General features: G+C 42.6%; 14 protein-coding genes and 3 long non-coding RNA genes across 34 annotated transcripts in view; 5 read left to right on the forward strand and 12 right to left on the reverse strand.

Moving 5' to 3' along the window:
- dcc (DCC netrin 1 receptor) overlaps positions 1–2,106 on the reverse strand; it is a 143,836-nt gene extending 141,730 nt beyond the window's left edge. The window contains exon 1 of the mRNA XM_044096305.1: positions 1,445–2,106. Within this exon, the coding sequence (XP_043952240.1) occupies positions 1,445–1,568 (124 nt within the window). The 5' untranslated portion in view covers positions 1,569–2,106. The remainder of the gene's footprint in view (positions 1–1,444) is intronic.
- A 2,393-nt stretch (positions 2,107–4,499) lies between these two features.
- On the reverse strand, positions 4,500–23,544 carry LOC122819383. 6 transcript variants are annotated; one of them, XR_006368598.1, is made up of 6 exons: positions 23,074–23,534; positions 21,928–22,109; positions 21,443–21,503; positions 14,614–14,723; positions 4,740–4,799; positions 4,500–4,556 (listed from the first exon to the last, which is right to left on the reverse strand). It is a non-coding gene; the product is annotated as an uncharacterized LOC122819383 (long non-coding RNA). The 6 variants fall into 6 exon arrangements; XR_006368601.1 differs by lacking the exon at positions 4,500–4,556 and having other exon boundaries at positions 4,677–4,799; positions 23,074–23,244; positions 23,469–23,534; XR_006368599.1 differs by lacking the exon at positions 4,500–4,556 and having other exon boundaries at positions 4,677–4,799; positions 14,614–14,726.
- A 10,174-nt stretch (positions 23,545–33,718) lies between these two features.
- Positions 33,719–35,145, reverse strand: LOC122819387 (lysozyme C-like). The gene is made up of 4 exons (XM_044096073.1): positions 34,864–35,145; positions 34,116–34,274; positions 33,960–34,038; positions 33,719–33,882 (listed from the first exon to the last, which is right to left on the reverse strand). The coding sequence occupies exons 1-4, from the start codon at positions 34,970–34,972 to the stop codon at positions 33,816–33,818; spliced, it is 414 nt and encodes a 137-aa protein (XP_043952008.1). The 5' UTR covers positions 34,973–35,145; the 3' UTR covers positions 33,719–33,815.
- A 2,642-nt stretch (positions 35,146–37,787) lies between these two features.
- Positions 37,788–39,885, forward strand: LOC122819386 (lysozyme C-like). Its single transcript, XM_044096072.1, has 4 exons — positions 37,788–38,132; positions 38,823–38,981; positions 39,503–39,581; positions 39,654–39,885. Exons 1-4 carry the CDS (start codon positions 38,003–38,005, stop codon positions 39,733–39,735), a joined length of 450 nt encoding a protein of 149 aa, XP_043952007.1. The 5' UTR covers positions 37,788–38,002; the 3' UTR covers positions 39,736–39,885.
- A 3,914-nt stretch (positions 39,886–43,799) lies between these two features.
- On the reverse strand, positions 43,800–52,361 carry mbd2 (methyl-CpG binding domain protein 2). Its single transcript, XM_044096123.1, has 7 exons — positions 51,853–52,361; positions 49,369–49,528; positions 48,378–48,518; positions 48,141–48,231; positions 47,893–48,070; positions 46,679–46,806; positions 43,800–43,935 (listed from the first exon to the last, which is right to left on the reverse strand). Exons 1-6 carry the CDS (start codon positions 51,960–51,962, stop codon positions 46,689–46,691), a joined length of 798 nt encoding a protein of 265 aa, XP_043952058.1. The 5' UTR covers positions 51,963–52,361; the 3' UTR covers positions 43,800–43,935; positions 46,679–46,688.
- A 1,325-nt stretch (positions 52,362–53,686) lies between these two features.
- LOC122819406 lies at positions 53,687–54,503 on the reverse strand. Its single transcript, XR_006368607.1, has 3 exons — positions 54,389–54,503; positions 54,199–54,313; positions 53,687–54,131 (listed from the first exon to the last, which is right to left on the reverse strand). It is a non-coding gene; the product is annotated as an uncharacterized LOC122819406 (long non-coding RNA).
- Positions 54,504–55,630: 1,127 nt separating this feature from the next.
- Positions 55,631–59,079, reverse strand: LOC122819404 (tubulin alpha-1B chain-like). The gene is made up of 4 exons (XM_044096122.1): positions 58,936–59,079; positions 57,574–57,796; positions 57,136–57,284; positions 55,631–56,843 (listed from the first exon to the last, which is right to left on the reverse strand). The coding sequence occupies exons 1-4, from the start codon at positions 58,936–58,938 to the stop codon at positions 55,866–55,868; spliced, it is 1,353 nt and encodes a 450-aa protein (XP_043952057.1). The 5' UTR covers positions 58,939–59,079; the 3' UTR covers positions 55,631–55,865.
- On the forward strand, positions 58,424–65,895 carry lg17h18orf54 (linkage group 17 C18orf54 homolog). 5 transcript variants are annotated; one of them, XM_044096117.1, is made up of 15 exons: positions 58,424–58,640; positions 60,954–61,095; positions 61,174–61,330; positions 61,550–61,717; positions 61,844–62,003; positions 62,326–62,380; positions 62,454–62,604; positions 62,682–62,791; positions 63,169–63,277; positions 63,346–63,486; positions 64,026–64,089; positions 64,164–64,215; positions 64,431–64,583; positions 65,028–65,162; positions 65,733–65,895. In XM_044096117.1, exons 2-15 carry the CDS (start codon positions 60,955–60,957, stop codon positions 65,880–65,882), a joined length of 1,746 nt encoding a protein of 581 aa, XP_043952052.1. In that variant the 5' UTR covers positions 58,424–58,640; position 60,954; the 3' UTR covers positions 65,883–65,895. The 5 variants fall into 5 exon arrangements, with proteins under 5 accessions (XP_043952052.1, XP_043952051.1, XP_043952053.1 ...); XM_044096116.1 differs by lacking the exon at positions 58,424–58,640 and adding an exon at positions 59,599–59,793; XM_044096118.1 differs by lacking the exon at positions 58,424–58,640 and adding an exon at positions 59,600–59,793 and having other exon boundaries at positions 61,174–61,315.
- LOC122819403 (sperm-associated antigen 16 protein) lies at positions 65,894–69,205 on the reverse strand. The gene is made up of 4 exons (XM_044096121.1): positions 69,129–69,205; positions 67,683–68,625; positions 67,139–67,243; positions 65,894–66,674 (listed from the first exon to the last, which is right to left on the reverse strand). Exons 2-4 carry the CDS (start codon positions 68,523–68,525, stop codon positions 66,027–66,029), a joined length of 1,596 nt encoding a protein of 531 aa, XP_043952056.1. The 5' UTR covers positions 68,526–68,625; positions 69,129–69,205; the 3' UTR covers positions 65,894–66,026.
- Positions 69,140–81,491, forward strand: wdr91 (WD repeat domain 91). 4 transcript variants are annotated; one of them, XM_044096112.1, is made up of 19 exons: positions 69,722–69,832; positions 71,547–71,680; positions 71,757–71,936; positions 72,333–72,540; positions 73,412–73,494; positions 73,753–73,862; positions 76,512–76,680; positions 77,173–77,340; positions 77,406–77,572; positions 77,647–77,701; positions 77,782–77,877; positions 78,666–78,760; positions 79,549–79,702; positions 79,857–79,965; positions 80,045–80,157; positions 80,228–80,335; positions 80,879–80,968; positions 81,200–81,372; positions 81,461–81,491. In XM_044096112.1, the coding sequence occupies exons 2-18, from the start codon at positions 71,558–71,560 to the stop codon at positions 81,362–81,364; spliced, it is 2,193 nt and encodes a 730-aa protein (XP_043952047.1). In that variant the 5' UTR covers positions 69,722–69,832; positions 71,547–71,557; the 3' UTR covers positions 81,365–81,372; positions 81,461–81,491. The 4 variants fall into 4 exon arrangements, with proteins under 4 accessions (XP_043952049.1, XP_043952047.1, XP_043952048.1 ...); XM_044096113.1 differs by having other exon boundaries at positions 81,464–81,491; XM_044096114.1 differs by lacking the exon at positions 69,722–69,832 and adding an exon at positions 69,140–69,226 and having other exon boundaries at positions 81,200–81,485.
- Positions 81,492–82,298: 807 nt separating this feature from the next.
- Positions 82,299–83,876, reverse strand: LOC122819410 (perforin-1-like). Of its 3 annotated transcripts, none has more exons than XM_044096129.1 (2): positions 83,305–83,876; positions 82,299–83,135 (listed from the first exon to the last, which is right to left on the reverse strand). In XM_044096129.1, the coding sequence occupies exon 2, from the start codon at positions 82,826–82,828 to the stop codon at positions 82,442–82,444; it is 387 nt and encodes a 128-aa protein (XP_043952064.1). In that variant the 5' UTR covers positions 82,829–83,135; positions 83,305–83,876; the 3' UTR covers positions 82,299–82,441. The 3 variants fall into 3 exon arrangements, with proteins under 3 accessions (XP_043952064.1, XP_043952065.1, XP_043952063.1); XM_044096130.1 differs by having other exon boundaries at positions 82,299–82,839; positions 83,090–83,876; XM_044096128.1 differs by having other exon boundaries at positions 82,299–82,839; positions 82,966–83,876.
- Positions 83,877–83,908: 32 nt separating this feature from the next.
- On the forward strand, positions 83,909–87,890 carry ccdc82 (coiled-coil domain containing 82). Of its 3 annotated transcripts, none has more exons than XR_006368608.1 (3): positions 83,909–85,174; positions 86,068–87,213; positions 87,261–87,890. XR_006368608.1 is itself a non-coding variant. In XM_044096125.1 (3 exons), exons 2-3 carry the CDS (start codon positions 84,638–84,640, stop codon positions 86,281–86,283), a joined length of 753 nt encoding a protein of 250 aa, XP_043952060.1. In that variant the 5' UTR covers positions 83,970–84,494; positions 84,604–84,637; the 3' UTR covers positions 86,284–87,890. The 3 variants fall into 3 exon arrangements, 2 of the variants coding, with proteins under 2 accessions (XP_043952060.1, XP_043952061.1); XM_044096125.1 differs by having other exon boundaries at positions 83,970–84,494; positions 84,604–85,174; positions 86,068–87,890; XM_044096126.1 differs by having other exon boundaries at positions 83,970–84,372; positions 84,604–85,174; positions 86,068–87,890.
- A 437-nt stretch (positions 87,891–88,327) lies between these two features.
- thap1 (THAP domain containing, apoptosis associated protein 1) lies at positions 88,328–90,341 on the forward strand. Its single transcript, XM_044096127.1, has 3 exons — positions 88,328–88,533; positions 89,550–89,742; positions 89,827–90,341. Exons 1-3 carry the CDS (start codon positions 88,463–88,465, stop codon positions 90,181–90,183), a joined length of 621 nt encoding a protein of 206 aa, XP_043952062.1. The 5' UTR covers positions 88,328–88,462; the 3' UTR covers positions 90,184–90,341.
- A 155-nt stretch (positions 90,342–90,496) lies between these two features.
- On the reverse strand, positions 90,497–92,332 carry LOC122819411. Its single transcript, XR_006368609.1, has 3 exons — positions 92,259–92,332; positions 91,883–91,988; positions 90,497–90,737 (listed from the first exon to the last, which is right to left on the reverse strand). It is a non-coding gene; the product is annotated as an uncharacterized LOC122819411 (long non-coding RNA).
- Positions 92,333–104,518: 12,186 nt separating this feature from the next.
- june (JunE proto-oncogene, AP-1 transcription factor subunit) lies at positions 104,519–110,804 on the reverse strand. The gene is made up of 2 exons (XM_044095929.1): positions 110,680–110,804; positions 104,519–108,709 (listed from the first exon to the last, which is right to left on the reverse strand). Exon 2 carries the CDS (start codon positions 108,602–108,604, stop codon positions 107,630–107,632), a length of 975 nt encoding a protein of 324 aa, XP_043951864.1. The 5' UTR covers positions 108,605–108,709; positions 110,680–110,804; the 3' UTR covers positions 104,519–107,629.
- Positions 110,805–114,157: 3,353 nt separating this feature from the next.
- Positions 114,158–124,401, reverse strand: LOC122819336 (leukemia inhibitory factor receptor-like). Of its 2 annotated transcripts, none has more exons than XM_044095999.1 (17): positions 123,958–124,401; positions 123,124–123,275; positions 122,897–123,050; positions 121,381–121,644; positions 121,175–121,301; positions 120,255–120,391; positions 120,036–120,175; positions 119,806–119,965; positions 119,672–119,733; positions 118,960–119,167; positions 118,148–118,327; positions 117,969–118,070; positions 117,520–117,681; positions 117,295–117,423; positions 116,466–116,553; positions 116,327–116,390; positions 114,158–116,089 (listed from the first exon to the last, which is right to left on the reverse strand). In XM_044095999.1, exons 1-17 carry the CDS (start codon positions 124,016–124,018, stop codon positions 115,637–115,639), a joined length of 2,643 nt encoding a protein of 880 aa, XP_043951934.1. In that variant the 5' UTR covers positions 124,019–124,401; the 3' UTR covers positions 114,158–115,636. The 2 variants fall into 2 exon arrangements, with proteins under 2 accessions (XP_043951934.1, XP_043951933.1); XM_044095998.1 differs by having other exon boundaries at positions 118,960–119,170; positions 123,958–124,400.
- Positions 124,402–126,772: 2,371 nt separating this feature from the next.
- crata (carnitine O-acetyltransferase a) overlaps positions 126,773–136,488 on the reverse strand; it is a 9,800-nt gene continuing 84 nt past the window's right edge. The window contains exons 1-14 of the mRNA XM_044096026.1: positions 136,336–136,488; positions 134,490–134,768; positions 133,555–133,673; positions 133,163–133,216; positions 132,843–133,008; positions 132,230–132,404; positions 131,748–131,926; positions 131,214–131,314; positions 130,746–130,865; positions 130,549–130,671; positions 129,687–129,822; positions 129,512–129,574; positions 128,909–129,046; positions 126,773–128,208 (exon numbers count right to left, since the gene is read on the reverse strand). The exon at positions 136,336–136,488 is cut by the window's right edge and continues 84 nt beyond it. Of these exons, the coding sequence (XP_043951961.1) occupies positions 127,993–128,208; positions 128,909–129,046; positions 129,512–129,574; positions 129,687–129,822; positions 130,549–130,671; positions 130,746–130,865; positions 131,214–131,314; positions 131,748–131,926; positions 132,230–132,404; positions 132,843–133,008; positions 133,163–133,216; positions 133,555–133,673; positions 134,490–134,768; positions 136,336–136,362 (1,896 nt within the window). The 5' untranslated portion in view covers positions 136,363–136,488 and the 3' untranslated portion in view covers positions 126,773–127,992. The remainder of the gene's footprint in view (positions 128,209–128,908; positions 129,047–129,511; positions 129,575–129,686; positions 129,823–130,548; positions 130,672–130,745; positions 130,866–131,213; positions 131,315–131,747; positions 131,927–132,229; positions 132,405–132,842; positions 133,009–133,162; positions 133,217–133,554; positions 133,674–134,489; positions 134,769–136,335) is intronic.

Here is a 136,488-nt window from a genome sequence, read left to right on the forward strand (position 1 = left end):
CCATGTACAAGATAATTATTTTATTTACTTATTTTATAATTCATGAAATAAGTAAATATCTTATTCATATTAATAAAATATTTAATATTGATTAAATGTTTTAATTAAGTTATTAATATTCAATATCACACATGTAAATATATTTTTACACATTTTATATTGCTTATGGTTAAATTGGTATTTATTGATATTTAACACATTGCATGGAAAAGCTAAGCTAAAGCGCTAATGCTAAAGTGCTATGCCAATATAGTAGATGCTAATGTGCTAACTTAAATCCGAATTATATCTGCTCTTGAAATACTTCAGTTCTGGACAATTTACACTTCAAAAACAGAAAATCTTACCAACCATTTCTGTTCTAGTTTCTGTCACAAATATTTATTACAGTTAAAATAAGACAAAAACAAAACTAGCATGTAAGTAACTTTTCAGCAGCTTTCATGTGATTTTTTTTCCATGTTATGACTAAAATAATCTGCCAGTGGAACTAATACTTTTTATCAACATTAAGGATTTATTTACTTAAAACAAGCTCCTTAGAATTTGTGTTTTTGCAGTGTAAATTTGACATTGTAATTTACATATATATTATAATTATCTTATATTTATATCTTGTTCTCTACTGTCTGTGATTTTTTTTTTGTGCATATTTTTTATTCTAAATGAAGTTATTTGGATTAAAAAAATGTGCTGTTTAAACTTCAGCCACTTCAAAATAAGAGCATAAATATAAAAGTCTTGCTGCGTGTTTCGCTAACAGCCGTTAACTAAAACTTCAACACGGATGTCAAACTTTATTAAACTGAACGTTTGCTGCACAGCAAATAAATTAGATTTTAGAATTTATTTAGTGAAATTAGTTCAGAAGCTAAGTGCGCTAAATGCTTTCAGAGTTAGCTAAAGTGTTAAGCTAAATGTTAGCGGCTATTAGCGGCAGCGTGTTCTCCACTGGTAACATGTAAACCCTAATAGGACACAATGTTTTAAATAAAAACGCCGACACTGTCATCCACAGGCGGAGCAGCAACCAGAACCCAACGGTCGGAGAAACGACCACATTCCTGGAAATTATGAGTTTTAATCCAGATTGGATGAGATTATGCAGAAAAAACAGCCAAACGACCAGAGCGTCGCTCTCCAGAGCCGTTTGGTAAAATGGACGGCACCACGCTGGGCGCCACTTCACCGGATCCCCACCTGGACTCCAGAACCAGGCCCAGGACTCAGATCAATGAGAGCTGCTGAACAGCAGACGGATCAGGCCGACCCGGTCAGAACCAGCACCGGCTGTTTGACACCAACCTGTCAGGCTGAAAAACACCAACAGCAACCAGCAAGGAGGCAAACATCCAGGAATAAAACCACAGAGACACACACATCCCAGCAGAACCAGTCGGACCTCGGATCCTCACACACACACACACGGTGGGGGGTTCCTCACCCTGGGCTGAGCTGTGTGCTCCCAGCAGCCAGCAGAGCAGCAGCAGGTAGACCCTCCTCATCCTCATCCCGGGAACCAGCAGCCTCCAAACATCCCCAGTACATCCCAGCGCGCCCAGCTCCATGCTGCCCAGCTCCAGTCCCTCTGAGTTCAGGAGAAACGCTCCCAAATCCTGCAGAATCCACACGATTCGCCCCACAATCCCACTCACTTTCCCCAAAAAATCCTGCAGAATCCAGCTGTCAGGTGGAAACCATGAAGAAAAAGAGGCTTGAGGAGGAACAGGAGGCAAAAAACCCCAAAAACCCTCTGATCTCCTCCCAAAAAAAAAGAGAAAAGAAATAAAGGATAAAATTCCAGCAGAGGAATCAGGTTTCCTGCGTAATTTCAGAGGGAGAGGAAGTTCCAGAAACTAAGAGGGCAGAGTCTCCATCATTCCAGATCAGCGCCGCGATCCGGTCCGCGCTGCCTTCCCGGAGGTCTGCTCCGTCTGCCGGCCAGGACCGACGGAACGGGTCGCCAGGAGAGGAAGAGGAGGAGGGAGGAAGACCCTCTCTCTTTCCTTCAGACACATCCAGCTGGAGAGAGAGAGGGGCGAGCGAGCCTGGAGCCATTGATCTAAAGCGGAGGGAAAGAAAACCCGGAGCCGGACCGACAGGAACGGAGCCGCATCGACAAACTCCAGGCTACTGCTGGGACATTAGCTGAGCTGCACTGCCCCCTCTGGTCACTGAGGGAACTGCAGCGGGTTACACTGGAGGGCTGAGATCCATAGACAGAATAACAGTAAAAAAAATGGAAATACTCAGATTAAAATGTCCTTATATGAGGACAAATAACATATAATGTTCATCTCATAATATCTGGGTTTAAATGAAGTTTTTAAATGTTTTTTCTTATCAAATTTACTTTGACGTTTGTAACTGATTCTCATCAAATTTTGTTTTATGAAAAATAAAATGAGTCATGTTGTCTTTTCTAATGTTGCTGATTAATCCCATTAATCTATATTCCCTTAATAATTACCTTAATTTGGACTTTAAATATTTTCTAGAAATCTGATTTGTCGTGATCATGTTGACCAAAAAGAAAGAAGTCAAGAAATGAAAAATAAAAAAAATCAGCAACATATTTAACTTGCTTAGTAACGATTTAGCTTCAAGGTAAATATTATTTTAGCTAGCTAAATATTTAACTTGTAAAATAAACAATTAGCTAGCTCCAAGCCAACCATTTAGTTTAGAGCTAATAACATTTTAACTTTAAAACTGACATTTAGAAATAAATAAAATGGTGAGAATATGACTGAAAGAATGTTTTTCTTTACAGGGTAAATAGCCCAAATTATTGCTGTTAATTTCAGATTGCGTAACTTTAGAAACGGCACCCAGTGAAAAACAAACTGAACATCTGAAGACGCGACTGCCTGGTCCCTCTGAAGGTGAACCATCAGCGCCTCCATCCAGACCTTCAGCTCCTGATCAGCTGATCAGCACCTCCACACAGGTACCTAATTACTGGTTATCAGCCTGAACTGCTGCAGACTAAACACCACGTCTCTGTTGTTGTGTGGCCATGGATCTGTGTGCTCATCTGGGTCTTTGTTCCAGCAACAGAGCTTCCTTTATCCCATGCTGAGCGCTCTCCAAAAGGAACCAATTAAAGCACAATGCAGCTGATAGCATGTTAATTATCAGACAGCAGCCCAGACTAGCACAACTTCTGTCAGTCAAGCTGCAGGTCAGGCTGACGATTTACCCTTAAAAGGAACAAAAGTCCATTTCTCAAGGAATATAAATCTCTTCCTTTTTATATCCAAACGTTTGTACAAAGAAAAAGAAAAGAAAATATTACTCCCAGACATTTAAAACTTGAATCATACAACACCATCTGTTGCTAATTTATCAAGAAGAATTACAATTTAAGAGAAACAAACATGCTTGTCTACATTCAACAGACAATTTGTCTCTTTGCATCAGAAGTTCCTCCAACTGCAGGATTTCTGGTTTGTTTTTAGACACTTTAAAATTAAAGGGCGTTGCCAGTGTGTTTTCTTTTTATTTAATCCTGTGACTTTTGTTGTCGGACATCTTTAAATCTGACCCATAAACGGCGGCGGCGGCCATCTTGACAGAGCGCTGCTGGGTGACCTCTACGTTCTGCTTCTGTTCACACAGAAACAGGTTTCAGGAACCAGTGACCATCGAGTCCTGCTGAGCGAACGCAGCCTCAGCTGAAGGAAGCTTTGATGTTTTACCTCTTAAAAAACTCTCGTGTTTTCAGTCGTTGGGTTTCTCCATCTGTTGGTGAGCGACCAGAACCAGAACCTGCATGGTTCTGGTTAAAAGCACCTGGGGCAGAAATAAATCCTTCCTGCAACCTGACAGGAATTTGAGAAGCAGCTCACATAACTTACAGACAGACCGATATGTGGATCGATAACTTCCTCCACTGACAGCAGCCGTCTTCCTGCTGCAGTTTTAAATCCTCACTGAATTCAGTTTTACTTTAAAAAACTGTTTTAAAAGAGAGAATGTTTCCGTTTGAACATGGATGAAAAGCTGACTTGATCTTTTTGTAATTCTATTAAGATTAAAGATCTGTTCAGTCTGTTTAACACTTAAATGAATTCACTGTTTAAATTTAAGTCACATGATGGAGACTTGAAGTAAAATGTGTTTTTTAATCTCTTTATGAAAGTAATTTGGTGGTTTCAGTGGAGACCCACCTGCTGCAGCTCTAACTGGACGTCTCTATTCAAAGGAGTCAAATCTTCTGCATCTATTTCTGTTTTTCCTGCTCTCAGGTCGGATTATTTTCTCTGCTTGTGTTTTCATCAGCAGCGTGGATCTGCAGAGCGGCCGCAGGGCAGATAATGAAACCGACAATGAAGCCGTACGCGCGCTCGTCTGAGAGCGGATATTAATATCGGACGGGAAATTAAAAGCCTGCGTTGTGAAGGCCGACACGCGCCGACATGCCGGCTCTTATTGGAAGAAGCTCCCTGGTGCTGAGGCTGATATTAAACATGTTCCTCCATAAAAACGTGTTTTATTTAACTTTACTGTTGCATTCGTTGATCTAAAACAGAGACAGGATGGAGCTGGATGGTCTGACAGGAGATAAAGTCACAAAGTTAGACAGCAAAAATAAAGATGTGCATTACTTTACACTGCAAAAACACAAAATCTTACCAAGTATCTTGGTCTAGTTTTTAGTGCAGATATCTTAATGCACCTGAAATAAGACTAAACTAATTTACAGGAGTTTGTTTAAAGTAAATAATTTTTACAACCTAAGTTCATCCAGAGCAGCACCAGGATCTGCTCAGAGCTCAGAACGGATTTCATCCAACCTACAAACAAATATTACCAGTAAAGATTCATCCTACAGGGGCAGAAAACAGTAAATGAAAGTATTTTCAGTGAGATCTGTGGAGCATCGACTGACTGACAGGATAACAACTCAAAGTCTCTGCGGTTCAGATTCTTCTCATTAAGTGGAGAAGTGTCAGTCGGCGCCTCTTGTTAGTCTGTTTAACGAGGCCAGGAGAAACCAACAAAGGTCAGGCTTTGGGTTCGTTCCAGCGCCGCCAGATTCTGACTCAACAACTTCTCTTCATTTAACTCCCTCAGCCAATCACAGCGCAGCAGATCCTCCACTCACAGACGAGTCGCTAACGACCCGTAAAGAGCTGAAGCTGCGTCTTTAACGAGAACCGAGATTCACTGAGAAACAGGAAACATTTACATTTCTGCTGAGTCAGCTAACGGGGCAAAACAGCAGCCATATTGGATTTTAAAGGTGCAGTACGCAAGTTTTATAAACTGTCTGTGTTGAGACAGTTTGTTTTGAGACAGATAATCTGAGGAGAGATCGATCTCCACCTCCTCCCAGAGCAAATTTTACTGTTAGAAGAAAATCACTGCTAACGACCAATCAGAGCCAGGAGGAGGGGCTTAGCGCTGACAATCATCCTCATGTACTTGCTCCTAAATGAGCTAAAAACAGAGAAACAACTCACTGTTAAACCCCTGTTTTCTGTGGCTAAGATAACTAGCCTTAGCATTCATGATTGGCTATGCTAGCTGCAGGGTAGCAGAGAGAAAATTGAGCAGATTTAATGTCAAAATATCAAACTGAGCAACTCTATGGTGAAAGGAAAAGCAGCTGCAGACAACGATATTTACAGAAGTTGGATTTAGATAAAAAGTCGACCCAAACATTTCTCTCTCTCTCTCTCTCTCTCTCTCTCTCTCTCTCTCTCTCTCTCTCTCTCTCTTTCTCTGTCTCTCTCTGTCTGTCTCTCTCTCTCTCTCTCTCTCTCTCTCTCTCTCTGTTAACTTGATCAAATCTGCTGAACATAATTTAAATTCTGACTTAAAACAAAGTCCAGATGCTAACCAGTTTGTTTTTGTACATGCTAGGCTACATGATGGAGGGACGTTTTCCTCATTGTTACTCATGATTAGAAACAAAACTTCTTCTTCATAACCCATCATTACTAATTACTAACTTACTAGTCTTTCTCAATATGAAGGTTAATCTTTGCTCAGCACAGACGGCTGATGTCCATCACTGTCTCCTTTTCTCATCAAAAGGATTAGAATAAGATTTAAAGTTTGTGTAGCCGCCCACAGAGCATCCTGCCACCATTTTACACTGAAATCAACTAAATAAAAGCAACATTAGACACATTGTGACTAATTTTACAGAAGTTAATGCATGCAAAGGTTGCTTTAACATCCAAAATGGCGGAGTGGCCTGAAGAGCTGGACGTCATTAACATCTCAGAGTTTCATGGAGGTTTGGTTCGTTCAGGCAGAGAAACAGGAAATGATCTAACATAACCGGCTGAGATGAAGCAGGAATGAACAGAGACATTATTTCTACTAGGAGCCATTTTTCCAATGAAGGAAGGAAATGTTGAGTCCATTTCAGGTGAGATGGAATAAAAACTCCTGATGACGTTGAACAGCTTGGAGACGCTGGCAGCCGGCGCTTCCTCAGCAGAGGCATCAAAAGAAGCCAAAACAGCTTTTAGACAAATGAAGCTGATTTCTCCTCATTCAGCTTCTCAGCAACGACGCTTCAAGCAGCAGATAATAATCAATCCACAGAAACCCATCGCTTCAAAACGACAGCAAGTGTTAAAAAAGGTACGATTTTTATACGATTAAAGGCAATAATTAATAAAAACAGAAATAATCCGTAGAGCGTAGACTCACAGTGAGAGAGAAACATAATAATACATTAATAGTCAGAAATAGAAACTTTAAAATGGTTCAGATTTTAAACAAATCGTCACCAGAAGGAAAAAAAGGATCCAAAGTGATTCAGATTCACAAGAAGAGAACAAAATATGACTTTATGAATGAGGCACTGCCGTTAAAAAGTCGTATTTGTTTTGCGTAGCTTTGGAGTTCACTGCTGATAAAAGTCACACTTTGTATCAACAGGATGAATTCCTGGATGACGTACAGCGTTTGTTCCCAGTTTAATGCTCCCAGTCTGACCAGAACACCTTCTACACGCCTACTGCTTCCAGTTCATCACCAAATCATTTCCTCCTGACTTCCTGTCATCAACAGGAACCTCTTCTTCTCTGGTTTATTCCCACCAGATTACATCAGAGCTGCTTCAACCCAAATCCAGTCCGTTAGTCTAGGAAGTCCGGTCCGGTTGGTGAGATGTGAACGATAACCTAACTCTAGTTCGGTTTGAATGTGAACGCCAAGCGGACCGGAAACCGCTCCAAAAGCAGGAAGTAGACTACAGCGCAGGGCATTCTGGGTAAATCCAACCAAAGCTAACGTGCTAGCCTAGCGCTAGCAGCAGAAATGTCTCCTGGTCTTCAGCCAAAGACTAAAGAGAAATCCTCCAACACTAAAATCTGACGCCTCCATCTTGTTTCCATCTGGTGAAGAAGGAAGTTGCTCTCAGTGTCTTCAGAGGTTTCTGTGTGGTTTCCTTCAGTGGTTGTTGGTGCAGCGCCCCCACAGGCCAGGAGGGGAACAGGTTGGTTTGACTCAGAACCAGCTGGTGGAGGTGAAACCAGAGAAGGTAAGATGTTGATGTTCATGCTGGACTGCGTCCAGTCGCAGTGAGGGGAGCGGACGCCGCTGTCCTCAGGTAACTGCTCACCTGTTCTGTTCGGCCGCCACTTCGAATTCCTCTGCACCAACTCGTCACCGCACTCCAACAAACACAAAGAAGTGTGAATGTAATGAGTTCTTTAATAAAGGCTAATTAATTGGATCCTCAGAATGACAGTGTTAGCACACGAGGAGTCACTTTAATTAGCTTCCTCTATCATCCAGACACAGACAGGAAGACCAAACAAAGCTGCAGAGAAAGATCAGCTTCTGGCTCTTTATTCAAATCAGGAACGAATTCAGCAGTTCTTAATTAAGGGGCTTGATTTGAATTAATGTCTAGGAATTATTGCACATCTCAATATGTATGAATACAGCAGACTGTTTATGCTGCAACTTTTCTGCAAATACGGGCAAAATGTTCTGTAAGCAACACAATGCAGAAAATCCATTTAAACGAGGCTCATTAAAGTGAAACATTAAATGTCTGAATGGTGACGTGACTCTGGAGTTCAGAGTCATTTTATCAGACTTTAAACCAAACCAAGAGTTCATTCAGCAGAACCTGAACAACAGAAACTAGCAGGAAAAACGTTCATTTGCAGCAGAAGTTGTTTTCCTTCCACTGAATGATTTTTACCGGAGAGTTAAACACAGAAGAAAATATCTCAACATTAAGTTAAACTAAAGGCCTTTTTCCTGAGTCACAGCCAAATGGGACAAACTCTAAACATCTCTCTGGCTCCTTTAAAGCTTTTATTTTAAATCCATGAATTTAAGACTTTTTAAGACCTTTTTAGTTCCATCATGAATGAATTTTAAGACTCCATAGAAATGTACAAACGTCGTCCAGACAACTGCTGATACATTTGCACTTAACCAAGCTAGCCCTAGCTAGCTAGCTAGCAGGGTATGTTAGCAGGGCATGTTAGCAGTGAGTTAGCGGTAGAGTCACAGAACGCAATGATGTTAAGAGCCACTCAAAATTTTGCCTGTAATAAAAAAATGCACAGAACATAGAAGATTAAACAATCTAGCCGCGAAAACAATATAAGACCAGTGATCTGCGTATTTAAGGCCAACTTAGTTTTAAAAATGAATTTAAGACATTCTAAGACCTTTTTAGGATTCTTGTTAGGGGAATTTAAAACCTGTAGTTCCACAGAAATCTACAAATTCTGTCCATTTAGCTGATGATATATTTGAACTTATCTAAAACAGTCAAAAAGCTAGCTAGCAGTGACTTAGCAGTGAGTTAGCCGTAGCTTCTCGAGTAACAGCACAATAAGGTCTGAGTGTGACTCAAACTTCTGCCTGACAGAAAAGTCCAGTGAGGAAAAATACACAAAATGTGTCAAAACTGAAGAGGTTTGAATAACTTCATTTTTAAACAAATTTAAGAGTTTTTAAGGCCTTTGTGTAGATGCTTAAATTTAAGACTTTTTAAGGTCCAGGAGAAGTTTGCTCAGAGATATTTACATCCAGCTGTAATAATTATTGAAGTTACATGTAAAATAAGTGAAATAAATGAGTGAAAATGTTTGTTTTCTGGAGATTCCTCCAACATTTGATCCTTTCTAAGCTGAACCTTGGATCTATTTAAACCAGGGGTCTCAAACTCAATTTCCCTGGGGGCCGATGGAGGTAGAGTCTGGGTGAGGCTGGGCCGCATCGGGTTTTCCACAAGAAAAGCTCTTACAAAAACATTCCAATGTTATCAAATGTCTTTATTTTTATTTTTTAAACACAAAATAAGATGAAAAAATAAATAAATTAACAATTCATAAGAAAAAAAATTAATCAGTAATAAATAAATAAAATATAATAATAACACAGCAGCTATAGAAGACTAGATAAATGTAATTATTATAATTCAGATTCAAATGGCTGTATTAACAGTTCTTTAACCTTTAACTTTCTGAACATGAATGGAACATTGAACATAAACTGTTATGAATATAACAGTTTATAAACTGTTTCTTCTGCCTACTTCTTACTGCTAGAGGTCTGGCAGCGCTTCCTCTCGCATAGCTGAGCCACATTTGGCTTAAGGGAGGACGCTGTTGAGACCCTAAGTAGAGCTTGAAGATGCTCTCAGTAAGTCTGGACCTGTACTTGGACTTATTGAAGTTCAAGGTAGAGAAGAGCTTTTGCACAAGTATGTGCTCCCAAAAAGACACATGGTCGCTTGAACATTGGGAAAGCTCAGGGAAGCTGGGTGGCAATTCTCTCAAAAATTGCCCAAGCTTGTCTGTTTTTCCACTCACCTCCCTGAACTTGGCTTTGAGTTCAGAGGCACTCTTGGTCAATGAGCTCCATTTGAAGCACTGTGATTGGTAAGTTAGTTCAGCTCCGCACACAACACTGAAAAGTGCCAATCATATCAAACTCGCGGGCAGTGTTGGTATAGTTACTTTGAAAAAGTAACTTTAATCAGACTACTGATTACTCCTTGAAAAAGTAACTTAGTTAGATTACTGACTACTTGATTTGGAAAGTAACTAAGTTACACTAAAAGTAACTTTTTAGTTACTTTCAGCAGCTGCTAACAACAACGCTCCGCCTCCTGTGAAAATCACATTGAGCTTTGCCAATACTTTTTTGTAAGCTATTTTATAATGGTAACATCAACAATGTGTCTCCACTGATAAGGTTGAACTGAAGAGGAGATTGTAGAAAAATAAAAAACGTGAGTAATTTGTGTGGTCCACTGTTGTCTGGAAAACTCTAAGAAGGATTTTAAAGTCCCCCTCCGCCCCCCAGCCTCCAGGTTCTGCGTTACGGCCCTGCATTTGGTGTCACAGCGCACAGAGCTCCTCCTGCAGCTCCACAGCTCAGATGGCTGCACAGATTTACGACACTTATCTTAATAATTAGAATTAAGTTGCCATTATAATTATTGGAAACTACGGACACGTTCATTCGTGGCTGTTTTCACGTTTATTGCGCTGTTTAAATTAGTCTCGATGTTTGTAGTTTTCTGGAGCGCAACGCGAAGCTCGACGTCATTCAGAGGTAATACATTAACTTGACATTAACAAAGACACAGCGGGACGATCATCTGAGAAATGATGGACAGGAGAGACTGACTAAAACTACCTTAATGACGGACAAATTCTGGGATTTATTATGAGTCTCTGCTTATTCCCAACCCCAAATGAGTAACTTCACGTTCAAAAACGAGCTCAAAAAGCGCAACCCGCCATTCATTAAATCGGCAAGCGACTTTAAAAAATGAAGCCCAAAGCCGCTTATAATAATCGGACTTGGCGGCAGAATCTCAAAATAGTTCCAGTTTTTCCACCAACAAAATGCGCATCTCCCTCCATTGTTTACATTTCTGTCGCATAGAGACGTCGGTCACTCGACAAGACGCGTCGAGGAAATACGATTAAATAACAAAAGAAGATAGTAACGCAAAAATGATTTTGATAAGTAGCCTAACTGTAGTCTGACTACTGGATTTGAAATAGCAACGCGTTAGATTACTCATTACGGAAAAAAGTGGTCCGACGTCAGTAACGCGTTACAAATTAACGCGTTACTGACATCACTGCTCGCGGGCCACACTAACATTAAACTTTCATATTAAGGTGGGGGCCACAAACTATCGTCCCGAGGGCCGCAGTTGGCCCGCGGGCCGCGAGTCTGAGACCCCTGATTTAAACCCAGAGGCGTGATTAGGTGCAGGATTATCCTCCATGTCTGTACGCATGTAAAGCTCACTTCCTGTCAGCAGTAAGGTTGGATAAAGTTGGCTCGTTTGAGCCTGAAATCGATGCTGCGAGGCGTTATCAGTTTATTAGCAGTGTTGCTGCGCCTGATAAGGCCTTAATGCAGCCGCTACCAAACAGCAGCTAAATGGACTCAACAAGCTTCTGTTTGTGTCGGCAGAAAGTCGGATGGTATCTGCAAAACAAAGAGCAGCAGAGAGGCGAGGAGGAGGAGGAGGAGGAAGAGGAAGATTTGGCTCCTAGAGGAGAGGAAGGATGAGAAAACCTCTGGTCAGGTTTCAAAACCAAGAATAACAAGTTTATAAGTGACGTGCTGAAGAAAAGCATCCAGTGATCCAGTGACACCCAACAGAAAGGAGTAATTAGAGCGCCGCCTACGCAGGTTCAATGCCGAGCGACTCCGGCGCTGCAGAGAGCTTAAACAAAGTCCAAACCTGAACCCTGTTACTGCTGGAACAACTGAGAACCTCAGGTTTATGAAGGTTCATCTGCAGGAGGAAACAGGATTTTAACCCACAACCGGAGCTGAAACGATTAATCAGATTAATCATTTATATAATCCTCAACTAATTTAGTGATTCTTCAGTTGTTTACTGGAGAATATCGACTCAACAAAGATGATTTGTTAAGAAAACATTCAGAGCAGAAAATAAATGGACTTAGAATTTAACATAAAATCTTTTCTTCAAATTATCTACTGTTTACTAAACGAGTGCTGTTCTTGCATTTTAAAATGTTTATTTTTGTATTTAAAAATGAATTATTTGTATTTTTAATGTGTCTCTAAAGGAGAAAACAAACTCAAATGGTTTAAATAAAAACTGTAGCTTGAGAATCTGATTAATCAATAAATGCTCATAATAATAATTGATTAACTCTTCTCACTCCTCAAGAGGAAGAGTTGTAGCTTCATCAGGTTCAAATGATGTAACAAACAAAACAAATGATCCAATTAAGCATCTCTAGTATCCAGTTATTATACAGTTATTATCCAGTTATTATCCAGTTATTATCCAGTTATTGTCCAGTTATTATCCAGTTATTACCCAGTTATTACCCAGTTATTATCCAGTTATTATCCAGTTATTATCCAGTTATTGTCCAGTTATTATACAGTTATTATCCAGTTATTATACAGTTATTATCCAGTTATTATACAGTTATTATCCAGTTATTATCCAGTTATTATCCAGTTAAACAGATCAGCTGATCGGTCCTGAACATTTTCCTTCTGGGTAAATTACTACCAGTGTTTCGAGGACTGAACATGTTAGCTTCTCTGTTAGCGCTAACACAGTTGATGCATATTAATGTATATTTAGTGTCTGAACTATTAAAATATGCAGTTCTCAGAGAGGAAGATCAGTTGTGATGAAAACATTTCCAGATTCTAAACTCTTCAATCTTCATCTGCAGGTCGATGAGTTCCAGTTAAATCTGCTTTTAACGTTTATGTTTAATAACCAGAACAAACACTAAATACTAAAAGATAATCCTCTGTTACAGGAGTTGAGTCTTGCTCAGCTGGATGTCTGTCAGCAGACGGAGCGAACTGAGCATGTGCGGAGGCTCGTCAGTATTCTGGCTGCGGCGGCGGCGGAGCTGCCAGCGCCTATCGATCAGACATTTAGCTGAATGTTCTCATCGAACGGCGGCTGCTGCAGACCGCAGGCGCGTGGACGGACTGGGAAGCAGAGACTCTCTCCCAGTGGGAGTGGGAGGGCGATCAACAGAGGGGAGAGAGGGAGAGAGACGGCGGGAATATCAGCTGACAGATGAAGCTCTAATCCAGAATCAGCTGCACCGTATTATTTATCATTATTCTTCTATGAATCTAAACCACAGCTTGTTGACATGGCAACCATCTGATGCTGTCAGGCGCTCCAGTTACTGCCTGATGACACCACAGTGGCGCTCATGCTGGTCGCTGCTTACACCATCGCTGCTCCACACTGATTAAAAATAATCATTTATTCTGATAAATCTGGATTTTTACCCAGATTTTCTCATTTATTGTTAAAAAAGTTTGATTTATCAATAAATATCAGCAAAATGAAAAAAAAAACCAATAAAATTCAGTTCTTGTGTTCAGATTAGTGTTACAGATCCACAACTTTAAAATAATTTTTAATGTTTGCTGTATTAAAATAAAACAATCTAGTTTTCTGCTTGTCCAGGGTTTGATTATTCTTCGTTATAAGAACTGAACTAGGATCACTTTCTGATTTTAACAAATAATAAAAGATGATTTTTGTGCAGCAAAGTTGGATTTTCTGTAGGAGTTTCTGAATAAACGAGGCTCCACTTATTATAAAAGTTATTAAAAGTTTAATTCTTTGTTGTACATTTTATAAAGTTACATCATGCAGTCGGGGGCTGCAAAAAAAAAAATAGTCCAAGGGCCACAAATGGCCCCCGAGCCACACGTTGGACCCCCCTGATCTAAAACTATGAAAGTTTCAGAAATGTCACCAGAAAGGTTCTGAGTAAGGCAGCCTGGAAGGGCCAGAAAGGTGCAGCTGCTGTTTGAGTTTAATATCTGCTGTAATCTGAGATTAAAAGGAAAACAAATTAATCCTGTGTGACGAGTTAAATGGTTCCAGTCATAAATAAACTAAAACATGAAACTCCTCCAGCAGCAGGAGGTTCAAGGCTTTCAGAAACCGAGACGATTGATTCAGACACAGACGTCTGAACTCCCAACAGCTCGACGTTTTCCCAGCGCCTGGGCGGCTTTTCTTCACTAAATGTCAAGTATTATTAACTGGAGGCGACCGAAGCGCTTAAATGAAGATAACCTGGAGTCGACCACTGTTACCGAGGAGAGGATTATCAGGCCATCATCCCAGAAAAACCAAACACCGGCCTGGACCAGAGCAGCAGCGGCTCGGCTGAAGGTCAACTGTCAGTCCAGATAATCAGGAGAGTCCGAACGGCTTTACACACACACACACACACACACACGCACACACACACACACGCACACACACACACACACACACACACAACCACTCAATCAGCAGAGGCAGATAAATCAAAGAGAGACAACTACAGTCAGCAGGTGGTGTGATGGAGAGGAAACTAATGGTCAGCTTCCTTCAGCTGGCGCAGTGTGTGTGTGTGTGTGTGTGTGTGTGTGTGTGTGTGTGTGTGCGACCCGCGGGTCAGATCTATAATGGAAGATCCTCTTCCCCGTCACACACACATCATCTGCAGCAAATGGCTCAGAAGCAGAAACCGGACCGGACTGAACAGGACCGGACCAGACTAAACCGGACCGGACCGGAGCCAAAGAATCTCTGCTTTACGTCCAGAAACAGGAAACAGTTTCAGACGTTACCTGGCAGCGGATCGTCCCAACGCCGCCGCGGCGCTCCTTCAGGGCCGCTGAGCTTTCTGGATGCATTTCTGCCTGGACGGGTCCGGTTCAGTCGGTTCCGCCGCTGGGAGCTGCTGACGACACGTTACAGAGAAATCAGCAGGAAGGCTTTAAAACTCACTTCCTGTCAGACCAACTGCAGCCGCGATCCCATCGGCCATAAAACCCAACAGGATTATCCAAGTAAATAAAAACACCAACTGCAAAAAAAACAAGTTAATATTTAGATGTTCTGATTTACTTTTACAGTTAAAATCACTGACAAAGACGTCTGTGATATTTGGGCTTTATAAGTATGATTATTGTTACAGCTGAGGGAGCGGAGAAGAAATGCTGCCCCCTGCAGGTGGGCGTTGGCATCTGTTAATGTTTTTGACCATTCTTTGCAGAAAATTAGCAATAAACTCATAATTGTGCATTAGCATGAAAAAGTGTTTAGCAATTCGGCAACAAACAGAAACTGGTTTGATTTGATTGATTAAACAATATTTAATCACATTTATTTCTGCAATTCTCTGGAGTCTAGAGGGCCACACAAGAAGCTACGGCGGCCCAGGTTTGGCCCTCAGGCCTCCAGTTTGACACCAGAAGCTTAAATTAAAATCCAAACTGAAATATAAGCAGGTTGTATTTCTGTATGTGTGACTGCAGACGGTCTGAGACTCAGGAACCCGGATGGACGATGGCGGCAGGACGACTGAAACGCCCTGGGGTGTGTGTGTGTGTGTGTGTGTGTGTGTGTGTGTGTGTGTGTGTGTGTGTGTCACACTCTGCCTGGAAATGAAAATATGATCATTTAGCTTTAGCAGTGAAGATCTGTGTGAATAATGGATTCAACACTGGATGAAATAATAAACCCGTTGCAGCGTTTGCATCATACGTCAGTGAATCAGAGGATGAGTTTTTATTCAGTGGCGTTGAGGAAAAGGAAGCAGAAAGTGAAACAGGAAGTTGAGCAGAAACAAGTTGAGGGAATTTGCTCCCAGATGAAGGAGGCAGAGACGTTTGTTTTATTATTAACGTGGCGCCCAGCAGGACGCCTGTTGTTTTCTCTCCAGGAAATGATTCATTCATTGTTTCTTTGAATGCGGCTTGTAAAGCAGAACCGCTGGAGTTTGGATCTTTTCATGTTTGTAAACAAACCCAGAACATCGATGTTTACACTCTGGTCACATGTTTCCATTCATCAGTAAACCAACAGATCCCCGTAAAATTTTACTGCTTTCATTTTCAGACCAGAAAATTTGATGGTTCTAAGTAAATCAACTTTTCTCTCGTTTTTACTTTTGCTTTCCAGCACTGAAAAAAAAATATTACCAAGTATTTTGGATTTAGTTTCTAGCGCAAATATCTTAATTCACTTGAAATAAAACAAAACTAACTTTTAAATCAGTTTATCAAGATACAGCAGCTTGTTTTAAGTCAATAATTTCTTAATATTGATGAAAAAGTTCTAGTTTCATAGATTATTTCACTAAAGACATGGAGAAAATATCTTGTTAAAAGTTAATTTTTCTGCCAATTTAAAACCAGCTGCTACATCTTTCTCAAATGTTACTTGTAAGTTTGTTTTCTTATTTTAAGTGAACTAAGATATTTGCATAAGAAACAAAACTAAAATACTTGGTAATATTTTGCGTTTTGCAGTGGCTGTTCCCCACAGCCTGGCAGTCTGCCAGGCTTTACTTGCCCCCTCCAGGCTTACAGGGGTTTATTTTAAATGGGTTTTATACATCAGTAAGATTAAGCTGGTTTTATAGTTGATAAATTGAACTGGGAGTGAGTTGGTGCGTCCTGTTAGTCATAAGATCAAGTGGAAAAACTTATAATTTATGTGACAAACTGAAGGACTGTTTTTCCAGAGAGGAGACGATATTTCTCTGTGTTTAGAGTGTAGAGAGTTCATCACTTCCTGCTACAGAGTTCATCACTTCCTGCTACAGCGTTCATCACTTCCTGCAGCAGAGTTCATCACTTCCTGCTGCAGAGTTTATCACTTCCTGCTGCAGAGTTCATCACTTCCTGCTACAGCTTTCATCACTTCCTGCTACAACGTTCATCACTTCCTGCTACAGCGTTCATCACTTCCTGCTGCAGAGTTCATCACTTCCTGCTGCAGAGTTTATCACTTCCTGCTACAGCGTTCATCACTTCCTGCTACAGAGTTTATCACTTCCTGCTACAGCGTTCATCACTTCCTGCTACAGAGTTCATCACTTCCTGCTACAGAGTTCATCACTTCCTGCTACAGCGTTCATCACTTCCTGCTACAGAGTTCATCACTTCCTGCTACAGAGTTCATCACTTCCTGCTACAGAGTTCATCACTTCCTGCTACAGAGTTCATCACTTCCTGCTGCAGAGTTCATCACTTCCTGCAGCAGAGTTCATCACTTCCTGTCGCAGTTCATCACTTCCTGCTGCAGTTCATCACTTCCTGCTACAGAGTTCATCACTTCCTGCTACAGAGTTCATCACTTCCTGTCGCAGTTCATCACTTCCTGCTGCAGTTCATCACTTCCTGCTACAGAGTTTATCACTTCCTGCTGCAGAGTTCATCACTTCCTGCTACAGAGTTTATCACTTCCTGCTACAGCGTTCATCACTTCCTGTAGCAGAGTTCATCACTTCCTGTAGCAGAGTTCATCACTTCCTGTAGCAGAGTTCATCACTTCCTGCTACAGAGTTCATCACTTCCTGCTACAGAGTTCATCACTTCCTGCTACAGCGTTCATCACTTCCTGCTACAGAGTTCATCACTTCCTGCTACAGAGTTCATCACTTCCTGTAGCAGAGTTCATCACTTCCTGCAACAAGTGCTTCCTAATCTGCGGTGATCTGGGCTCGGCGGCAGATCAGAGCGGATTAGGCAGATTAGCCGTTTCCAGCTGACGAGCCGCCGGAGCTCCAGGCTGAACGCACCGAAGGCCGGGCAGCGTGGAGAATCGCGCTCAAAGCAAATGATGGGATTCAGCGTGTTTCTGCAGTCATTACCACGGCGACGGGATGATGTGTGGCTAATAGGAGCATGTAATGGACGGCCTGAGGCGGGCGAGCGACACAGAGAGAGAGAGAAAAGCCAAGGATGAAAGAGACGGAAATAACTTCACGCTGATGAAATCCATCTGTTTTTTACTCCATCGCCAAAATACTGTGATTTTTTACCTACTGAACAACAAAACAAGCATAAACTATTTAAACTGAGCAAATCACCGGAGTATTTTTCAGAGAAATGGATCGTAGATTCTAAACTTTACATATTTTTGTACATATTTGCTTGTTAAACAGTTGTAGGTTTTTACATGAACATGAAAACAAACTTTGTTGCTCAAACCTGGATGTATATTTTACTAATGCATCGTATTTTATTACATATGATGCATTATTAATGTGTTAAATACATTCTGAGTTAATGCCTCTGGTAAGGCACAGGGAAGGTTCACCAAGTCAAAACTTATTCAGAAAATGTGTTTCCATCTCTTCTTTAGTGCATTAACTGTTCAGGAAAAGCAAACATGAAAACATATTTATAAAATTCAGGAAGTTATTCTGAATTTTCCACTTCTATCAACCTTTTCTGATCAGATGTTTCTGAAACACGGCGAGCGTTGTGACCCGTTTACCTGAGTTCTGTTCAGTTTTTACCTCGACGGTTTCTGCTTCGTTTTTGTTTCCAAATGTTGGTTTTGTTTCTGGATCGCTCTCAGGGTCGGGTTCAGGCCGGCGTTGGCTCCTCCGCTCCTCTTATCTTTCCTGAGTTGTTCATGGTGAAGCTGTGAATCGTTTTGCTTCCACTTCATGACCATGAACAAGCCGTTAAACCAAACCGCTGGTTGAAGAGCAATCAGAGGCAGTAAATTTGTTAAGAGTCTGTTCTAAGAAATGAACCCAGGCTGGTTTTCATCAGAAATGTTTTGAATTTTCAGGAATAATTCACCAGCCTGATGAAAACTGGAGTTAAAGTCAGGAGGAGCTGCGCTTGTTTTAATAATGGCCCGACTGTGGAGGAATTAAAGGGCCGGCTGCAGAATTAAACACCCACATTGTGACAAACAGCATTATGTATTAAAGCAGGCAGAGTGGGAGTTTGCTCTTCATGGAGCCGTTTTTAGGACACATGAATGTTAATGTCAGAATGAGGCGTTCAGAGTGTCGGAGCGGATCAGAACCGCTGCCGCGGCTCGCATACAGAAACCAGTTTATGAGAACAAAACTTGTTTCCAGTCAGATAAAAGTTACTGTATTTACCGCATTATAAGGTGCATAGAAGAGACGCTCCAGTAGAGGCTGGGATTCATTATCACCCATTAAATGGAGCTGCACTAAACGGAAACTAAACAGTCTGATAGTTCAGTTAAACTTGCAGCATCCGCTGCCCTATAGATTCCTGTCCAACGTTTGTTACGGTCAGCCTGTTAATTAACGTCCTGCTGTTGTTCCCAGCATGCAGAGCGACCCGATCCAGTGGGAGCGGGTCATTAAGGCCTTCAGAACCGGACTGTTGGGCCGCCATCCTGTGAGGAAGCTCATCAGCTTATTACCTCGCCGGCTCGATGCGGAGGAGATGTCTGACATTTACTGCAGCAACGCTCATCAGACAGAGTCTAACGAGAGACTCGTCCTCCAACAGGAACAAACCAGCTTCCACCTCATTAAACCAATCAGTCACGTTTAAAAGTCCAACAGGCTTCAGGCTCTGATTTTCATCAGACCTCCTTCTCTCCACTCACAATCAGAACAGGAAACACGGTCCGTCCACTCAGCTCTGGGTCGGCAGCGTCTCTTCATCCAGAACATCTAAACTTGGATCGACTCTTTCTAACCGCCTGTGATCTGGAGGTGAAGCCAGCAACAGTGTTTCCTCACTAACTCCTCACCAACGCAACTAAAACACTGAACACTTCAGGAGGAGGTCGTCACACTTTTACATCACAACAACAAAGTTTAGATTAATTTGAAACCAAGAGATTATCAGATCTTGGAGATAAAACAGTAAAATGTTCAGGATTTTCAGTAAAAACAGGAAACATAACAGCCTCTGCACCGATTCTGATTTTACCACCTTGTTTCCAAAGCAGCAGCAACGTCTAACAAGCTGCTGCCACAAGGTGGCGGTAATGCAAGAGAGCAGCTTAAAAGCAGCAGAAGAAGAAGAGCGTCGTTCTGCCAGGAGAAAAAAACTAAAGCAGTCACTTTGACTGACGCAGACAAATAAATAAAAATCCCACCGTAATCTATGTTTCCATGTCAGTTTTTAAAATAATAATAATAACATATTTGATAGTGAACAGAAAATCCACCTGCTGCTCCAGTAGAGATCAGAAATAAATCAACTTCATTTTGTTTTGATTTTGTATTGAAGGCGGCCATCTTGTCTGATAATCACGTTTTACAGCTTTTCATTATTTGGACTTTAATTCAGGTCAATTCACAGAAGGTTGAAATAAAACAGATTTTGAAACTATCATCTTTTATTTGTAACTATTTTTTAAATAAAAATCAGTTCAAATCGGAAATCAAACTGTTTGGAAACCTGTAGTAACTGGAAACCTACAAATTAAAGAAATGAAACGATTTTATTTAAAGTATGTAATTCTATGAGTCACAGACAGAAAACATCCGTGAATCTGAGGAGACACTCTACAAACGGCCAACAGGTGGGAATTTAACTGGGACATCAAATAAACCAGTTACCAAACCATAACACACCTGAGGAGGAAGGAGCTCATTTAATCCTAATCTGTACGTATGTTTTATACAGTTTATAACTATTTACATGTAAAATGAAATGAATTTGTGGGGTAGCATCTGAAGGCAGGAGGATCTGGTTCTGGTTCTTCCTCCTGAATCAGAGCCATAAACAGGTTTTTACATCTGATCCAGTTTCTGACCTCCTGCTGAGCAGCTTCATAAAAAGCAGACAAGTCTCGACCTCTGACCTCTACATCTGCTGCAGAAGAAGAGGAGAAGCTGGATTTAGCAGCAGCTTGTCTGTTTTGTTGGGAGAGCAGCCAGAGAGGAGAGCTGGCAGATGGATCCAGATAAAGCGAGAGCTGCAGATTCTCCATCCACATCATAATGAAGCTTCACAGCTGGAGCAGCTCTGCTGTCACATCCAGTCTGCAGCTCAATAACACTTTATTACTGATGGAAACCATCCAGAACTAGAATTAAGCTTCACAGAGGAAGAACCCAGCTGACAGTGTTGAGTTTTCCTCGTCTAAGTGAACATTTTGTCATGTAAAGGCATCCTACGGTGGCCGACAGGCGCAAATGGACAGCAAGAGAAAACATGCAAACAAAAAAAAGACACGCGCACAAATTAAATGCAGCAAACAAAAAGTGTTGAAAACGGAAGTGCTCCAGACCACTAGGGGGAGTCAAAGAAAATAGTATTCATTTCTATGGGACCAGATGCAAGATTCAGAGAAAGAAAATTGAAAGAAAGTAAAGGTGCGTATTACTATATTTCTTTTCAGATATCATGCTACCCATAAATTATTCTGTTATTCTATAATATTATAAAAGACGGCATATATAAGTAAATATTTAATCTTCTAACTCATCAGCATTAAATCATCATCAGTAGAACTTTGAAACGACAGTTTGAGAGAACCAGAGACGATCCGGGTCTCATAACCTGTCATTTATGTAATATTCTGTTTTTATTCTGCTAATGTTAAACTTTATTCTCATAATCAATCAGGAATATTTACAGGTGAGAGCAGATCTGGATCTGGATGTAAATATTCACACAGACTTTAATCCTCCATGTTTCTGCTGATCTTTACCTGGTTGATGTGGAGAAACATGGAGGCTGAAGTCAACAGGTGGAGGGAACCGGGCTGAACCCTGCACTGGGCTTCACACACACACACACACACACACACACACACACACACACACACACACACACACACACACACACACACACACACACACACACACACACACACACACACACACAGCATCAATACATGTTTACTGTCATGCAAAACCATTACAGATGAGAAAAACAAACCGACTGTGTGAGATATCATAAATCTTTAATCACCTCACAGTAAAATCATCAAAGCAGCAGCAGATCTGAAGGATTTTTCTTTAAAGAATCAATGAATCACTGAATACATTTCATCTTTTAATTCACATTCCAGTCATATTCCTGAAGCAAACAGTTTTACAAAAGAGCTTTTTTTCTTCTGAGTCCAAACAGATCAGAACAAGCGTAGAAGTTTAAATAATCGTTTCTAAAATGTCACGTTCTGACAGTTCTTACCTGCAGAACTCATCTCAAGGCTCCTGTCAGCAGAAACAGAGGGAAACAGGTGGAGACGTTTCACTGAAGTGAAATGCATCGATGATTGTGTTGACAGACGCTGTAAACATAGCCGCACGTCTCAGAGCCGCTCGTTTCCCTCTGCAGGAAGCGCCGTCTGCTCTGCCAGGACCGACGGCTGACTGAAGAGTCAAAAACACAAGAAACAAAGAGGGAAAGTCAGAGCTGATGTTTCACAATGTTTCAGTTGGAGCTTCTATTCTCCACAAATCTGGAATAAACTTCCAGAAAACTGTAAAAGAGCAGAAACACTGAGTTCCTCCAGTCCAGACTGAAGGGTTAACCGTTAACTCTATCCGAACCAGAATGAATGAAAGATTGAATTTTGATGATGTGCTTTGATTACTGTTATTTTTGTGTTTTTAAGATGTGAAGCACTTTGATGAAATGTTCTATACAAATAAACTTTATTGATATTGACTGGTTAAACACGGAGCAACCAGGTAAAACTCTACTTTAATATTTATGTTTTCATCCACCTTTAGTGATTGCTGCTTCATTTAGAAACCAGATGCATAAAACACATTTTCTCCTTTCTGTCTGACATTTGATGAATGAAAGAACAATGAGAACATTTTTACATTCTTATACTTTCTCCTCCTAACGTAACGACAGTCATTATGACCAAACGCTTCCATTTGGTTGAAACAAAGTGATATTCTGGTTGTAATATTAAACTGATGACCCGCCTACTGTCACTAAATCATAAACATTTCAGAAACATCAGATTCTTTTTTAACTATATGATTATGATGGATTAACATGAGAAACAGATGCTGAGTTGCCAGTTGCTATGGAGATTGAATCCTTTTCCTGAACAAACAGTTGCTGAGTAGAAACCGGAAGTCACGTGGAAACAATGTTCTGGATTCTGTTCATGTAAACTTGAACATCCGTCAATGATACCAACTGTGAGGCAGCGGCCATGTTAAGCATTTCCATTTAAAAATCTTTACAGTTTGCTGCTTTTTCAACACAAAACAATAAACATTGTTGAAACAAAAACAAAGAATAATGAGTCACATAAACAGCACTGGAGATAAAGTCTAAAATACATCAACACTGAGACCAGCGGACTTTGCTCACCGTTTGTTGACGACATCCGTCGCGCTGTCCCCTACGCCACCACAGCACACCCATCCGCCGCCATCTTGGCCCGTGAAAAATATTTCTTTTAGACTGAAAACCGGCCGCGCTCCGCATTTATCGGATCCATTTGATTCCCTGAAGTCTTCGGATCCATCAGACTTCAGCCTCCTGTGATTTATAACGTTTCTGTAACTATTTCAGACTAACAGCAGAACTGAAGCAAACATGGAGCCGTTACTGTAGCTGGTCTGTTGGCCACGATGACTCAGCGAAATAAATGATAAATGTCCCGGTTGTTTAAACTCGTTTCCCTCCGATAAACCAGGACGTTTATTTCTCTGCTAATGTAACGTCACTGCCTTGAACATTTGCTCATTGTTTAATTTATTTACCGTCGCCAGGAAGCCTGACGGAGGGGGGCGTCTTCCGGTGGGCGAGGTCACTCCTTCCGGGTTGACTATTCCCGCCCTAACCTCGGCGCATGTGCTGTAGCCTAGCAACCGTCACTAAACTCAAACTGTTAATTTATTAATTAGATTTTTTTTTTTATAAATCCTTTGTGCTTTTGCTGAAAGACTGAAATTGATTCTAAATATATGTTTTTAAACAACTATTACTTTGTTATTATTACTGTTTATTTATAATTAGTGATTTTAAGAACCTGTGTGGGAAAATCTGCAGAAATCATCAGATTTAAATTGTGATTATGTGAAAACCATGGAAGGAATGAAAGTAAGATGAGATCCAGGTTTCTGTCGGATGTTTAAAGTATCACTCAGCTGATGGAGCAACGGGTTTGTTCAGTCCATCTAAAATGTAACAGAAATGTTTTCAATGATTTCTTTTAGATTTTTCAAACATTGCACGATGCATATCCATTAAATGTTTGTCCACATTATTTCTAATCAAGAGATAATTAGGAAAAAGGGGAAACCACATTAGTAGCACATGATGTGACTTTTAGAAGCAAAGTGATTATCAGTGGCCTCCTCAGTGTGTTAATGACAAAATGTGAGACATTCCCAAAGGATTTCCTCTCCAACTGGAAGAAATGCACAGAATGTTACTGAGTTACGTCAAAGCGTTTGCATTTTCACCATTAATTATGTGGAAGACAAACTCAGGCCTGGATTTCTGTGTTTTCCGACCTTCTGGTCTCGGGTTCAACACCTGACCCAGAAAATGTTTCTTTTCAGGCTGTGAACCGATCAGTTCTGGTCCGATGCCGGCTGTGTTCACACCCAGCGGATTTTTATGTAAATGTAGGCAGCCCTTTATAGCCCCTTCATGTTTATGCAGGAAAGTATAAATTATGTATAAATTAAAAACATGATGTGTTAAGTTTAATAAAAATGTATCGGTGAGTGGAGCGGCTTTAAGTGGTATAATACCCTCCAAGTTTGCTCTTATCCTGATTAAAATGGATTCCATGGAGGCGAGAAGCACTCAGTGTGAAGCCATCCATTACGCCGGTGGGTTATTATCCTGCGTGTACACACAGGTTCTCAGTGTGTTTTCCATTAACCTCACAATTTATGAGAGCGCCTGTAACCCCGCTAACAGCAGACACAACATCCGCAGCCTGAAGACGTTGAGAGCGATGAGCGAAGATCAGATGGAGTCTTCATGGCCTGCTGGGGAATCAGACGGGTCACATTAACGCTTCAGCCGCAAAAAACAACCTCGACGGCCATCGACTGACCCTGGTGTTCAGCCTGAGCCCCCAGCTCTAATTAAAGATAATTAAAAGTGTCTCCATGGCAACAGTGGAAAAACAAATATAGCATCAGTGGAGGAATGATGCCGAAGAAAGAAGCTCCCAGTTCTGGTAGAAGAAATGATAATCCCATTTAATCCTGAGTTTCAGCATTCAGCCCTCATTTCTAAATGTTTTCAACCTGCATGATGAAAAGCGACATTTTAAGGATTTTAAAGGATTTATTTCCTTTTTCTGCAGCCATTTACAGGGAAAGATGTTTAATTTAAATATTAAAATATCCCAGTTTGGTGTTCCTCAGGGCTCAGGTTTAGTTTTGTGTCTGTGGGAAGACACAAAACTAAATCTTCTTAAATCATTTAGTTATTTAGTCCGTCATAAGAAAAAAAAGGTTCATTTCATTTGTTAATGTCACAGTTTAAAACAGAAATATTTAGTATTTAATTACCAAACTAAATATTTAGTTAAACTAACATTTGGCTTCAACCTGGATGTTTATCTAGCAAAACAATATTCAGTTTATAAATGAATGTTTTTAACTCCAAACTAAATACTGAGTTAAATATAAAGTTAAATATTTAGTTGGTAAACAAAATATTTAACTAGCTCAGAGCTAAATATTTACCAACTATGGTGAGAAAACTAAATATTTATCTCTGAGCTAGCTAAAGATTTAGTTAATAAACTAAATATTTAGATTGATAACTTAATATTTGGTTTAAAATGAACATTTAAAAATAAGTATGACATGATAAAAATCAGATTTTTTTTTCACAGGTTAAAGAAGTTGATTATTTTTTACAGTGTAACTTTCAAGCCGTTGCCGGTTGGCTCTGCGTTTCTGCCCTCGTTTCCTCGGTTAACCTTTCATTTCACTGCTTTGCAGATGACTTGCAGATTTATCTTCCTGTAAAAGCAGGACAGACTAATTCCTTCCTGCCTTGAGATGATGAACAGCGAACGTCCTGAAACCTTTTAAAACTAATGGAAAACAAACTGTTAGCATGATATTTACAGCTCTGCAACGTTTGTCCCTCATTGAAAAACAAGCGGTGAAGTCCTGGGAAACGCTATATCACTGAATTCAACCTTGAATTTCCCTTTGAGTTCACTCGCCGATACGATTATTTATACAAAACTGGCCGTCCTTCAGTTTGAAACGCCGGAAACAGCAGAGCAGATCCTGCAAAGGCTTTGTTTCAATATTTAAAAATTAGAAATGAGGAGTTTGCAGCACATGATTTATCCATGATTTATATGATGTAACATAAACTAAAATCAATCTCTTTTTTTGATCCATTAGGATTTTACAGATTTTTTATATTAAAAGAAATTCATCTGATTTCTAAAATGTTTTAGTTTCATCTGAACACATTGTTCTCAGAGTTTGAGTCACTTTCCTTCAAAACATTTTCTATTTTTAGCCAAGTTTAATAAATGAAGTAAAGTTTGATCTTAATGCAGCAAAGTCGACTTTTCATTCAATTATCCTGGATAAACTTATTGATTATTATAAAAACACAAAAACTTTGTGCTGCACTCTGTGCTAATCAATAAGGTTAATGTGGTTAAAAATAAAAAGATTAATAACAGCAGCCACCTCACCACAATTCACCAACAAAACCACAGAAGAAGAAATAAAGAGGAGCCAGGCGTTGTAAGAACGATGTGGTTTTCTATCGTGTTAATAATCTGAATAACAAAATACATTTTGTGTAATTATATAAAAACAAAAACAGCAGCCGGTTCTGCTGGCGTCAGCAGAGCAGAAGTAAAAGTAAAGGGTTATTTTTGGAGGGAAACAGAGTTTTCCCCGGCGGTGCCTGAGGCCTGCTGGGATAAGCTCCGCCCCCTGCTGGGATAAGCTCCGCCCCCCGCCGCCTTAATTGAACCAGTTGATTTCTCCCCCCAGCAGGTTCGTCCAGGCGCAGAGAAACACCTGGGAAGTTGAAACGCGGCTCCGCTTTGCTTCCTGAACAATCTGTTTGTGTTTACAGAAATGGGAAGCAGCCCCTGGTTTCAGGAGATTTTCCTGCTGATTTGTTTCTCCAGTCGTGTGAAATTTGACCCTTTAAAATGAGTTTTATGTTCTTGGATCTGTGGCGTTAATTTTTATGCAGAAGCTGCTCTGACCTCTGAGAGCTTAAGCCTCCGTCTCTCGGTCTGTAATTACATTTGGACCTTCTTCAGATTAACACACACAGTGTTTCCCCCGGGGGGCGGAGGGGGGGGGGGGGCGACCAAAACACCCGCTGCATTTGTCAAAGACGGCAATTATGATGGAGGGAAGATTAATGTTTAAAGTGGTTAGCACTGCTTCACATCCCACTGCAGGGATGGAGACGGAGGCTTCTGATTGGCTGACCGGCCTCCAGCACTTAACCTGGCAGGTAAACAGATTCCGTCACCATGGCAACAAAACACCGCGGCTAACGCCTGGTAAAAATGAAACTGAGGCTTCAATGTGTTCCTTTTGTTACACGACAACTAGTTAACTTTACTAGAGTAACTTAGTGAGAAACTTTTAGGAGTATTTTTACTACGCTGTACTTTTTACTTTTGAGTAATTGGATTATAAAGTATTTCAACTTCGACTTCAGTAAAACTTCTGGATCAAAAACAAGTTTCAACCAAAAACTCAGACCTGAAGTTTCTGTTAAAGTTTCAAGAGTTTTTTATTCAAACAAATATTTTAATAAATGTTCTGTTACTACAAACGTAATAATTTAATGAAGCAAATAAAGTATATAAAGATTTGATGTTGGAAAATGTATCGATTTTTTTTATTAAAGTTACATACTGCAGCTTTTTGATGCGTTAAAATTAACTACATCAGTTTTAGCGCCTTAAAGAGTTTAAGGTTCTGGCCGGAACCCTTGCCTGTGTGCGTTTCTGGTACGCCGGTTAAACCGACGCACAGCTGGATCCGCTAACAGCAGCGGTGAAGCTTCTTCTCTGGTCCGCAGCGTTTTAACTTCTGCTTCTAAAGGATCTGACTGAAAAACGCTGCTGCGTTCAAGTTGTACTAAAAGGAGTTAGCCTACAAGCAAAGCTATGCTAGCCTAATATCTCAATGCTAACATGCAGCAGCTAACGCTAATGTCAGCGTCCACATTTCTAAAGACGCTGCATGAATAATCAGGACTTCCTGAAATGTGAGGGATGAAGAACAGATTAAAACTGTAAATATTTCAGCTTTTTTTATTCATTAAGAAGCAGAAAAAGGTTTTTGAATTGAAAATGTTTCTTAGTTTGTTGTTTAAATGCAATTAGACCAAAATTTTACTCTTTTTTGTTTCCTGCTGATAAGAAAATTCAAATAAATTGAAATGATGGAAATAAAAAGCCGATTCTGAGGTTATGAAACACACAAGTTGTTTGGGTTCAACTGTTGAAGGTTAGCAGTGTTGTGTTGCTCATTCAGTAATTTATGTTTTAGCTCTCAGAGTTTAAAATAAAAAGAAAATAGATTTTAAAACAGTTTCAGTTTTTATTGAAACGTTTCCTGAAGCTGCAGAGCCGCCGAGTGTTTGGGGATCCAGCAGAGCTCAGCCTGCCAGCCAATCAGGACCCAGGATTTCACCTGTTGTTTCACACCTGAGGCTCGGTGTGTGTGAGCCGGAGGCTGGCAGCGGGCGGCCCGCCGGCGGAGCCACGACACACTGAGACAGAGAACCGGCGCCGGCTGTCTGTCAGTGTCAGTCTCACTAATAGGCTGCTGTCAGACCCAACCAACGTTAAACACACCGACACACTGCTGGGCTTCACACACACACACACACACACACACACACACACACACACACACACACACACACACCTGGGCAGTGTAGCTGAACTCATGATCTCAGTGTCTTCTCACGCCCAGTGAGCAGCAGCGGAGTGTTTCTGGACTCTCCCTGTTGGTTCTGGTGGCTCCGTTTCATGGCTGAATGAACTTCAGCTCATTTCTCTCAACCAAACCTGATCTGTGTCACTTCATCTGTGGAGCTGAAGCTTCGTTCACACAGAAATGCTGTTCAGTGGAATCCATTTTCTCTTGAAGAGATCAATACGAATCGGATTTAAGACGGTTGGTGAAAAGCTGATCTGTTAGCGTTTAAAGGTTTTATATTTGGTTCTGTTGAACCGGTAGAACCGGGTCGACCGGACCGTCAGGAGGGAAACCTCCTCAGTGTCTGCTGAAATGTTTATGTGTTGGTTTAGATTAGCGGTCGGCTCCAGAACCAGACGAGGTTCTGAATGGAAATGATGAGGAACATTTTTAAAAGCAGATATAAAAAGTATTTCTGTTTTTTCTTGTCGAGTTTCCAGAGCAGAAGAACATCAAAGGTTTGGACTGAAGGTACAAATGAAAAATCTGATCAAAACATGTTTGGGATTTAAAGCTTTACTGTCATTTATTTCCAGTAATCGATTCACTGGTTCATTTATTTTATTGCATTTCCTGGATTTTGGGTTTTTCTTCCCTATAAATTAAAGGTTTTCTCCATTTTCAGCAGCTGGCAGGAAATCGTGTTTTTGAATTAAAATGAGCTTCACTCTGTTATTTAACTGGACCACAAACAAACCTGCTGCTGTTTATTTCACTTCTCTTCCCCCAGGAGAGACACAGACCCACATTCTGACTGAAGTACCTCGGCTTTCAGCCGCAGACCGTTTCCTCTCTGCTGCCGTCTGGAGGAACTCAAAGCTTTGATTTCTGCTGTTCACAGAAACGCAGCGGCTCTTTGAGTTTCTCTGAAAGAGACTCATCAGGTCCTGCTGCCTTCAGCGCCGCCACCAACAGCACAGAATGAAGGTCAGAGCGCTAATTGATGTTTTAATGAACGTATTAACCAAACGGCTCGTTGTCATTCTGAAGCGACGGCGGAGCGAAGCTGCAGCACAAAGAGAGGCGACGGCATCGGGAGGCTCAGGAGAGACGGAGGTTCATGTTGCTTATTAAGACGTCTGAAGCAGAAATATGTCAAACAAATGTAAAAAAAAAAAAAAAAAAAAGTCCTCATTTAGGGCCACGAGAGAAGAAAGAAACACATTTCTGCCAAGAAACTGAGAATTTCGGGTTCATCTCAGAAATGTTGTGTGAAACTTTCTGGGTTTTATTTGCTGATCAGAATAAAATCCAGATTTCCTGAAGAGACTCCGGCTCTTCCTGCGACTGACATCCGGAAACTCTTCACATCCAAAACCTTTCCAGCAAATCTCTCAGGTGAAAGCTTCACCTGCTGAACCCGGCGGGCATCCAGCCCCGTCACCATGGCAACCGCCATTACTGCCATTTCCTCATGCAAAACCCGGGAGATGAGAGGCTGCAGACGCAATCATCTCCGTCAACTTTCTCAGAAGGTTGTTGCTCCAGCTGCAGAATCCACCAGGAAATGATTCACATTTTTATCAAAGAAATAAAATCTGAAGAGCCAGTTTGTGAGCTGCAGAGTTTGAGACCGTTTCCTGCTCTGACCCGGCTGCTGCAGCACGGTGACCCGGCTGGCGACCCGGCTGGCGACCCGGCTGGCGACCCGGCTCACTGATGCTGTGAAATGACCAGAGGCTGCGAGACGAGAAAGCAGATTTACAGAAACAGCTGCAGGTCGGATCGGCTCCTCTAAGAAACTGGGATTGTTCTCTGCTGGAGCTTCATCAGGATGAAGAACTTTAATGCATCATCTGTTGGTTAAACATCATTTTCTACCAGCCAACAGTCCAACTGGCATGATGCTGCCACCACCGCGACTCTCCCAGACGTCCATCCAGCTCTAGTTCAGATTCATCTGGAGGATCAGAGCTTTACTTCCTCCAGGTGAAGAAGATTTCAGTCGTTTGGTCTCGACTCTGGAGCAGCTTACACTGTCAAAAATTAACAGTTATATTTAGTTTACTTGACCTGTCAGAAAAAATGTTGGTTCATTTTTATAATTCATCTAAATGTTACAGGCAGGAAGCTAAAGCTGCCTGTAAAGGGATGATGATGTTATTTAACTTCCTGAAATGAAAGATCAATGAAATGAAAATGTTTTTTAAAAACCAGACGTCCATCTAGACGTAAATATTCTGCAGTTCAATTCAACACTGAAACAATCAGAAGCAGGAAAAAAATATTCTGAGCACTAAAGAAAAACAAACAACGTGCTAACTAAATGTTTAATACTTAGCATTATGATGCGTAACCATGACAACACTGTGCTGTGCCAATTAGCGTCTCCAAAGCACCAACAGGTGGAGGAATCTCAGCCGGTCTTCAGGGTTTCGTCTGTATGAATAGTTTGGATTTGGGTTTAAAATCTTTTCACGTTTTTCCTCCATAATGGTTCCATCCTGGAGGAAGAATCGTTTAAATTAATCATCAAAAGGATCAAAGTTAATGAGATTCAAGCCGACGATGAGCGGATGGGAACTTTTCTCTCGCCTGGATCCGTTTCTGATCCAACATGGAGGAACTAAAGTTCAGTCTGACGGCTGCAGCAGCTTCCACACGTCCTGATGCTGCTGCAGCAGCTTCCACACGTCCTGATGCTGCTGCAGCAGCTTCCACACGTCCTGATGCTGCTGCAGCGTTTCACCGTTTCCTTCTGTTGGGCTCTGAACCTTCAGACAGAAACATTTCCAGCACAAGCAGGGAGTTAATTGGACCAGGACGACCGGAGCAGCTAACCCTCCTCTTCCTCCTCTTCCTCCTCCTCCCTCTGTTTGATATGGACGTCCAGCACCAGGCCTGCTGACCCTGGAGGTTCTGCTGCCTCAGAGATACCAGCCCTGAAATTAACAACCTGCCCTCCTCCTCTGCTCCTGTTTTATCTCCCTGCCTTTCATTCCTTCCCTCCACCCGTCATTCACTCTTTGTCTTCTTCTCATTCTCTCTCCACCTCTTACTGGGTTTTTTCCCTCTTATTGTGTCATGAAGTCGTCCTGAAAATAACATTCCTGATCCAGTCAGGAAATAAATGTTTTGTTGCTCATATTTCTCCTCTATAAGAGCAGAAGAGTCTCTGCTTATGACACTGTAAAAACAAGGCAGCATTTAAACCGAAAACCAAATATTCTGCTCTTTGAAACACCAAAAATCTTCATTTATGTTTACCAAAGTTTAAATATTAACTATTTAAAGGTATTATTATCCGGTTTGTGACGCCAGTTAAAGAGCCGCTGGATGAAACGTAGAAATGTTACCAGAACAATAATTACAGAAGAATCTGCACTAGAATTAAACGTTTAAATAATAAAAGGGGTTAATACACCGATTTGTTTTTTTACAGTGTTCCAACTCCAGATTTCATTTTTCATGTGATCTGCATTTATTTCTTTATTTACATTATTGAGTTTATTAATATGCTGGAATTAAATTGTTACCAAAAGCTACAAAAACCTTTATGAGCATTTTGAGTAAAACTTTGGGGGTTTTGTTGTTTTGTTGGATTATTTCTCCTGTTATTTCAAGATAAAAACACTTTAGTCATGTTTTTTTTTTTGTTTTTTTTGCCACATTATGTTGGCATATCAAAGGTTTCATTCTTAATAAAACAGGTTTGTGTTTTTATTTGGCTCCAAATAATATGAGGAGTTCAGGAATATTCTGGATGATACGACAAACTTTTTCTATCAAAAATAAATAAATAAACAAAAACTGGCAAACAAACATGGCTGTCTTTGGTTAAGAGTTTGTTTAAAATTTATTTAGAGGCAGCAAAGTGTGCTAAATGTTTAGCAATGCTAAAGCAGCAAGCTAACGCTTTGCTATCAGCACATTAGCAGTAGTGTGTTCACTAGTTTATAAATAGATTCCTTGTTCTTTGCATTAGCTTAAACATCAAACATTTTAATGTAGGCTAAAAGTTACAAAAGTAACGTATTTAAAATACTCCTAAAAGACATTTTTTAACAAAGTTCCTCGAGTAAATGTAACTAGTTACTACCTAGCTTAAGTAGCTTTAGTAGCTTCAGTAGCTTAAGTAGCTTCGGTAGCTTTAGTAGCTTTAGTAGCTTTAGTGGCTTCGGTAGCTTCAGTAGTTTCGGTAGCTCTTCCTGTTTGTTGATCATTCATCCACGCTGCGTCTTTGTCCAAACAGTAAAATGAGTTGTTGTTGTTGGATCAGTTGAAGTATTGCTCTGCATCGAACCGCCCCTCAGCTCCTCCATCACTGTTTCCAGAACCTCCTCCGGCTCCGGCCCGCACATGGCCCGCATGGATCCGTCCCTCTGTCTGTAGATGAATTGATCCGGCTGCCTCCACTCGGCCGGTTGATTAATGGCGTCGTGCGGCGCAGCTTCAGGTTGCTGCAGGTTGGAGATCAGACGAATGGAGAAAGTTTCAGCGGGAAATGGAGTTCAGGAAGTCCATTATGAGCGCGTTGCCATGGCGACGGGCAGCTGCTGCTGGAACCAGGAACAAAACCAGACAGAGACCCGACCAGGTTCTAATTGATTCGGTAAATTGACTCCTAAAGCCTCGATTGGACAAATCAGCAGCTTTTACTCTGCAGATGAAGCACAGCGCCGCAATGCAGCCGAACCGGATCAATCACCCGAACTGGATCAATATCAAGTATCAGCAGGGGTTTATAACGATCAATGATCAGTTCAGATAACAGGATGGATGGATGATAGAATGAGGAATTCATTTACCCATTCTGGTTTTTTAAAAATTAATTCATTCATTTTCTTTTCATTTCCTTTATAAATCCCTGACGGGTTCGACCAACATTACTTTGACATTACTCCAATTTATTAAATCAATTTAAACTTATTTAAATTCATGTTTAATAAACATCAGAGTTTCAACCTTAAAGAACAGCTGAGAAATAAGTTCTGGTCACAATTTGTGTCTGAGGAGTCAGGATGTGTTGAACTGAACAGAATTTAACACCGAGCGGTCAGTGAATGCAGCATCAGACCAGCAGAGGACAGGAAGAGGCTGGTGTCTCTGGATCAGGGGTGTACTTAGTTTTATTTAACCGGGACCGGATCTCTAAACGCTACAGACATTAATGTTTCTGGATGAAGGTTCATCCGTCTTCAGGTCCAGTTAGAGTCTGCAGCCGCTCAGGTAGCTGCTCAGGTCTCGGTTCTGACAGTAAGTGTTCCAGGCCACCCTGAAACCAAAAACACTGTTACCAACAACGGTCCAATCAAAGTAAAGCAGTCTCACCATCACTGCATCACGACCCACCATGCTCTGATACCGTTGGGATCCCTGACGACGCGTTTGGCGCAGGTGATCGCCGCGGTCACATCGTCTGTCTGGAGTTCTGGGGGAAGATTCAAAAACTGGAACTTCTGCTTTCCAGGAAAACTCCCAAAGTCAACATGAGGATTCAACGCTTACGGCTGCAGTCGATGCCGCATCCGTTGGATCTTGAGACTCCGCCGTCTCTGCACCAGTACTTGCTGTTGATCTGGAAGATGCCGTAGTCGGTGGAGCCGTCGGTGTTGCGGTTGGTGGCTCTGGTGTTGAAATGTGACTCGTGTTGGGTCAGGCAAACCCCTGCGGACAATCAGGAAACACCAGATTGAGCATCTGTTGGGTAAAGACTAAACACTGGATAAAAACATCATCCATCTCCCTTCAGAGGTACAAAGGAACTGGAGTCTATCGCCAAAGATTATCACCAAAGGGACGATGTCTGGAGTGGAAACGCTCAAGAAAAACAACCATCTACCACTGACAGTGAGCTGAACGCGACCTGGAGGCGTCTAGACGTCTTCAGGAAACCAGAGAACCAAGAACTGCAAAGGAAGAACATGGAAACTCCATCCAGAAACGTCCTGGACCTTCTTACTCTAAGGTCTAGAGGTCCAGTTCCTGGTGACTCATTGAACTGACCAGACTGCAGCAGCAGCTGATCCAGCAAAAGAAATGTCAACCAACCCAACATCTACGTTGTTCTTAAACCTTAATGAACCATTTTCCAAGTGGAAGCAATCAGAGACGGTTGCTGATGTCTCTGAAAACCAGGAAATGATTCATAAAAGGAGTGAAGATGGAGGAAAACAAAGGTTTCAACCCAACAACCAGCTTTATTAAAACCCGTCTGACTCCCACTGAAGCTAACGGTTGACGGTTCAGTACTTACAGTTGGCCAGGCTGATGCCACGGTAACCATCCAGGCACGTTTGGATAAAGACTTTAGCATCGGCCACCGCCGCCAGCAGCAGCAGCAGCAGGATCTTCGTCATCTTCATCTTCTGCTCCGAATGTTTTCTGTCCTGGTTTTCAGTCGATGTGCTCACCTTGGAGATCTGTGGCGGCTTTAGCTGCTTCCTAATCTGATTGAACGTCGTCCAAATTCAACAATGAAAGCAGCAGAGAAACACGACGCTCTGAGTTCATCCCAGTTTCACTCTGTACTCCTGAATTTGAACTTTGTATGTTTTTCATTGTGGAAATAAATCAATATGCATCAAAGTCCAACAAACTGCAACATTGTGCAAGAAAGTGAGCACAGAACCCAGAACAAATGTTAAGATTCGGTGACGTTTGGATAAAATATTGGTTCAGTAATCAGTGTTTAATGATGTCAGGATCAAAGCCGATTCTTCCCGTTTTCTCTGGTTTCTTCTTAGCAGGTGATTTTATTGGATCTCTAAACCAAATATTTCAACACATCAAGTTAAGTTTTAAAATGTTGCAAAGATGAAACTGAAGGCCGATTCAGATTGTTACATGTTGCAGCCTGTTCATGTTCAGGTTGAGCTCATTTTAGCACTTTAGCTAACTTTGAAAACGTTTAGCGCCCTTAGCTTCCTCTGACCCAGTTTGACCAGATAAATGCTAAAGCGCTAATTTACCTGGCTGTTTCATAAACAGTCGGTTAAATAAAGTTTGACATCTGGTTATGAACGACTAAACCTCTTCAGGTTATTAGATGTTTAATTTCATGCTCTTATTTTGAAGTTTAGGCAGCAGTTCTGTTTCCTCTCCTCATGGTTTCCTTTTCTCCTAATAACTCTCTCTCTGTGCCACTGTTGTTAACTTTGGTGCCTCCAGGTTTTTACTGATTAAAATCGAATGTAATCCTGATTTATCCGTTAATTTGTCCCTAATGGAGCAGAAATCTTCTCAGACACGTCAGAGGGAGACGAACGGCCTCCTGGGAGACGAACTTGTTGGGAAAAACTCCATGAATGTGAAGTTTGCTGCTCTGATCGGTGGCTGCTTGTTGCTTTCTGACCTTTGACCTCTCACCCAGTGTGTCTCCAGTGTAGAAGGTTAAAATGTTTTCCAGCTTTATTTACTGGCGCCTGGACAGGAAGTGGGGAAGGGAATCAAACCTCAGACCTCCAGGACAGTTTCAGTGTTTGGGTCTTAGTTTAGTCGGATGTGTTGATCGTCTGCTGTTGTTTCACCAGTTAGAGTTAAACTGGTTCCCAGTGTTGACTGCTGGGAGAATAAACTGAGTCTCTGGTTGCTATGGAAACTCCCTATTAGCTCATTGGGTTAAATTTGTGGGACGGTGACCCAACAGAACCGTCTAGATTCTGGTGCCACACATTACCTGAATGAGTTTTAAACATTTTTAAGTTTCCACGTTTATTTTAACTGATGGATTCAGATTTTACTGTCGTGAACAGATTATATTTTTACAAACATCATTTATTTCAGAGCGACAGCAAAGAGAAAAACTAAGAAAATCAACGGAAGGGAAAAAGTTTTTCACACCTCACAGCACAAAATCACGTTTCATATCAAACTCTTGATCCTGAAACCCGAAGAGACCGAAATGTTTCAACGTGACGTCTCTGGTGAAGAGCCTCACCTGTTTGTTGTCCAGGTGGGTTTTGGAGTCTCTTCCTGTCGCCAAGGCGACCGGCAGACGGCGGTTTGAGTCCAGATGCACCGTGGTGCTGGACGGAGGGAACCCACCGTTCCTGTTCCTCAGCGGGAAACGAGGACAGTTGGTGACCTGAGAGTCTGCCTCTCCAGCCAACAGCTGCTCCTGACCTCACTGGGGTCAAAGGTGATAGAAAATGGGTGGTTGGTAACCTAAGAGTCCAGAGATGGTCACCAGCAGAGGAGAGACGACGAGCCGACCCGGAGTGACCCCAGAGAGGCATCACGCTCCAGGTTCATCCGTTCATTTGTGATGAAACCCTGAATGTTTGTTTCTAAACAACCATAAAGCAGCTGGAGCTGATAGAAGTGATTCTCATCTGTCCTGATGACGGAGAAACCAGCTGAAAACCAGCAGCAGATGATCTAAATATCCAGAACCGTTTCCGTTTCCCTCCGGTGGGCGTGGCTTCACCTGCGTGATGTCATCTCCTTCCTCCACGACGATTTGAGGTTTTAATTACAGGTCCAGTTGTGCTGAATGACGGCTGGGATCTCCGTCCTTCTTTAGATTTCCTCCACAGGTAACGTACAGATCCATCTCTCTTTAAAATACAAAGTTTAATTACATTGAAATGAACTTTGTGAAGGTGGAAACAAAACTTTTAACCCTTTAACTGCCACCCCACATACTGTCACAAGCAGGTCAGTGGTGACACCGTCATGGCAGTGAAAGGGTTAAATACATCAACGTTCAAAAGTTGTTTTGGTCTCAAAGTGTTTTGAACAAAATCCCAGTTTGCTGCCAGACTGGTTCGACTGGAACACCAAGCTGAAGTTCTGAGCTACGGCGGCCTGGTAGGGCCACTGTACATAGAAAAAAACAACTAGAACATTTGAACAAACTTTCTAGATTAATCTCTGAAATCTTCTACAAAATCGTGGAAATTTCTGAGTTTAAAAAGTAAAAAATGTTCTAGGAAGAAAATAAACATTTTTATGTGAAAAATCTAGATAAAAAATAAAAAACATCTCTTAGTTTTAAAAAACAGATCTATAGAACTTGGAAATGTCCAGGCCTGAAAGTGAGACTTTTCAAGTTTCACTTTAGAGATTTTTCTAGAAAGTCAAGAAGGAGAATGAGGGAGGGAGAGGTGTGTCTATTCTATTCTATTCTATTCTATTCTATTCTATTCTATTCTATTCTATTCTATTCTATTCTATTCTATTCTATTCTGTTCTATGTTTCCTCTTACAGGAAGTAATCCTCTGTAAAGACAAAGCAGAAGTTCTTCATAACTAAACTGTATTTTAGGGAAGTTCTCTGGTTTTCTGTTGCTTCTTGTTGGTCATATTGAAAGTTGCCCGCAGTTCAGTTGCAGCAACTGCAGAGTTTCCTTCTGTTTCTGCAGCAACCAGTGGAGTTGAGCTCAGACGAGGCGATGAAGGTTCTGGTGGTTCTGCTGCTGGCGGCGGTTCTGGTGGACGGCAGAGTGTTTGAACGGTGCCAGTGGGCCCGGATCATGAAGAGCTACGGGTTGGACGGATACCAGAGCATCAGCCTGGCCAACTGTAAGTCCGTCCACAGACTGATTATTACCACTTCCTGTTGTCGATATTATCAATAAAAATCACATTTTGACAAACAAAACGGTTTTCTGGTTTCAAACCAGATCAGAAAACTTCCAGATTATTTCAGGTTTATAATTAAATACTTTAAAAAACATTTTAAAAAATCTAATATTTACCTAAAAATATATCAAAGTCTATGATCTATTTAGAGGAGAAAATAAGAAATAATCACAGTAAATTAAATTACTGCTGCCAGTTATTGGCACAATATGAGTATTATAAATATTTATCTAAATATTTACATTGAGGTTAAATACTAAATACTTCGCTCACCAACTGTATATTTAGTTTATTTAAATCTGATCAAAAATATTTAGTTTGCAAGCTAAGTATTTATATTAAATATTTAGCCCAGTGGATAGAGATAAATATTTAACCCTAAACTAAATAATTAGTTTAGAGATAAATATTTCACTTAGTATAATTATAAACCAATGAATATCAGAGGAAATGTGACATTTAGGACTAAATTATTGCTGTTAACTTTACAAATGGCCGCTTCCCATAAAGAGGTTTGTGGAAAACATTAGCATCTCTAACTGTTGGGTGCTTCGGTAACCGCCTGCTGACTACGACCCTCTGCTGGCCGTTCCAGCAGGACTTTAAACATGAAACTGGTTTTGTCTTCAGGGATGTGTCTGACTTACTCGGAGTCGAGATACAACACTTTAGCAGTGAACCACAACCGGGACAAATCCACCGACTACGGCATCTTCCAGATCAACAGCCGCTGGTGGTGCAACGACACCCAGATCAGAACCGCCAACGAATGTCACATCATGTGCCAACGTAGGTCAAGAACTTTAAATCAACTCAACAATCCTCAACATGAAGCAAAATATGTGGAAAATACTGAAACATGGCCACACAATGAGCTAGACCGGGCTAATGTGTAGCTTAGCTTATATGTAGCCGCTAACTGAATAGTTAGGAGTTAGCTAACCCTCGAATGCTAATCATGAAACACTAGCTCTGCTAACATGCTATACCAACATGGTATTTAGCAGATGCTAACACTAAAGTGCTATATTAACACAGTATGTATGGGGGGCTAATGCCAAAGTGCTAACTTCAATTGATATTCTGTCTGCTCTTGAAAAACGAAAACCTTCAAACAATTTAATGTCAACATAATTTCTGCGTTCCATAAAGGCCTTAGATATTCTATTTATGTTTGAAATTGCAGATGAAATTTATTTACTAAAGTAAGTTTGGTTATTACCCACTGACTCTCTGGAAGGTGTTTTAATGTTTTCTTTCTGTATTGGAGCTAACGAAGCGTTTTTAAATTGCGTGTTTTTCTGTACCAGAGCTGCTGAGTGACGATGTGGGCGTGGCCATCAGCTGTGCGAAGCGCGTGGTCAGGGATCCGCAGGGCATCGCCGCCTGGTGAGATCATGTGACCTGATCTGCTGCGTTTAAATCCCTCTGTATGCTGATGATGTTTTCCTCTGGCTGCAGGGTGGGCTGGCGGCTGAACTGCAAAAACAAAGACGTGAGTAAATATTTGGACGGATGCGGCCTGGATTCCTCGTTTCTCTAAACCAGGAAGAAGAAACTAATCAAAATCTAAACTTCATGGAAGCTGATTAAATCTGTTCAGAATTAAATGATTCAGTCAGAAGATGTGGCAACTTTCTGTTCTCTATATTCACTGTTTCAGTTCAAATTAAAATGTTGATTTTTAACCTGATGACTTGCTTGTGTTTTTATTATCTGTATTTATTATCAGATGTCTGTATTTCAGCTTTGCATTAACAATTCATTTTGTTCCTGTTTAACTTCAACTCACCAGCATTTATTGTCAGTTTTCTTTTAGTTCAGCTTTTGAATTTCCTTCCTCAGAAACAGTTTTATGTCTAATTAAAACAGGAAATCTGCCTGGTTTGTTCCCACTTTTGGTGCTATTTTTGCTATATATGTACTTTCATCATCAGTGTTGAACTGAACAGTGGCTGGATTTAATGTTTTAACATAATTATCCTGTAAAAACCTCAAAGCTGTTAAGGGACGCTAAATGTTTGCAAACCAGAGTTTGTGCATTTTTCTATTTCCAAAACAACATGCAATAAAGAAGAGACCTTAAACTAGATCAACGGAGAAAATATTATGCAATAATATGAATGATCATGTGTGTAAAAGCCACAGCCAAAATGCTTTGGTTGCTTAAAGACGAATGCTATTAGTGTGATGCAGAATGTATAAAAAATACCGTCTGCTGAAAGCACATGTTGATTTATGCATTTATACAGAAATCTGCTAAAATGGAGATTGCTTCATAAATTATTCTCTATTTTTTTAATAATCTTTACATAGAAATAAATGTGTTTGATGGTGAACCCAAATCTAGAAAGGCAGAGGTGGCAAGTAGATTTTGTATTTAATTAAAAAAATATTTAAAAAACTTACAAAAAACCACAGGGAGCCAGAGCAGAACAAAAACCAAAAATCCAAGAAAAATCCAGCAGGGAAGAAACCAGAAAACTAACAGGAGGAACCAGCAGATGTGTTCAAGTACAGGGAGAGAGAACCAGAACCTGCTGGTTGGCTAACGGGTCGCAGGTGTGAGGGAGAGAAAGTGGCACAGTGGGCGAGAGAGAACACACAGGAGACCAGAAAATAAATCTAACACTAAAGAAGAACTAGATCTAAGAAACTAGAGACACTAAATAAACTAGAATCACTAAGAAACTATCATCAGAGCACCCCAGGATTCCTATGCTAACACTAGCATGTTAGCATGGAGCTAACAGGCTAATCTGGTCCAAAGCAGCAGGAGTTTGGAGGAAATGCTGTTTTTTTTAAATAGAGGAAGTGAAAGATGTAAAATCTCCAGATCTGTGAAACTGGGGAGTTTGGCAGCAGATGGCCAGAAGAGGAACCAAACTGGATGGAGGAAACAGGAAGTGAAACCAGATCAGGAACCAGATCTCACTGCTCAACAGCTTTTAGATCACATGAGTCCAACTCATGGTTCAGGGGCCAAATGTGGCCCACTATAGATCCTTATGTGGCCCTTTAGGCTCCAGATGCTAAATTACATCAACCAGGTTCTCCAGTTCTCTGTGATTATGGAACCTCACATGAAGTTACTGGTTCTGTTTGTACTGGTTCTGTTTAAGATGCTGGTTCTGTTTGAGAAGCTGGTTCTGTTTGTACTGGTTCTGTTTAAGATGCGTGTCACGGCCAGCGCTGGAAGCTGGAAGCTGGGAGTCGGAGCTCTGGCTCTGGACCCGGTTAGAAACTGGCAGCAGAAAGTCATTAGCTGACGCTAATGAGCGCCGGCAGCCTGATGTTATCAGAACCACAGTCCAACATCTGGATGGGAAACAGTTCATCAGCCCGGTTCTGGAGGACCGGGTCAGGAGGTCAGGGACCTCGCTGTTGGAAGTTCTTGTGAGCTTAACTAGATTTTAATTTTGTAGCCCAGTGAGCCTCGGTTGTTTTAGTAAAACTACAAAATTAAAATGTATCATGTTCTTTTGTGTTTTTCTTAAATCCTACAGTTTTGTTTTATAATTTTTGCTGATTTGGTTGGATTTGGAGCAGAACTCCATCATCTGCTCCACCTGCAGCTGCTGTGGTTCTGAGTCAAACCAGAATGTTCCCCTCCTGGCCTGTGGGGGCGCTGCACCAACAACCACTGAAGGAAACCACACAAAAACCTCTGAAGACACTGAGAGTAACTTCCTTCTTCACCAGATGGAAACAAGATGGAGGCGTCAGATTTTAGTGTTGGAGGATTTCTCTTTAGTCTTTGGCTGAAGACCAGGAGACATTTCTGCTGCTAGCGCTAGGCTAGCATGTTAGCTTTGGTTGGATTTACCCAGAATGCTCTGCGCTGTAGTCCACTTCCTGCTTTTGGAGCGGTATTTGTTCTATTCCATCCATCCATCCTTTTTCTATACACCCTTCGTCCCTAATGGGGTCGGGAGGGTTGCTGGTTCCTTTCCAGGTTGCCAGTCTGTCGCAGGGCAACACAGAGACACACAACCATTCACACACACACCTAGGGAGAATTTAGAGAGACCAATTAACCTGACAGTCATGTTTTTGGACTGTGGGAGGAACCCGGAGAACCCGGAGAGAACCCACCATGCACAGGGAGAACATGCAAACTCCATGCAGAAAGACCCCGGGCCGGGAATCGAACCCAGGACCTTCTTGCTGCAAGGCAACAGCTCTACCAAATGCACCACTGTGCAGCCCCTCTCTTCTATTCACTTCAACCACATAGAGACTGAAGTTTGTAGACAGACCAGAGTTAGCTTAGCTAACAGACCAGAGTTAGCTTAGCTAACAGACCAGAGTTAGCTTAGCTAACAGACCAGAGTTAGCTTAGCTAACAGACCAGAGTTAGCTTAGCTAACAGACCAGAGTTAGCTTAGCTAACAGACCAGAGTTAGCTTAGCTAACAGACCAGAGTTAGCTTAGCTAACAGACCAGAGTTAGCTTAGCTAACAGACCAGAGTTAGCTTAGCTAACAGACCAGAGTTAGCTTAGCTAACAGACCAGAGTTAGCTTAGCTAACAGACCAGAGTTAGCTTAGCTAACAGACCAGAGTTAGCCAGAGTTAGCTTAGCTAACAGACCAGAGTTAGCTTAGCTAACAGACCAGAGTTAGCTTAGCTAACAGACCAGAGTTAGCTTAGCTAACAGACCAGAGTTAGCTTAGCTAACAGACCAGAGTTAGCTTAGCTAACAGACCTCCCCAACCAAACCGGACTTTCTAGACAACAGACTGGAATTGGATAAATGTAGATTATTCATAACTGTTGTGAAAGACACATGACATTTTGCACCTTTTTGGCCCTGTTGGGGCTCCATATATAAGGCTTCAGATGGTAAGATCCGTCCTTGGTGACCGTGAGATAGAAACGCTGGTCTCCATGTTACCGTTTACATAGATGTATGCGCTCTCAGCAGAGTCACTGCTTACTCTGGTGGCACAAAGACAGAGATTCAGTTTCTGAGTGAAACAGTGAAAAGAGACTCGCAGGTAACATGGTTCCTGTAAATGTGGGTCAGAACCCAGAAATGTGGTCCAACATCAACCAGAAGCAACAAAAACCACCAGATTCAGGCAAAACGTCAGACTTTTCACAGGTTTGTTTGTTTGACCTTTCTGCATAATTTTGGAAAAACGTAAATCTAAAACTCTTCCATTCAAACTGTCAGGGAAAAGATATCTAAATGTCCTGTTTGCTCCAGGAAGTCCTCCGACTTCCAACCGGATCAGAAGAACCACAAACAAACTCTGAATATAATCTCTTTATTTACTCCAGTTCAGGAAATATACACTCAAGTTCTCTGAACGTATAAAAATTTGTTTTAAATAAGTAATTATTCTGTTTGATATGTCTGTAAATTCTCATAATTATTAAATGAAACCCTGAAGACGTGAAGCTCCAATCAGGAGCTCAGAGAGTTAGCAGAGTCAAGCTGTCCTGCAGGGTGGACAGACGGCCAACATGGCGGCGGTCTGAGGAGGCGGAGTCACAAGGAGGTGGGGTCCCTGGGAGGCGGAGTCACCGGGAGGAGCAGCCACTGGGAGGCGGGGTCAGAAGGAGGCGGGGTCACCGGGAGGCGGTTGAAGGCTTTGGTTGCTGGTTTGGATCCGTCTGAGCTGCTCCGGGTCTAGGCATATAAACGGTTTCCTGAGCTGAGGAAGGTTGGAGGAAGCGGAGCGGGTTCTGGTTGGAGGAGGCCGGGTTTGAATCTGGATTTGGTTGAAGGAGGAAACCCTGAGGATGGTGGACAGGAGGACCCTGAGGACAGACAGACAGAAGGAAGACGTCAGTCCTGGTTGATAATCTTCAGACATTTGATCCTGTTTCTTGTTTCAATGATGTTTAAACATCTCCACCACTGAGCCTCTCAGTCAAGTTTACTTACAATGGGAATCAATTAGGTTACAAAGATTTTCAAAATATACAACAATAAAATCAAGTCAGAGTAAATAAATAGCAGTGGGCCCAGAAGTGCGCTTTGTGGAACCCCACTTTAAATAACCTGGGAAGACCCAGATGATGATGTCATGGCTTCTAAAGCTTCTGATTGGTTACTTCTCAACACAGGTTGGTAACAAACCGGACCAAAGGACAAGCAGGAAGTTAGTGACCCGGTTACACGGGTTCTGATAGGAGAAACGGGCCGAAAATCCATCAAACTACGACAAATAAAGACACTTCAAACACTGAGGGAAACGTTCTTCTACTACTCTCCTATTTCCATTCTTTGCCTTTATGCAGGCAGAGTTACAGTTACATGATGCTGCCATCACCGAATCGTTTTCACTCTCCTGGTGTTAACTCTTCCTTTTCTCTAGCAGAGAACTGATGCCGGGTCAGTTCTTCTGCTCTGTCTGCAGACACCTGCTGGGACTGAGCCCGGTTCTGGTCCTTGTAACAGTCGTATTTGTGGTGTCTCTTTAAGATGCTCTAGTCTAGCTGATGACGTCACACGTATGCGCTGTAGCTTCTCTGTGGAGAGCGAGGGAGAAACGTGCTAGACGGACATGTTGTTTGGACTCTGTTCATTTTATTTATGTTTTGATACTACAGCAGCCGTTCAACCGGGCATTACAAGGTTGTTGAAGAGTGCGTTTATTAAAGATAACACTGTGGAATTCTAGTACCAGTGTGGTTGCGAGTATTTTTTTTGATCGACCTGATGACTCTGCCGCCTCCTCTCCTCCCTCAAACGTAACCCAAACGTTACATCCTGCTGTTAAAGGGGCGTTTTTCCTCTCCACTGTCGCCTCATGCTTTTTAAACCAAGATGAATATGAACTGAACTACTTGGTTTTATCTGATACAGACTGGCTGACTGTTAGCTGCAGTTTCCAGAGGAGCTGATTCAGGCGATTTTCAGCTGCTGCTAATTAGAGAATGTTGAAGCAGAGAGAATTATCTATCTGCTTCAAAGTCCTTCAGAGACAGTGAGTGTGTGTGTGTGTGTGTGTGTGTGTTCGGCCTCGATCAGGCTGCAGATTATCAGGATTTTCTAATTATTAGGAGTAATTAAGACAGAGTCGTGGATTATGAGGCTGAATCCTAAAAACGCTGCAGCAGAGAGACGCTGGAACAATGTAGAGTCCATCACTGAGTGTGTTCAGCAGCGGTGGGGGAGGGGCAGCAAACAGAACCATACACTGGACCTACAGCAGAAACAGACTCGTTCTTCATTAAATATTAGAAATACTTTAATTAATGATGCTATTGAAGGTATCCTGCTGATTTCAGGCACAATATTTCTCAGTGAAACTTTTTTATAGTTTTCAGACAAACTCCAGTAGCTTTAGTGACGGACAGTCGAGCAGAACCGTCTGCTGCAGCAGAGACACGAGATGGAACCAGTAGAAACCAGTTCATGTCTCCCAGTTAAACCAACAACTTGTTGATTTACCAACATGAGAAATGGAGTTTATCTGCTGTTCATCCCTCAGTTTGTTCATGCTGCATTAACAGCAGGTACCATCAGGACAAACATCCTGACTATCTGATGTAGAGTTTAAACTGTTTTATGCTCTTAACGCACCGATCCATGTGTAAGGAACAGGCCTGATTTTACCCCAATCATCTGCAGCAAAAAAAACTGAGAACCAAATAAACTCCCACCATTTAGTCAACAAACTGCATGTAGTTTGATTGGTTGGTAATTTAGTAAAAAAATAAATAAGTAAAACAATAAATGCTCTGATGAATGAATGAAAATATTCTGAACTCTAACTTTAATCTAATTTAAAAATAAATCGGCTGTAATGTTCAACGTCACCACTAGATGTCAGTGATGATTCTAGTCAGCTGGGAGGTGTTGAAGTGAATAAAGTCCCAGTTTAAGTGAAGCCGTTGGGGCTGAACCGCCGTCAGCCTCAAGATGGCGTCTCAACGCTCAAATCCCAGAGCTCCACTCAGACGCTGGGCGTCACGTCACCCAACCGACGCAAACGCTCCAAAATAAAATCTGGTTTTCATACCAGATCCAATTTCAATGAGCATTTTTTAGTTCATTTTTTCTGAAGAGTAAGTTATGATGAAATATAGTTTCATTCATCTCTTCTCTGAGCTGAAGAACGGAGGAATTATCAGAATACTGTGAAAATATTTGCACAATAAATATGAAACTTTTACCAAAAAACATCTTAGAATTAAAGGAAAAAGTTTTTTTCACAAGAAAAAAGCTTCAGGAATTGATTCAGATACTTTTTGTGCTGAGTAATATTACAACTTTATTCTTGTGTTATTTAGATTTTATTGTCATACGACCTTATTTTTGTAAACAAGAAGAAAAGCCAGAATGATTCTGAGTCGACCTGAAGCTGTAAAACAAGATGGCCGCCCAGAAAATCAGGACTCTTGCTCTCAAACTGAACATTAAGACGCTGGTTGGACGGCTGCTGGATTCCTCCCGTTTCTCTCCTTCACCTGAACCCACGGACCTTGTCTGCATCTCGGTTACCACGGTAACCAGGTCACCCTGCCTCACCTGTCCGTCTTTAGGCCGTCTTTCCCTGCAGCAGTTCCCGGGAGTTTTCGGCGGCTCTGGCTAAGCCGTCGGCCGTCAGCGCCTCCTCCAGGCTGCGGCGGGCCTGGAACACCTTCAGCTCCTGATCCCTGCCCAGGACACACAGAACCGGGTCAGAACTTCTGCTTCGTTATTAAGAACCGATTCGGTCTGGGCGGATCTGGTTCCCCTCAGCAGAACAGAAACATAAACCAGATCATCAGGATTCATTAAACAAACATGTTGAGAATCTGTTCAGATTCTGATCAGGAATCAGTTCAGTGTTTGAATTTCTTCAAAGTAATGAATCTGTTCAGGAGTTCATTTAGAATCAAGACTCTCTCAGAGTCACTTTGTTCATTTTGGGAATCTGTTCAGTAGCTGCTGGAATCAGGATGTAGAGGTGTTACTGGACCAGAACCAGCAGAACCACAGACCAGAATGTTCCCGCTTTAATTCACATGAAGAAGAAAAACACAAAGAGGAAGAGGAGGGGGAAGAGGAATGGGAGCAATTTGGGATGACAGGCACATTCAGCCGGAGAGACGGAGAAAGAATGGGAAATTAATGGAGGGAAGAGATAAAAAATGAGGAGGAAGGAATACTGCTGGAGGGAGAGAGGAGGAAGATAAGGATGTTTCTGGAAAGGAGGAGAAAATGAAGTGGAGGAGGAAATGAATGGAGGAAAACAGGAGGAGGAGAGGAAGCATCTGGAAAGAGGAAGATGGATGGAGAGACAGAGAGAGAGAGAGAGAGAGAGCTGGGAGGAACAGGTGATGAAGGATCTACTGATGGGTTTCAGTGATTCTGCTCCCACAGCGCCCCCTGCTGTCTGACTGCAGGAACAGCAAACATTCAGCCTGAAACCAGAAACAACCAGCTGATCCCAGCAGATCCCAGTATTCCCAGAGGAACCAGTTGAGTCATCCCAGTTGGTTCCACAAACCACTAAACTGTAGGATTAAACTTTAATTCATGTTTGGTTCTGATCCAAACGCCTTTACTGTTAAATCTCCACGGACTCAACTTCCCAGAATTCCCAGTGAGTTTATTGTGTTGATTATTTCCCATCCTTATCCTTAAATTGATCCTGGGATCAGAACCTCAGCGGATCGTCCGGTCTGACAGACGAATCCTGATTCCGAACAGATTCTTGATTTGAACAGTTCTGAATGAACTGGTTCCCCGGGCCTCACCGGATCTGCTCGTCCGTCACGGTGAAGGTCTTGCAGAGCGGCTGGGTCGTGTTCAGCCAGATGGCCGGGTTCTTCTCGGCCGCCGCCGACGTCTGACCCGTGATCGGCGCCGAGCTCATGTGCAGGGCGCTGGCGATGGCCGACAGCAGGACGTCGTCTTCGGAGTCCGGCCCGATGCCTGCGGACAGGAGAGGTCAGGGGTCGGGGTCGGGGGTCCGGCCGGGTTCTGCTGGAGGTTTGGGTTTTACCCTGCAGCCCTTTGGGCAGGTCCATGCTGCGCAGAACCTGCTCTGTGATGTCCGACGACCGGAGGCCCATCAGACGCTTCTCCCAGAACAGCTGCAGAACAAACACGACCAGAACCAGAACCTCTGCTTTGGTCATAATGTTCTGCCTGATTAATTTATGATAGTCTACACTCATTGGTCGTCTCTGTGCTGTTCGATGACGGCTTGTTGCCATGACAACCCGGGCCCCGCCCTCACCTGTCGCGGCTGCTCCACGGCTCTCTGCAGGTCCGTCTTCACCTTGTTTCCGGGGTGACTGGTAACCTTGGTAACGGGCTGTTTAAAGATGGACGCCGTCTGTCTGATGGGCAGAGCCGTGTTCAGGTCCGGTTTGCCTCCCTGCAGGGAAACAGAAACAGGTTGGGGTCGGTCTGATTCATTCATTCATTCATTCATTCCCTCAGCATGAACCTGCCAAGAGCTGCAGGATTAACTCATCGCCGAGGCAACAACAGGAAGTTCCAGAGTGATGATGTGTGAACAACTCAGAGCCTGACACACACACACGCACACACACACACACACACACACACACTAGCAGTGTGGATCCCCGTCCAGCTCTGAACTGGTCCCGTCGAGGTTCTGATGGATCCAGAACCGGTCCTATTAAACATCACTGGGCTGTTTGGTACCAAGAACCCGATGGGTTCTACGGGTCCAGGCTGGTTCTGAATGTTTTACCACCAGAACCTGTCCTGCAGAAGCTAGTTCTGAGACTCTGGGTCGGTTCCTATAGTCACTTTCAGTTCCTGTTCCAGACGAGCCGGGTCAGAACGTACCAGAACCACAGTTCTACAGAACCTGGAGTCAGACCTGCTTTAGCCTAACAGGTTCTGATGACGGGTTCTGCTGACGTTTCATTTGGACTTTTTCTGTTTTTTCACTGTTTCACAACAGAACCCGACCAGAACCGACCGTGTCCTGATTCTGAACTGATTCTTTTTTTCTGAATTTCAGCATCCGAAACAAAGAGTGGAAACATTTCTCCTCTGACCTCTGACCTCTGACCCTGATAAGATTCATGACTTGAACAGAATGAACAGAATCCAGTTGATTTAAACCCCTGACTGAACAGATTCCTGATTCTGAACAGATTCTCCAAACAGTGAACTGTCGCCTCCCAGCAGGATAATCTCTGTTAATCTGATAATCTGCATAAGCCCCGCCCCCTTTATGACTCCGCCCCCACCTTGGCCAGGTTCTGTGCGTCGTGTCGGAACCGCTGCTTGTTCTTCTGCAGTTTTCCGGGCATCATCTTCCCGGTCCGGAAGTCAAAGCAGGCCAGGTCTACGGCGTTGCCGAGGTAACGGGCCAGCTGCGGCTTGCTCCGGAACTTTTTCCCTGTCGGACTGGAGGAGACAGGACAACCGTGTCAGTCCGGACAAACTGGACCTGCAGGTTCTGAAGGGTCCGGCTCAGTCTCAGGACGTTCTGCTGCAGATTGGGTCTCATTCTGGAAAAATAACTGAGCTGCTTGGAGAGGTTCCGATTAATCACGATTGGTTAATGGTGATTAATCGATTTTTGAAATAATCATCAATATATAAAGAGATTGCTGGTTTATTAGCATCTTTAATGTGTTTCTAATATTGTATAAAATGTTTAAATGGTTAAATTAAAAATCTAGAACAATTTTTTTTCTGATTAATCAATTAGTTTTTGATTAATCGCCAGAATAATTGATTACTAAAATGATTGTTATTAGCAGCCAGAGTCAACAGAACCATGAGCCACAACAGCTGAAAAAGAAAATAATCCAGCTGCTGCAGTGGCCTAGTGAAAGTCCTGATGTCAGCTGGATGCTGAGGTGGGCGGTTCTCCGGTGTGAGTCACTGGGAGCTACTGGAGCTCTGGGTTCAGACTGGAGCTGCTGCTCTTCCAGTAAGCTGCTGACTGATTTTCTGACTAGCTGATGAGTCACCTCCCGACCCGAAACTGAGCCTTTCAGGAAGTGGCGGAGCCGCTGGCGGCACCAAGCGACAGGAAGCGCCGGCGGGCGGCCGCTGCCTCGCCGCAGCGCAGGCAGGCCTGCAGCGGGAGCCGCTTCCTGTGACCCCAGGCTGCAGCAGCGAACAAGCTGCAGGCCGCTCTGACCCTGTCTGCTGATGCATGATGGGAAAAGTCCAGACTGGATGATGGCAGAGCAGCAGGCCCGACTGAAAACAAGTTCAGCTGTACCAAACCTCACCACTAGATGGCAGCATGCGTGACGGCCGTCCCTTTAAGAGGGTCTGGAGGAGGTCTGGGTTTAGTTGCTAAACTTGTGACCCTCAGGGCTCCTACATGCTAACTATAGCATGCTAACTACAAGATATGCTAACTGAACATTTAAGGTAACAAAGAAGCAAAGGATGAGCCGTTTTTAAGGGAATACAGACATTTACCAACAAACAGAACCAATTCAGGCTAACCAGCAGGAGTTTATATTCAAGTTCTCAAGACCCCGCTTTTATTTTGATAGTTCACTTCCACTTATCAGCAAGAGAATTTGCACATTGGCTAAATATTTAATTTTGAGCCAGCTAAACATTTAGTTTGTATACTAAAGGTTTAGCCAACTTGAAGCTAATTAAATATTTAGCTAGCTCAAAATTTAGCTAGCTCTGAGCTAGATTAGAGCTAAATACTTATGTTGAGTTAAATATTTAGCTACTAACTATTTAGTTTGCTAAGTAGTTAGTTAAATGAATAGTTAGCTTGCACAAAGCTAACCAAATATTTAACAAACTCAAAGTTAAATTTAAACTAAATATTTAGTTCATATAATTGCTCTTAATATTTAGCTTCAAACTAAATATTTAGCTTGTAGCTAAATATTTAGTTATGAAACTAAATAGTTTGCTTACTCACAACTAACCAAATATTTAGCTATCTCAAAGCTAAATTGGATTTAAATACTTAGCTAAATATTTAGTTCACATATTAGTTTGTAGCTTGCCAAGTAAATATTTAGTTTGAAACTGTGACATTTATAAATGACCTGCCGTTTCTTCTCTCCTGCCAGGCTAAATACCCCAAATTATGACTGTTCATTTCTGACAGTTACTAACAGCACCCTTTAATAAACCACATTCCGTTCATCCTCTTCAATCAGAACATCAAAGCCCAATAAATAAATAATGGGTAAATAATAAACCAGAACACACACTGGGTTCTGCTCCAGCCTACTTCGGCCTGTCAGTCGGGTTCTGGTCAAGTGATGTCTTCATTCTAGGGTCAGGCAGTGAGCAGGCCTGAAGGGTTAAATAAATGTGAATCAATTATTTAACCAGCGTGTGAATACTTTCTGCAAGGTGGAAACGGGTTGTTGGGTCATAAAGCAGAACCCTGCAGCCGGTGTGAATACTTTCACTGAGTTCTGTTTGTTGGCTCGGTTCTAGAAACGAATCATTCTGGACTCTATGAACAGAACCGTCCTGAACTGTGTCAAATAACCCGGGATTAATCTGGATCAGAGCAGAAGTTGCGGGAATGAAGTAAAAGCAAACAGAACCTCGGAACCGGCTGGCCCAGACCCAGTAGTTCCCGTCAGTTCCAGTAAACAACTGGTTCTGTGGAAAAACACTCCCAGCGGGACATTTCTGGAACCGCAGAGCTGGTTCCCATAAACACTTCTCAGAGTAGGACGGCTCGGTTCGGACTAGCCGCTGCTGGTTCCGAACTGATGGATCACCTGTAGTAGTAGACGTCGCTCTTTCCGGCGCTCAGCCCGGACTTCCTGATCACTTCCTCCTTCTTCCAGCCGGGCGGCAGCGCCGGACAGTCCGTCTTCTTCCTCTCCATCACCGCGGGGCTCCCGGTCCGGATCGGTTCCGCTCAGTCCCGGACAAACAGGCGGCGCGCCGAGCTCAGGCGGACCGACGTCACCAACGTTAACGGCAGCGGTCCCGCCCCGGTTCGGCTTCTCTCGTCTTTAACTCGGCCAGAAAGTGAAACCCGGTTCGGACAGTTCTGTGACCCAGGAGGTCCGGACTGGATACGAGGTTCGGTTCCGATTGTTCGCGGGGAGAACCGGTGGGTCACAGCAGCTGAACTGGAGCTGAACCGGACCAACGGCAGACTGTGACGTCTCGGTCGGATCGCACTTCTACGACAGGATCACGCCCGAAGATCGTCTGTTGCACAGGCTGACTCACTCCTGACTCAAAAACGTCTAAAACTACAGAACGTTTACAGTTCCGGGATTTATCTTAATAGTATTTCCGCCTGAATAACCAATCAGAAAACAGAATACAAAGAACCCTCTGAGCTGAGAATAAAGTTAAAAACAAACTTTAAGTGACATATATATATGTGTATTTGACAAATAAGCTGTAATAAAAATAGTTTATGTTTTATTTTAATTCTGCCGTTTTCTGTTTCCATGTGGATAATATTGTGTACAAAATTTAACTTCCTAAACACGTGTATTAATTTCAATCTTATATTGAAATTAGGTTTGTTCATCAATTTGCTGCATCAGTGACAGAAATAGTTTAGTGGTGAGATGCTAAAAGTTATTTTCAACCACATCTGATTTAATACATAATATTGCTTTGGTGAAGATGTGGCACAATTTGGTTAATTTTTCTAAATAATCATAGAAAGGACGACACTACTCCTTAACTATGTTTACATTAATTCTGTTCAAACTCAAATAAATTTGCACATACTCTTGCTTACAACAACTTCCTGGTGTTCTCTTCATACTTACTTAATGTAGCACAAAAAAGCTCCTTATTTGTGAAAACGTTCCATGATGTATCAGTGCAGGATGTGTTTTTTATTTTACATTTAAAACAGTTGAGAAAACAAGTCATCATCTACCCAGAATGCATTGCGGCATTAACACGATTTCGGTTTAACAATGTTTTATTTAATTCTATAAAAACTAAACAGTCAATATTTTTTTTACTGTGGTATTTTACATCTGAAATAAATGTTTTACAAATAAACCACTTGTGTATCCCTTTAATCTGAAGAGGAGGACTGGCGCAGTCCGAGTCGTTACGGCGCTAATAAAAACTAGCTAGGAGACTCCAGCTTCACCCACCGATTCATGTCCGCCTTACTGCCAGCAATAACTTAAGAATTAATAAGTAAATTCTTTCAGAAGTATTTAATGTGATAAATTAAAACACTGACCTCCATTGTTGGTGTCGGTTCGTAGGTTTTAGTCCGTAAATGAAAAAGCAGCTCTCACCTGGTGGTAGCAGGAACTTCGCAGCGGGATTGGTCCTTCATCTCAGGATGGCCAAATTACTGCCGGTTCAAAATACACGTTACTGCGGCGTTTCCACTATAACGGGCCGTTATAGTCGCCGTTACTAACGGCGACTCTTTATTTGGGTATTAACTCCCCTGTTATGTTGCGGGTCAAATGGACCCATTTTAAAGTTTAAAAAAATGTTTTTTAAATAGTTGGAAGTATTGTTTTTTTGCATGAAACCTTTTCTATTTGTCTTAATTGATGCACTCTATATATGTGACCAGCCGAGGGGTTGATCTTTTTAGACAAGACGCACCAGAGCACGGAGTAGTCTACAATGATTTATTAACCAATTTCATTAAAACATTTTTCTTTTAAAACATGGCCTCAGACCCACTACTCAGCCCCTAGAAGGAAAAGGCATCAAAATAAGGACAATTTAAATTATTCCCAAAAAATGAATTAAACAAAACATGCAATGCAAAAGAAAACAAATTAGTAAATCAAAACAAAGGAAAGCAAACAAATTAGTAATTTAAATAATAAGCAAACCAACGGCAAAGAAAAGAACACAACCACTGCAAACGATGGGACAAATTGTCGTTGTCCGACTTCTAATGTCCTTTGACGGGGCCAGAGGAGTCGTGCCCCGCTCGTTCGGCCAGCCCAAGCGTCAGCAGGCTCCGTCGAGAGCGGCCCAAACAAAACCGACAAGACAAGACAAGACAGCAGGAGCGTCCAAGCGCTGCAACTCCGAAAGAATCCTAAATTAGAAAACTCGTTAACCCTGGATTCAGGTAAAATAAATAAAATTCTAAACCGGTAGCTTACCCAGATGTGGTGACACAGCCGAACAGGGAGGGAGCGGATCAGCAGGCGAGGGCTGGATGGAAGCCGCTCGCCGCACCAACCTCCACCTGCAGCCGCCAACGCCAGCTGCGCAACGCTGCAGAAACGCACGGCAGGTATTGCACCAGAACCCGACAACAATCCCAGCCCAGATGGCAAAAATGGCACTTACTATTTTGGATGAGTGGATCGAGCACACCAGCCACTTGGGCAGCCAACATACAGTAAAGGAAACAAGGCACACGCACCTCGCAGCGGACTGCTCAGCTTTAAAACTATCTGCCCCGCCCACCAATCAGTCGCTACACCTGGTGTGTGTAGTTGGGAGGGTGGAACACCATCCCACACCACACATATAAATTGAAAATGTATTCATTTTACACTTTTTCTGTTCCCGTGAACAAACTCTACCCACACTGAGTGACACTGAGCAGAAGTGGAGGAAAACATAGATACTTTCTGCATGACTCATTTATCTTGATTATAATCACCGGGTCAATTTGATCTTGAACAGTATACCTGACTAGAGTTCAATTATAAAGATCACCCATTAAAAACAAAATCAATATGTAATGTTAAAAAAATTTACTAAATATCAATTTCAAGGAAATATTTTTTTTGTGTCTAGTTTTTTTTTTCAGTGGACATAAAAAATGTAAATTCCATTTTTATGTCCAAATGAGTAAATGAGTAGGCTGTAATCACTGGTCCTTTGTCAGAAATGAAAAAAATAATTACAAAAATATTGATTGAAATGGTTAGTATTGGAGTTAATAATCAGATACAAAAACGTTAGTTTTGGTTTCTGACACTACTGCATGATTAAACTTTTCACGTCAAACTGACCCTGGAACATTATTACTGCACCTCAGAAACGAACATAACAGGAGAGTTAACAGAATATGCATGAAAAACTATAATTCATTTGGAAAATAAACATGTTTCAGAGGCACACATGCTGGACAGTCGCTCTACCATATCTAACAATCAACACAATTTCTAAATCATGACTGATTTAAGCTTAATCTAATAAATTTGTTGAAATTCTGATATTAATACTAAAATTAAATACATTCTTGTCTTTTGTAAAAGTATCTTCTACATGAACCCTAAACTAATACTTACTGTGGATAATATAAACAAAGTTAAAGTGGAAACATTTAGTGTTTACTAAGTGTTTTTGAGCTCAAAGCTGGTGTAAAAACAGGAGGTCTCACTTCAAAACAAATTGTCCGTGTTTGGTGCTTTTCTGGTTAAAACATGTTTGATCTTCAGTAAATTTACTCAGGAATTTTATTCTAAAAAGTGAAAGTTCATTATATTTCTCTAGACCAGTGAAGTAAAACTCCTGAAATTAAATTAGTTTTAAAGTTACTGCAGTATTTGGTGGATCCTGGAGGCAGAAACTGGACCGTTTTAAACAGAAATGTTTTATTCATGATTTTAAAACAAATGTTTTATTCATGATTGTAACAGGTAAAGGAAGCAATGTGTAACAGCAGACAGTAAACAGAGGAATGATCAGAACAGGAAGTAGAGCTGAAACTGCAGCAGGAAACAGGAAGAGTCATGATCTGGATCAGAACATGATGTGGAATGTCGTTCAGTCAGAGCTAACCATGCTAAGGTAACCACGGTAACAGACACGTCTAGTACTCCTCCCCCTCCTCGTCTTCTCCCTCCACCGAGTCGACGCCCACTTCCTCATAGTCCTTCTCCAGGGCGGCCATGTCCTCCCGCGCCTCAGAGAACTCGCCCTCCTCCATGCCCTCGCCCACGTACCAGTGGACGAAGGCCCGCTTGGCGTACATCAGGTCGAACTTGTGGTCGAGGCGTGCCCAGGCCTCGGCGATGGCCGTGGTGTTGCTGAGCATGCAGACGGCGCGCTGCACCTTGGCCAGGTCTCCGCCCGGCACCACGGTGGGCGGCTGGTAGTTGATGCCCACCTTGAAGCCGGTGGGGCACCAGTCCACGAACTGGATGGAGCGCTTGGTCTTGATGGTGGCGATGGCGGCGTTGACGTCCTTGGGCACCACGTCGCCGCGGTACAGCAGGCAGCAGGCCATGTACTTGCCGTGGCGCGGGTCGCACTTCACCATCTGGTTGGCGGGCTCGAAGCAGGCGTTGGTGATCTCAGCCACCGTCAGCTGCTCGTGGTAGGCCTTCTCGGCCGAGATGACGGGGGCGTAGGTGGCCAGGGGGAAGTGGATGCGCGGGTAGGGCACCAGGTTGGTCTGGAACTCCGTCAGGTCCACGTTGAGCGCACCGTCGAAGCGCAGAGACGCCGTGATGGACGACACGATCTGGCTGATGAGGCGGTTCAGGTTGGTGTAGGTGGGGCGTTCGATGTCCAGGTTGCGGCGGCAGATGTCATAGATGGCCTCGTTGTCCACCATGAAGGCGCAGTCCGAGTGCTCCAGGGTGGTGTGGGTGGTGAGGATGGAGTTGTACGGCTCCACCACCGCCGTGGAGACCTGCGGCGCCGGGTAGATGGAGAACTCCAGCTTGGACTTCTTCCCATAATCCACCGAGAGGCGCTCCATCAGCAGGGAGGTGAAGCCGGAGCCGGTTCCTCCGCCGAACGAGTGGAAGACCAGAAAGCCCTGCAGGCCGGTGCACTGGTCAGCCTGCGGAGAACCAACCGGGTCAGAACCGGGCCAGAACCCGCAGCTGCTTTAGGCCGTCAAAGTGACTAATGATGTTAGACGACAAATCATAGCAGAAGTTTGACATCATTTTCAAGTAACACATGATAATGGCACGATGATTTAAAATCTAAAACATTCAAATTAACTCAATTTGAAATAATGAAAAACAATAAAATTTATTATTAAATCTCCAGATGGAAACAGACTGAAGACTTATCATCCAGGTTTTGTTTAAACCGGCCTAGTTCAAGCACCCTGGAGCTGAACTCACCAGTTTACGGATGCGGTCCAGAACCGGGTCGATGATCTCCTTGCCGATGGTGTAGTGGCCGCGGGCGTAGTTGTTGGCAGCGTCTTCCTTCCCGGTGATGAGCTGCTCAGGGTGGAACAGCTGGCGGTACGTCCCGGTCCGAACCTCATCTACAGAAATAAAGCATTAAAAATGGGTCAATTTATTTACATGAATAAAACCTTAAGTAACTTTTATTTAAGATATATTTTATTCTAAAATATAAACAGTCACAATGTCATAAAGGTATGAGACAAAATCTGTGACAATTAAAATTGAGCTCCTCTGCTTCTCCCAGTGCTAACTAGGAACAACCAATCAGAGCCAGGGGGCGGGTCTTAGCGCTGTCAATCACTATGTAAAAAAATATTTTTCATTTAAGAGTTACTGCAGCTTTAAGCCATGGACTCAGATGTTTACCGATGACGGTGGGCTCCAGGTCCACGAACACGGCCCTGGGGACGTGCTTCCCAGCGCCAGTCTCACTGAAGAAGGTGTTGAAAGAGTCGTCTCCCCCGCCGATGGTCTTATCGCTGGGCATCTGTCCGTCCGGCTGGATGCCGTGCTCCAGGCAGTACAGCTCCCAGCAGGCATTCCCGATCTGGACGCCAGCCTGGCCGACGTGGATGGAGATGCACTCACGCTGCAAACACACAGCAGCAAAACAGCTTCAGGTTAAACTACAGGATTCAACAGAACACCAGCTGATAAAGTCGGCAAAGACATAAAAGTACTGATTTTTACTTTATTTTCAAAACATCTGCTGCAGAATTTATACTTCAAAAGTATTCATATCTTCTGCATAAAAATGCTTTATTTAATACCAAAGCTCAGCAACATTTTAACAGCCATAGCTTTTTTTTTTTTTTTTTTACATTTTCATCTACTTTATCCACTCCTAGTTCTGTTTCATTGACATTAAGCTCTTTTCACTAATGTTGATTTTGAATCTTCTTTGAAGCCGTTTACTTAATATGACAGATTTATAATCCTGATCAAAGCTCCAACAAATATTTTATTCATCATGTCTGAAAAGATTTAAATACAAACTAAACATTTCTGAAAGTGTTTGAAAACAAGTGACGGCCGGGCAAGTCAAAGTATAAAAACAACTGAAATATTTTTAAAAGTTTGCTAAGGTTCAATTAAATAGGCAATCGAGTGGAATAATTTAAGAAAATGTAACGGTAAAAGAAAAAGCGGGAAAATACAGCAACTGAAATTTAAACACAGCGCTCTTTCCATTTTGATTGGCTGTCGGTCTCCATGGCCCCGCCCCCAGCTCCCGGAGGGAAGCGGTTCCGTCCTCCGGCCCAGCTCCAAGTTGGCGCTGGTAGAACCTGGTTAGCGGTGAGAACAGAACCGACCGAGGCTAAGCAGCAGCAGCACCACCAGGACCGGTTATAATTAAATAGGGCCGCGGTTTTCAGACGGCTTCGCTGATCCCGAGCACGTGACCCTAAGGATTTACGGCGCGAGCTGAAACCGTTAGTAGTTCTCTTCATCTATTATAAAGTGCACAGTGACTGACTGACGGAAAAAACGATCAAATAATACCTAGAAAATCTACCATCCTACTTAAAAATTATGTTTGAAGTAAAAACCCGGGTAACTAACAACTGAGATCGGTTTGTAAACCAAAAGCCGCGTCACAGCGGTTCTGAACAATTAAAAGGATACTTTTATTCCCATAGAAAAAATCCGGTTGACCTTTCCTGAACTTCCTTCATAAGCACACATCTCAATAAAAATACCTTCTTAAGCTTTTCGAACAATTCTTACCATTCTGTATAGTTGTTTTTGAGATAAACTAACAAAAAAGCCTGGAAGGGCGTTGGAAGTCTTACGGATTGACTGTTGTTAGGCGGTCGAGGAAAGACAAAATGGAGACATGCAGGCGATTCGAGCCGCTTTATGCATGTACCATCAGGCCGGAGGGGGGTTGGACTGAACCACTGCGTGTGGTGGAGAGGGGTGTCATAAAACTAACTAAAACGACTTATTTATGAGGCTCGCAGGTTTATAAAACCAAAACAAACTAAATATAAAACATAACACAACTTTCTTTTTGTAGATTAAGGGGATTCTGTGCTTACGGAGGAGACAGGCCTATAGAAAACAAATACAGCAACTATATCGTAATTATGTACTGCCCGTTGCTTTAATTTTAAATTAGCAAACATAAAATCAAAGAAAATTAATTAAACTAAATGTTTATAAGGCAATTTGTTAAACCAAATATCAATTCTTCCAACACAGCGCAAAACTGTGTGAAATAATACCGGAAAATAATAATAGTAATCGGGGTAAAAAAAACGGTTTATGTATGAACTGTGGAAATATATCTGGTTCGCTGCAAGCACTATTTGGTGTTAACGCTTTTAGACCGATGTCAACACAGTTCAACGCAGCTCTACTTCCGTTTCACTTTTGACTACTTCCTGTTAGCAACCTGTCAGTTCAAAGTGACTTCTGAGCAGTTTAGTTGTAGACCGTAACCAGGGAGTCCTCCTGGATTAACCGTTATCCCACGGTTGGACATGGATAAAACACATTTCCGACTATAAAATGTTTTTCGCTTATTTTCGTCCATGTTTGCAGCTTCCGGTTCTCTTCGCAGCGCAGCTCGGCGGAGTTTAGGTGAGAAAACTTCTGAGATTCAGTTCGCCATATTTATTCTGAATTTCCAGTAAAAACTCCCCGTTAACTCAACTTCTGTTAGAGCTAAGGTTTAAACTTTAAACGGGGATTTATTTATTTATTTTGCAATCTAGCCACAAAAAGTTATTTTAGCACCGTTGGCGCTAGATATAAAATAAAAGATGGCAAACATTCCCTGTTACTTGGATTCTACAGGGATAAATTGAGATAGTTAGTAACTAGCTACATTTACTTTAGTAACTTTTAAAAAACAGATACTTTTAGGAGTAGTTATACTACAAGCTACGTTTTACTTTTACTTTAGTAATATTTCTGGATTCTCTGCCCACTGTGAGTAACTTCACTGAATGAAAAACAAACGTGTTTTAAGCAAAACATGCAGACCTGTAGTTTATATTGAAGTGAGACCTCTTGTTCATACACCAGCTTTGTAGTTCTGTTATTTTTCTGCTTAACATTTGGAGACGAACAAGAATCAAGAAATAGCAAACAATGTACATTATAACTGCAAATACTTTACTAACTTATAAATACACAACCTACCGTAAGCATTAGGTTAATCAATTTTATATAGAAAAAAATAGATTTGGAAAAGTTTTTCTTCTAACTAATATTTATTATTATTTATTTTGATTTATATTATTGGTATGATAAATCATATTAAATAGTATAATATTATTTTATTCACATTAACATTTATTTTTGTATCATTTATCTTGTTTCTTCTACAGCTGATAATATAATGTAAACAACATTTATGTGTAAATGTTATTTATTAATAAATACTTATGTATACACTCATAAGTACAATTTACATGCCATGAACAAACTCACTAAAAAACGCAAAACAGATACACATATCTATAATCATCAAAAAATTACATGAAATGTGTCTGATTAAATCATTTTAAAATATTAAATCTTATATTCTGATCAGTTACTTCAGCAGCCTCTTTGTTTTATACCAAATACTTGTTTATTCCTTAATTATTTTTATGAATGTTTACTTTTTACCTGAGTAATAGAATGTTAAACGACTCTTACTGGAGTACAGTGTTTGAGTGCTCTACCCGGGCATTTGGTAGTGGATTTAAAAATCTGTCAGAACTTAATTTGGGTTTATTTCTGTGTGAATAAAGGATGGAGTCCGGCAGCCTGGGGAGGGACTGTCTGTCCCCGGAGTCGACTGTGACGTCTCTGCTGTCGCGCTCCGGCCACCTGCCCAGCGGCCTGCAGCCTCCGGGCCGCAGCGCCAGCGCCACCTTCAGGTTCAGAGACCAGGTGAGGATGATGAAGAGCGGTGAGGCGGTGAGGCGCGTGTTGCCGGTGATTCTGAAGTGGGTTTTTCTCCGCCTGCAGGACTTTGATTCGGCGTCGGCGGCGCTGGACGCCTACATCGCAGACTTCAACCGCAGCTGCCAGCAGTGCAGTTCGCTGACGGCGTCGCTGGTTCTGCCACGCAGCCAGCCGGCCAATCACAGGACGGCCAGAAACAGAGACGGTACGTCAGAGAAACGTAATAAAACTAAGTTTTCATCCACCATTGAGGGACCTTTTATGAGTGAAGGGTAAAAAGTTGTGGCTTTTCTAAAAGCAAATTAACTTAAAATCTAAACCATGAAATAAAGGATTGCATAAATATTCACTGTAAGTTGAGTTTGCAGTGATCTGATTGGCTGATCTGTGTGTAACCTGAGCTTCCTGTGTTCTGATTGGCTGATGTTGTGGCCTGCAGTCCTCCGTGAGCGTCTGACCGACTGGGAGCTGGACTTCCTCAGCCTCCCCGTCAGCTCCCTCCATCACCGTCTGAACCGCGACCGCGTCTCCATGACGACAGAGGAGCTGCTGTCCATCCCCTGCGACGGCTCGATGCCCGTCACTCACACGTCTGCCTTCATTCGAGGTCCTTGAACGCACCGCCTGGACTCTCACCGGTCCATGTTTCTGAAGTCGTGCTGGACGTTTGTCGTCAGTTTGCGATAAACTTTACGTTAAACGTTAAAGGAGCCGTCTGTCTCTCTGACGTCAGGCGTCCTGTCCCAGACCCGGGGTTCTGAACCGGTCTCGTCCTGCGCCGGATCCAGACTCAGCAGCAGCCATGTTGCTCACCAACACCTTCACTTGGACCCAGGGCCTCCAGACCGGTACCAGAACCAGGAACAGAACCGTTTTCCTGCTAGGACCTCCAGGTTGGTGGAGTCTGTTTGGATTCTGCAGAACTGGTGACAGAAAAACTACAAATCTTCACAACATGAATCAAATAAAGCTGAGGTTTAAATTATGATGCACGATAAACCGGCACCGACGTCGGTATCGCTCGATATCGGTCCGTTCTTTATCGGCCCGATGAATCCAACTGGGCCTCCCTTCTGAAGCTGCTGACCCCGCGACCCGACCAATGAATGCTAACCGTTTACTGAATGCTGAGTAAACGGTTTGATCTGCTGCTGAGCCAGTTGGAGATCTCCAGGGTTCATTTTGATCGAATCATTTTAATGTTTCCTCCTCCAGGTCGAGAGGGAAGCTGCAGACGGACAGACTGAGCCAGTCTGCTGACATTCCTGCTGTAGGTGGTTTGGTTTACTGACCTGTTGTAGTACCTGAACCTCCCTCTGGTCCTTTAACCCCGGCCTCCTCAGTCTGCACACAGAGCTGCAGATCTGCATCTTCCTCACTGGCTGACCAGCAACAAGTCTGTCCTGGGCTGCTCTGAGGTCAGCAGCCTGCCGGACCTGACCTACCCCAGCTGGGTCCTCCGCGCCGCCGAGCCGCCGCCCTGGAAGGAGCGCGGTACGCCGCAGGTCACTTCCTGTCTCTGCGCTCGTTTGGTCTGGTCTGACGGCAGCTGGATATCTGTTGTTTCCCAGGCGACGCTCTGCCTGGAGCGGCCAGAGGGAAAGCTCCGTCCTGGGTGTTGGACCTGGAGATGGACGGAGAGCTGAAGGCAGCGCCAGCACAGCAGAGAGGGAGGTCAAAGGTCAGAGTTCAGCTTCTTTACCTTTAATCTCATTTAGGGATGCACCGATCCGCTTTTTTCACCACTGACACGAAATCTGAGGTTTATTATCGGCCGATACCGATCCAGAGAAACAGCCTGTCTGCCTTAAAGGGGCAGTGTGGTGTTTTCTAGACTCGGTTTAATTTTACAGAATGATCAATGTTTCCTTCAGTTGTTATTAAAATGACTCAAATACCAACAATAAGATATAAAGAACATTGTCACGATACCAGATCTAGATGGTCTTTCAACACCGGGACCGATGCAGGTATTGATATCGGATCAGTGCGTCCTCAGGATCACGGAGGATGAAAACGTGTTTCTGGTTCTGTTCTCGTCTTCAATGTGTGGTTCAGGCTGAAGGAGAGCAGACGCTCAGAGAGCTGCGGCTGCAGCTGGCCGAACACATCTCTGTCCTCACCGCCGAGGGGAACGGATCCGACAGCCTGGCGGCGCCGTTCAGAGGTACGGACACAGCAAGGTCCAGTCAGCAGCTAACCCACTGAGGCTAACATGATGCTGAACCCGTCCAGACAACAGGATCGAGTCTCTGATCCAGAAGGCCGATCAGGTTCTGGACGCCCTGAATTCTGGAGGAGCAGGAGGTTCTGGAGGAGCAGGAGGTTCTGGAGGAGCAGGAGGTTCTGGAGGAGCAGGAGGTTCTGGAGGGAAAGGTTAGACCTGGACCTTACGATGTAAAACTCAGTAAGACATGAAGTCCAACTAACGTCCAGTTTATGTCGGACCTTGACCTCTGACCTGAAGCTTCAGAAACCCTGGTGTGGACACGCTTCTGCTAATGTGCTAATGGATGAGCTAACTTTTTATTTAGCGCATTTGCTAACTTTGAAAACATTTAGCGCATTTAGCTTCCTCTACATAATTTTTTCTGAATAAATTCAAAAGCTCTGACTGGTTTGTTGGAGTGAAATGACAGATTTGAACCAGTAGAGGGCGATGGAGTATACTGTAGCACATGTTGTACCAACACAAGTTATGGGAACCAAAGTTTAGCTCTTTAGCGTTACGTTCCACTAAATGCCACATTGATATATCAGTTTAGCTTCTTCAGCCTCTGATAAACATCATGTTTATATTGTGAATTAGAATTAGCGTTTGGCTAAATGCCATATTGACGTAGCCTTTTAGTGACACTGTTTGGGGTTAGCGCAGCTAGCTTTTTATTAGCCGCTGAGCTGGTTTGTGTTTTCAGTGAGTCCTGTCAGCACCGAGGACCTGCTGCTCTCCTCGCCTCGTCGCTGTCCCTCCGCCACTCCGTAAGATCCATTTCCTGTCATGATTGGTCCGTTCAGATTTCCCTCAGTGACTCAAACTTGTGACGAACCTGCAGAATCTCCGGAACCACAGAGCTGGACTCGGATCAGACTCTGCTGGATGAGGAGGTAACTCTCATCCTGGCGGGCATTACTGATCGCCCTTAAGGCTCCACAGTTATGATAATTATCACACTGATGGGTTTACAAGAAGCTAAGATGCTAAATCAGTTGAATAAACACAAAATATTTCATCTTTAGAGTCTTTATCTTCATTTAATTTGTTTATATTTCTCACAATTGCTCTTAAAAATATAATCGAATCACTGAATTCGCTCTCTCAGGTTTTGAACAGTGGTTACCATGGAAACGACACCTGTACGCAGCCCGGCCCGGTGGAGGCCATGAAGCAGATGCTGTTCCGGCTCCAGGCCGTGGAGGCGGAGCTGCGGAGGCAGCGGATCGACGCCGACGGACAGAAGACGCCGGAGAAACAGGTGGAGCTTCAGCAGAACCCGTTTTACCCGAACTTAGCAAAACAAGTTCTACAGAATCCTGCTAATGACCCGATTATTGAACTCTGGTGTGTGGATGCAGAGTCTCTGACCTTTTGACCCAGCACTCCGAAGGATTCCCAGGCGTCACAGTTTAATTTTTACGTCTTGTATTAATCCTATTTACGCAGAATCTTTTACTTTTACTCACATTTTATCTCATTATTTTTATTTAGTTACTATTTTTGTTTTCAATGATGCATCACTCTGTATAATCAAATAAATTGTGAAAATTCTTATTGTTTATTCTTTGGATGCGAGATTTGACAGTTGAATCACTTCATCCCGCCATTTATTTGTTTTGTCAGTTTTTCCAGGATTGGTCCTCCATACACTTGCTCCAGAGTTCTGGTTAACTCGGCCTCTCTTTCTTTAACGTGTGTCCAGTTCTGTTCCAGGAGTTTCTGTGATTTGTCGCCCCCTGCTGGTCCAGATGTGGTAAAACAGGAGCTGGTCTGTGTTGCAGGAAGCCGATGTGGATCCAGAGCTGCAGAGTTTCCCAGGAAGTCCATCGCTAAAGAGGTCAGAGTTTAAACCGTTTAACACAAATCCAAACAGAAACGTTTTCTGCTACTTTGTTGTGTTTACAATGTTGGAATTATTAATAATAAAAAAAGTACAAAAAGTTGTCAAATCTGCATGTGTCATTCTTTATAAAGTTAGCAAAATTTGTTGCTTCTTCACGTTTTTAGTCAAATTAGGAACCAAGGAGCCACAAGACAACAGGAATGTTGGTTAATATGAGGGGAAATGGAGCCTGTTTGTACAGTGAGGCACAGTGGTGGCAGCATCATGCTGTGGGATTTAAAATCCAAGACAAAGCACCTGGTTTCTGCAGACAGACTTACTTCAGATTGTCACTAAATCTTTGCATTCATCAGTTTAAACGCAGCTCTGATTACCAACAGTGATGCAAGGTAGTGGCAGCATCATGATGTGGGATTATTTTAATTAGTTTTAGTATAAAATAAAACAACTAAATTGTTGTTTCTGTAATTGCACTTAATCCAGTTTCATTTCTAATAAATTGCTGGGATCCATCAAGGTGAACTTCCTGGTTGTCACTTCCTGGTTGTCACTTCCTGTTTTCAGAGTTGGGCTGTACCTGAACCGCCTGAAGATGCTGGTGGAGGATCCGGGTCAGAGAGGAAGACGGACGGACTCCTCCTCCCAGCAGGACTCGTCCTGAAGCAGACGGGCCGGCCCGGTTCTGCTGACGTTCTGATCCTCGGACTCAAATAAAAAAGTTTCAGTAGATCTGAATCTTTATTAGAGGAACTCGGCGTTAACTTCCTGTTTCCTCCCGCAGCAGGAAGTGCTCCAGTGCTGCATAAAGTTTATTCTCTGGTAGTTGGTCCTGCAGGTCGGTTCTGACGGGTCCAAACATCAAAGCCAGACGTTGACCAGTCCATCGCTGCCAGCCGACATCAGAGTCCCACCCTGGAGGTCAAAGGTCACGCTCTGGACGCTCCTCCTGTGTCCCGTCAGGGTGCTCACGCCGCACGACTCCGCCTCCACCAGCCGCACCAAACAGTCGCTGCTAGCAACCGCCAGCAGCTTCCCCGATTGGTTGAAGGCCACCTGGTTGGCGGCGAGCGGCCCGGTGTTCACGATGCCCGTCGGCGCCGCCGGCTTCCGGGTGTCCCACAGGTGGACGGCGCCCCTGGAGTCGCAGGACGCCACGGCGTTCGTGGTGGGGCTGAAGGCCGCGTGGTTGCAGGGGTGGTGATGTCCGCGGAACGTGGCGGTGCTCACGCCCAGCCGGCCGTCCCAAACCACCACCGTCTTATCGGCGGAGGAGGTGAGCAGCAGGTTGGAGCACGGCAGGAAGGACACGCTGTTCACCGAGGCGCCATGGCGCCGCAGGATCAGCCTGCAGCAGCCGCGGCTGGCGTCCCACAGCCGAACCGTCCCATCGGAGGAGCAGGACGCCAGAACATGGCCGCCAGAGTGGAAGGAGCTGCCCCAGGTGGGCTGGCTGTGACCGGCCAGCAGCAGCACGCAGCGACCCGCAGAGAAGTCCCAGAGTCGGACCTGCAGCACAAACCAGAACCTGCGGTCAGGAGACAGGAAACTGATAAACCGGAAAACCAGAAACAGGAAGGAAATATTTCCTGCCAACATGTTTTCATGTCACAGATCTGGAAAATCTATTAAACTCAACTAAAAACAAATAAATCTGTTGAAGGATGTGGGAGAGTTTCAAACTAAATATTTAGTTAGCAAACGAAGTAAGTAAAGTATTTAAATTTAAGCTACACATTTAGTTAGCAAGATAGACATTTAGCACCGAACTGAATGTTTAGCTAACATGCTAATTCCCTTGCCAGTAACCGGAAGTGACCTATCAAAATAAGAGCTGGGTCTTCTTACGGAGTTACTCATGTTACCAATGTAAATAAATAATCTAGCCTGATCCAAAGTGTTTGTAGTTTGATTTAAAAGTGGATCCGGTGGAACCTGTGGAGCCAGAATGACGTTTTAAAACGGAAACTCACCGTCTTGTCTCCGCTGGTTGTGGCCAGTCTGGATCCTTCAGGGTGGAAGCTGCAGCCTGACAGCCAATCAGAGTGGCCCTCCCCTATCAGCAGCATCCGGGCAACCTGACAACATTCACAGCATCACCGCCACAGCTTAGGTGTCAAACTCAAGGCCCAGGGGCCAAATCCGGCCCGCCAAAGCTTTTTATATAAATATAACCTTCAGGGTAATAGATATGTGATGCTCTGGTGTAAAAAACAAAACAAACATCATCCTTCTACTTCCTGTTTTCTCTTCTTTGTTGTTTTCGCTGGTATTAACTTGATCACGTGATTCGAAAAAAGTGTTTTCATAGACCGAAAATCCACACATCATGGCACTTTTTTAAAAAAAATTCAATGTTAATTCTTATATTTTGTAACAGTAATTACAATATCAACAAGAAATTACATTTTCTGACATTAAAACACCGCAATTGCGGATTTTCCCCCGCATTAGCGGAATATAAAGAAAGTTTTACCCCCGTTGGTATTGGCCGTGCGGCCCCAGAGCCGGGCCTACCTTCTCCCCGCTGCGCGGCAGGTCCCACAGCCTCCAGGTGCGGTCGTCGCTGGCCGATGCCAGCAGCGGCCTGGCGGGATGCGGCGCGACGCCGCTGATGGGCAACTGGTGCGCCCGGAAGGAGCAGAACAGCTGGAAGCTGCTCTTCTCCGGAACCTCCGGACCGGCCGGCAGCCCGCGGGGGTCGGGGGCTCCGCTCGGGATGCTGGGTGGAGGCTTCCTGCTGGGTTTCTCCGCTTCCGGCTCAGGCTCCTTAAGCCTCTGGGCTCGCTCTTTCTGCAGTCCGAGGAGGGTCTTGGTCCGCAGAGCCGCTTCGTGTTTCTCCCGCAGCCGCTTCAGCGCCGCCTCGGAGTCCTGCAGCAGCTCCTGCAGCTGCTTGCAGTTCCCGATCAGGACGTGCTTCTGCTCGGAGAGCCGCCGGTGCTGCTGCCGGTGGTAGTCGCTCTCCCGCTGCATGCGCTGCAGGTTCTGCGCCGCCTCCAGCACCTGCTTCCGGAGCCGCTCGGCGTCGCCGCGGACGGCCTCCAGCTGCTTCAGCAGCGCCTGGCGGTGGGTTAGCGCGTCCGGGACGAAGATGCCGCCGCCGCCGCCGCCCCGGGCCAAGCCGTGCCACTCCAGCTCGAAGCGACTCAGGGTCCGGGTCAGGCCCAGTCTGCGGAGGAAGTTCCGCAGGAAGTCGTCCACCGACTCCGGAATATTCTGGACCACCAGGTCTTCTGGGTTCGGCCGGGGTGAAGCGTCTGAGGATGAAGAGGAGCAGTTCTCCTCCTTCTCTTCATCCTCAGTCTCCTCCTTGGAGGAGTCACTGTCCTCCTCCACGTTGTCCTTTTTCTTCGCCGACATCTTCTGTCCGTCTCCTTCTTGTTTACACGTCGCTATGGCAACAGCTCAGCTTCGGAAGTCATTATTGTTTACTCCGTTACCGTAGCAACGCTTCGGGTCGCTGCGATTTAAAGAAACAGCACATTTTTTAACTCAGTTCAAATTAAATTTTGAATCAAAACTACTTTATTGATCCCAAAGGGAAATAAAATTTTCAGACTTAATGGTGACAGTGAATTTTGTAGTGAGTTTAACTGAAAACTTTTATCAGACTTTAAATTCTTCCATTAAAATCTGATAAACTATTTATATTGTTTCTATTCAGAAACGGGTTTCTGAATAGAAACAATATCTTTGGATTTGCTTGTTTACATTTCATGCTAAATATTTTATTTGTTGTTTTTTTTCTGTTAGCCTTTGTCTTTATATTCATTATTTACATCTTAATATATTACAATTTTACATTTAAACAAGTATTAATCGCACATTATTTTTAAAAATCCAATTAAGAAGGGATTTATGATTATTAAATATTAATAAATTGTAATAATTTGACTTTAGTAAAAATTTGTGAAGTCAATATATAATTTATTTATTAAGGCAGTTAATTGTTTATTTTGTTACCTTGACGACGACTTGTTCAGCATTATTTAAAGTTTCTGGGCTGCCCGGTAAGAAACCGGGTCGGAACCAGGCTGGTGCAGAAGCGGCGACAGCTTCCGGTGAGTTCTCCGTCGAAAACCTGTTGTTTTTAATCCTAGATTTATTCTTAATGTCTTCCAACATCCAAAACATAAAACAGAATGAGGGACAACAGATTATGGCCACAGTAAGACAATTAAAATAAGAAAAAACGCAGTTAAAAATATTTTTAAGTAAAACAATACATACTTTCTTTAGTTTATTCATGTTTTTTGATTAGTATGTGTTTAGGTTACACACTATTTTGTCCTCCTCTAAAGTTTGGTAAATTAATTTCAAAAATAAAAACTTATTTCCGATTTTATAGAACTATTCCTCAACTGTAACTACCTTGTTAGTTACAGTTGAGGTTGAAGTTATTTTAATTTTATTTTTACTTTATTTATGAGTTAATTGTGCTGTTACAATAAAGTATGTTCAGATTTATTTATTTTGCTTATAGAATTTCTTAAATTGATACAATTATCCTAAAATGAGACCAAATAAATTAAAGCCTGTTATAATAATTTGGATCGTTTTACTGACTGGCCGGCAGACGGCGCTGTTTCCGCCTGACTCTGGTCACGTGACTTCCTCACATGACTGTCAGCCGGAAGAAATCAGCAGGAAGATCGTCCCTCTCTGTTGTAAATATAATTTTTTAGTTTGTTATTAATTGTTAAATATGAGTTTAACATTTTTACTGCTCTGCGGACGTTTAGCTGCTAAAAACAAAACATTTACCGGTTCTGGTTCCGGTTCGGTGTGTGCTTTAACGGCTGTTTCCGGTCCAAAACAAACAGAAATTTCTGCCTTTAACTGTTAACAGAGGAAATATTAATACTCATCTGTTCAGTTCGGTCTGTTTACGGTCACACGTGTTAACTGCAGCGGAACAAGCGCTTAATGTAAAGTTTTTAAATTCCGTTTGGGCTAAAGATGATTCTGGAACCGTTACAGAACCTCCAGAACCGGCTAACTCAGGTTCATTAAGCTAGCTGGTTCTTTAAACTGCCTGTCACTTGTCAACACAACGCTGGCTCAGGGTTGAAGTGTAGGAACCGTTTTTCTGGCTGAAGGACTGAAACGTTTTCACTAGCGGCTTTATTTAGATGGAAAAGTTTCATTCTCTTGAAAGTGAGATAAAAAGTTCAAAGAAAAACTGAAATAGTTTTGAAGAACATTGAGAAATATAATTGTTCTAAGATTATAAAACATGGTGGAGGTAGTATTATGATGAGGGAAATGTTTTCTTTAGGATGCAGAGGAGCACTGATTGGCATAGATAAAGAAGTGTAGTTTAACTCAGATTATATTTTGTTATTGAAATTCTGGGTTATTGTTTGAAAAAATACAGTTTGAATAATTTTGAATTTTGTTTTCTTTTGCATTTGGTTTATAAACTAGAGATGTGAATCTTTCAATCTAGCTTTCAATTCGATTCAGAAACATTTTTTAATTCAGAAACCAGTTTTTCTATTGAAACTGTTTAAATGTGACTGAAACGAGGAAAAGAGTGTAAACAATTAAAACATCTACAGAATCTAATTTAATCAGTTTATATTCAAAGAAAAATAGATTTGATCATAAAATTCTGTACCAGTGTTAGGTTAGCTATAGTATTTAGCTTTTTCTTAAATAATTATTGAACATGCATACGTTGGTCTGTGAACTCGTAATGCAATATAGAAATAGAAGCAGCAAAGACGTTTAACTTGCATTTTAAAATCAATTTCTGAATTGATTCAGAATTCCCAGGACTAGGAATTGCAATGCTTCATAGATCCCACTAAGTCTTGTTGCAGTTATCAATAAGCCAATAAATTGCTTGATAAATCAAAATGAGCTCAATAATTTCATTTTGCATGATTTGTCGTTTCTCTGTTTCTACCAAAAACTGGATAATAAAAGTCTTCAGTGTCGACTAGCTTCTTTTAGTGAAGGATCATTTTGTTTGCAGAGACTCATAATTCATTTTATTTGTTGTTTCTGTTGTTTTGTTTATTTTCATCCATCCATCAATTTAATCCGTTTTCATCTGTTTTGTTTATGTTATATATTTAAAATATATTCCAGTTGTCAGAATTTAAAGTTTATTGATCTTTATGTTCTTGCATTATTTTAGTTTAAAATGGTGTCAAAACAACAATATTATCGTTTATCGCGATAACTTTCTGGACGATATATCGTCCAGAAACATGACAGGCCTCCATCTTAAACGATTCCCAGGATGTTTCTGCTTAAAAGAAACAACTCAACCTAACAGATGTGTTTAGTTGATGATTTGACATTTGTTGTTGTTGATGTTTCCACTCAAGCGGAGTGTTACTTCCTGTTTGGTCACTTCCTGTTTGGTCTCAGTTCTGGTCAGGATGAGTTCTGCGGTGGAACGGACGGACAAACACGTCCGGGAGTATCTGCTGTACCGAGGCTTCACCAGCACACTGAAGCAGCTGGACAGCGACATCAAGGCGGACAAGGAGAAAGGCTTCCGGGTGCGTTGGACCGGACTGGACTGGACCTGAGCTCTGACCCGGTCTGACCCAGTCTGACGGTTCCTCTGTCCCCCAGGTGGACCGGATCATTGAGCAGCTGCAGCAGCTGGTGCAGAGCTTCGACCTGGCCGGGCTGAAGGAGTACTGGCTGTATTTGGACCGGCGCCTGTTCTGCAGACTGGAGGACGTGTACCGGTCCACCGTCAACAAGCTGAGAACCAGCCTGTACCGCTACTACGTCATCAACACCATCCAGGTCTGGTACCTGATCCAGAACCAGCTGCCTGTCAGCCAGAGGGAGCCGGTTAGCCGCTATCGCTAGGTGCCGTTACCGTTCACCGAGTCAGAACCAGACTGTTCTAATGCGGGACCAGCAGGAACCGCTCACATAACGTCTCATGACAAAGTTCCTGATGTTTCACTACATAAAATACGTTTCATGTAGCGCCCCAAGACAGACAGGAAATAAGACAGAAAACCTGAAAAGAAATTTAAAATAACGCTCTGTGTCGACTTTACTGTATGCATAGACCCGTTGCCATGGCAACTGGCTGAAAGCTCCACTACTGGAGTGTTCCTGATAAACCTGATAAGCTCTTCTACCCATTTTTCTGACCCATTTGACTTGTTTCTAACTTGTTTCCTTGGGCAGAAAGGAAACCTGGAGAAGACCCAGGAGTTCTTCCAGAAGCAGGCGTTGGAGCTGCAGGGTCAGGCCGAGTGGCGCGACTGGTTCATCCTGCCCTTCATCCCGACCCCGGAGCAGAACCCGGCCTTCGGGCCGTACTTCTCCCGCCAGTGGGCCGACACCTTCCTGGTGTCGCTGCACAACTTCCTGTCGGTTCTGTTCCAGTGCATGCATATCCTTCACAGGAAGCCGCAGCTGCAGAAAACCAGGCTGAACGAGGCGATAAATCAATCTGACAGATTCATCTGATTTTGTTTCAATGTTTTCGGAACAAGTCAGTGTGAAAATGAGAATTTGTTCTCAGGCAGCTGATCTGGTGAACAGAAAAAACTTTTTCCAATATTCTAAAGTCCGAGCACCCAGGGCGGCCATCTTGTTTTAGAGGCTTTTTTAGCCACTTTTATTTATTTTGGCTGGACTTTTTCACAATGATCGTTTCTGCTGGACGATAAATTGTTCCAGAAATGATCAGCATATTGATGACGGTATAGTTCAAGTAAAAACCACAGAAACCATAAATCAAATGGATCAAAGTGATTCTGTGATAAAAATCATCAGGATGAAAGTTATTGTCTTTAATTTATTATCTGATTAATTGGTTATTGCAACTTTTTTTCAAAAATTAAATCATAATATTACAAGAACAAAAGGGAAATAATACATAAATAAAGTCGTGATATTAGAAGAATGAAGTTGTAATTTTATGAAAAGACACAAAAAACAACAAAATATTAATTATCCAATTTTTTTCTTTTTTAAACAATTTCTTGTAATTTTAAGACATTCTTCTGGTAAAATCTTTAATCTGCTAATGTTAAAACTTTATTCTTGTAATTAAACAATAGTTTCATAGCCTGGCCCATCGTACAACTCAGAATGAAAACTGGAGGAAAAGACACTTTTTGAAAATCATTTCTTAGATAGAAATCAGGTTTGTTATGAAAATAATTGTAGATTTTATTTTAGTCGCCCAGCAGCAGCAGAACCAACATGTTGAATCACATTTTGCAGGTGAATCTTTTGGTTCCTTAACTGAGCTCCACCTCAGCCGGTTCTGCTGAGCTTCGACTCCGAGGTCCAGAGGATGACCAGTCTGGTCGAGGAGAACGAACAGCTCCGCCAAGTGGTGAGCAGAGGAAGTGCTTCTGATCCAGTGGATCAGGTTGATCAGTCTGTTGATCAGCACTTTTATTCCCAGCGCTGTTTCAGTTCATTCAGGTTTCTGAGCAGTATTTCAATCAGGGCTGGACTTTGACTAGGCCTTAGCAGCCTCAGTCCTTTACTTTTTCATCAGCAGTTTCATTTCTGACGCCGTCATCTTCAGCTGATGTTTGCAGAATGATGTGTTTTATTTTTCTGACAGTGTTTTTGTGTGTTTCTCCAGCTGTTCGCCCTGCAGACTGAGAGCCGGGACCAGAAGGACGGAGACGAGGCGGTGCAGCACAAGCTGCCGCTGTACGTCCAGAACATGGACCGGCTGGGAGACACTGAGCTGTGAGCCTCTAACATCTCTCTTTACTGATGACTGAGCCAAGCGTTGATTAGTGCCTTTCTGCCTGTTTTTAGTCATAATTCAAGACATTTACTACAATAATCCAGTTTTGTTACAAGAGCTGAGAAACGGCCAGCAGGACAGATTTTACTGACCCAAAGTGGTTGCCATGGCGACATATCTGACATCTACTTTATCAGTTGTATTATCTGATATTAAGTTAAGTTAGTTGTTGCTAATATTGGTCATTTTTAGCTTCGATGCTAATGTCTTTAGCATTTTGTTTCAGTGTTGGGTTTTTGGTTTTGTGGTAAAATTGTTGGCTGTTAGCTTCAGTGCTAATTGTTTTAGCTTCATCATCAGTGCAGTATTTAATTACCTTCTAGCTTCAGAAGGTAATTATTCAATGCTAATGTTCTCAGGATTTAACTTCAATGCTAATTTTTTATCATTTAAAATCAATGCTCAGAATTAAGACTATTATTGTTTTAATGATTTAAGTTTAATGTCTGGTTTTATTAATGCTGACAGCTTTTACCATCAGTGCTAATTGATGCTAATTGTAGCATTTATTTTCCTGCTAATGTAGAAGTGTCCATCTTCATCATTAGTTCCTTAGGTTTATTGTTTAATGCAGTTGTCTTACATTTTGGTAATATATTCTGTATTTGGTTAGCATTTAGCCTTCTTGTGAACACTGGTGGCTTTTAGTGCTAAGGTATTGCTAATGTTTAGCATTTTGTGCATTGCTATTTTTGGTTCATATGATTTTGTAAGCATTTTCCATTTGAGCTAATGTTGCTTAGCTTTAATGCTGATGTATCTCATATAACTGTCACATGATCTCATTTCCTCACTGTGGATTTTGGTTGTTTTGAAGTTTGTTTAATGTCAGAAAATTCAGAAAACACACATGGCATGTAGCTAGAGATGTTCTGGAAAAGAGCAAAGTACTAAACGTTTCTTTAGATCTGAGGTACTTGATCTACGCAATATTTTTCAGCACTTAGCTTTGCTAATGTTGCTAGCTCCTAGCTTTTTATTGATTTCAACAATTTAGTTCTACTTCTAATGTTAACAGTTTATTTTGTTTGGTGTTAGCAATTAGCTTTAGTGCTATTGTTTTCACATCCAGTTTTACCTTGCTAATGTTAGCACTTTGCTTCATTGCTAATGTTAGCACTTTGCTTCATTGCTAATGTTAGCACTTTGCTTCATTGCTAATGTTATCAGAATTTAAGTTCAAGCATAATGTTTTCAACTGTTGGTTTTGGTTGCAATGCATTTAGCATTTTGATTTTGTGCTAACCTTGTTAGCATTAAGCTTTGGTATTAATGTTAGCAGTTTTTGCTCTAATTGCTATTGAAAAATAATTTTTAGTAATATTTTTAAATTACTGATATTACCAAGGGAAGCTATACCCTTAGTAATAATTACACATTTTAGTAACGTTTTTGTTATCTAGCCAAACTAGCTTTAGCATTTGTTAGCCTGTAGAACATTCAAGCTCATTAGGTTTAAAACAGACTTATATCTGGTTTTATTTCAATCAGAACGTTTTTAATTGTCCAATTTTTTTATCCTTGATTTGTCCTTACTAAATGTTTATGATTTTAACTGTTTGCTAGCTGTGCTCTCCTTCAGCTAGCTGCATTTATTTAGCCTCATCGACCGTCTGCCATGTTGTGCAGAACATGGCGGAGTCTGAGCGGCGCTAGCTTATGTTTACAGTCCAGAATGCATCGACATGAAATTATTCACATCAAAATGGCAGCAGCTGTTGTTTTCTGTTACATTTCCTGTTGGCATGGCAACCATCAAAATGAGCCAAACCCATCTGAGTAAAGATTAATATTTCAGTTTGAAAATTGTTCATGAAAAGGTGTTTTTATGATGAATTAACAGGGTGGGTGTCCTAAAGGTAAACTGATGTTTATTCATGTCTTTATAACTTTTAAAACACTTTAAATCACTTTTTGGTGGATTTTCTTCATGCACTTGATCAGTTCTGTGTGTTATAAATATTTATTGATATGTGAAGTGTTTTGACCTGATTTGCTGTTGATGCTTATTTATTTCTGCTGTTAGAGTTTAAACTGTGTGCTGTGATGATGTTGCCAAATAAACAATTCACCTGATGAATTGTTACCTTTGTCCGTGATCCATTTGTAGAAATCAATTTGCTGTTTCTGTAAAGAAGTGGGTTGATTTCAGTCCTGTTCCATAAACACTTTGGGATATAAAAGTCATATTTAGCAGGAAACACATGAAGCCTGAATAAGTTGTGTTTTTGACGGGTCTGATTCTTCGGAGTGAACCACAGAAACCGTCCAGAACCGTGGAAGATCCACTTCTGCTCCCAGAATGCAACACTTCCAGTCAACCATCCACTTGATTTTGTTTTTTTATTATTATTATCATTAAAGTCTCTGCAGGACATTGGAATCCATCACAGTTTTACTATAAATACACCAATCAACGTTTTTATAAAGATAAAAATCCGATCTATAAATCCTAATCCAATGTCATTAAGACCAAATAAAACGCTGCATCTTTCAGGTGTTTCTGTAAAATAAGGTGAATCTTCAGTTCAGTTTGGACTCGGTTTGAACCAGTTCATCTGTGTTTGTTGAACTCTTGTGTGTCACAGGGACTTGGTGTCGAGTCAGCGAGTCGTCAGCGCCGCCGCCGCGCCGTCCAGGAACTTCTTCTCCACGCTGCTGCCTCAGGCCAAACGGGCCCCGATGAAGGCGGCGCCGCCCACGTCAGGGTCCCCAAACCAGGCGGCGCTGGGCAGGAAGGAGCTGCCAGCCAATCAGGTGACAGCAGGGGTTTGATCGGCCAATCAGGGCACAGCAGGATATCCTGGACTGTTTGGTTTTACCTGTTTAATGTTTGGAATAGTGAGCAGAATCCATTCTTGGTTTCTGATGAGTGACTGTCCTGGAACCTCAGTTATTTTCTTTGGTACATTTTAGGCAATGCTAACTAAAAGGTTAGCTGTGCTAACCCTAAAGCACTAATCGTGAACATTTGGTCCATTAATGCTAAAGCGCTACACCAACATGATGCTTAGCAGAAGCTAAACGCTACACCAACAACATATTTGATGGAAGCTAATGCTAATGCTTTGTACCCCAACTTGGTATTTAGTTGAAGCTAACGCTAAAGCACAATAACAACGTTTCAAAATGAATTTATTGTTTTTATTTTGTCAGCGTGGTTCCAGTTCTCTGTTGTAAAACTGAGTTGAACCAAAACAGATTTTTTCCCTCCATTGTTTATAATTAAAACATATAATTTATTTTTAGGCTGTAAAGTGTAAAGAGTCGTCTCAGTGTAAGGAGGTAAAAGCCACCTCTTCGTCCAGCGAGGCTCCCAGTTCCCAGCCTCAGGCCATGAACCAGAACAACCGACACAGGAGGATCCAGGAACACGAGAAGGAGAGGAAGGAGCTTTTCTCCAGGCCGTCCCCTCAGGTAGGCCTCACCTGGTCAGCGCTCTGAGTCTGAGGAGCTTCAGCTCAGCTTTACGTTTCCCTCAGGCTGCAGAGAGCAGAGCGGACGACGTGGATGCGACCGCAGTGAAGAGCGCGTTGGAGCTGCCGGACTCCTCCGGCAGGGAGGATGGAGGCCTGCAGGTGGAGCAGCCCTTCATCAAACTGAGCCAGGAGGAGTACGGCGAGCATCACTCCTCCATCATGCACTGCAGGTACAGAGTCACACCTGGACGCCTGAACGCCGACAGACTTTAAACCTGAACTCAAACCTGCTGCCTGTCTGCAGGGTCGACTGCTCTGGGCGCCGGGTTGCCAGTTTGGACGTAGATGGCGTCATAAAGGTTTGTTGATTTTTATTTTATCGTCTTCTAACCTCTGAAAAATCAAACCAGCTGTAAGAAACTCTCTCCTCTCTCTGAAGGTTTGGTCCTTCAACCCCATGATGCAGACCAAAGCCACCATCATGTCCAAGTCTCCTCTACTGTCCCTGGAGTGGGCCACCAAACCAGACAGACTGGTAAGACCTTACTTAGACAAACTGCTGCTGTGAGGAAAGTCTTGATCCAGTCCTGATTCTTCCATTCCTCTTTAAAACCGGCCCACAGACTGAATCCCACACCAATAGAAAACCTCCCAATCCTTTACCAGAAAGGGGGAGGAGATAAAAACTTTATAGCAAAGTTATATAGTGTATTTCTGTCAATGAACCTTAACGAAACCACTTGGACCAAACAATGTTACAGTTGCGTTACTTGGTATTTTACCAGATGGTTTGTAAGGACGAGCCAAAGCATTTCTGTTAAATGTCCTTTTTACAGCAGCCCTGAAATGCATCACAATCAGGTGGATGCAGCTGGAGCCTCTTTCCTACGACTCATGGGTTCAAAAAGTAAGGGAACTGTATAAAATGGAAAAGATAACCTACTCATTAAGACTTCAAAAAAAGACTTTTATCCTGCGCTGGGGGCCAGCAGAGGCTCTGTGGACGTAAATAAACCCAAAAAGTTTTTCTCTTGGCATTTGGTGTTTAGCTACCCGCCCAAAGTGTTTCCTTATTCTGGGTTGTATGATGATGAGCCTGTAAATGTGATGCTGAGGTCGTAAGATATCAAGCTAAGATGTTTATTTTATGGAAAACTTCATATTGTCAACATTTATTTGTGTTATGTACGATTGATGTATGGTTGTATTATTGCTCTGTAAAAATAATAAAAGTTCTAAAAAACAATTTAAAAAACCGGCCCACAGGACGGATCAATATTTTAGCACAGGACGACGGCTAACCCTGAATGTTTGTCTGGTCAGTTGTTATTAGGCAGCGGCGTTGGGACGGTGCGACTCTACGACACAGAGGCCAAGAAGAATCTCTATGAGATGAACATCGATGAAACTCATCCACGGTAAACCAACTGTTGGCTTAAAATCTACATGAACATGCTAACAATGCTACCTCTGGGCTAACACGTGAGTCTCCAGGCTTTCAGTGAGAAAGAACAGCCGTAACACTAGTTAGCATGTTAGCTGCCAAATTCTACAGTAAAGCAATTAGCCTATTTATTTATTTGACCCTTAAAGTTTGAGTTTGAGCAGATTTCATAATAAATATTAATGTATAAATGGCTCAGAGCCATAAGGACATAAATGCTGTACGAATGGATGAGAGACATTAGCAACCAGCAAACATATTAGCTGCTAAATGCTACAACCAAACAGTTTGCAGATGATATTTTTATTCCCATGAAGTTTAAAAAGCAGTAAGAAAAGATTTCATGTTAAACTTTTATTCACTAATAATCCAGATTATATTATTAATACATCAGAACATATGATTGATAAGGAAAGTTAGCAATTAGCTAAGTGGTTAGCATGAAGCAGCTAAAGAGTTTAAGATTTCCTTTGGAATCTGTCAAAAATTTAATTCAGCTTCAAACAAAATTAGTTTTCCATGAATTTCTGGAGCCAAATTATAAATCAAGAGCCATTTGTGAATGTAGGTTAACAACATACTAGCTAGCTAGCTTTTTAGCTGCTAATAACTACACTTTAATTTGTTTCTAGTCAATAGAAATAAAACAGCTTTTCATTAAATCAAAAATGTCAGCTAAAGAATACCTAATGATCCAGATGCTGGAGTGTTTTGTCCCAGGGGAGTGAATTTATTTTGATAACTTTGGGTTTTGTCTGTCAGTATTTTGTCGTTAGCCTGCAGCCCCAGCGGTTCGTCGTTCGTCTGCTCAGCTGCAGCTCTCAGCCGCTCTGGAAGTGTTGATTCTGTTCCTCGGCTTCCCATCCCGGTGTCCGGTCAGCTGCTGCTCTGGGACACCAAGACCGTCAAACAGCAGGTCGGGAGCTAACTAGCTTAGCGACATATTAGGTATCAGGCAGTTAGCACAGAACTGTTTACATCATGAATTAAAATATTGTTTTATATGTTCTGATGCACTGGAGAACATTTATAGGTTTTATGTTAATAATTTAATCCTCTCTTTCTCCCAGCTCCAGTTCTCTCTGGAACCAGAACCAGTAGCCATTAACTGCACCGCCTTCAACCACAACGGGAACCTGCTGGTGACGGGAGCTGCTGACGGCGTCATCAGGCTGTTCGGTTGGTGTTGTTGTGACTCCGTCAGCAGTCTGTAGTCATGTTTGGGTGGAACTGATTGGTGCGTCTGCTCCCGCTGTAGACATGCAGCGCTACGAGAGCGCCATGAGCTGGAGGGCTCATGACGGAGAAGTTTACAGTGTGGAGTTCAGCTACGATGAAAACACGGTTTTCAGCGTCGGGGAGGACAGGAAGGTGAGCGCGCGCAGGCCGCGGTGTTCCGCTGGTTCGAACGCCGGACTGAAATCGGTGTGTTGGTGTTCAGTTCATCCAGTGGAACATCCACCGCTGCGGGGTGAAGCAGTCGGAGCAGGTTCTGCCTCAGGACGCCACCGGTCCCTTCGTTCTGTCGGGGTACAGCGGCTACAAACAGGTGAGTCTCTTTTGATTTAATCACAAATGATCCACACCGAAGGTCCACAAACTGGACATGATCTTTAGCTTAACAGCTACCTATGCTAACCAAAAGCTGATAATCATAAACATTAGCTTAGCTAACGCTAAAGCGCTATGCAAATATGGTATTTAGCGGGAGCTAATGCTAATTTTCACCATATTGAGACCCATCATGTTATATCGCCCTCAACAGGATGGATTTTGTCATTAAATAATTAGACTTCTAAGTCAATTTTACAGTTGTTGAGTTTTACTGACTCTGTTGCTGATTTACAGTATGAAATAAGAAGCTTTCAAAATAAGAGCATGAATATAACCGTCTAATTACTTGAGAAAAACAGTCGAAAAGCAAAACTTCAAAACTAATGTTGAACTTTATTCAACTGAAACTTTACAAAACAGCAAAGTAAATTAGTGCTAAGTGTTTCCAAAGTTAGCAAAAACACTGAAGCGCTAAACAGAAAATTAGCTGTGCTATTAGTGGATTAGCATAGCTGTGCCCATCTGATCTGTCTTGCAGGTTCAGGTTCCCAGAGGAAGACTGTTTGCCTTCGACTCTGAGGGCCAACACGTCCTGACCTGTTCCAGCTCCGGAGGACTCATCTACCGAGTGCGTACCCTTCATCATCTTCCTCATCATCAGTCCTTTTGCTCCTTTGTAGCCTTTTTGTAAGCGGTAGCCTAGCTAAAGGTTTGAAGGGTCGAATCAGTGGTAGGTGTGAAAGAAAAGTTGCTTTATTTGTTTTAGTTTTGCTGTGTGGGGGTTTGAACTGAAGGTGACCTGAGAAAGGAGCCCTGAGGAACTCCTGGCGTAACTGACTCTTTGCTCCTCCTCTTCCAGCTGACCAATGGGGAGCCAGCGTTGGATCGGGTGCTGTCGCTGGGCGGACACAAAGCCCCGGTGGTGACGGTGGATTGGTGCTCCGCGGTCGACTGCGGCACCTGCCTGACGGCCTCCATGGACGGGAAGATCAAACTCAGCACGCTCCTGGCACAAAAGTCCTGACCCTGAAGGTGTCGGGGGTCAAAGGTCGATGTAAACGGATCACTGTGCAGTTTCTAATGTTGTCTAACGTCTATTTTTGTTTCATGTTTCAATCAGCAGTAAAGTCTGACTTAAAGTTTCAGCCTAGCGCCCGTCTTCAGTTTGGTTCCTTCTGGATCCGTTTCCCAGTCAAGGTCAGCGCTAGCCAGACCAACAAGGCATTTAGCAGAAGCTAACGCTAAAGTGCTGCATCAACACAGAATTTAGCATAAACTAATGCTAATTCCTGCTAAAACGTTAACGTGATGTAACAGGAAGAGGAGGAGAAGAAACTGCTGTGTGGTCTTTATGCCCTTCAGAATAAGAGCATGAGTATAAACAAATTCTCAAGTCGATAATAAAACTTCAAACTTTATTCAACTGAAAGTTTAAAAGCAGCCAGATAAACTCTTTTTATTTTATTTTTTTACCCCTCCAGGGTCATTGTGTGGCTCTAGTGTCCCCTGTATGACAGCAGGCTGACAGGAAGGGGGGAGACATGCGGCAAATGTCGTCGGGTCTGGGAATCGAATCCACAACGGCCGTGTCGAGGACTCAGACAGGGGTCACACTCTCCCCTACGCCACCACGGCACGGCCCCCAACTAAACTATTCATCTAGAAAAATTATTTAGAGTAACAAAGTTAAACATTTTCAAAGATAGCTGAAGCTAACCAAAGCTAATTAGCTCTGCTACTAGCAGATTAGTGTAAGTTCCCCCAACTCTGTATATGTGGACTCCTGATGCAGAGGAACGGGTTTGGATTTTAAGGTTTAATTGAAGTTTTTATATCTGAGATGTTCAGGACAGAATCAGGTTCATTAATGTTCCTGTCCTGTTTATTGTTACTCAGCATATTTTCTATTTCATCTCCAACAAGGAAGAAGTTACCAACATCAACACATTTTGGTTTAATAAGTTTATTTCTTACTTTATTTATTTATTCTGATCCTTTAATTTTCACAATCGTCCTGAAAGTTGATACAATCATTCATGATAAACATGCAGTGATGTGAAACTGATTTCTGCCACAATGAAGCAGGACAGCAACTCTCTGCTCAACTGAAGCTGTAGGTCAGATACAAGGTTCCTCCTGAGCTCAGGTTGCACCGCGCGTCGAAGGTTCCCACCTTGATCTTAGTTGTGCAGCCGCCCAGATAATCATCGGAGACGACGTCCTTGTCGTAAACTTTGACCGTCAGCTGGCCGCCCACCTTGGCACTGTAGTAATTAAAGCTCTGTGTCCATGAAGGATTTCGGTTGCCCTGCACCACAGACGTTTGACCCATATTGCTGGATCCATAGAAGACTTTCGCGTAGCCGTCCGGTTTGCTGTACTTGTCAGGCAGCAGATTTTGGGCCCTGATGTTTCTGACGGTCAGGTATGAGTGAGCCTGACCCACACAGCAGAGCAGCAGGACGACGAGAAGAAGGCTGGAGGCCATGACTCAGGGAGCTGCAGACACAACACAACTTCAGATTATCATCAGATTATCATCAGATTATCATCAGATTATCATCAGGGCTGAACTGTTCAAACTCCCTCTGGCTTTCAGTTCCTTTCATCTGTAACAACACGGACCTGTGGACCTGCTAACAACACGAAGCAGGCCGACGCATCAAACAACAACAGGAAAGATGTTCATCACTTCTGGAAACTGAGGAAGAGAATAGTCAGTGAAATGAGAAAGAAGAAGAAGTTTTACCTGAACAGGAGATGAGAGATCTGACCTCCTTCTGCTCTGGTTCCTCCTTATAAAGACCATATCTGATTTACTTTATTACTTTATTGTTGTGTTCAGAAAAGGCATTGATACTTTATCATATTGGCAAAACAAAACCTTCAGTGAAACATTAACTGCTGCTAAACAGAAAATGTTTATTATTTTATAACAGAGCTGACATGAAGATGTTTGCTCACCTGTCCAGGTGCCACATCAAACCAGAACATTGTGCATGGATCCAGGGGCGCGCAGAGACATTTTGGGGCCTGGAGGCTCACCAGGGGGGAGTAAAGGCGCCTTGTGCAGCATGTGGAACTGTGATAAATATTCAGACAAAGTCTGGACATCATGTTTAATATCAGCAGCCAGACTGGTTCTGATGCAGATGGTTAATAATGTCAGGAAGGAATTCAACTCAAAACAAGGATGCTGACCAAAAACCTTAGTCAGCAAAAAACCAAAACGAGGTCAGTGGTAAAGTTTAACAACGAGGTAAAGATAAACTACAAGGTCAAAGAGTCCATTATGAGGGCAGTAAATTTAATCTCAGTTTGCAATAAATCAGGAACAAAGGGCCTGATGAATCATTTTTACTGCTTAGATACTGGAACCTGTTCTCAATTCACCTGTCGGTTAACTGGAAGCACTGGAAACATCAAAGTGGAACAGATAAAAATGTTTGATTAAATAAAATAAAAAGATCATCCTTCAGTTCAAATGACCGTCAGTAAACTGATGTACGGAAACATCAGATGATAAATAAATCTTTTATTGTTTGTTGTTTGTTTTATTGTTTTATTTATTCCTTGTACCAGATTATTCAAAAAGAAGTCAATGAAATGTCTTTTCGTACAATGCTTGTACAAAATGCAAACTTTTATGTTGTATTTAAAATAACATTTTCATAAACCCTTATGAACCCCTCCAAAAATCTAAAAAACATATTTTCATCTCCAAAGTACTCCAAAAACCCTGCAAAACTCCTACAGGTTGAGCGCATTTATTTATGTTTTTCTGTTTAAATAATGTAAATAGATGTTATGTTATTTAAATAATATCATTAGTTGGGTAAATGTTACGAACAGTAGTAATAGTAAACATGTGAATGTGAACTTGGGCCTGATCGGAACCGCTTACAGCGCTGTTGGAGTCTGGCTCCTGGGACTGTTCGGGTACTTTCCCGGACTGGCCTGTGGGGGCGCTGTTGTTCCGCGCAGCACAAAACAGCGGGAGAAGAAGGATCAGAAGCTACAACAATAATCCAGGTAAAAGCAGCTCCGCAGGGGGAAAATCTGAGAAAAAACGGTGGATTAAGGAGAAGATTCCCGGTGTCAGGATTACAGAAGAAGGATTAGGAGAAGAAAAGTGGGAATAATCGTTCCTGGAGGTTAATCTGGGCGCCATGTTGTTTATTTTTCCAGATGTTTTGATGCGCAGGCTGTAGCTTGTTTTTGACCCCCGGCGCTGTTTTTGTTATTTTTGTTATTTTTTATTAGTTTTTGTGGTTGAGCTCCAGCAGCAGCAGCGGACATGGAGAGCCTCTACAAGCGGAAAATGTTCGCCTCCATGAGGAAGACCAAGGTGGCCGCCTCCAAGAAGCGCCAGATCGGCCTTCCCGCCTCCATCCTGGACGACAGCGATGAAGGCTCGTTCTCCTCCTCCTCCTCCGGGTCCCAGTCGGACTTCCAGAGCTCCCCGGAGGAGGACAGCGAGCAGGCGGACCGGGACTGGAGCGAGTCCGGCGGGAGCTCCAGCGACGACAGCCGCTCGGTGAGCCGCAGGAAGCGCTCCTTTCTGGGGGGCGATGACAGCTCCTCTTCCTCCAGCCCCGGCGGAGAGGAGGATGAAGAGGAGGAGGAGGGCCGGAGCCAGCCGAAGAGGAGCAGCCAGCCGCGGAAGAGGAGCCGGCTGCAGAGGCAGGAGGAGTCGGACTCGGAGCAGACGGAGGAGAAGCGGAAGGAGGAGGCGGAGAAGGAGAAGCGAAGGCAGCGGCACAACAAGCTGCTGGCGCTGTCCCGGAGGATGAAGGCCCGCGTGCCCAACAGGAGGCGGAGCCGGGTCAAACAGGTACCCCACAGCACCATGCTGCCACCGCCAGGCTGCAGCTAAGTCCACCAGCTCAACAAACTGTTGATGTTTGTGATGGTAGGACTTATAGATGGTTGCCATGGAAACTGGTTGAGACCCAATCAGGCTCCTTCGCTTCCTTAGTCCTCACCATGAGGCGGCCATGTTAACTGGATGGAGGATCCATCCGTCCATGTGTGACGTCATATTCATTCCCCGGAAACAGGAAGTTCTGGTTTACCTAAATAAAGTTCCTAAGCAGTCAGGAATTTAAACTAAAAGAAATAATTTCAGAAATGTGCAACATCCATCCATCCATCCATCCAACAACCATCCATCCAACCATCCAACTGTTCATTCATTCATCCATCCAACCATCCAACAACCATCCATCCAACCATCCAACTGTTCGTTCATCCATCCATCCATCCAGACCTGGTTCTGGTTCTGGTTCCATCCCACTGAATAAATGTTCTGATTAAACTTTTAATCTCCATTCGCTCCGTTTCCATAAAACTTCTCAAACTGGAATTAGAAAAATAAATTTGCTCCATGGAATCACTGATGTAGAAAAAACTTCCTCGATAGAAATGATGGCGCAGCTTTTTTATGACTCACACATATTTAAATGTTTCTTATTTCATGGAAATAAAAAACATTTGTGATATTGTATTTTTTAGAAATTAGAGTAATATTAAAGTTTTGCTTTACTTTGTCACGTAATCACAGCTACTGAGGTTCTGCTGATGGAGCTTTACGCCTCCTTACCAGCAGGGGGCAGTAAGAGTCACAGCATCAGCTCATCTCTTCATCCTTTATTAACACAGATCAGACATCTTGAACCAGAACCGGGTGAGGAACCGGTACTGACCGGAAACCTTCTGTGTTTTCAGGGTTCTGACGATGAGGACGAGTCCAAAGACGGCGAGGACAAAAATGGTGGCGACAAGAACGGCGGAGAAAAGAACGGCGGGGAAAAGAACGGCGGGGAAAAGAACGGCGGGGGCAGACATGGAGGCAACGCGGAGCAGAAGGGCGGGGACGAGGGGACGAAGGACGAGGAGGAGGAGGAGGAGGAGGAGGAGGACAAAGAGGATGAGAAGGAGTAGCCGGTCCCGGGTCCGAACGTCGGAACCAAAAACTCAAACTGTCGCTTTCTTCTTCTCTGTTTTTCCTCCTGCAGTCGACGAGCCGGACCTTCATGAAGGTTGCTATGGAAACGGACCCAGACAGGAAGAGGATGTTGAACGGGTCGGTTCTGATGAAGAGCTGATCGGAACAGGACCGATCTGAGTCGGAGGACGGAGCAGCTCAGTGGCAGAGCTTCATCGCCGTGACTACACTTCCCATGATGCTTTGCGTGACAGAGTCTCGGCCTCCAGGGGATGGACCGGGACTCCAGAACCGTTTCAGGGTTCTGACCCATTTAGGAAACGCTTTCCGGGCTTTTTGGACTCATTTGGTCCAGAATTGCAGAACCGGACCTGGAACCAGAACCGGACCTGGTTCTGTCTGACCGGGTCATGTGTACATAAACCCAACTTCCTGTTCCTTAATCAAATCAAGTTTCTGTCTCGGTTCTGTTCAAACCGTATTTTAGCCCGGTCCAGTTCTGATTTTGACACATTTGGATTCAGTTTTTATTTGTAGAGGGGTCAAGAGGTCATGACCCCACAGATGTTCCTAAAAGACAGATTAATTTCTGGGTTAAGCTAACGACTTCCTGATTGGAGCTCTCGTCCAATCAGGATGCAATGTTTAAAGTGGGAGGAGTTAAAATATGAATTAATGAATCGTTGATGACATCACAGAAGGTTTGAGCCTCAGCCACATGAACAGATGTTTGTTCCAGCTGTTTATAACCAGCTAACCTGAGTTTTTATGATTAGTCAGCTTTTATTTTGAAGTTTCCATCACAGGTCTTCCTGTGACGTTTAACCCTGGAGTCTCCTCGTTATCCCATCGTTAGGCTTTCTTCAAACATAATTATGGAAACATTGCTTCAGTTTGCTTGTGGGTCGCAGTGCTGCCCCCTGCAGGTTGGCGGCGTTGCCCCCCTGCAGGTTGGCGGCGTTGCCCCCTGCAGGTTGGCGGCGTTGCCCCCCTGCAGGGCGGGCGGTGCATTGCAGTTTTAAACTCCATTATATTTCTGACGGCTGGAACAATCTGAGAAAACAGTTAGAGATGAAATGTCTTCTGTTGCGTTTTAAAAGTGGAATATAAAAGTTTTGAAGGTTTTAGTGAATCTGCCGGGTGAAACCGACCTGCAGGACGTCGGATCAGATCTGATCAGCTGCAGGAAGTAAAGAAGGAATCTTTTAAAAAGAGCAAAACTGAGTCATTTAAGGCAGAACCCTAAATGGACTTACAGCAAACGGGTCGGGTTCTGTTTGGTTCTGCTGCTTCTAAAGCTTCTAATTTCATATCAGCATTAATAACTAATGTAAATACATCAGAAAAACACTCTGTACCTTTCTGTTGGTTTTTGCAGCGCTGCATTTATGAGCTCGTTTTAAGACTGGACAATTCACGTCCCATAATCCTCGATTTTTCTTCTCAGTTTCTGATGTTTCAGTTTGGAGATTCATCACAGCCGGGGTCCGTCTACGGAAGCTCTTAGGGACAAACTCACCGAAACAGTTTCTACGCAGGATGTAAGCGAGTTTACGCTGGTTTTTAGTGTTTCTGTTGCTTAATAAAAATGCTTCATACCAAACCACACTGCTCTGTTTTTATTGGAAAAATCTCTGCATGTTATAGTCAGAGGCTTTTTCAGATCGTTGCCATACTGACTGCTTCTGGAGCTGCTTCCTGCCCACAGCAGCTACATCCACATTGACTCTACAAAGATACTTGGATGATGCAAGTCATTAAACTTCATTTCTCTTTGGGATAAATAATATTCTACTGAATTGAATTAAAGAAACTTTCCATTTTTTAGAAATTCTGATTGTTTAGTTGATAATTTGTTTTGTTCGATTAGATTTGTTAGAAATTTTCTCACAGAAAGGATAGATATTGGAAAAACAATTAAAATTAGTAATTGTTAACTAATTTTAGTAAACAATTACTTAGTGCGGATAAAATATTTTTTAAAGTCACAAAAAAGCTTCAAAAAGTCCTTGTTTTGTGTAGAGCAGCCTCGATCAATCACATGTAAGAACGGAGGTCAGGTGATTGGATCTTGGCCGCCATCTTTGTTACTGGCGGTGAAGCCTTGTTTGGATGGTGAAGGGGGAGAGCAGCGAAGTTTAACCCGGGAGAAGTAGCTGCTGTTTGGGCTGAAACATGGTCCAGACGTGCTCAGCGTACGGCTGTAAGAACCGGTACCACAAAGACAAGGACGTCTCATTCCACAAGTAAGCGGACCGGAACTAGCGCTGAGCGCCGGGAGTCGTTAGCTGCTATCGCTATAGCCGACAGAAATCTGCGGCCGCAGCCTTAAATCCTATCGCGCTTCTATACGGCTTATTGCGGTAGTGTTGTAGTGGAGGCGGCAACTTCATGGTGTGTTCAATTACACCTCGTAATCTAATCTACACCTCGTAATCTAAACTTATGTTTATTAATTAATGAATTTATGTTTAGATTACGTGTCAATAATCGGATAACTATAGGACACTTCAAACGTTGATAATTTTGTTTAGTTAATTTTGATGTTGATAATGGTCGATTATCGGTAAATCACTATAGAGAATGAATTTTACGAGGCGTAAACGCATCCCAAGTTAGAGTTTTTTTGTTTATTTTTACGTTGAGCCGTAAAACTCAGTATAGATGGCCTACAAGATTTTTTTATTTAATTTGTTTTACCGTATTTAAAGATACTGAGCCACTTTTAATCAAATCCGTGCTACTCACACCGATCAAACCGGAAATATGTTGTTTACCATTTAGTAGAGAGTACTTGAAACACCGTTTGGTGTTTATATAAAGTATTTACTCCATGTAATAACATCGAGACATTTACTTTTAAAACATTAAATCAACCCCACCTCAATGTGGCTGTGGTTTGAGAACAGCAGCAGTTCAAAACGTCAAAGTCGGATTAAAATGCAGTTTATGACACACAAAATATTTATTATATTTGTAAAATATGGTTATTTTACACTACATAGACAATTATTAGGCTTACAAGTCTTATTTTTGGAGATTATTTTTATTAATGAACATTTCCAGAGCTCTCAGTTAATCCAAAGTGTTAATAAATCTAAATATGAATGTTTAAGAAAGTCAAAGTGAGGGAAATATTAAAACATATACTATTCTATCCTGCTTTTAGAATTATAAACAACTTTCCAATAAACATTTCTAACATTTAAACCGAGACAGTCAGTGACCAACATGGCCGCCCTTCCTGTTTGGGCCTGCTCAGGTTTCCTCTGGCGCGGCCGGACGTCTGCAGGAAGTGGGTGGCGGCGATGAGGAGGAGCAACTTCAAGCCCACCAAGTACAGCAACATCTGCTCCCAGCACTTCACCCAGGACTGCTTCAAGAGGGAATGCAACAACCGGGTCCTGAAGGACAACGCCGTGCCCTCACTGTTCGGCTTCGGCCTCAGTACGAAGGTCAGAGGTCACACGGGCCGGTGCTCTGTCTGATCATCCATCTCATCGTCCCTCCATCTCTTTCTGTCTGTTTTTCTCCTGCAGTCAGAATCTCTAGAGAACCCGTTCTCCTCAGAGATCGACTTCCGGCTCTCCCTGCCGGTGACCTCTGACCCCGCGCCGGCGGAGGAGGCCGGTGGCGGCCCGGCGGCGGTGAGCGGCGACCATAACTACACGGCGGAGGACTCGGCGCAGCAGAAACGGCGCATGGAGCAGCTGGAGGAGCAGCTGGAGCTGCTGCGGCGCAAACTGAAGACGGCGCAGCAGAAAGTCCGCCGGCAGCAGCGGCAGCTCAAGAGGCTGCGGGCGGGGCGGGGGGCGCGGGCCGGGCGAGGGCCGCCCGCCGACCGCTACGTGGTCGTACCGAAACACCTCTACCGCACCCTGAACGGGGTCCAGTGACCAGAACAGAACCAGAACCAGAACCAGGGTTCCCTCTGACCAGTTGGACGGTTTGCTGGTCTGGACCTCAGGAATGTGGACGATCAGCAGCAGTGGGGCCTCCTACACAACCAGCAGCTGCTTTATGTAAAATAATGTAAATAAATGAGGGATTTGAAGACGAGTTTCTGGTTTTTATTCAGGCAGAACTCCAGAATCATTCTCACATCTTCAACCGTCTCACCAAACCTCCAAATCTTTTTTTATTTTGGGGCAATTTAAAAGAAATAAACATGCACACCACACTTTTCAGATTTCCCTTCACTACTTCACAAAGTAAAATATGAAAAATGTTTTGGTTGAAATGTTGTAGTCGGGTGTGAAATCTTTTGAAAGTTTTTACCTGTTTCTGTGTTTAAAGTTTCTGGGAAAGTAAGTGCACCCTGAGGACTTCATCATCATCATCACCATCATCATCATCATCACCATCATCATCATCATCACCATCATCATCATCATCTTTCTCCTCCTCCTGGGTTCAGCGGCTCGCCTGACTAGCAGGTGGCAGCAGAGAGCTGCGAGTCAGAAATGAGTCTGAATGAAACAAACTGGATTTATTCTACAGATTTCTCTTTTAATGGAGGATAAAATCTGATGGAGGGAAAAAATATGGAAGAAAAAAGGCAAATTATTATTATAATTATCATTTTTTTCATTTTCTAAGTGTGATCAAATTAAATTTTTCTAATAACAATAAAAGTTAAAGAAAATCTAGATTTAAGTGTTTTCAATTTTTTCTGTTTTTCCTGAAGGAGGGGATTTAAAAATGAAAAATTTATCATTTATGTTTTTCTATTAAATATTTCTGACGATAAAAATATTTATTTCATTTCTACAGCAAAACAACAAAGTGGAAATTACCTGGGCCTTTTTATCGGATTTTTTATTTAAGATAATTTTTTTATTAATATCTCTTCTTGTGTTGGATAAGAAGATTAAAAAACAGAAAAATTACAACAGAATTTATTTTTTGTGAATTTCCCTGTGAATTAGCGTGCTGCTAATAATGCCGAAGTTGTGGGTTCAATTCCCAAACTGGTCAATTCAAATCAAGTCTTCATAAAATGAACACTTCAAAATAAAAGAGGCTGGAAAATAAACCATCGTGCATGTTGACTTTGGAAAAACGTCACGCAGCGTTTCCAACCCGGTCCTCCAGACTCACTGCTGCATGTTTCAGGTATTTATTTTTTCAGTCCAGCTGATTTCAGCTGATGACTGATAAATTAAACCATTAAAGCAGGGAAACCTGTAAAACATGGAGGACCAGGGTTGGGGAACACTGAGACAGTCTACAGGGCCTCTGAAAGTGTGAATGCTGAATGGTTTTGGTGAAAATGGCAAAAGTGTTTGAAGTCACCTGGTGAAGATTTGCAGAAAGGTACGAAATAATCCATACAGTGAGAAAAACCGCAGGGAAAAGCCAAAATTAGCTAAAAAGCTAAAACTAGCTAAAATACTAATGACAGCATTTAGGATACTGCTAGCATGCAGGTTTACAGTAAAATAAATGATGAAACTTTCCCTAACCCTTCAGATAAAACGGATGAAATCCAAACCTTTCATGGTTCCTGGGAAATCAACATTTGTTTAGAGCATCGTTTAGCACGGTGACTATAAAAACACGCTACATGCAGCACAAAAAGAGCAACGTCCAAACCTCAAATTATTCCCAGCTGTTAAACTGCCCAACTTCAAAATGGCCGCTGCCTTGTTTCCTCCAGGACAGCCTGAAACTGGATGACTGACCGGACCTGAAACATCCACTGAGAAACACAACGGACGTTTTAGATTGTAATTCTCAATTCTGCCACAGGATGGCGCGGTTTACCAATTTCTATGAAACAATTAATAAAAAGCAGAATATTATAAAATGTATGAAGGTTATGAACACCAACAGATAACGGCGGCATCAGGAGAGGAAGATGAATACTATAAAAGTTGAAAGGTGAAAATGGCACAAAGTCTGGAGGAGAAGAAATACGGTGAAACGTACAGAGCAACCAGAAAACCAGAATCTGATGAACTGAACTCACCTGTCCAGGTGGAGGGAACCCCACGCAGTCACGTGACTGACTCCAGCCAATCAGGAGGCTGATGAGGGCCTGACCCGACTGTGACCCCACGGTGACCCTGTCAGGTGAGGCAGCAGCTGTCACTGAAGCCCCGCCCACTCCGGCTGACCCTCATTAACACCTGCAGCTCCCAGCATGCATTGCTGCTGCCGCCGCAGTCTGAAGAGGTGAAAGAAAAAAAAAACATATTTATTTGTTTTAATTAAATGTTTTCATCATGGAAACTTTATGTTGTTTTTTTTTAATCAAAATTAAATATTTATGTCACATAAACCTGCAGATTAATTTTCATATCTAGGCAGATTATTTAGAGATGTTTTTAATCTGAATCATATTATTGTTGTTGTTTTCAGTACTTTTAAAATATTTTTATTCTCCTGGTAGTTAATTCTAATATTATTCTCTGTTTATAATAAGTAATTATTATTATTTAAGTCATTTTTATTTTAACTCTTTTTCTTCTATTGATATTTTGTAATTATTATTAACAACTATAATATAATTAATTCTATATTTTTTAATGTCTGGACTATTTAAAGTCACATAATCATATTTTTTTTTTCTCTCCTGAAATATGAAATATTTTAAATAAATATCAGTTATGATCAATCAGATCCATTTATCAGTTATTATTCATAAATCAATAAACTCTAACTGGACAGAAAATCCTGACTGTAGACTGGGAGGAATGGTTCTGGTTCTGGTCCAAACCGACCCAGCAGACAGAACCGGTCTCTGTGAGTTGTCGGTCGTCACGGTGACGCACGGCGGGCGGAGAACGTGTGACATCAGCCTCCTGCGGGGTTAAAGGGCGTCGCCATGACACACAGTAACAACAGGCTGTCACCTCGGCGGTGTCGGAGCGGCCCGGCCAGGGCGGTTCTGGTTCTGACTCACGTCTGCGTCTGATTCTGTCGTCATGGGAACGCCTCTGAGCTGAGACGATTCTCTCCCTCCAGAAAACCTCCGGCTGCCGGCCGGTTTGGGACGAACCGGGTTCAGAACCAAACGTTCATTTATTCCAGTCAGATTATTGATCCAAACTTTAATTAATAAAAACACAATTATTAGATTATTTCATCACTCATAAAACAACATGAAGTTTACTAACTTCCTGTGGCAGCTGGCTGTGCTACCATGCTAACACTAGCTAGCATTTTTATTTCTAATAACTTTTCTTATAAAAAAACAATTATAAATATTTTACTGTTAAAATGTCATGATTTAAAAATCATCATTTTAAACGTTTTCGGTACAAAATGAACAAATTAAACTGGAAATCAACAGAAAATATTCTAGAAATAAAAATACAAACGTGTCCACCTTTATGCTAATGCTATATTAGCATATGATGTGGAGTAAAGCACCGTTTTTAAACTTATCCTGTTAAAGATCAGAGTTTTTACTCTTAAAGATCCAAACGTGTAGAAACCCAGCAGATTGGACTCGGAGCGGTGAGCAGGATGTTTCCTGACTCACCGCGCGACGCGCTAAATCCGGAAGCTAACGATAATCTGCAGCTTCAGACGGCGGAGCGAATCAAGGCGGGATTAACGGCAGCCGCCCGTAAACAAACACGCGTCGTTTTCTCAGGTTTGTCAGCTTTACTTCATTAATCCTCAAATAGTCAGGCTGAGGATGAGGAAGATGAAGGTGGCTCTGCAATCTGCAGGTTTCAGCTGCTGATGGAGGCTGACAGGAAGCTGACAGGAAGCTAACAGGAAGCTGACCTGCTGCTGCTAATATTTCATAATAAGAGTCCTTCAGAAACTTTTTCCGATTTTAGATCGTTTACGAACAAATCTTGTTCTGCACAGTGGTGCAGTGGTTGGGTTGCTAGGTAACGGATGGAATTCTGCTGGGGTTGCTAAGTAACGGGCTGAACTCTGCTGGGGTTGCTAGGTAACAGTTACATTTTGGAGGTTTTTAAGCAGATCATTTTCCAGAAACCAAAAAACTTTGAACTTATTACCATAAGAATAAATATTTAGAAAGTCTTACAGCTCCAGTGCTAATCTTTACAAAATTTCATATTTTGTAAATTTTGTATTAGTATTTTTCATAAAGTTGAACATTTTCGACTTTTGTAAATTTTCTGACTTTCAAAAGTCACATTTTCCTTCTCCCAGCCCTTTTTCTGAGATTAAAGTCAAAACATTTGGAGTTCAGTTTTTTCTAGAACATTTCTCAGATTTTTCCCGCCCTGTGGATTTCCGTGACATTACCCAGATCACCCAGATCACCCAGATCACCCTGATCACCCTGATCACCCGGATCACCCGGATCACCCGGAGCCCGGTACCGAGCCTCCCGCCCGGCGCCTCGCTGCAGCCTGACAGACGGACTGAGAGGGAAAAACTCCCTGCAGCTGCTGCTGCATGAAATCAGATAAATTTATGCCGCTGCCTCTTTGTGTTGACGCTGCCGCAGAGCAAGCTGAGCGGAAACGGATCACATCTGATCAGAGTTCAGGCGACACGCACGTTCACGCAGCCATAGACTAATGGCATCCGGCTAAAAATAATAATAATAACAAGCATAATGCCTCATGGTGAGTCTGCAGCTGCTGGCCTACATCTTCATCTGAATACGAGGATCAGAGGGAAAATGTGGTTTAATTTCTTTATTTTTATTAATTAAAATAATAAAACTGCATTTATTTATTACATTCATTTTCCTTATAAGATACAATCAGTTTTTGTTTATTGTTGGAAAAATATTTCTTTAATTTCCGTCAGATTTTCCGCAGGTAAAAAAGCCTCGTGATTCACTGTAAAAACAGGATGCTTGGTTTTATTAATAATTATCATGTTTTGTGTTTTTAATGGTTACTGCAGTTTTTCCTTGAACTCAGTTTGGTTCGTTGCTTTTTGCACGTTTCTGTTTGTTTGGGCCACCAGGTCATCGGAGGGTTATTGCTTCCTGCCACGCATCGCCATGGCAACCGGTGCTGGAAACCTGACCTGCTCTGCAGTAAACAGAAAAAACCGATGAAGACGATAAATGAGCCAATCATCCTGAAATCAAACATTTCCTGGAAAAACTCGACAAGAGGAGAAACTCTGGGTTCATGGATCAGATTGTTTTATTTGTAGAATCTATTTCTAATTTAATTATTCATAATAAGACACAACGACCAAAAACAGAAATAAAATGGATTACGGTGTTTCTGTAAACTTGCTCTAGAAAATATTAATCATCAGAATCTTTTTAATTTATTATGTGATTAATTGATTAATTTTTTTTCTGCTTCAGGATGCAGACTGTAATTTATACAAATATTATTTTACATATTTGTTGAAACTTTCTCCATGTTGTGACAGTTTGCTGAGTAAATAATCTATGAAAAATCGATCTGCTCTGTTTTCTCCCTGTGTTGAATAGAAACAACCAATCAGAGCCAGGAGGCGGGGCCTAACGCTGTCAATCATGCCCGAGTGCTGCTTGAGCCCTGTCAGACACTGAAGATGGCGGATTAACGGTTTTCCTGTAACAGTGAGTTGTTTGTCCACCATTAACCGTTAGGTTGATTGGCAGCGCTAAGCCCCGCCTCCTGGCTCTGATTGGCTACTTTTGGTCGGATTTTTTAACAAATATGTAAACAACATGTTCTTTATGAAAATCACACCCTGTCGCTTTAAAAGAGGGAAATTAAAAATGAACGTTCCTCTTCATCTCAGAGCCGGATCAGTTCTGGAGTCAGAACCTCCTGAACCAGAACTCATCTGGACCTGTACGGCTCCTGGTTCCAGCTGGTGTTCCTGCTGGTTCTGCTGGTTTCCAGGAGTTTCCAGCCGGTTCCGTAGTTTCAGTCGAGCGTCTGCAGATTGATCACTCCGGTTTGTTTAACCTACTTAGGCAGAGAGCGGCGCGCTAAGCCGAGCCCCCTGCAGGATTTAACATTTCCAACTGTCAGGACGAATTAACCGGCACTAATTCCACTTTCATCCGTGGCTGCGCGGCGGCGCGGCGGCGCGGTGACTCACCACGACGAGCAGGAAGCTCAGATTCTTTTCAGCTTCCATGTTGATTAGACTCTGATCTGCTCCCGGGGCTTCAGCGGGAAATAAAGCATTGGGGTCGGATTTACTGAACATTTATTTCAGAAAAAGATATTATTAGATCATTTTAAGAGAAAAAAAAATCTATAATTTATTCTAAACTGATCCGAAAATGTATTTTTCTTTCTTAAAAATACTTAAATTCATGTATGTTTTTACGTTAATTTAATTATGTACCTTTCCATTATTCTGTTATTCCCATTATTCTAATAAAATGTTTAATAGCTGCAGGTCTGTAATTAATTAAACCCAATTAATAAAATCAGCAACATTTTCAATTCAAACACATTTTAGCTGCTAAATTATAGAACAAACATAATAAACAGTTTATTATTTTTAATCTGTTTTTTTTTTTTCAACCAAGAAATGTGGATTTTGGGCGCTAACATTAGCATTAGCTGCAATAAGGTTAGCATTAGCTGGTACAAGGTTAGCATTGAGATGCCATTTTGAGCTAGCATAGCTTCGCTGATAAGCTAACTCCGAACAGCAACTTGAACACAACAACAATCTTTTCCGGCGTCCAATCAGATCGTTCAGAACTTAAAACCCTCAGAGGGAGAAGAGAAGCGGCTTCGTCGTTCATCTGTTTGCAGCCATTTTCCTGAGTCTTTACTGTAAACACCGAGTCGGGGGCGTGGCCAGCAGCAGCTTATTTGCATAAAAATGAGAGAGACCCTAAAGTAATCTCATCATCTGAGATGATTTTAAGTAAGAAAAGTAATGAACATGTTTTTATGAGCTGCAGACGCAATTTAACGGGTTTAAAGGGAAACATTAACGGCTCCCTTTAATTAAAGCCAATTCCGCCAACAAAAAGCCTTTTCATTAGTTTTATGATTTATTCTAATTAATGAGGTCCTGGAAACTGGAACGGCCTCAGAGATCCGAAGGAACCGAGACGTTTTGTTCCCGGAGGAACCGGGTTGAGATGGAGAGAGACGAAAACAAAGAGATTCAACCGAGATCATGGAGGTTCCACCTGAAGACAGACAGACAGACAGACAGACAGACAGACAGACAGACAGACAGACAGACAGACAGACAGACAGACAGACAGACAGACAGACGATCCTGGACGAGTCCAACTCATCTGACTTGAATAATTTTCTCTTTTTCATTAAATCTGAGCTCAAAATGTGTTTTTTGCATTTAGTTTTATAAATAGGTGAAAAATGAGAGACTTGAACTTGGAGGATTTTCAGGTTTTAGCTCCTTTGTGCTTGGAAAGATTACAGCTGCACCCAGAAACACGACGAGGGGAAATATTAAGATTCAGACCAAAATGAAACATCCAAAGCTGTTTAATTACAGACGGAACCTCCCACCGCAGAACATCCGCCACAAACAGGCCGAGAATTACAGAGCAGCGTGAAGAGGATTAATTACAGCTAGCAAGACCTGCAGCTAATGTTCAGAGCGACGCTAATGCTAATGACAGGACAGGTTCCCCTGCAGCAGGAAGGATCAACCTGCTGCTGCTTCGTCCTCCAGCAGGTTGACCTTCACTCACCTGCAGCAAAACAACCAGCTAATAATCCTCTGGATGTTTTATGGATTATTAGGAATTAAAATGTTTAAAATAAAACATTTAATAAATAGAAAAGGCATTTTAATAAAGTGGGATATCGTGAATCAACTAATAAACTCAAAGTAAAATCTGAAGATTTAAAGACTTTGTACAAAAATACTCTAAATAATGTATAAAGAGATGAACTCAAGTTTTCTTCTGGAATTCAAAAATGATTTAAAGGTTAGAAAGTGAGAATAGAAACAAAAAATCTGTTTATTACATTTTTATACCAAATCTTTTCTTTTTTCATAATGAAATGTTTTATTTCTCTGCTGAGTTTTAAAAGCTGTAGCAGCTGATATTATTATGTATAAATTATGTTGTTTTTCCATAACTGTGGTATTTAAATGATGTTTCATAATTAATGGACAGCAGATTTCAGGTTATTAAAACAGGATTTTATTTCAGTTTCTTTTCTTGTAAGTTTTCCAAACTGAAGTGAATCTAAATGAAGCTCCAGATGCAGTGAGTCTCTTCTTCTCTGTCCAGTTTTATGCTGACGTGTTTTTTCCAGTCCAGTCGTTGTGATGGGATCCAACTGGAAACCAGTTGTTGGTGCTGGGAGATAATAAATAGTCTGCAGGATTTCCTGGCCTGTCACTTTGTGCTGCAGTAAAATCAGCAGTGAAGGGAAACGTCGCCGTTAATGAGGCAGAGTAACGGCTGATTGGACGCCCACCGCCGGACCGCCGTCCGTCATCCTGACGGGCCGTCCAGGGGCCGGCGCCGCGCCGCGGCCGCGTCAGGTTCCCCACTATTTTAGTCCCACTGTGGACGTGTTCCTGTCAGGAGGAAGGGCCGCTCGTCTTCATCAGCCGCAGGACAGAAACCTGTCAGCAGGAACTCAAACCGTCCAGAACAACCAGAACGGACCAGTTAAAGCCCAACACACCAAAACGGCTGATTGGACCAGAGGAGAGAATCGTGTTGGTTTGTTTTCTAAACCTGGTTGATCTTTGCAGGTTCAGGATGAAACCTGTTCACTTTATTCAGGTAAAAATATTTTAATTATTCAAATATTCAACTGGATTCAACATCGATTAATAACTGGGATCAATAAATAAGATCAGCAGCTGAAACATCATGAATGTATTTATTTCAGATCAGTTTCCACATGCAGACGGCTGCTGCAGTTCAACAAAGAATGAATCGATTCATCGCAATTAATCGATTTAATGGATTAATCAATAATTTAGTTACTAAATCATTTGATGAAAGAGCAACAACAAAGTAAAAACTGGTAAAAAAAAAAATCAACATTTTGTGTTTAAAACAAAAACATTGTTTATTTTTACCCAGAATTCCTCTGGTGGCTTAAAAACGCTGCAGAATCAGCAGCCTGGGATCAACCGTCCATTTTTACAGTGCAGAGAGTCACAGTGAGAACGCAGCATCACACAGCCCACATGCAGCACGGTGTGTGTGTGTGTGTGTGTGTGTGTGTGTGTGTGTGTGTGTGTGTGTGTGTGTGTCATTGGCCAGCGTAGCCGGCAGGAGAAGGCAGCTGTCTGACCACATCTACACACACTGCAGGAGAAGAGGCTCACACACACAAACACACATTCTCACTCTCTCACACACACTCTCACACACACACACTCTGAGCTGCATGTGAGCCGTTCATCTGCATGAGGAAAGTCGAGACAGAAACCGGTGAACCAGTCAGGATCCTCCGTTCATTAACCCTCATTAAGCAGGCAGAGTGTGTGTGTGTGTGTGTGTGTGTGTGTGTGTGTGTTCAGAGTTAACAGACCGGTACGTATTATTTATCATAAATATCATCACTTTGGTGACAATAAATATTTCATTAATCTCTAAAAACTTTAATTTTGGTATGAAAGTGAAAAATTAGTCAAGTAAAAATAAAAGAGTAAAAATGGTAAAAATAAAAACTTCTGATAAAATCAGAGGAAACAATAAACATTTTGTGTAAATTCAGGAAGAAAGTTTCTCACTAAAACTAAAATGTTTCTGGTTAAAACAGGAAAATATTTTCTGTCTAACGATGAAAAACTTGTTAAAATTCAGACAAAATGTTCATCAAATGTTTCCATCAACAAATTTATTTAATATCAGGCAGAAAAAGTTCAGGTAAATTTTAATGACCTGGTCAGATTCTCTGAAACAGATCCAGTCTGACAGCAGGAAGCAGGCGAGACAAAGTTTACCTAGCAACAAAAAAATCATTTTTTTATAACAAAGTCTCACTAATAAACAGCTTCAAGATAATTTGACGTGGTTCTGTTGGAGTTAGTGTGAACAGTCTTTACATTATTATTGTTTCTAATAAAAGGTGTTTATGTTATTAGTGTTGCCTTCAGGGCCTCGATAGAAAACGAAATCATGACGAAGCATCAGAACGTTGATGGTTAAAAGCTGCAGCTCTGACCGGACATGGACTTTATGTAACCGCAGTCTGAGCTCATCAGACACAAACAGGAACCAACGATGAGTCAATGCAGGGGTCCAGTCTGGGGTCAGGAACCGGGTCACAGTTAGTTTCCTCCCTGTCAGATTAGTTCAGGTTCATTCAGCTGCAGCCTGGTTTGAACCAGAGTTCAGACTTTAGTTATTTTATTTAAATCAACTCTTCACAACGATGGATCTGAGTTTCAGTGGTTTCAGTTTATCTCCGTTGCTAAGTCTCTCTACAGAACCTGGTCCGGTTCTGACCCAGCTCTGTCTGTTAGCTCCTGCTAATGGAGCTAACCAACTGCTAACACAGTAAACAATAGACCACAAACTGATCATGTTTGTTCATTTCATGTTCATAAAAACTTTGAGGCAGTTTGATTTAATCCAGAAGTTTTCTACGTTTCAACTGAACCAGAAATAAACTTTTATTTATCCAGGAGACTCGCTCAGGCCCAAACGACCCAAAGGCCTTCTGGGAAACGTAGTTTACCTGAAACGAGGACGAGAAGCGTCGAGGCAACCGAGTTTGTTTCCAGGGAGGAAAGTCTCTGTGAGTCCGATCAGAAAGAAAAAACAGAGTGAGAAAGAGTCAGATTCTCACTTTACTGACATTTAAATCAGGTACATCACACACACACACACACACACACGCACACACACACACACACACACACACACACACACACACACACACACACACACACTCACTCATGCTCACTGAGTACTTGACGGTTTATGGTGAGTCAGCGGATCTGTGGGTGGAGCATCTGAGTCACCCTCAAACAACTCCAGAGCCAATAATACATTCCTCCATCATCCATCATCCATCCTTCATCCTTCATCCTTCATCCTTCATCCCTCTCTCCAACCTTCACCATAAAATCGATCTGTAAAATGTTTCTTCTTCTGGATTTAGTCAGGAAGTTGATCAGCTGATCAGTGGAACCTGAAGGTGATCAAACCTGCAGCTGCAGCAGATGAAGCTCCGTGCGGCTCCACTTTCTGCTCCTTCATCTGGTTCTGGTTTCTCCTCTGCGTCTCCACGGCAACGCCAAACCAAAACTACAAACAAAGACACAGCTGAAAAGTTTAAGTGTGTGTGTGTGTGCGTGTGTGTGTGCGTGTGTGTGTGTGTGTGTGTGTGTGTGTGTGTGTGTGTGTGTGTTTATGTAACCTGCAGAAATAGTTGGAGTCAGCCAACAACATCAACAGAGGAGGGAAAACGGACCAATCAGAGCGCCCGCTGAGGAGCGAGGCTCCGCCCACTGATCACATAAACCGTTAAAACGTTTATTGACTCCAAAGTGGAAAAACCTCAACAGTCTGTGTTTCTTTATTTCTGTTGTTTCCTGAGAAAAGGTTCATTGTTTCCTCTGAAAAATCCTGGAAAACCTGGAAATTCAAAACTAAAACTTAAAGATGGAGATGAAAAGATGTTTTCAGATGTTTCTGTAAACTTTTATAACATTTAAAATGATTTTATAAAATTACAGATGGAACTTCTAGACATCAGAATGAAAACATTTAATTTCAAAAACTGGCAGCAATAATTCAGATGATTTAGTCATTAAAGGTTTTTAAGGTTTTTAAAGGTTTTTAAAGGTTTTTAAAGGTTTTTAAGGTTTTTTAAAGATTATTTTTGCTGCTTTCTTTCTTTCAGGAATGTTGTGAAAAATGAAAAGAATCGTTTTAAAAATATAAACTGGTGTTGAATGAGTTCACATGGAGGCAGATTTAATTTGATGAGTGAACGTCTCCCCGGCTCAGCGAGGGGGCGGAGCCTCTGTGGCCTCAGGTGAAGCTCATGAATATTTAATGAGCTGATTTTCCTCCAGGTTTGCAGAGCAGAAGCTGAAACTAATCTGGTTTGTCTGAGGCTCTGCTTGTTCCTCTGAAGATATTTAATCCATCGTGACATGATTCAACCTACATATTTATCTGCGGTTCAGTTTTACAGGAAACCCGAGCGACCCGGTTCAGGACGGGACGTTCTGCTCGGCCATGTTGGTTCTGGACCCACAGAGAGGAGAAAATGTTTCCCTCCAAAATCTTTGCTGCTTCCAGGCGATACAGAGAGAATGAGGCGGGTCGGATTTACGACTTTATTAAAACATAAAAAGAAACAACGTGAATATTTCAGCACACAGAATAAGATTCATTAATGGACGTTTCATCCAATAAGAGCTCAGAAAGGAGAGGGAGGAAAACAAAATATTTTGTATTAAATTAAAATGAGAAACTTTCACATTTTAACAATGTTGTTAAAAAGACGTTTTTCTTTAAACGACACAAATTTATAACATTTTAAAACTTCTTGTTTTTACAGGTTTTTTCTCATTAAAACGTTAAAATGTTTAAAGATGAGAAGTTTTAGTTTTGTGTCTCATTTGTGTGAAAGTTTTAAACAACAACAGCTTCATATTTCATTAGGATTTAAAACTTTATGTTTTAATGAAAAACTTTCTCATGTCAACAAGTTTGAATCTGGAGATTCAGGAAGTTCCTGGTTTCAGAGCGTTTGGGTTTGACCTCCAGTTGGACCTTCACTCTTGGTTTGGTTTCTGGTTCCGGATCGCCTGGTTTCCCGTTTGGTTTTAATCTGAGGAACCGGGTCTCTGCCGACCCGACGTGACCCGGCAGGTGAGGATTTGCTCCAGGAAGCCGGTCCAGACCGACGTCTCTTCATGGAACGAAGTCAGAACCAGAACCAGAACCAGCTGTGGGCCGAACAAAGCCGCTCCTCTGCTGCTTCAGTTGGTTAAAGGTTTCCGGGTCGAGGTGGGATCGTTCTGGTTCTGGTTTAAAGCTTTGAGGTTTTCCATCTTCAGAGTGAAACAGCAGCGAATAAAACATCAAACTACAACGAGCCTTTCTGTCAACACTCATCTCTTCACAAACATCTTTATTTTTAACAAACAGTCATCAGAGAGTAAAACAACAAGACTGAGGAGGACACAGGCAGCGCGGTGTGTGTGTGTGTGTGTGTGTGTGTGTGTGTGTGTGTGTGTGTGTGTGTGTGTGTGTGTGTGTGTGTGTGTGGAGGTGTGGGTGGAGGGGGTATTAGTCACCAGAAATGGCACAGAGCCGTTCTCTCAGTAAGTGGGTCACTCCATCTGGAGCAGAATATGGAAAAATCAGCCACATAATTTTCTAGCAAAACGTTTGAGAGGAAAGTAGAGAAAGGAAACACCTGACAGGAAAACAAGGGGACCAGTCAAAGTCTGAATGTTCTTCTGAAAGGTTTCACTGCTGAACGATCTGGAAACGTTTTGATAATTAATTCAGTTTCAAAATGATGAGAAAATATTTCCTGAAACAGGAACTGATTTCATTCAGGAAATATTTCTGAGACCAAACTGGAAACAAACATGGCCGCCGATTTATTAACTTTATCTAGTTTATTGACTAGATGAAGCCTGAATCAATAGTATTGATATTTGATCGGTTCCCCCAATCGGCCCAGAAACATAAAACTCTGTATGTTTAAACTGTGAATATTATTAATATTAATTAATGACTAACGAATTGTTAATTAATGTTAATATTTGGACCAGCAGCCTCATCAGTGATTCTGGATCATTAAATGTTTCATGTCTGTTCAGGTCGGTTCTGCTCTGTCAGCGGATCGGACCGGCGCCGACCCGCTGACAGAGACGCCGTCATCGAAGGATTTCCTTAAACACGGTTATTAAGTTCTGGGTTCTGACTCGGTTTGGCTCCAGACACAAACACCGTCTGAGATCGTGACCTTTAACCTTTCAAACATTTTCACCAAACGGAGTCGCCGCCGCAGCGTTTCGCCGTCTGACCGACCAGAAAGACGCAGAAACTGAACAACAAGACGATCGATTATTAAAATAAACGTCAAATGATAAATTAATCAAAAAGATGATTTTAAAACAATTTAAAACGACTTCAGCAGGTTGTCAAAAACCTTTAATAAGGAAAGTTTGGAGAATATTTTGGTTTATTAATCAGTTTAAACAAAATAAAATAAAATAACTCCAGTTTTATTTTAGTAACTTCTAGCATTTAGACGAGACTGAAAGAAAATATAAATTCATAAATAACTGGAAAAATGAAGATTTAGCAAAATCAGAACTTATTAATTATGAAACAAATATTAAAACATCTATTTAAATAATACTTTTTATTATAATTTGTCTCTTTTTGTTCGTTTCCTTCATTTCTTCAGTTCACAGTGAAACTGAACTAAAAGTTTTGTAAAGAGGAAACTTCAGATTCCTCTGATTTCTCAACATGAAACCAACAATTTTACAGTTTTACATCAATTTAAACAAAAATCCAGACGTGAAAAATAACTACAGTATTTAACATGTTTAACAAAGTTTATTTATAAACAACGCAGTCATGATGGGGTTAAAGGTTTCAACACTTCATCACAGAAACACCAGACAGCAGAAATCAACAGGTCCAATAAAAACATAATAAATAGAAACATTAATCTGATCACGTCAACATAGAAACAAGTTTTGTACATCTGTGCAAAAATATCCTCAGGAGGCAAAAAGCCTTTTCAAGTTTAAAAATAAATATTTGCTCAACACACAGGAAGGTGTTTCTCCAATCCTCCATCTTGTTTTAGTTGAACGGTTAACTGTAAAACCTCATTTAAACTCAGCATTAAACAGTCTGTGATGTTAAAGGGTCGATTCGCCTCCTGGCTGAAAGTTTGGGATTAAATGTGGATAAAAACAGGAAACAAACAAACGGCTTCAACAGAAAACTGAGTTTTATTTACATAAAGTAAAAAATCACTTCACTATGTGAAGCTATCAAACCCTGAAAGGATTTCAGTCCTGAATCTTCTGCTTCCTGATCGGTTCTCTTTAAAAGAAGCCGTCATGTTGATGCTAACGAGCTGCGTTGCGCTGCGCTGCTTTCTGTCAGGAAAAGTTTCTACCAAAAATCTGTCACATTAAACGTAAAACAAACATATTTAAAATGTAAATATTAGGCCTGGTGTTTATGGGAAGCAAAAAAGACTAAAACTAAATTTATTGTGGTTAATCGTGTGTGAAAAAGCCTGTAGCCACATGCTAGTTGCTGCAGCTACATGTTAGTTAGCGTGTTAGCTTTTATTTACGTCGATTCTGTTTTTATTTCACTACTTAATGTTTGACAAGTTACTTTTAAATATTTCTGTCAAACCAGACGCTGCGTCGGTTCTTCGATGCTAAGCTAACGGTTGGTTGTTTTGCCAAGTTAAGGAAAACTTTGTGCTATTTGAGCGCTAACTGCTTCTGTTTCTGTAAGCAGAAACTCCATCCAACGTTTTCATAAGTCATCAGTCATTCAGCTGTTTTTATGACTGATATCTTTTATGTTATTTTTTAAATCACTATTTAAGTTTTATACAGATTTTTGGTCTTTTTCATTTTTACAATGTAAACCAATAACAATTTTCCAACTGCTAGCATGCAAACGCTAACGTTCTGAAAACTCTGCGGTCGCCAGAAAAGTTCTTCTTCATTTTAAATAAAAACAATGTAAACAGTCGGTTCAAGGAAAATATTAAATGAACATGCTAGTTAGCTTGTAGTTAGCTTGTAGCTAACTTTACGTCTGATAGCTGCCATGTTAGCTGCTGTAGTTTTTGTCATGCTAGCTTCTGTATCAGCTGCTAGTCAAGCAGGTTTTTGTATTTAAGCTAAACGTGTTTAAAATGCCAGACATAAATACAGAAACATCTCACTATGATGACATTTACATTTCATTAAAGCCAAAATAAACTGGATGGGTTTGTTTTTTTAAAATACGGGAGTCACATTCTGCTCCTGTATTTCTGAAATATTAGAAATATTTCAGCCAGATAATCAGTTTTCAGCCACAGAGTCCATATAATTAATGTAAACGATGCTAAGAGCCTAATGCTAACGCTAAGCTGTGAAAAAGTGGAATAAATACAGCTGTAGATTAAAGCTCAGAGGAAAACTGTTATTATTTTGGTATTAAATTAATTGTGCTTTTTTTCAGAGCATCATTAAATATCCCTCCAGGATTTCATGATTGTTTTTGTTATTTTTTGTTTTGCAATAAATAATCAGTTAGAAATATTTGTGCAGAATTTAGCGACATCCATCACAAACTGAACTTCAAGCAGATATAAGAGCTACTGCCACCTGCAGGTGGGAGGCAGCATCACTTCAACACAATGCTTCTGTGTTTTGTAGGAAATAAAGTCAGAATTTTGTTGCAGGATCAGTGAAATTTGTGTGAATTTCCATGAAACCACATAAAACTGGAGGATCGGAACATTTACAGAAACATTTACAAAAACTGAAGCAATAGCTTATAGCAACAAAACATGAACAAATAATTGATTTCATACAGTCAACAATGAGCTTACAGTTTAGTCTCGTTTCAATCATAACAGAAAAATTCAGCATCGATCCAAAGATCCATAAAACTGATTTAACCTCCAGTTTAAACTCAATAAAACCCAAAAATCTTTTAACACCGACGGGAATCTGAAAACGAAACTGGATTCATTGCATGTTTATTAATCTGCTTTAATCTAAAAACAAAACCCTGAAAGCCTGAAGCCTCCATGAGGAGTTCACTTCCTACAGCTTTTATTTTTCCACTCTAAAAAATCTAATTTAGCTCCTAATTCAAAGTATTTCCCTTCATCTCTAAAATAAGCCGTAGGTTCAAAGTTCAGCTCAGAAAATATTTTCTGGATAAAATGAGAATAAGAAACTTTTAGCTGCTGTCAGAGCAAAACACGAACATCTGAACACATTTACACCATGAATATTTTCATGTTGTAGAACGATTGAAAAACCAAAACCTTTAAAGTTACATGAAACATCTGATCAAATCGCTGCTTTTATGATAAATGTAAACCGAAGAAGAAAAGAAACGTTTGTTCTTTGAAACGGAATAAAGAAACTTGTTTCTGCAGAGAAGATTTAAAACATCATAAACTATATATGAAGAGAAAATTACAGTTTATGGTGGATTTGGATGAAAACTGTTCAATTCAAAGTGAAAATATGGAAATTAAAACATTTTTACAAAGTTTTTTGTTTCCATTTTGGAAAATTGTCTTCAAACTGCAAAGTTTTTATTTTCATGTTTCTTCAGTTTTAATCCTTTAAAATGTTGAAATCAAGTCTCTTGTCGAAACCAAACGGTCATAAATCCCAGAAACCCGTTTTAAAAAACCCCAAACCGGAAACGACTCTCAGTCGTCTGGCTCCGCCTCCGCTGCGATCCGATTGGCCGACGATTCCTCACCTGTCCAGGTGTGGTCCCGCTCAGCAGCTGGAATCCTCGCTGCCGGGTCCGGACTTGGCGGCGGCGGCTCCGGTTGCCATGGCGATCTGGCAGCCGTTGGTGACGTGACTCATGACCTTCTGCTTGAGCTGGGCCACCTGCTGCCGCAGCATGGCGGCGGTGGACGCCAGGTCCGAGTTCTGGTTCTTCAGGACCTTCACCTTCTCCTCCAGGCGGGAGATCCGCTCCAGCTTCCGCTTGCGGCATTTGGACGCGGCGATGCGGTTGCGCAGCTTCTTGCGCTCGGCTTTGATTCGCTCCTGGGTCTCCAGGTCGATGGGGGACAGAGACGGCGGGGACGCGGGGTCGCCGGGCGGGTGGGGGACCTCCGGGACGGTCTGAGGGGCGTCCGGGCCGCGGCCGTGGCTCTGCGGCCCGCCGCCGTACGCCATCTGCCCCCCGGCGTAGGACATCTGCCCCGGGGTGTAGCTGCTCAGGTTGGTGTAGACGGGCATGTCTCCGCCGGACATCAGGTTCCTCTGGTAGGACGCAGGCGGGGACACGTGTCCGCCGCCCACCAGCTGGTTCTGCTTGTGCAGGTCGGCCAGCGCCTTGACGAAGCCGTCGGCGAAGCCCTCCTGCTCGTTGGTGGCCTGGCTGCGGTACAGGAAGGGGTTGGCGGCGCCGGAGGCGGGGCTTGTGGACACCAGGCCCTGATTGGACTGGATGATCAGGTGCTCCAGGTCCGGGGACGCCAGCTTCAGCAGGTTCATGTCCGTCGCCGCGGACGAAGAGCCGGACGCCATCAGGGCGCTGTTGCCGGGAAGGCCCAGGTTGCCGTGGTTACCGCTCCTTCCTGCCGCGGCGTTGCCTCCGCCCAGGAAGTGGTGGCCGCCGCCCATGGACGCCGCCTTCTTGCTCATCAGCATCTTCCCGCCCGGGTAGCGCTCGTACTCGGCCACCTGGCTGAAGCTGTGCGCGGCCGGCGCGTCATCGTGGTAGAACGGAGTCTCCATGGCAACCGTCACGGACAGGGAGAGGTCAGAGGGGAGAGCCGCATAATCCGATTAACCTGAACGTCTCAGCAGATTCACTGACGTCTGCAGCCGCAGGATGAAGAGCTGCAGAGGAAACAGAACCGTGATGAGCAGAACCAACAGAACCGTCAAGAACAGAACCAACAGAACCAGCATGAACCAACAAAACCAGCAGAACCAACAGAACCATCAGAACCATCAGAACCAATACAACCAACAGAACCGTTCCCTAATCGTTCCCTGAAATCCTGGTTTTTCTTTTTCTGCTAAAAACAAATCTATTTGGATTACCCAACCCGACCCAACGTCTTTTGTTCATTATTATTCTGTAATTTAACCATCTAATCAACACATTTGTTGCTAACAGGAAGTAGTGGTTGCTAAGCAGCATGAACCACATGTCTGGCGCCTCTGGTAAGGCACACAGGATGAAGATTAGCAGGGCTAGCTAACAACTGAAACACCATCTCTGCTGCTGGATGTTGAGCTGTTAGCATGTCAGTCTGCAGTCAGAGCCCTCTTCACATGTACTGTGACACTGACTGCTACTGGATTCCAAAAGGATCCTGGATTGGATCAGATATTTTCAGATTAAATCGGAGTTTCGTCCATCCCATAATGTTTCCCTCCAGGCTCCGCTTCAGGGATTTCCTTCCCCGCCGTCGATCCAACGTTTTATTACATTGGATTCTTCTGAAGCGATGATGAGACGGAAACGAGTTACTCACTGCCGCTTCCTGTCTGGACCACAGCGCCGAGCCCGTCCAGAACCAGGAGGAGGAATCCAGGATAATCCAGGAAAATCCAGGACAATCCAGGAAAACCTCCAGAACCCCAGGAGGAGCCATGAATCCCTGCTGACTTTCACCTGCTGCGTCTCTGTGACCCAGAGACGCATGTGTGAACGGATGAAAATGTTCTGAAATGTGCGGCTGACATTTATTTTAATATTTGGGTAACGAGCCATCGTTAGCAAAGCCTTAAAAAAAAAAACAAAATAACTGAGAAGGTTTGTTTTTCTGTGACAGAAATAATGAAATACTGAACAAAACCTATAAAATCTGTGAAGTGTGGCATGCATTTATTATACTCAGCCTTTACTCTGATGCCCCCAAATAAAGTCTAGTGCACAAAGTAAATTAAATGTTTAGGGTGGAGGTAGCTGATCTGTTAAAAACAAAGGTCTTAACATCCAGCCAGAGGTATTATTGGATGTCTCAGAGCTGATTCATGTAACGGCCTAATCAAAGTCTGGACCTGAATCTGTAGAAAGACTTTAAAAGTGATGCTCTCCCTCAAGCCCCACTAGAAATGTTTCAAATTAAAGATTCCGACTGTAGAAGTTTAAAGCTGACTAAATTTAAATGTACTCCACACTTTTCAGAATTTATTTGTAAAAATTGTTTAAAACTATTTCAAATATTTTCCTTCTGTTTGATGATCATTTTCTGTCACATAAAATCAATAAAACAAACTGAAGTTAGAAAAAAGATGAAAAGTTTAATGTAAATCGTGTTTCTGTTTGATCAGAAAAAATAAAAACAAATAAACCTCTAACGAGTCATCCCGCGTTTTTATTATAAAACAATAAAAAAAGGTGAAAATTCAGTCACTTAAAGGCCATCATTACTGATCGGTGCCCTCTAGTGGACAGATGAGGCAACAGCAGCTGAACGCTCTCGCGTCCGAACCGGACTCTTTCTAAAGGACGTTACTGTTTTATTTACTTTATATTTCAAATAAAAAGTGTTTAACTTTGATAATCAGAACTCCCAGAGTTAAATACAGTAAATGTGAAAAATACACGAGTCACTGAAACGACATTTAAAGATGTTTCTACATTAAATACAAAAGAAACACCAAATAAATCTGAATTAAACTGTTAAATGTTTCAGTTTCTGGTTAAAACAGGAATAATAAATTAAAAGCAGCGACACAAATCATCCACTCTGGATTAAAATAAATCTGCGTTTCTCGTCTTCTCATTAAAAAACGCTCAAGTTGCCGTGAAGTTCAGAGGCACCGACACCGACCGCGTCATCATCCGGACTCACCTGCAGAACCTCCGCGGGCCGCCGAACCGGTACCGGAGCAGAAAACCCCCGGAGAGACACGAGAGGGAAGAGAGGAGAGGAGGGATCCGGAATAATGTTTGATAATCTGGGAGAGAGAGAGAGAGAGCGGGGTGAGTCAGAGTCAGACTGAACACACACACACACACACACACACATACACACGCACACACTCCCAGCGTGACTCACCATGATGTTTCTCCTCATTTACACATTTATAGTGAAGTTCAGGTTAAATGTCAGATTTTCTCTCTCAGCCTGAAAACGAACTAAATTATCAGAATCATTTTAACGGTCCGACTGGATTCATTAAAACCCAGAAGTTCTGCTTTGATCCACGACTCGCTGGAGGAACCTCAAACGGAGCGTTCACACAGTTCAGCGGAAAGTTGAGTGGAGGGAAAAAGTGTGGTAGAAAAAGGGATGACTTCAGCTGGAGTCATGGAAACACAGATGAAGCTACAACCGAACCAGAACCTTCTGAACCAGAACCAGACTGTTGCTCAGCACAAACGTCTCTTTTCAAAGGGTTTTCAGATTTTATTCATGAATCGAGGCCTCAGAGTCTGAAGGAAGAGCAGAGAGAAGCTTCAGTCACCGTGACACCTGCTGGTTCTGATCCATTGGGCTTCCTGTAGCCCAGTGGACCAGAACATTTTAGAGCTTTATCATGTTCCAACCTGTTCCCCTCCTGGCCTGTGGGGGCGCTGCACCAACAACCACTGAAGGAAACCACACAAAAACCTCTGAAGACACTGAGAGCAACTTCCTTCTTCACCAGATGGAAACAAGATGGAGGCGTCAGATTTTAGTGTTGGAGGATTTCTCTTTAGTCTTTGGCTGAAGACCAGGACACATTTCTGCTGCTAGTGCTAGGCTAGCATGCTAACTTTGGTTGTATTTACCCAGAATGCCCTGCGCTGTAGCCCATATTGGAACCAGAGTTTTCTTCAGAGTTCGGTTAGCGTTCACACCAGAACCGGATTATCTAGATAAACGGACTGGAGTTCCTCTCCAGTTCTGGGAACTCCAGTTTTCATGAATCCTCTGAACCGGACCAGACCGGACCGGGTCTGGACCAGAATCTGATCCTGTTTGTCAACAAATGATTAGATGAAAACGACGGTGTGTGTTTGGTTCTGGCACAGCTGGAGTAATTACTGTCGCTCTAGGTGGAGCAGTAGAACACTCACACACACTCACTCACACACACACACACACACACACTCACACACACACACACTCACACACACCGCGGTCCACAGGACGGGACTGATGGACCAGTGAAAGCCGTCTGAACTGTTCTGGTATTTTAATGTTTTTATAAACACTGAAACAATTCATACAGTTAACTTTAGGTCTGGACTTTGACTAGGCCACTCTACCAAATAAACCTGTATTTTTATAACTCCTGAACATTTTCAGCTCCTGGCGGTGACTCCCAGACGATGCTACATAAACTTTGAGAATGTTTTTATTCAGTAGTTTAATAATTATAATAATTTAGCAGAAACTTGATCCCGTCTGATTTTAGTTTTAAGGTTTTTTTCCTGAAGTTTCTCCCACAGCAGCAGCAGGACGGATGACTCGTCAGCCATTTTATGCTATGCTAGCTATGCTAGCTATGGTAGCTTAATAATTGACTGCTGTTAATCAGAAATTGGACCATCAGATATAAAATTTCATTTAGTTATTTTCACTAATAGTTTAAAAACAGATTTGATTTTACAATAAAAATGATTTAGATCTTGTTCTGGATTCAGGTTCAACCAGCTTCCTTCTCCCTCAGCATGATGCTGCCACCACCATGTTGAGAATGCAACAGACTTTCCTCCACCTGAGCTGCGGCTCTCTGCAGTTCCTCCAGAGTCAACAGGACCTCATTTTGCTTTTAGTTTATTTCAGTTTCAACTTTATTCTGCAGGAAATTCAGGATTTTTCTGGTGGATTGTTTCGTTCTGATTTAGATCAGTCCTACAAAAATGATTCGGATTTATTTTTCCTCCAAACTTCATTTTTCCTTCCTCCTCGTTAGCAAAGCCGTTTCCAGGAGTGAAGATGCTTCAGGCTCTGAGCGTTTGGTTTTCCTCTGAGGGAAGCTGAAAGCCTCAAACATCTGAAAGTCATCAGCGGCGCTGACATCACTGCGGCCGGCGACGCCGCGCGGCGCGGGACGCGAGGAGAGTTCAGGCTTCGCTTGGACGTCAAAGAACAAACATCCAAACACAAAGCGGTTTCCATCTGGAGGACGAGCAGGAAGCTGGAGGGGAACCAGGAGGGAAAACCGAAAGCTGCGGAGAGGAGCAGACCTGAGGAGGAGGAGGAGGATGAAGAGGAGGAGGATGATGAAGATGAAGAGCTTCCTCAGCCTGTTGGGATCGAATCAGTTTGTTGTGAAAAACGAGTCGGTCTCAGTCGAGTTCTGCTATTTTCTCCACAAATCTACAAACATTTGATTCAAATCCAGAATGTTCTGAACATTTTTCTATTTTTCTGCTTTGAAATCATTTAATTTAATTTAAAAGAATTTATTTCTCACAAACAAAAGCCAAATAAAATATAATATCTGTTTTCTCTCAGAGCTGTTGATTTGATGCTGCTGGCCAGAGGCTCCAGCAGCAGTCAGTCTTACAACGAGTCTGAAGAGGCCTCTGACTGAAGGCTAATGCTAACATGCTAGCAGCTAACATGATCAGCTGCTAATTCAGCTCCTTTGCTGTTTCCTGTTTGGTCTGGAGGAGGGAGAAAACGTTTTGGACTTCCTGTTCTCTTCCTGCTCTGGGATTTGGGGTCAAAGTTTAAGTATTAATTTAGATTTTGAGACGCTAACCAGCCTCTCCTGGTTGTAAAAAAAAACCAAACAACAAAACTTGTTGCCATGGTTACGCGTCCTAAAAACTGTCTTAAGTAAACAAGCAAAAAAAAAGTGAAAACCTTCGTCCATCGGGTCAGAACCAGAACCAGAACCAGAACCTTTATGATAAAAACCACATGACGGTAAAATAAATCACTGCTGACTGAACTTTTTATCTCTTTATGTTTTTCTTACATTTAATCAAATTTCAAAATATTATAAATCAACTTTTAGCAGATTTTTGGATTGTAATCCAGATGTTAAAATAACTTAAAGACAGGGGGCGCTGTGGCGGCGCTGGGGTTCAGCACAGCCCACATATGGAGGCCTTAGTCACAGGTTCGATTCCCGGCCTGGCGACCTTTGCCACACGTCTTCCTCTTCTCTCATTAGATAAAAACCTTAAAGATGATTGTTAAATAGGAGCTGAATGTATTTCATATTTTTATTTTAGTTGGGTAAAAAAAAATCATTAATATTTTGCTTCTCATTCCAGAAAGGAGAAACAAATATAATTAAGTTCTGATTTATGATAATTATTTACTTTATTCCAGTTTACAGATCCAGTCAGAAACAAAAACTGTTTTATTTATGAAAAATACAAACACAAAAAATGTTAAATTTAGTCTGTTCAGTCATTTTATAATTTATTTAATACATTTTTTAAATTCTACAAAAACTTAAAGGTGCTTCAGTGTTTATTTGGCAAAACATAAAATAAAGAGTAAAAAAAATAAAGTTTATGTAGCTCTCGCGCCCCCTGCTGGTGGCTCTGTGTCATCACAGCTGCTCAGTAAAAACCAGCAGGGTTTATTTACAGCAAACATAATTCACACAGATTTAATATCTACAAACATTTCAACTTTAAGGGTCGTTGAATTTAAGTTGCTTTAAAAAACAAGCAGCAGAAAAATTAGTCCTAGTCCAAGTCTTCCAGCAGCCAGACATTTAAAACAGCAGGACGCATCTCAGCCTGTTCTATTTGCATCAAAAATATTACAATCTGTTATTTATGAACAACAAAAAGATGGAAAGATTCATCAAGTCTTCAAGTTCTGACTGGAACCAGAATCAGAACTGGTTAAGATGTTTATATTCAGGATGTTTTCAAATGTAATTTAGAAATGTAAATGGAAGGAAACTAGCATATAGGCTGCATACTAGCTTGTAGGCTACATACTAGCTTGTAGGCTACATACTAGCTTGTAGGCTACATACTAGCTTGCAGGCTACATTCTAGCTTGCAGGCTACATACTAGCTTGCAGGCTACATACTAGCTTGTAGGCTACATACTAGCTTGCAGGCTACATACTAGCTTGCAGGCTACATTCTAGCTTATAGGCTACATACTAGCTTGCAGGCTACATTCTAGCTTGTAGGCTACATACTAGCTTGCAGGCTACATACTAGCTTGTAGGCTACATACTAGCTTGCAGGCTACACTCTAGCTTGCAGGCTACATACTAGCTTGCAGGCTACATTCTAGCTTGCAGGCTACATACTAGCTTGCAGGCTACATTCTAGCTTATAGGCTACATACTAGCTTGCTGGCTACATTCTAGCTTGCAGGCTACATACTAACTTGCAGGCTACAATCTAGCTTGTATGCTACATACTAGCTTGCAGGCTACATTCTAGCTTGCAGGCTACATACTAGCTTGCAGGCTACATTCTAGCTTGCAGGCTACATACTAGCTTGCAGGCTACATTCTAGCTTATAGGCTACATACTAGCTTGCAGGCTACATTCTAGCTTGTAGGCTACATACTAGCTTGCAGGCTACATTCTAGCTTGTAGGCTACATACTAGCGCGCAGGCTACATATGGTGTGACCTTAGCTGCCCTCATTTTAAGATTTCTGTTCCTTTGTAATAAATCTTACTGTTTGCTATTTTCCTGATTCTCTCCAGTTGTTGTTGCTCCCAGTAACTTTTTGTTCTGTTTTTATTCTGTTTAGTGTTTCTGTTGTTTCTCTCTCCTGTCGCCTCATGCTTGGACGGTAATATTGTTGTCATCCTGTGACGATCTGAAGGAGTTTTATTTTGAAGTTCTGATGTTTGGATCAGATTGTTGGATTCACATCCTTAACGATTGAATTCACCTGATTCTGCTGAGTCTCCATCATGTTTCCCTCCATTTTTCTGTGCGGCTCTTTGGGTCGGCTGCAGCGCCATGATGTACTCTGAAACACAGATGATGGGTTTCTGGCCCGCCTGGTTCTGACCAAACATCTCAGCCAGGCTCTGGGGGTGGTAGTCGCTCGGCTCCAGGCCCGCCGGCCGCCCCGGGCCCGCTGGCCGCCCCGGGCCCGCCGCTGGCAGGTTGTACGTCGGGTTGGGGAACACGGTGGAGACGGCGTGGCGGCCCTGGGCCGGGTTGCTGTGGTTGAGGGGCGGGGCTTGTGACATCAGATCCACGTCTTCCTGGTTGTTGTTGTTCAGCGGCTCTGCAGGTTTGAGGAGCAGCTCTGGGACGGCCATGTTCTCCTCGCCATGGCAACCCAGCCCCGACTGAAGGTAAGGGTTAACGCTCTTCACCTGGAGACATCGAGACGTCTTCATCATTTCACAGCAAGAAAGATAAATAAGATCATTCATTTGATCTGTTTTGTTTATTTGTTTTGAATATTTGGTAAGATTTGTACAGTGTAGATTTATTTTGAAAAGATATTTTTAAAAACGTAATTCTGTTCTTCGTTTTTCACAATTATTGTTTCCTGTTTGTACCTGAGCTCAAAACGCTCTGGGGTATGAAAACTTTTATTCTGAACTCACAGGCGAAGTGAACCAGTCGGCCAAGTTTGGCTTCGGGATGTCAGGGTAAAACTTCTCCTTGATGCTGTTGGGTCAGGAAAACAACGTCAGAGACTAAATGATGGGTTCTGTTTGGTTCTGTCCGGGTCCGGTCGCTCACCAGGCCCAGTGTCTGTGGCACAGGACTGTGATGAGGAAGAGGAGGATGAAAACGGCGCCCATGGAGATGAAGATGTTGTTCAAACTGCCTGCAGAAGAAAAACATTTCAGAAACCAGCAAGTTGCTTCAGAAAAAAAAACTATAAAAATGATCCAGATTCATTTATTTTCAAACTAATTCAGTTTTGAAAACATGAAACTTGAAACATTTTTAAATGTTTCTGTAACGTCTCTGACCTGCAGGCACCATGTTTCATTTTCCAGACTTTCTGCTTGAATCTCTGATTTCTGGATAATTATTTCCTCTGGTCCCGATGTTAAGCTTTAACTTTCAGACAGTTGTTTTGTTGTGTAACCATGGCAACGAAGAATGGGTTTTTATAGCAGATTAGCATCCAAAAGCTCAAACAACACTTGAACTTTGACCCCAAGTCCTTCCTGTTGTTGTTTATTTGATCCAAACTTTTACAGGAAACATAAATATAAACAATCTGATGCGTCACAATATTTCTGAATAATTTCCTAGAGTTATCTTTAACGGGAGGTTTATTTAGAAATGATTTCAGTGAATATTTAAACCTCCTGACAGAGAAAATGTTTCACTGCCAGGAGTAGTGGTGCATCAGGTTGGACAATAGAAGATCTTTGGCAAACAAAACGGATGAATTTCAAATATGAATATTACATTTATTATTCCACGTCTTGGCGCCTGACTGCAGCATCGTATCCCCTACTCCAGCATCTCTCTGCCAGTTTCCTGGCCAGACGGAAACCATGGAAACCGTCATGGCCGCTCTTGTTTCGGTCTGCAGTGGGTGGAAGTGACGTACCCTCGTCGTTTAAGAGGACCTCCAGGGTCGTGTTGCCGTACGCTCCGGCCACCGTCTGCGCCGCCACGATGAAGGTGTAGAAGCCGCTCTGCAGGTTCCTGGCGGTCAGGCTGGAGTCCGCTGGGTTTTCTGAACCAGAACATGAAAAACTCAGATTTAAAAACCTGGTTTAAAGAACTGAACAGCAGCTCAGAGTGAACCTGAGGCCTCACAGGTGAGCGTTACCTGTGGTCACGGTGATGGGTTCACCCCGGTTTTTAGAGTAGTACAGGACGTATCCATGGATACAAGCAGGCTGCTGTCTGGCAGGAACCGGATCCCAGTAGATCTCCACATCGGAGCCACGCAGTTTGTAGGACAGAGACTGAAAAAACTTGGGCTGTATTTCTGGAACAGAGAGGAAAGTAAAACATCAGGGAATGACGTCTATGCTAATGCTGCTGCTAACGCTGCTAGCTGCTGCTAACACTGCTAGCTGCTGCGAATACTGCAAGCTTCTGCTAACACTGCTAAAACTGCTAACACTGCTAGCTGCTGCCTAAACTGCTAACACTGCTAGCTGCTGCTAACACTGCTAAAATTGCTAACACTGCTAGCTGATGCTAACACTGCTAACGCTGCAAGCTGCTGCTAACACTGCTAGCTGCTGCTAATGCTGCTAGCTGCTGCCTCACGTCTCTCCGTGAAGAAGCCGTCCTTCCTCTCCAGGAGCAGCAGAGCGCCGCGGGTGCAGGCGTAGATGGATACCCAGTATCGCCGCCCAGCTACGTCGTTCTCTGAGGACGAACCAGAGGACATGTCAACGGGACGGACAGACCAGCAGGACTTTACTGGATCATGGACTGGATCTCACTGGGTTTTATCCTGACTCTGTTCTGACTGGGAGGCAGCTTCAACCAGTCGACACGATCAGCCTCCAACGCTGGAAACCAGTCCACCACGTAGCCACAGCTAGCTTCTGGACGGTGGGACCAGGACAGGTCGAGTCCCCCATCACTCCCAGTGAAGCAGGACAGGTTCATACTGGTTTCATCTGAAAACAGACGCTGAAGGTCAGATGTGGAGAAGAAGTTCTGGTCTGTCCAAAGGAACGAAGCAACGGCCCGAAACGTTCTGCTCATCAGGAGGAGCCGGCAGTTCCAGCTGAACGACTCCAATCAGTTTCACTGAAGTGTGAAAAGTTTAATCTGGATCTGGAAACCAAACGATAATCCTGACAAAACCAGCAACGACTGTTTGGGTCTCAAGCTGTGATTTTCCACCTGGAGAGAAAAAGGCTGTTCGAAAAACCAAACCTGATTTTATCCTCCTCTTTGACTTTCCATATTTCACAAAGATTTCAAAAATGTGAAATATGTAATTGTCTTTGAGGCGCGACTTTAACAGTGAAGGTGTTAATAAATCTGACAGACGGTTGGACTGAAAATCAGAGGAAAAATCACCAAAGTGTGAGAAAAGTAAAGTAAAAAAGCTTCTTAAACCCTGGAAAATTGCTGATCTAAGTAACTTTTAAAACTTACAGTGAATGTCTGAGTCAGAGAAAAAACCCAGAACAGAAATAAAAAAACAATTTGAATCATGATTATAAAAATAACTGATTGTTTCGATACTGATCAGATGATGTCAGTTCTCTAAAGACACTCTGGTCCTGCAGCTCCATCGTACCTGGACTGGCGGCAGAGACGGTGATGGTCGATGGGGGGGAGCTGCCATGTTGGTTCTTCGCTGTTACCGTGACGATGGAATCCCCGTCCAAAGTGTACCGATGAACGCTGGCGTTGACTTCCACCTTGTAGAGCCGATGTGAGCCGCTGGTTCTGGTCCAGGTTACTTCGTACCCGGTGACGTCTCCATGGCTCTGATTGGCCAGAAGCTTCTGCAGAAACAGAAACGTGACGCCTGGAGCCGATACGTTTACTAAAACACAAGGAAGGACCAGGTCAGACGCTGGGATTCAACCTCAAAAACCAGCAGCAGAACGTTTCCACACAGCCACTGACAGGAAACGGGTCGACAGTCGTGCTCTCAGAAACAGGAAGTTGTCTCTAGCAAAGTTTCCTTTAGCAATAAAGTTGCACAAAGTGAAACTGTGAAAGTAAATTTGCTGAATGGAAACACGCCAATCGCATTTTTTGATAAAACGTTGTTGTGTCAGCATGAGGTGGTTTCTCAGAAACACTTTACTGGGTCACATGATCAACAGTCAGATGTTACTACTGGTGGAAACGCTGAAGAAAACGACTGAGGAATTTGTTTTGAATGTTGCAGTTTCTAATGTTCAGAAACATTGATGGAAACAAGGTTCCTGTGAGGCTCTGAAACCTTTCTGTGTTGGAGAACGTTACGGTTAGCAGACCTTCACTCTGCAGAGACTCACCTTCCAGACAATCACAGTCTGGCTTCCCTTCTTCTGCATCCACACGTCCAGAGCATCAGGAGCTGCAGAGCCAACAGGTCAGTGATTCACCGTTCAGACTTATTTCTGAGTTTCTGTTTTCTTCAGAAACCCACCATCACCGTCTGTGTGGAAGGAAACTCTGCTGCTCCAGTCGCTCCACTTCCAGAAATGTTGAGCTGTTCCACATCGAACCTTCACCTCGTATTTCCAGTTTGGCTTCAGTTCGGTTAAAACTGCCGCCTTCAGTCCGACTCCATGTTTGATCTGCAGAAACTATATCAAGACAACACAGGTTAAACGTAATATTTCATCTGTCTGACGTCTTCCTGGCCTGTAGACGTACGGATCCGTCAGCGTCGGAGGCCATCATCTGGCAGCTCAGGCTCAGGTTCTGGTACTGCTGCACCGTCCAGCTCCAGCTCAGCCTCACACTCCTGGCTTCTACGTCTCCAACGCTGAGATCATGTGGAGCAAACATGTGAACTGAAACACACAGAAACTGTTAGCCAGGCTGGTTTCAGGAAGACAGAAGGTTTTAGCCGTTAGCGGCGGCTAACTGCACCTCTTCTGGTCAGATCTGCAGAGTCTCGGATCTCCACCTGTCCAAGAACGTTCTGAGCTGTTAGGGTCCAGTTCCTCTCACCGCCGCCAATCTTTACCTTTTTAGAGCATCTTAACTCTGAACCGATGACACATGGGCTGCAAGACCAAAATAAAGTTTAGGTCTGGACTTTGACTGGGCCATCACAGTCATCCTGTTGCACATTTGCTGCTGTTTGGGATCATTTTTATTGTTTTTGCATTTGTAGACTTGCTAACATGCTATTTTACAAGTTTGGTTTTCATGCTAACATATTAGCATAGTACACAGCTCATCGGATGCTAAATTGCTAATTCCTCATAATATGCTAAAATACCAATTAGAAAGTGAGACAGACTAACTTTCATATCTATAAAGGAACATGTTCACTTGTCAAAATTTTCACTGACTGATCAGAAATCCAGGCTAACATATTAGCATGTTATTTAGCTAGTTGGATATTCAGACAAACTTGCTAGCATGCCTGTTAGCCTGCTATACATTCCCAGAGTGTATTTCCCAGTCCAGGAGTTCCTGGAAGCTCAAATATTGTTTCTACAGAGAAGTTTTCTCCTTCAGCACTACCAAGCAGCCTACTGGTTCAGGGTCATGACCCTTAACCTTTAACCTGCTGACTGATCCTGACTGAGATGTTTTCCTCTTGGAGAATAATCTTCTTCTTCTCAGGTGGTTGGTGCTAACGTCTTTCTGTTTTGGCGTTTTGCTGTAATTGTGGTAAAACTGACCCTACATTGTTCTGCTCAGAGATCTCCTGAGACCTCCTGAGATCTCCTGAGACCTCCTGAGATCTCCTGAGACCTCCTGAGATCTCCTGAGACCTCCTGAGATCTCCTGAGACCTCCTGAGATCTCCTGAGATCTCCTGAGATCGTTTCCTTTTACCTTCCGTCCAGCTGATAACGTGTCTCACTCTTGACTTTCACCATCGTGTTTCTTCCTTCGTTCCAACGGCAGTCCACCGACTCCAGATTCTGAGTTTCACACTGAAGGTCTTTGTCACCCGGCGGGTCTGATTCATGGAACGCACAGAATCTTCTCTGAGTTTTCTCACCAAAAGGAGGGAAGTCACAGAGTCATTTCTTACTTACAGCCAATGAAAACAGTCGCTCCGTGCACCTCTCCTGATTTGGTTTCACACTGGACGTCCGCTCCAGATTCCTTGACGGGTTTCAGCCGCACAGTCAGGGCGTATCTATGCTCACTGATCTTGGTGGTGTTGCCTGTGTGTCCATCCAGATGCATTTGGTGAAACTGCTGACCGTGTGGGACGACGCAGCAGAAGGTGGCCAGGCTGCCGGCCTCCAGCGCCGCGTCCTGAGGGAAAACGCTTCTGCTGTAAACCGCTTCTTTATCTGCAGACGCAGAAGATCGACGTTAAACCACAGCGGAGAACCGCAGGGCTCCACAGAGAGCCTCCTGGTGCACACGACATGCAGACCGTTACCATGACAACCGGATGATGTCACCAGGTGACTCTGAACCAGCCAATTACTGAACTAATCAATACATACAGGAGCATGACCAACCTAGATCTAGAGTTACAGATCTAGAGTCACAGATCTAGAGTTACAGATCTAGAGTTACAGATCTAGAGTCGCAGATCTAGAGTTACAGATCTAGAGTTGCAGATCTAGAGTTACAGATCTAGAGTTGCAGATCTAGTTTTACAGATCTAGAGTTGCAGATCTAGAGTTACAGATCTAGAGTTGCAGATCTAGAGTTACAGATCTAGAGTTGCAGATCTAGAGTTGCAGATCTAGAGTTACAGATCTAGAGTTGCAGATCTAGAGTTACAGATCTAGAGTTGCAGATCTAGAGTTACAGATCTAGAGTCGCAGATCTAGAGTTACAGATCTAGAGTCGCAGATCTAGAGTTACAGATCTAGAGTTACAGATCTAGAGTTACAGATCTAGAGTTGCAGATCTAGAGTTACATATCTAGTTTTACAGATCTAGAATTGCAGATCTAGAGTTACAGATCTAGAGTTACAGATCTAGTTTTACAGATCTAGAGTTGCAGATCTAGTTTTACAGATCTAGAGTTGCAGATCTAGAGTTACAGATCTAGTTTTACAGATCTAGAGTTGCAGATCTAGAGTTACAGATCTAGAGTTATATATCTAGAGTCAGCACACAGCTTCAGTTCCTCCAGCTGGAATCCAGATTCAGGCTGACCTCTGACCTCTGACCTTAACTTTCAGAGCCACATAAAGACGGTTAGAAAGTCGGCCTTCTATCAGCTGAAGAACATTTTCAGAAAACATTAAAGAGCTGCTGCTGTTGCCATAGCAACCCTCAGGCCCCTCAGGCCTTCTGGTTCTGGTTCTGCTCTGCATCCAGAACCAGAACCAGAACCAGAACCAAACATGGAGAAGCAGCATTCAGATTCTATTCACCACAGATCTGGAACAAACTTCCAGAAAACCTAAAACCAGCTGAAACCCTGAGATATTTGGACCCAAACGGACCCGGCTGGTTGGAGCCGATCCAGTAACTGGAACATGGACCAACATTTACGTTGACGGTGGCGTTGATACCATGTAGAACTTCCTTGTTGCTACTGGACGTGATTTGACTAGGACTGTAGGGTTCTGAGGTACCGACCCGGCAGAGTCCAGTGCTGGTCCGGCCGGCTCGTCTGGTTGTTGATTTGGGCTCTCAGCCTGAAGGTGTGAGCAGCGCAGTCCATCGGCACAGGAGACGTCCACCGCCAGGAGTGGGTCGACCCGATGAGGCCCGGCGCCACCCAGACTCCGTCCTGAAACGTTTCCACAGCGGGTCAGAGCAGCAGAACCTACGGGCTTTCATCAACCCGATCGGGTCAGACTCACTGAGTGAACGTCCTGGTTCTCAACCAGAACCGTCACGTTGTAGAGAATCGGGTCGTTCAGAGCCGAGCAGGACGCGTCATCTTCCCACTGCACTAGAACCGTCTGGTCCAATCGGCTGACGGTCAGGTTCCGAGGCCCGCATGGAGAAACGCCTGAGGAAAAGACAGGTACCGGTCCAGAGCTGGTTCTGATCGTCACTGAAGAATCAACATTTATACTGAGCAAGTTTACTGCTGAGCCCGGAGGTCCAGAACCGGCAGCCAGGCTGCGGCCCGGCGGGCCTTTGGAAATATCACTTGATAGTTATTGGAAGATTAATAATCGAAGACAAAATATAAAGAAATAAAAATGAAAACATTTTCAAAAGAACTGCAGCCTGATGGGAAACCTGCTGAGTTTAAACCTTAATCTGGATTTAATCTGGATTTAATCTGGATTTAATCTGGACAACGAGCAGCAAGAGCCTCAAATATCCACCAAACGACAAAGAGGAACAGCCAGGAAATGAAAACAGGAAATGAAATTAGGATGAAGTCGAATAACATCAGAATAAAGTTATAAAATTATAACAATGTGATCAGATTAAATAATAATCTGAGAAAAACTCACATGAAACTAAAGTTGAAATAATAAGAGAATAAATCTAAAACATTTGTTTAACAAATGAATAAATATTTAACCTTTAATCGTGAAACGACTGAATCCGTTTCCATAGAAACTGTTTTGTGACTCTGGTTGGATCCAGAAATTCAAACCGTTCAACTGGGCCACAATCCCTCAATCTGAACATTTAAACAGGTTCTGCCTTCAATCTGGAGCCAAAGACAAACTCACCTGGTTGGTTCTGTTGACCCAGCCGGATCAGAACCAGCAGCAGAAACCAGAACCGGATCATTTTAATCCTGATTTGCTCCCAGATGCTGTCGATCGGCAGGGATTCAGCTGTCAGAGGGAAACCTCCAGCTGTGGTTCTGCAGAACCGGGCCGCTCAGGCGGACCCAGTGAGTTCTGTGTTCCTCCCAGCAGCCAATCCGATCCTGGACCTTCACTGCGGTTGTGAAATCCACGAGGAGTTCAGAGCCGGAAACGCAGCTGCTGCATTCCAGTAAGAGTTAGTCAGAGGGACCGGATCGGACCCGCAGAACCGAGTGATTCAGCCTGCAACTGAAACAGCAGCAGCAGGAACTGAACGTCTGATTCCACAGAAAACCAGCCGAGGTTTGGATCAGAACCAGAACAGATTCTAGATGCAGTGATTTTTCTACAAACAGGAAACAGAAGAAAAAGTTACAAGTTTTCCTCCGACTGAAGGATTCAGTTCAGGAAACGCAGAACCACTCAGACGGGTCCACTTCTGATTTACTCTCATGTCAACGTTTATTTAATAACTAAGGCCCATTCATACTTTATGCAAATAAAAACCTGCAGATTAAAATGCTGCAACAAGGAATCTGAATATAATTACTACATTTAATATTAAATCTATTTTTAATCCTCAAATTCAGCCTCCAGCAGAAAAGATTTCTGTCTTTTATCTTTTAATAAACTCATTTTTCCACAGTGTTTGGTTAATATCACTGAAATAACTTTATTATTTACTAATAATCTTTAATTCAACAACAGTTCACCAATGGGGGTTTTATTTAGAGGTATCAGAGTCAAAGGGGTCACTTCCTGTTCCAGTAAAACAAACTGGATGATTAAAGGGTGTGAAAACTTTTGGTTGTTTTGTATCTGCAAGTGAATCCAGGTTCTCCTGATAAGTTTCATGCTGGTTTCCCGGACCGGATGGCAGCAGCAGAAGAAAGTGAGTCACGAACCCGACCGGTTCCTCAGAACCGCAGCAAAGCAAACGGGTCGGATTACAGCCCGGCCGGCTCCTCCACAGCCGCTGGGGAAATCAGATCCATTTCCACTGTGGGCCGGTTTCCTGCTGCATGTTTCCACTCGTCACAACAAAACAGTTTGACTTATCAGAGTCTCTGCTTCACTGAGGAAACATTTAGATCTCTGACGTTTCTCCCGTCTTTAGGAGAAACTTCCAGCTCCTGTTTCTGGGTAAAATAAATACTTTTAGGAGTTTTACTATCCTGCACTTTTACTGTTGGTTGAGGAATATTTCTGGATTCAGGTTTTCACCAAAAAAACTCTAATTCATGTTGAGGTGAGACCTCCTGTTTCTACACCAGCTTTGTTGGTCCAACAACATTATTTATTGTTTTCAGTAAAATATCTTTTACTGATATTTCTACATCAAGAAGATTCAGTTAAATGTTAATTTTACTGAGATATATAAATAAACACACAGCACCTGCTGAAAGTATTTATTTTAAAAGTTTTATAAAAGTCAGATCTGACTAAATTAGTTTAATAAAAGTAACATTATACATTAATCGTATTATTTAGTTTACTTTTAGGTTTAATTTACAAACACATGTATATTTAAATATTTCTGATGACATCATTTAAAATACATTTTATTAGATGTCAGTATTCTTCTTACAAAACCCAAATTAATTAGATCAATAATTTACAGCAAAACAACATTTACTGATTTAAACCCAGTGGTACTAAAAACTGGCCTGGATCCATTTGGGTTCTGATGGTTCTGATGGTTCTTCACTGCTCCAATCAGATTTAATTTAATCTGGGTTTAAAACCTGGATTAAATCTGAGATATTAACTGTGGACGTGGGAAACAGCAGAACTCGGGCCAAAGCCCCCGGACCTGGAAAAAGCTTCCTACAGCCCTGCTCCGAAAACTCCTTAGAACTTATTATTTAAAAATGTTATCACCAGAACTTCCACTGAAGAGGGAAAAAGTTCTTTGGCAGACAATCATGATCCAGTCACGCTCCTCTTCCTGTCTGCGGGGCGCCGTGGAGAGGAACCGGACCTCAGAGCTGCTGGCGGAGAGTTTGGATCAGAACTCAGCCTGCGGCTGCAGCAGCACCCAGCGTCCGCCGGCTCCTGATCCGCCGGCTCCTGATCCGCCGGCTCCTGATCCGCCGGCTCCTGATCCTGCTGATCCGGCCTGATCCGGCCGAGACCATCATCACCATGGCAACAAAGCATAAGTGGGGATCTTTAGGGAAAATTTGTGCGTTAAAAATAAAGTCTGTGGATAAATCCTGCAGTCAGAAACGGTTTAAGATCAGAAACGCAGGAAAACCTTCAGGAACAGGCGGATCGAGTAAATTATACTCGAGAAGAGCAGCAGAAAATAAAATACTCAAGAGTAAAAGAGACATGAACCCCAAATCACTAAAAAATAAATTAAATTAATACGGAAATGCAGACTTAATGAAAATAATGTTGGATGTTCAGATCTGACAGAAACTGAAGGAAAAATAAAATCATTGCTGTTTTTTATTTATGGTGTTTTTTATTTTCCACCAAATCGTTTAGAAAATAAAAATCATGGAGGATCAAAACTGACATGAATGAAAACAGAAATCTGAAATTCAACAAGAAACATATTTTGTTTTTCTAAAAAAAATTATTTTGTTTTTATAAAAAAAAATTATGAATCTCCTCTCATTGTTGTAGAAACAGGAATATTTATATCAAGTCCAACAAAAGCTACTTTTTAAAGTTTATCATCATTAAAAACTTGAAGTTCAATTACAGATAAAATAATATAAATAAGTAAAGAAATTCAGTGTTTATTTTTAGGGTAAAAAGTTCATTAATACAATTATTTTAACAGAAACAATTTTCATGTTAAATTAATTTACTTCAGTTAAAATAACTGTTGCTTGAAACAAACTGGCCCACAAATGATCAGTGAATTATTAAATGAACGTCTTCATTCAGCTGAGCTACGCTAACGAGACACCAGGAGGAAAACATGGCCGCCGCTGAAAACCAGGAGGAAAACATGGCCGCCGCTGAAAACCAGGAGGAAAACATGGCCGCCGCTGAAAACCAGGAGGAAAACATGGCCGCCGCTGATAACCAGAAGGAAAACATGGCCGCCGCTGAAAACCAGGAGGAAAACATGGCCGCCGCTGAAAACCAGGAGGAAAACATGGCCGCCGCTGAAAACCGGGAGGAAAACATGGCCGCCGCTGATAACCAGGAGGAAAACATGGCCGCCGCTGAAAACCAGGAGGAAAACATGGCCGCCGCTGAAAACCGGGAGGAAAACATGGCCGCCGCTGAAAACCAGGAAATATTTTACGAAAAACAACAGAAACCTTCATGATGAGCAGCTGAAATAAAATCTGATTTAAACAACAACTTATTGACTTCACATTCAGTCAGATCTCCTTCTGGACAGGAACCGGTCCAATCTGTGGTTCTGAAGGAAACCCAGCACAGATCCAGAGGTCAGAGGTCAAGTCTTCCCTTAAAACTGTAAGACTGGGTCAGAAAACTGTCAACTCAACAGTTTTCTCATTCATTTCCTCCAATAACTAAATTATTGGCTGTAACCGTTTATAAACTGTTTATAAACTGTTTATAAACTGTTTATGAACGGTTTATAAACTGTTTATAAACGGTTTATAAACTGTTTATGAACATCTGGGACCAAACTGGTTTCAGGTAAACAGACATTCAGACTTTTCAAACAAAATCATTTGAAACAGAAGATTTAAAAGCAGGTGCAGTGAAATGTTTAAGGACCAACGGCTTCTTGCCTCAAATGACTGATTATTAACTTCATCTGATTGTTTTTGCATCACTTGAACGATTCCTATAAAACATTTTGAATAATTCAGGAAATAAACCAACTGATTGTTGATTCTGGTGAATTTAAACGTTTCCAGCTGATGTTTCTGTTGATCTTCATGTGATCATCTTAAAGTGCAGAGTGTTGATGGACGAGCTGATCAGAGCGGCGCCCCCTGCAGGTTGAGGAAGCCGTCACAGTTTGGACCTGGGGGTCCGGTCCAGCAGAACCTTCATGTCCAGCAGAGCGTCCTCCACGGCCGCCGCCAAGCCGCCGGCGTCCGTCTCCCCGCAGCTGTTGAACGCCGACACGGCGAAGTTGATGTGGTCCTCCATGGGGTTGTAGCAGACGCCGTAACCGTCGGTTACCACCGGCCCGAAGCACATCACGCAGTCCGTCTTAGACGGGACCTGAGGAGGAACCAGAGTCCAGAACCAGGAGAGGTTTGGGTTACAGCTTGACGTCACGTGACGATCCTGCTTTAGCTGCTCGCTAACAATGACTAGCATTGATGTTAGCTGCTAAGTTAACAACATAACGCACTAAAGCCTAAATGTAAGCCTGATATAAAAATGGACACAGTGCTTTGCTGTTAACACTAAGGCAACAAGATAAGGTCAGAAAAACATTTAATTAAAAAATATGGAGGGAGAAGAAGGAGCTCAGATATGCTAGCTTGACTTTGACAAACTCTACATGTGGATGTGCTGCAGGATTCAGTGTTTCAGTTACAAACACCAAGTAACAGATCATCAGGAGTAGAGCAGGAGTTTAAATCAGCGTCTGCTGGAGGAAAGTTTCAGAATTTATTTTAGTTTGTTTATTTTTAAAATGTTTTCAGCTCCAGTTTTAATGTTAATTCAGATTTAAAGCAACAATATTATCTTTTACTGAAGTAAATTCTGGGATAATTTATTGTCCAGCATCATCTGTTATAGTGTCGGGCTTGGATCCGGGTCGGGTTCTGGACCCAGAGCGGTCCAGTCCAGTCCGGTCCGGTCCAGTCCGGTCCAGTCCAGTCCGGTCCAGTCTGGTCCGGTCCAGTCCGGTCCGGTCCAGTCTGATGCAGTCCAGTCCAGTCCAGTCCGGTCCGGTCCGGTCCGGCGGTACCTGGCTGGTGGACAGTCGGTAGTGCAGAGCTTTAGCGTAGGCTGGATCTCTAAAGATCTCTGGGACGGGAAGTTTCTCCTCGGCCGCCTGCAGCTTCAGGCCCAGCAGGTGTCTGTCGATGGCCTGGCCGCTGACCGCCTGATCAAAAACAACAAAAACATTTAAACATGGAGGCCGAGTGGACAGGAACCGGGCCGAGTTCGCTAATAACGGGTCAGGTTCATCAAGGAAAGTCAAACTTTTAACTTTATTTTTAATAAGGTGAGAAATCAAGAAAATTCTGGACAACTCTCTTTAAAACAGAGTCTTCAGTCAGAGGCTTCTTCAGATCTCCTGTAGCAGTCTGTGCTAAAAATCTGAATTAATACGAGTTTATTAACTCGTATTTATGATCCAAAGACATACATTTTGTCTTTGGATCAATAAAGTATTTTTGAATCGTTTAGTGAAATAAATGTCACTAAGTGGCGTCCAGAAGAAACTCGTTTCTGTTGGGAAGATTTAGAAAAGCTGCACCATGCAGACACTAAATGATTAAGTGATAAATATTTTCTCCCATTATGTCATAAAGGTTGTGATAAAATCCCAGCAGCAAACACTCACCATGTTGGTGTACGATCTGTGGGCTTTCACAGCTTCCTCCATCAGAACCACTTTCTCCTGGTTCTGAGCACCAAAACGACATTTAATCAAATTAAAAACAAAACGACTTAAATTACAAAGCTTCACATTCAAAACACCAGAATGACGAGGAGAGCAGAACCGGGTCTGGGCCGACCTGCTTGCTGGGATCGTCGAAGGCCTTAACGAAGGACGCCGAGGCGTTGGAGGCGGATCGGATCGTATCGGTGCGACCCAGTCGGAACATCCGCAACGAGGCGCTCTCATACGTAGCGCAGCAGCGCCGGTACTTCCTGTTGACACAGGAAGCAGAACAAACCTGTAGAGGCTCAGCAGCTCAGTGCATTCTGGGAAATATAAAACATGGAGGGAAAAACTAAAAGTTCTGAACGACGAGTGAAAAACGTTTGTGCTGCTGTGATTTTCAATAAACCAGTAAAAAAGTTTTCATCATTGTCCAGGTGTGTTTTTAGCGGCACTCTGACGTCCAGGTGTGTTTTTAGCGACACTCTGACGTCCAGGTGTGTTTTTAGCGGCACTCTGACGTCCAGGTGTGTTTTTAGCGGCACTCTAACGTCCAGGTGTGTTTTTAGCGACACTCTGACGTCCAGGTGTGTTTTTAGCGGCACTCTGACGTCCAGGTGTGTTTTTAGCGGCACTCTAACGTCCAGGTGTGTTTTTAGCGGCACTCTAACGTCCAGCTGTGTTTTTAGCGACGCTCTGACGTCCAGGTGTGTTTTTAGCGACGCTCTGACGTCCAGGTGTGTTTTTAGCGGCGCTCTGACGTCCAGGTGTGTTTTTAGCGGCGCTCTGACGTCCAGGTGTGTTTTTAGCGGCGCTCTGACGTCCAGGTGTGTTTTTAGCGGCGCTCTGACGTCCAGGTGTGTTTTTAGCGCCGCTCTGACGTCCAGGTGTGTTTTTAGCGGCACTCTGACATCCAGGTGTGTTTTTAGCGGCACTCTAACGTCCAGCTGTGTTTTTAGCGGCGCTCTGACGTCCAGGTGTGTTTTTCCTCTCACCTGTAGAAGGCGAGCTGCAGGCCGACCTGGATGAACGCGTCCGGACTCATCCTGTGGGACTTCGGCACGTTTTTCCCAAAGTGTCCGAACACAGAGACCCGCATGTCCAGGTCCTGGGCCAGGCTGTGGAGAGACAGAGAATCAGAGTACTGGGACTGGATCAGAACCGGGTCAGAACCGGACCAGGCTGCGCTCACCTGTCCATGCTGACCTTGGCCGCCTCGATGTCCCTCTTCACCTCTGCAGAGACGTTGAAGGGAAGTTTCTGAGGGACAGGAAGTGACGCTGCAGGAGACGAAGACGCTTCCGGTTTCCTCCTGTCCAAAAGACACACAGATGGAGATTAACAGCAGATTACTGGATTATCCACAGATTAAGGTAGAAAATGATCTGGATTATCATTTTGATTCAGGTTTATGTTCCATCAGCATTAATGAACTGATCACATATCAATATCTGTATCGGTTCTGATATTGAGAATAACTCTAGATCAGGTAACAGAGACCATGTAGCAGATCTATTCAGTCTAACTCTATGCTTTATCATTTATTTGATGTTATTCCTGGACTGACATTAATCTCAGATCTGTTCTTTGGTTCTAAATCTCCTCAGCTGGTTTTCCGTATCAGATATCGGTTTTGATAAATCGGTGCGGTTCTACTGACGTGAACTCGACCACATGGTCGATCAGCGCCACGATGGGCGGGCCTTCAGCCGGAGCGTGTTCGTAGTTCGCCCCGCAGGTCCCGTCTTCTCCCACGATGAACTGCAGGAACCGAAGAGCATCAGGTTCAGATCAGATCTTAAAAATCTGAAGTTTTCTCTCCAGAGGAATTAAAACTCTCTGGTTAATAAAGTTCTGACATTTTGCTTCATGCTGTAATGTTTTAATTCATCTCAGGTTTCAGGTCAGAATCAGTAAACCATCATTTCCTCCAGGATTTTATTGTTTTTCAGATTGTTTGTAATTAAAATCACAGACTTTTTGTGCTACTTTAGAACTTTGAGACGTTTTTGCAGAGAAGCTGCTTTGCTCAGTAAATCTGTTTTCATTCAAGAGGACAAATGTATAAATGTGAATTTTAGTGCATCACTTAAATCCAGCAGGGATCTGCTGATTTTGGGTGAATTTCTTTGAGTCATAAAAACTTTCTGCTCGGCCCGACGTGCGATCTGGAGCGTTGGGGTCGCGGGGTCACCTGCAGCGTCTTGTCGAACCAGCGGTTGGCGCTGTAGCCCCGGCTGCCGCCGCCGTGCAGCATCTGGACGGCTGCAGCGCTGCGGCTCTGATCTCCAGCTGCTCCAGACGTGGATCCATCCAGACACAACGTGAAGATGCTCCTCTGGATCGACGACACCGAGGCTTTGTTGGTCGGGTCTGAACCAGAGAGGAGAGACGCATCAGAAAGGCTCAACACCAGCTTAACCCAGTTTACCAGCAGAAACCAGTCCAGAGCTGGTTCTGATGGTTCTAAACACTGACACAGAACATGTTTTATTAAAACAAACTAACACCTTCCAGGTTTAATTGGCTGATTTCTAAACATCTGAGTCTAGAGCTGTAATTCTCTGCAGCATCGCTGCCCTCTGGTGGTGGAGCATCTGCATTACAGCAGATTACAGAAAACCTTTTCTGTCCCTTTCTTAAAGGCACAGCTGCAGGTGAGTTTGTGTCTCTGACCTCTGATGAGGTTGAGGTAGGATTTCCCCCAGACGTCTCGGTGCTGGGTGGTCAGGATACCGACAGGTTCGGCGCCGGGATCCGGTGAAGCTCTGCAGATCTTTTCCAGCTGAACACAGAGCTGGTCTGGAGTCAGCGGCGTCCCATCGCCGTGGTAGACGTCCAGCTGGAAGAACTGGGAGGAACAAAGAGACTTAAAATGGTTAGAAACCAACGAGCAGCAGGTCTGGATTCACATTCTGGACAGAAAAACTTTCTAGATCTAGAGTTATAGATCTAGAGTTATAGATCTAGAGTTATAGATCTAGAGTCAACACACAGCTTCAGTTACTACAGACAGAAACCACAGATCAGGCTGACCTCTGACCTGAACCTTCAGAGCCACATAAAGATGAAGCTCTGCTGCTGTTGTCATAGCAACCTTCCAGACTTTTCCTACTTTTCACCTCAATATGTTCACTAACAAAATACCAATTACAGCCAGCAGATGGCAGAGATGGAGCAGTTACAGATTTTTATCTAAAACTAGAATAATTTATGAATCAAAGTGCATCTCCTCCATCAACACCAGCAGGTTTCCCAGTATCCCAGTGTTCCCAGCAGGGATCCTCACCTGGAAGTTGTGGACGACGGTGATGTGTTTGGGGGGCTGGGGGCTCCTGGCGTGGTTCACCACAGAGTCTCTGCTGACGCCGGGGATCCGGCAGGACGACAGAACCTCGTAGTACTGGTTCATACACAGAGGCTTCCCGCCCAGGAACTCCACTGGGAGAGTCTCACTGGAAAACAAACCAGTTCACAGACTAAACACTGGGAAAACCTTCAAATGAATCTGACTTCTACACAGAAAATGATGTTTTAACCAGAAATCAGACAAAAACTGGAACAACTTCCTCCAATTAGACTGAATGTTTTCACAGCTGCAGGACTCACTTATCGATCATCGTCTTGAAGTCTAAAACTCCAGCAATCAGTTTGGAAGCAAACCTGGAGGGAGAGAGAGAGAGAGAGAGAGAGAGAGAGAGAGAGAAATGTGTCATTCATGGAGTTAGAGCCTGGAAATAAAAACTACAGATCAGTTTCAGTCTTTACTTCCATCCAGACAAGAGGAACATTTTAAACTCTGAGAAGAAAAGTAGAGAAGACATAAACAGAACAAACAAACAAACAAACAAACAAACACTGGCTAAAACAAACAACAGGACAATTAACAAATAGAAGAACAATCAGTAAATCATTTCAGGTCCTCTAAAAGGTCAATTCAGCCACCAGAGGGGGACCAGTAGAAACTGGTTGGTTGTTTGTTTGTTTGTTTGTTTGTTCACCTGATCTGTCCTTGTTTGTCCCTGAAGTCCATCCTGGGCAGAACCAGGCCTGGACTGGAGTGGACCACCACCGGCAGCCGGTACTCCAGGTAGGCCACCTGGACCCACCACTGGGAGAGCTGCGAGCAGAACCACAGGAAGGTAGAAAAACGTGCAGAAAGCAATGGGATTCAAAGACTTTCAAGGTCTTTCCAGGATGAAAAGACGTAAAGATTAAGGAAGGAAGTTCATGAGTTCAAATCCAGATAACCTGCTGCTGGCCACGCCCCCAACTCAGCGTTTACATTTACAAGTGAAAATCACTGCAACGTACGTCCATTTATACACCTATACATCTTTGAAAAGCATTAGTAGAGCCTCCTGCACAACCAACAAGAATGCAACAAGTGGTTTCTGGATCATAAGTCAACAACAAAACTCTTATCTTTTACAGCAGCCATTGTACAGCACATAAAGCTGACCAAAGGTTTTGGGGTTGCTAGGTAACAGGCAGAACTCCACTGTGGTTGCTAGGTAACGCCAATGTATGACTCAACAGTTGGGAGGTTTTTGAAATGGCTTGTTTACCAGACAACAAATAAAATGAACTTCTTGCCAAGAGACGACTGAATATTTTTTAAGAGTTTTGTTTCTAGAAATAGTAGAGACTCAAATAGAAGAATAAAAACATACAAAAAGTGAGTTTTGCACTAAGATTTGTTGGATTAGGAATCATTTGGATTGAATCATTTTAAAACTGTTGGGGATTGAACTCATTTCTGTGTTTTAAATGTAAAACTTTTTATTTCTACTCAGAAATATCAAATAAAATCCACCAAATTAAATATGTGGAAACCGTTTCCTTCATTCTATCAGTTACAGTTTGAGTTCAGCTCCATAAGGAGAATCTATTGATGCAGCGGTTTAACGGCCGTCTGGCTGAGCTGTGGGCGTACCCAGTTCTCCGTGTCCCTCCCCCGCTTCTCCAGGCCTCTCTGCAGCCGCTCCCCAACGCCGCCGGCCTCCTGGAACTGCTGGACCAGCCGCCGGGTCCGGCTCAGCTCCTCCGCCTCCACGATGGGCTCCAGGGCCGTAATGTAGCGCTCACAGGTCTGCTGCAGCGGGGGCACCGGCAGGCTCGGCAGCCCCCTCTGGTGGCTCAGGTACCTGCCGGCCACCCGGGTGGCAGAGACGGGCTTCACCAGGTGACAGGGCCTCACCATGACGGCCTTCCACTGGAGACAGGAAGACCTGTGACCGTTAAACATGCTAACGGTGCTACTATCAAACATGCTAACGGTTCTACTATCAAACATGCTAACGGTTCTACTATCAAACATGCTAACGGTTCTACTATCAAACATGCTAACGGTTCTACTATCAAACATGCTAACGGTGCTACTATCAAACATGCTAACGGTGCTACTATCAAACATGCTAACGGTTCTACTATCAAACATGCTAACGGTTCTACTATCAAACATGCTAACGGTTCTACTATCAAACATGCTAACGGTTCTATTCCTGTTGAACTGATCAGGTGTTAAAATAAACATTCATTCATCAGCTGAGGTCAATGAATGTTTCCTGAATCTTATTCCCTGGGTAACTGTTCCCAAAAGGTTCCCTGGTTGTCAGTAGAAGAAGGTTAGCTTTAACAACGTTCACAGAAACATTTAATCCACATGCAGCCATGAGATCTGGGAAAGCAAATACATTTGATGCCTTTTATCCACACAAAATCTCAATTTAAAATAACTTCAAACAATTATTTATAACATAAAAATACCACATGAAAGTAGAAATTAACTTTCAGTCAACCTTCCGAAAACATTCACTGAAACATTTCTGATTGTGCAGCTTTTAGAAAACATTCCACCTTAAGAGAATGTTCCTTGGATTTTAAATACTGTTTAAACTTTATATGAAGTTCCCTAAAGTTCCCTGTGGGTCAAAGAAGCTTTCTAACATTTAGAAAACCTAACGAGAATATTTATCTGAAAGTTAATTATTTAGATTGTCACAGAGTGAAAGTTGCATCAAAAGTTTAGGGAACCTTTAGGGAACATTCCTAAAATAGGTACAGCTGACTAAACAACCTCAGGTAATTCAGTAAAGAGTAGAGCAGAAAACATTTAAGCTTTATAGTAGGGAACATGACACTCCTGTTCATAAAGTTCCCTAAAGGTTCCCTGAATGCTAGCTCTTCCCAGTGTTTCCATTCTGACCTTTGTTTCTGTAAAGATCACAGATTGACAGCTGCTGCTGCATTAGGGAAGTTACTGTTTTGCAGAGAACAAGAATTCGATTTAAAAAATAAAACTACACATAAATTGAAGCTTTCAGCAGTTTTAAGCAACTTAATTGGAATAAAAAAAAAAACATCCAAAATAGCCCAAAAAACCTCTAAAATTAGACAAATCTAGTAAACTATAACGGTAAATGATGTTTAATAATAAAAGCGTTTGGACCTTATTGACAGTTAGATAAAATAAAGTTCTGGGGGAGTTCCAGCTGGTTTTATTCCCAGTTAAACTGACCTTTCACCCAGTTAGCCTGTTAGCCACCCGAGCTAATTAGCTTCGTTCACTTTAATGAGAGCTAAGCTAACAGCTAGGAAACTTCAGCGCTCTGTTTCAGTCGTAAAAATCCAAAAACTAAACTGTCAGAGTCAATAAAGACGCTAAGATAAACCGGAAGTTCTTAATAAAAAACACAGACGCAGATTATATTGGTCAGCTTTAGATATTTCGACAGATACAGCAGTTTTTCTGCTACATTAGCTGGAGTTATTCCACTCACCACAGTTCTGCTGCAAAAAGCCAACATTCTGACTCAGATACGCCCACAAACCGTGATCTGAATCCGGGGAGGATCAGCCGCTCAGCTCGGGGTTTTATTTCTGAAACACCTCAGAAGAAACTCAAATCAACCGAAAAACACCTGAAGGAACCT

The sequence above is a fragment of the Gambusia affinis genome, linkage group LG17, assembly GCF_019740435.1.
Source record: "Gambusia affinis linkage group LG17, SWU_Gaff_1.0, whole genome shotgun sequence".
In the NCBI taxonomy this organism is placed as follows: domain Eukaryota; kingdom Metazoa; phylum Chordata; class Actinopteri; order Cyprinodontiformes; family Poeciliidae; genus Gambusia; species Gambusia affinis.

What these genes read in the sequence shown, in the direction of transcription:
- LOC122819387 (XM_044096073.1), bottom strand. Translation starts at nt 34,972, where the DNA reads ATGAAGATGACGAAGATCCTGCTGCTGCTGCTGCTGGCGGCGGTGGCC. An exon ending in ATGCGGCATCGACTGCAGCC is followed by an intron (nt 34,039 to 34,115) that starts GTAAGCGTTGAA and finishes ATCTTCCCCCAG; the next exon opens with AACTCCAGACAGACGATGTG. An exon ending in CCCAACGGTATCAGAGCATG is followed by an intron (nt 33,883 to 33,959) that starts GTGGGTCGTGAT and finishes TTTTGGTTTCAG; the next exon opens with GGTGGCCTGGAACACTTACT.
- LOC122819386 (XM_044096072.1), top strand. Translation starts at nt 38,003, where the DNA reads ATGAAGGTTCTGGTGGTTCTGCTGCTGGCGGCGGTTCTGGTGGACGGC. An exon ending in GAGCATCAGCCTGGCCAACT is followed by an intron (nt 38,133 to 38,822) that starts GTAAGTCCGTCC and finishes TTTTGTCTTCAG; the next exon opens with GGATGTGTCTGACTTACTCG. An exon ending in ATGTCACATCATGTGCCAAC is followed by an intron (nt 38,982 to 39,502) that starts GTAGGTCAAGAA and finishes TTTCTGTACCAG; the next exon opens with AGCTGCTGAGTGACGATGTG.
- mbd2 (XM_044096123.1), bottom strand. Translation starts at nt 51,962, where the DNA reads ATGGAGAGGAAGAAGACGGACTGTCCGGCGCTGCCGCCCGGCTGGAAG. An exon ending in ACGCACAGAACCTGGCCAAG is followed by an intron (nt 48,519 to 49,368) that starts GTGGGGGCGGAG and finishes GTTTCCCTGCAG; the next exon opens with GGAGGCAAACCGGACCTGAA. An exon ending in CCGTGGAGCAGCCGCGACAG is followed by an intron (nt 48,232 to 48,377) that starts GTGAGGGCGGGG and finishes TTTGTTCTGCAG; the next exon opens with CTGTTCTGGGAGAAGCGTCT.
- LOC122819404 (XM_044096122.1), bottom strand. An exon ending in CCTGGAGCCCACCGTCATCG is followed by an intron (nt 57,285 to 57,573) that starts GTAAACATCTGA and finishes TTATTTCTGTAG; the next exon opens with ATGAGGTTCGGACCGGGACG. An exon ending in TGGACCGCATCCGTAAACTG is followed by an intron (nt 56,844 to 57,135) that starts GTGAGTTCAGCT and finishes GGTTCTCCGCAG; the next exon opens with GCTGACCAGTGCACCGGCCT.
- lg17h18orf54 (XM_044096117.1), top strand. Translation starts at nt 60,955, where the DNA reads ATGGAGTCCGGCAGCCTGGGGAGGGACTGTCTGTCCCCGGAGTCGACT. An exon ending in AGACGGTACGTCAGAGAAAC is followed by an intron (nt 61,331 to 61,549) that starts GTAATAAAACTA and finishes TGTGGCCTGCAG; the next exon opens with TCCTCCGTGAGCGTCTGACC. An exon ending in CGCTGTCCCTCCGCCACTCC is followed by an intron (nt 64,090 to 64,163) that starts GTAAGATCCATT and finishes ACGAACCTGCAG; the next exon opens with AATCTCCGGAACCACAGAGC.
- LOC122819403 (XM_044096121.1), bottom strand. Translation starts at nt 68,525, where the DNA reads ATGTCGGCGAAGAAAAAGGACAACGTGGAGGAGGACAGTGACTCCTCC. An exon ending in TGCCGCGCAGCGGGGAGAAG is followed by an intron (nt 67,244 to 67,682) that starts GTAGGCCCGGCT and finishes GAATGTTGTCAG; the next exon opens with GTTGCCCGGATGCTGCTGAT. An exon ending in CAACCAGCGGAGACAAGACG is followed by an intron (nt 66,675 to 67,138) that starts GTGAGTTTCCGT and finishes TTTGTGCTGCAG; the next exon opens with GTCCGACTCTGGGACTTCTC.
- wdr91 (XM_044096114.1), top strand. Translation starts at nt 71,558, where the DNA reads ATGAGTTCTGCGGTGGAACGGACGGACAAACACGTCCGGGAGTATCTG. An exon ending in ACGAACAGCTCCGCCAAGTG is followed by an intron (nt 73,495 to 73,752) that starts GTGAGCAGAGGA and finishes GTGTTTCTCCAG; the next exon opens with CTGTTCGCCCTGCAGACTGA. An exon ending in ACGTAGATGGCGTCATAAAG is followed by an intron (nt 77,702 to 77,781) that starts GTTTGTTGATTT and finishes CTCTCTCTGAAG; the next exon opens with GTTTGGTCCTTCAACCCCAT.
- LOC122819410 (XM_044096129.1), bottom strand. Translation starts at nt 82,828, where the DNA reads ATGGCCTCCAGCCTTCTTCTCGTCGTCCTGCTGCTCTGCTGTGTGGGT.
- ccdc82 (XM_044096125.1), top strand. Translation starts at nt 84,638, where the DNA reads ATGGAGAGCCTCTACAAGCGGAAAATGTTCGCCTCCATGAGGAAGACC. An exon ending in GGCGGAGCCGGGTCAAACAG is followed by an intron (nt 85,175 to 86,067) that starts GTACCCCACAGC and finishes CTGTGTTTTCAG; the next exon opens with GGTTCTGACGATGAGGACGA.
- thap1 (XM_044096127.1), top strand. Translation starts at nt 88,463, where the DNA reads ATGGTCCAGACGTGCTCAGCGTACGGCTGTAAGAACCGGTACCACAAA. An exon ending in AAGGACGTCTCATTCCACAA is followed by an intron (nt 88,534 to 89,549) that starts GTAAGCGGACCG and finishes GGGCCTGCTCAG; the next exon opens with GTTTCCTCTGGCGCGGCCGG. An exon ending in GCTTCGGCCTCAGTACGAAG is followed by an intron (nt 89,743 to 89,826) that starts GTCAGAGGTCAC and finishes TTTCTCCTGCAG; the next exon opens with TCAGAATCTCTAGAGAACCC.
- june (XM_044095929.1), bottom strand. Translation starts at nt 108,604, where the DNA reads ATGGAGACTCCGTTCTACCACGATGACGCGCCGGCCGCGCACAGCTTC.
- LOC122819336 (XM_044095998.1), bottom strand. Translation starts at nt 124,018, where the DNA reads ATGATCCGGTTCTGGTTTCTGCTGCTGGTTCTGATCCGGCTGGGTCAA. An exon ending in ACCCATCACCGTGACCACAG is followed by an intron (nt 117,424 to 117,519) that starts GTAACGCTCACC and finishes GTTCTGGTTCAG; the next exon opens with AAAACCCAGCGGACTCCAGC. An exon ending in GGTCCTCTTAAACGACGAGG is followed by an intron (nt 116,554 to 117,294) that starts GTACGTCACTTC and finishes TTTCTTCTGCAG; the next exon opens with GCAGTTTGAACAACATCTTC.